General features: G+C 39.2%; 13 protein-coding genes across 20 annotated transcripts; 10 read left to right on the top strand and 3 right to left on the bottom strand.

Moving 5' to 3' along the window:
* Positions 1-699: 699 nt before the first annotated feature.
* On the top strand, positions 700-5,289 carry brap (BRCA1 associated protein). Its single transcript, XM_072454283.1, has 13 exons — positions 700-1,022; positions 1,090-1,254; positions 1,354-1,570; positions 1,637-1,826; positions 2,680-2,793; positions 2,867-3,015; positions 3,172-3,247; positions 3,320-3,458; positions 3,640-3,749; positions 3,816-3,905; positions 4,005-4,108; positions 4,364-4,503; positions 4,793-5,289. The coding sequence occupies exons 1-13, from the start codon at positions 944-946 to the stop codon at positions 5,017-5,019; spliced, it is 1,800 nt and encodes a 599-aa protein (XP_072310384.1). The 5' UTR covers positions 700-943; the 3' UTR covers positions 5,020-5,289.
* Positions 5,290-6,172: 883 nt separating this feature from the next.
* On the top strand, positions 6,173-8,977 carry tor4aa (torsin family 4, member Aa). 2 transcript variants are annotated; one of them, XM_072454483.1, is made up of 3 exons: positions 6,173-6,288; positions 7,472-7,936; positions 8,021-8,977. In XM_072454483.1, the coding sequence occupies exons 2-3, from the start codon at positions 7,472-7,474 to the stop codon at positions 8,867-8,869; spliced, it is 1,314 nt and encodes a 437-aa protein (XP_072310584.1). In that variant the 5' UTR covers positions 6,173-6,288; the 3' UTR covers positions 8,870-8,977. The 2 variants fall into 2 exon arrangements, with proteins under 2 accessions (XP_072310584.1, XP_072310583.1); XM_072454482.1 differs by lacking the exon at positions 6,173-6,288 and having other exon boundaries at positions 7,457-7,936.
* A 3,803-nt stretch (positions 8,978-12,780) lies between these two features.
* LOC140367695 (non-selective voltage-gated ion channel VDAC2) lies at positions 12,781-16,252 on the bottom strand. The gene is made up of 9 exons (XM_072454282.1): positions 16,126-16,252; positions 15,333-15,403; positions 15,115-15,164; positions 14,347-14,499; positions 14,220-14,272; positions 13,925-14,146; positions 13,662-13,812; positions 13,493-13,550; positions 12,781-13,402 (listed from the first exon to the last, which is right to left on the bottom strand). The coding sequence occupies exons 2-9, from the start codon at positions 15,397-15,399 to the stop codon at positions 13,311-13,313; spliced, it is 846 nt and encodes a 281-aa protein (XP_072310383.1). The 5' UTR covers positions 15,400-15,403; positions 16,126-16,252; the 3' UTR covers positions 12,781-13,310.
* Positions 16,253-16,630: 378 nt separating this feature from the next.
* Positions 16,631-21,439, top strand: slc25a1b (slc25a1 solute carrier family 25 member 1b). Its single transcript, XM_072454281.1, has 9 exons — positions 16,631-16,963; positions 18,569-18,676; positions 19,060-19,159; positions 19,247-19,385; positions 19,463-19,547; positions 19,882-19,986; positions 20,473-20,588; positions 20,660-20,733; positions 20,979-21,439. Exons 1-9 carry the CDS (start codon positions 16,846-16,848, stop codon positions 21,091-21,093), a joined length of 960 nt encoding a protein of 319 aa, XP_072310382.1. The 5' UTR covers positions 16,631-16,845; the 3' UTR covers positions 21,094-21,439.
* A 1,046-nt stretch (positions 21,440-22,485) lies between these two features.
* pi4kaa (phosphatidylinositol 4-kinase, catalytic, alpha a) lies at positions 22,486-46,110 on the top strand. Of its 2 annotated transcripts, none has more exons than XM_072454279.1 (54): positions 22,486-22,691; positions 23,514-23,630; positions 23,707-23,800; positions 23,928-24,016; positions 24,151-24,223; positions 24,297-24,559; positions 24,635-24,701; positions 24,778-24,926; positions 25,019-25,084; positions 25,159-25,255; positions 25,334-25,525; positions 25,596-25,696; positions 26,715-26,844; positions 26,915-27,044; positions 27,113-27,208; positions 27,293-27,476; positions 27,570-27,670; positions 34,348-34,516; positions 34,659-34,709; positions 34,854-34,962; positions 35,046-35,182; positions 35,253-35,386; positions 35,459-35,541; positions 35,612-35,682; positions 35,755-35,879; positions 35,946-36,027; positions 36,112-36,195; positions 36,307-36,396; positions 36,479-36,598; positions 36,733-36,825; positions 36,911-37,067; positions 37,159-37,286; positions 37,369-37,527; positions 37,616-37,767; positions 37,834-37,941; positions 38,015-38,142; positions 38,902-39,057; positions 39,164-39,243; positions 39,418-39,617; positions 39,701-39,788; positions 40,707-40,874; positions 40,951-41,004; positions 42,182-42,302; positions 42,370-42,499; positions 42,575-42,645; positions 42,738-42,810; positions 42,884-43,064; positions 43,154-43,258; positions 43,337-43,462; positions 43,547-43,667; positions 43,749-43,908; positions 43,999-44,088; positions 44,177-44,260; positions 44,345-46,110. In XM_072454279.1, the coding sequence occupies exons 1-54, from the start codon at positions 22,593-22,595 to the stop codon at positions 44,394-44,396; spliced, it is 6,288 nt and encodes a 2,095-aa protein (XP_072310380.1). In that variant the 5' UTR covers positions 22,486-22,592; the 3' UTR covers positions 44,397-46,110. The 2 variants fall into 2 exon arrangements, with proteins under 2 accessions (XP_072310380.1, XP_072310378.1); XM_072454277.1 differs by having other exon boundaries at positions 38,015-38,235.
* Positions 46,111-47,334: 1,224 nt separating this feature from the next.
* Positions 47,335-55,337, top strand: marveld2a (MARVEL domain containing 2a). The gene is made up of 16 exons (XM_072455199.1): positions 47,335-48,529; positions 48,620-48,840; positions 49,092-49,127; positions 49,236-49,399; positions 49,531-49,702; positions 50,044-50,094; positions 50,175-50,291; positions 51,377-51,453; positions 51,764-51,841; positions 51,929-52,598; positions 52,693-52,860; positions 53,463-53,593; positions 54,299-54,454; positions 54,536-54,707; positions 54,901-54,942; positions 55,025-55,337. The coding sequence occupies exons 1-16, from the start codon at positions 47,554-47,556 to the stop codon at positions 55,121-55,123; spliced, it is 3,330 nt and encodes a 1,109-aa protein (XP_072311300.1). The 5' UTR covers positions 47,335-47,553; the 3' UTR covers positions 55,124-55,337.
* A 680-nt stretch (positions 55,338-56,017) lies between these two features.
* Positions 56,018-61,043, bottom strand: ankrd34ba (ankyrin repeat domain 34Ba). The gene is made up of 2 exons (XM_072454276.1): positions 60,737-61,043; positions 56,018-57,685 (listed from the first exon to the last, which is right to left on the bottom strand). Exon 2 carries the CDS (start codon positions 57,681-57,683, stop codon positions 56,109-56,111), a length of 1,575 nt encoding a protein of 524 aa, XP_072310377.1. The 5' UTR covers positions 57,684-57,685; positions 60,737-61,043; the 3' UTR covers positions 56,018-56,108.
* A 2,583-nt stretch (positions 61,044-63,626) lies between these two features.
* rasgrf2a (Ras protein-specific guanine nucleotide-releasing factor 2a) lies at positions 63,627-82,371 on the top strand. Of its 3 annotated transcripts, none has more exons than XM_072454285.1 (29): positions 63,627-64,368; positions 74,534-74,640; positions 75,039-75,186; positions 75,439-75,528; positions 75,602-75,855; positions 75,922-76,001; positions 76,333-76,526; positions 76,601-76,710; positions 76,783-76,901; positions 76,975-77,138; positions 77,242-77,308; positions 77,383-77,519; positions 77,604-77,686; positions 77,791-78,039; positions 78,164-78,256; positions 78,342-78,850; positions 79,193-79,312; positions 79,389-79,478; positions 79,628-79,734; positions 80,169-80,281; positions 80,348-80,408; positions 80,484-80,513; positions 80,784-80,887; positions 80,981-81,065; positions 81,288-81,485; positions 81,560-81,639; positions 81,735-81,852; positions 81,929-81,997; positions 82,074-82,371. In XM_072454285.1, the coding sequence occupies exons 1-29, from the start codon at positions 64,090-64,092 to the stop codon at positions 82,167-82,169; spliced, it is 3,954 nt and encodes a 1,317-aa protein (XP_072310386.1). In that variant the 5' UTR covers positions 63,627-64,089; the 3' UTR covers positions 82,170-82,371. The 3 variants fall into 3 exon arrangements, with proteins under 3 accessions (XP_072310386.1, XP_072310385.1, XP_072310387.1); XM_072454284.1 differs by having other exon boundaries at positions 80,484-80,522; XM_072454286.1 differs by lacking the exon at positions 78,164-78,256 and having other exon boundaries at positions 80,484-80,522.
* An 890-nt stretch (positions 82,372-83,261) lies between these two features.
* On the top strand, positions 83,262-87,747 carry ckmt2a (creatine kinase, mitochondrial 2a (sarcomeric)). Of its 2 annotated transcripts, none has more exons than XM_072454289.1 (10): positions 83,262-83,343; positions 84,299-84,470; positions 84,911-85,109; positions 85,188-85,283; positions 85,349-85,570; positions 85,768-85,853; positions 86,289-86,412; positions 86,763-86,897; positions 86,967-87,092; positions 87,170-87,747. In XM_072454289.1, the coding sequence occupies exons 2-10, from the start codon at positions 84,322-84,324 to the stop codon at positions 87,284-87,286; spliced, it is 1,254 nt and encodes a 417-aa protein (XP_072310390.1). In that variant the 5' UTR covers positions 83,262-83,343; positions 84,299-84,321; the 3' UTR covers positions 87,287-87,747. The 2 variants fall into 2 exon arrangements, with proteins under 2 accessions (XP_072310390.1, XP_072310389.1); XM_072454288.1 differs by lacking the exon at positions 85,768-85,853 and adding an exon at positions 86,017-86,102 and having other exon boundaries at positions 83,266-83,343.
* Positions 87,748-87,871: 124 nt separating this feature from the next.
* ube2l3a (ubiquitin-conjugating enzyme E2L 3a) lies at positions 87,872-90,959 on the bottom strand. Its single transcript, XM_072454291.1, has 4 exons — positions 90,851-90,959; positions 90,167-90,262; positions 89,905-90,091; positions 87,872-88,231 (listed from the first exon to the last, which is right to left on the bottom strand). Exons 1-4 carry the CDS (start codon positions 90,875-90,877, stop codon positions 88,077-88,079), a joined length of 465 nt encoding a protein of 154 aa, XP_072310392.1. The 5' UTR covers positions 90,878-90,959; the 3' UTR covers positions 87,872-88,076.
* A 3,122-nt stretch (positions 90,960-94,081) lies between these two features.
* On the top strand, positions 94,082-105,144 carry zfyve16 (zinc finger, FYVE domain containing 16). 2 transcript variants are annotated; one of them, XM_072454269.1, is made up of 18 exons: positions 94,082-94,282; positions 94,760-94,865; positions 94,987-96,884; positions 97,227-97,323; positions 99,599-99,775; positions 99,859-99,983; positions 100,065-100,281; positions 100,349-100,471; positions 100,573-100,728; positions 100,880-101,104; positions 101,183-101,265; positions 101,471-101,575; positions 101,643-101,793; positions 101,878-101,958; positions 102,028-102,190; positions 102,830-102,935; positions 103,001-103,177; positions 103,245-105,144. In XM_072454269.1, the coding sequence occupies exons 2-18, from the start codon at positions 94,796-94,798 to the stop codon at positions 103,401-103,403; spliced, it is 4,113 nt and encodes a 1,370-aa protein (XP_072310370.1). In that variant the 5' UTR covers positions 94,082-94,282; positions 94,760-94,795; the 3' UTR covers positions 103,404-105,144. The 2 variants fall into 2 exon arrangements, with proteins under 2 accessions (XP_072310370.1, XP_072310369.1); XM_072454268.1 differs by having other exon boundaries at positions 94,984-96,884.
* A 125-nt stretch (positions 105,145-105,269) lies between these two features.
* sec14l7 (SEC14-like lipid binding 7) lies at positions 105,270-108,886 on the top strand. Its single transcript, XM_072454272.1, has 12 exons — positions 105,270-105,403; positions 105,586-105,661; positions 106,610-106,653; positions 106,717-106,779; positions 106,965-107,153; positions 107,227-107,322; positions 107,387-107,447; positions 107,630-107,713; positions 107,787-107,893; positions 107,962-108,101; positions 108,403-108,572; positions 108,651-108,886. The coding sequence occupies exons 1-12, from the start codon at positions 105,350-105,352 to the stop codon at positions 108,779-108,781; spliced, it is 1,215 nt and encodes a 404-aa protein (XP_072310373.1). The 5' UTR covers positions 105,270-105,349; the 3' UTR covers positions 108,782-108,886.
* A 1,420-nt stretch (positions 108,887-110,306) lies between these two features.
* On the top strand, positions 110,307-119,062 carry cnnm4a (cyclin and CBS domain divalent metal cation transport mediator 4a). Of its 2 annotated transcripts, XM_072454270.1 has the most exons (8): positions 110,307-111,792; positions 112,782-112,925; positions 113,009-113,143; positions 113,970-114,139; positions 115,282-115,378; positions 117,009-117,098; positions 117,879-118,054; positions 118,228-119,062. In XM_072454270.1, the coding sequence occupies exons 1-8, from the start codon at positions 110,307-110,309 to the stop codon at positions 118,717-118,719; spliced, it is 2,790 nt and encodes a 929-aa protein (XP_072310371.1). In that variant the 3' UTR covers positions 118,720-119,062. The 2 variants fall into 2 exon arrangements, with proteins under 2 accessions (XP_072310371.1, XP_072310372.1); XM_072454271.1 differs by lacking the exon at positions 117,009-117,098 and having other exon boundaries at positions 110,311-111,792.
* Positions 119,063-121,896: the final 2,834 nt, after the last annotated feature.

Here is a 121,896-nt window from a genome sequence, read left to right as displayed (position 1 = left end):
CATCATAAAGTGCGAATTTTATTCTACAAATGAGACGCTTTTGGCTACAGCACCAGCGTTATTATATATGCGTATTTATTTATTTACTTGACAATGATTTGATTATTTTTCACTCAGACTTAAGAATTGAACAGTCTGAAACAACCCTGTTTTTTGATTTTTGTTTTTCCTCCTTACTTTTTCTGTCGATCAAATATCTGACCGTCGATGCTCATGATTATCATGTTGCCAGCTGTTGCCAGACTATTTCGTGTGCGTACAAAACGCAATTCTAACTACTTTGAAGTTGTCCGTCTTTACAGCAGATTTTTAGCTCCGCCTCAGTTGTGGCTATAAACTTGTCGAGTAATGTAACATGGGAAGTGTGACGTAGGGGCAAAACTGAAAGACCAACCGACAGAGTCTGAGGAATAAAGTCTGGCGGTAATGCAACACTTGGATGCCAACCGCCATAAAACAACAACAACAACAACAACTTGTCGACCATCCAGGTGAGGTAACATCTAAAAAATAGCCTATAATAATTGCCAAGTAAATAATAAGGGAAATTGCATTTCTTTGTTTTATAACCGCATAGTATTCCCTACCATCTCGATGGTTTTACAATTTTTTATGTGCGGATTTTTTTTAAATAAAAGGTCTGTTTTAATAGTCTAATTCCCCCAGGGGGCAGTGTAACAAACGACATGTTCAGCGAAGGAGACGTCAGCCGGGTTAGCCTTATGTTAGCATTAGCACATACTTCTTCAGTCTTAACGTTAGCTTTATGTTCTATAGAATTGTCAACACTAAAAAGAACCATCACTGCCGTCAGGGCAAATACTTCTAATGTACTAACTAGTTTACATTTCTCATAGATAGTTTGTAAAAGTAGCCAAGAGCTAGCTGTTGTTAGCTTGATGTTTGTTGGTTTGTTTATTGCTGCTGTAGCCTTCTGTTACCCATGAGTGTGTCTCTGGTTGTTATCCGACTGGAAGTAGCAGAACAGTCTCCTTTTCCACGGGGTTTCCAGTACTCTGCCGGTAAGTGTTTACAGAGTAGATTTGTCTGTTTGGGAACAATGTGAAACTGTTTTTTGTGTTGTGACAGCGGCCGAGAGCATGTCAGAAGAGGAACAAGAGGAGAAGGCTTTGGGCATAGCCAAACTGGCGCTCAGTGGAAAGACCCATCTAGAAAGAACAGCTATACTACACCAGCATATAGGCAGTAGAGCCATGGGTGACATGCTTATAGAAACCTTTGAGCCCAGCCCGGGTAAGCACCCACCAGACTGAAACTACATTTTCTTAATCCTTTACGTTGTCATTCCTATGTTGCTGAACTAAATGTGTGTATTTCTCTGTGTTGCTTTAGATAAAGGTGGGGGTGAAGAGTGTGGTGGTTCAGCCGATGACAGCAGTGAGAGTGTAGCTGTGAAGTCAGAACTGGACATCTCTGAGAGAGCACACAAAAACACTCCAGTCATGGCACCAGACTCGCCCTCCAAACAGCTACCAGATCAGATTTCCTTCTTCAGTGGAAACCCCTCTGTCGAGATTGTACATGGCATCATGCACCTCTACAAGACAAAGTGAGACACACTAACAATACTGTCCTTTGACTTTTCAAAGTATTAAAACAACCTTATTTCTTGCAGCAAGATGACATCTCTGACTGAAAATGTCAGACGTAGTGCCATGGTGTGCATCTTGTCTGTGCCTGCAACTATGACCAGTCATGATCTTATGAAGCTCTTGGCCCCCTTTAATGATGCCATGGACCACATGAAGATAATTCGAGACTCTACACCAAACCAATACATGGTTTTGATTAAGTTCTGTTCACAGGTAGGTTTTGTAACATAATCATGGCCTGTCTAGTATAGTCCAATTAGTGAGATGACTGATGCTGAATAGTATTTAGCAGTGTGCTGAAGGGTTGGGTTGAACCTCACTCAGAGCATATACTGAGATTTTATGCTAGTTTTCAATACATCTGACAGCATTTAAAGAAGATGGGATGTTCATATCTAAATGAATATTGGAGATACAGCTCCCACTGACAAAAGCTCTAAATTCTGTCAATGAATGTGGAAAACAACAATGGTTGTTGTATAGATATTTTGAATAGAAAACATTTAGTTTCAATCACTGAAAACATTGTCTCTTTGTGATTTTCACTTTTTTTCACTTTTGTGTGCAAATGTTGATTTAAAATTTAATGACCACCCAAAGTATACTTGCCCCACCAACAGTCACCGCACACTCCCACTGCCTTTACATAGCAGTAGCCTACAGAAAAGTAGGATTATGTCTCTTCATACTGAAAAAATGCTTCATTTTAAATACCTATCCTTACCATCTATCTTCTCTTACGCTCAACTAGTCTTGACACATTGTTGGCAGGATGAATCCAGTTCTCCTAAACACTCAAAGGATAGTCTTGCTTTGTGCTCTGTATAATCTATTTTGTGGATTTCTGTCTGGTCACTCCTCCTTCACTGCTCATGAACCAGGGAAATGGAACCGTGCAATCACCTGTCACAGTGAAATAGACAAGTGGCCATAGTCCCTTAATGAAAACTGTCGTGATGGTGCCTGAGGCAAACCCCATACATTTGTTAACTTCTACTTTATTTTCAAAATGTCCAGATAAACTTAACATTTAAATAATTATTTTTAAACTTTTTATGTTATTCAGGCTGATGCTGACAGTTTTTACACTGCCTGTAATGGTCGACAGTTCAACTCTATAGAAGAGGCAGTGTGTCAGTTGGTCTATGTGGAGAGAGCAGAGGTTTTTAAATCTGAAAATGTAAGTATTGTGTTATATTTTCAAAACATTAGCAGCATACATGTTCATTGCTTTCATAATTTCTGTTATCCAGGGGGCCAGCCTACCAGTGATGGAGTTGACTGAGCTGCCCAAGTGCACAGTGTGCCTGGAGAGAATGGACGAGTCTGTGAATGGTGTCCTCACAACACTGTGTAACCACAGCTTTCATAGTCAGTGTCTTCAGCGCTGGGAGGATGTCTCGTAAGTGGCATGAATTAGGAATGACACATGGAATTGAAAATAGTGCTGAAAATGGTCTCTTCAGCTGGTTATTTCTACGAGCTACATGTAAAATGCTGCTTGTTTCTGGCCTGTTCTTGCACAAATGGACAATAGATGCCTATTGTTTTCTTTTAGGTGCCCAGTATGCAGGTATTGCCAAACACCAGAGCCGGTGGAAGAGAACAAGTGCTTTGAGTGTGGTGTGCAGGAGGTAATTATCAATCTTTGCATTATTCTTTGTAAATGTTCTATTATCTGTACTTTACTTTACCTTTTGTTGTAGAACCTATGGATTTGTTTGATCTGTGGCCACATTGGTTGTGGTCGATACGTTAGTCGTCACGCTTACAAACACTTTGAAGAAACACAGCATACATACGCTATGCAGCTCACCAACCACAGAGTATGGGACTATGCTGGAGGTACTGTCTGCATTTGGTGTGAAATTTCATCATTAAAGCAACATTTGTATATTGATTCATAGTATTTCTGTTTTTACTTAAATTACATGTATTGAACAACTTAAGTTGCAGTAAATCTAAGTGTCTATTCAATAGAAGAGTTCTCTGCTAATGGATAACTTCAGTGTTTGTTCTGATGCAGATAATTATGTGCACCGCCTAGTGGCCAGTAAGACTGATGGGAAGATGGTACAGTATGAATGTGAAGGAGACCTCTGTCATGATGAGAAAATTGATGCACTTCAACTTGAAGTAAGCCTATAAACCCACTTTAACCTGCAGCAGTGAACATGTCTAATCATTGTCTATTATCTACAGTACTCGTACCTTCTAACGAGTCAGCTAGACTCACAAAGAATTTACTGGGAGAATAAGATTACTCATCTGGAAAAAGAGACGGCAGAGGAGGTACTGGCAACAAAAACCCATAGTGTGCATTTTTTGTTAATGTTAAATGTATTTGTAGTGGTAAGAATTTTTATGATCTCACAAATTTACAATTTCTAGATAAACAACATGAAGTCCAAATTTAAGGAGACCTTGGAGCGCTGTGATAACTTGGAGCGGCGGCTAGGAGAGTTCTCTAAAGAGAAACAGGCCGTGGACAAAAAGTAGGTTTATATGTATGTATGTATGTATGTATGTATGAGTGGTCTGAACTTTGGCTGAAAATGATTAAAAAAAAAAACTAAAGGTCTATGTAAAATTCTGAACTCTGATAATGAACACAAATGGGGGAAAAAATAGAATTCAGAAATGTCTGGTAAAGGTAAACAAAAAGGGCAAATGGTAAAGGGGGGCAATTTGTGTTTTACAGTTATTATGTATGTATGTATAATTATTGTTTGAATTGTATGTCTGTCCAGGTGCACTCAGCTTAATAGCAGAGTGGTAAAGCTTAGCCAGGAGCTGAAGGAGGAACAGGAGATGAACCGCTGCTTGAGAGCCAACCAGACTCAACTACAGTCACAGCTAGTCGAAGAAGACCGAAAGGCCAAAGACAGTCGTGAGTAAACTGGCCTACACCAGGATGTTTCTAATAAGATCAATGCTATGGAGTTTTTACAATTGACAAGTTTTTTTTTTTAATTTAGGAAATAGCCTGACCCATACTATTTTATTTTTGACTTTTCAGAGCTTTTAACCTTCTTACAGTACTATTGGTACCTCCATATATGTGCCCAAAGTGATTGATTGATTCCTAAAGTCTTTAGCTATAGAAAAGTCTCTATCCTTCTCCTGTGAGCAATGCCATAATAATGCGTGTCATAAAATATATCTCTTGTGTTTTTCAGTGGAGCATAAAGAGACAACCATATCTGAGTTACAGGAACAGCTCAGAGATGTGATGTTTTATTTGGAGACACAACAGCAGATCGAGCACCTTTCCCCTGAGGCACGTAGTGAAATTCAAGATGGACAGATCAACATCGGGGCCAGTCCCTTAGACAGTGCTCTGAGCTCCGATGGAGCCGGCCCCTCTTCTAGAGGAAGGAGGGGTCGAGGCCGGAAGAGGAAGTAATGCTTCTACTGGAACATGCTAGAAAACAGCTGTGGGCTTAAAGACAAATGACTGTGCATTTTTTAACTTGTGTTTAAATGATTTTGTTGGTTGTTGGTAAACAGTGCTGTGATCTAGCACATTCAAAAATCAAATTTGTAGATGCAAAGTTTTTGCATCTGCCTCTAGTTCTTCTAGGTTTCAGAATTATCATTAGTGTAAGTTAAATATGCTCAGCTACATATAAATATGTATAAATATGTCATTTATATGATCAAAGTGTTTTTTTGCTTACGTGTTCCATTTGTAAATCTTATCATTGTGCACATTTATGAAAAGCTGGATTATGGCCTTCATATAATTATTCTGTCATAAATATTTTATCAACCTTTATCCCTCAAATATATGAGGAAACTTTGTTGTGTCTAAATATTGCACATGTGTGGAATTCAACAAACCTGCAACACAAAAGACCTTTCCTTGTGTTATTAAATCATGCAGTGACACAGGCCCTATTGTCAAAACATGAGTTACCTTTACCTGTTTGCTCACTATGCAGTGTACATGCATGACAACACAGAACCAACCACTTCTACGCACACATTTACATTGCTGACCAGCGCTATATATCAGCCGTAGTAAAGTAGTTTAGCCTGATGTCAAATGTGTTGGTGAAAGGACAAGGAATGTTCTCTAAAACAAGCATACTGATGGACGAGATATTTGTGTCGTATTATCAGGTTCTTTGTGCAAAACTAGTACAAACAAGCAGAATAACATTGATCCACTGTAAAAGTCATGGAGTATTTTGTGACTTCCTCCTACACACCAAATGAACAGTTTATACAGCAGCTTGTTTAAAGTAAACTGTGTACAACTACTACTTCATCAGCCTCAAGATCCAGCAGCATAGGCCTTTCCTTGCACTGTTTCCCCGTGTTCTCCATGCAAAGTTTTGCCACACCTATGTGCTATTTTTATCTTTGCATTGACTATTATGTATATGTTGGCCCTAAGTGCTCTTTTTCAAAACGTATATTGCTAGTTTTTTCAACAGTTTATCTAAAAATCATATCTCATAAATATTTTTTCTTGCGTACCAAAGTACATGTTTCATTTAATATTTCCGAGTCTACCTCTTCTGAAATAAAAGCGGACCAGAGAAAAGAGGAACAGAGAGGAGGGGCCAGTGGAGGAAAGTTACACTGCGGCTCTGCGCTGTGACTTGTTCCTGTTCAGTAAACCTTAAAATGGACTAAGGTTACGTTTGCCATTCAAGACGCATCCAAGGTAAACCTTTTGAGTCCCTTTATTTCTTTGACTGCTTCATTTTGGTACGTTATTTGCATGTACATTACATTTTCAAGTGGGTGTACCGTTGGGTGTGCGCCAGTGTCAGTCTCTTTGTGTTACAAAAGTTCACAAACCTGTTACAGAAATGTATTCAGAAAATGTTCTGTTTTGTATTTTAATATTATTACGATTATTATTATTCACACACACTTGTGTGCTAAAGTTTTTCAGTCATTTGCTACGCATACAGCTAAATGCTTGATAAATAACTGCAAACCTACCACTTTTTACATATTTTTGTTATATATATTAGGTTTTCATCTCTATATTCTTGTGGTGAATGTTTACCAGAGACAACAAGGCATTTACCAAAGTGAAACTCTATCCTTGATCACGCATGACAATCCCCCTTTCACTTTATTTCCTCATGGTTTTCCCAGTAATAACTCAAAGGAACCTGGCTTTGATAAAGCTTATTTTTGCCAAATTCATGTTTATACTTGATGAGCTGTAAACCAGATTTTTATTTTGTTACACTGTAACAATGGTATAAATGGACAATGATTCTGAATTCATTAAACCTGGTGAATGAGAATTCTTATAAAAGTGTTTTGCTATTAAGCAGCCAAACATGCAGTTACTATGGTATTTAAATCTTTATTTGTTCAACAAGTGACATTTGGCCTATTTTTGTCTTTCATGGGTTTAGTTGTCACCTAAGGCAAGAGGAAAGGGTCTAAAACTATTTCACAGACATGATGCAACAGTTCTCACATTCTCTTTACACAGATACTATACATTCTAGTGTTTTCTCATGCTTCTTACACAGCTGCCTCTAGCGTACCAGTGGTTCTCAAACTTTTCAAAATTACCCCCTAGGAAAAGATTTCTTTCCGAGTACCACCAGATCTAAACCAGGTCATCTAACAGGATTATTCCAGGTCAGAATCTACAACTTACGAAAAGGAAGCCTAAAATGTGTATTAAATTGACTCTAAAATAAGCAAATACCACTGCAGCAGAAGAATGCCGTACTACCTGAAGGAGCTCGCCACAGTTCGAGAAACACCGGTCTAGACTCTTCAAATGCAAAGCAATGCTGAGAGACTATCGGAGGATGTACTTACTTTTTGCGGTTAAAATATTTGTTGCTAGCTAATTTAGCATGTTCTATTTGCAGATGAGTGACCACGACAGCAGTGCCTCAACCTCCCAAATAGGAGACTTTGATGAAGACACAAATGGCGACACAAACAGTGAATTAGAAGTAGACAGAGATGACGGACATGAGAAAAAAGATGTGTCCAATTCGTCTGGCTTCTCGTCCTCTCTGCGTGCTGTTATACGCATCAGACAGAAGTACCAGGCCATGAAGAAACGCAGACAAGACCTGGCCCTGAGCCTTACAGCAGCTGGGACTCAGACAGGGGCCCCGATCAGGACTAGCCCCAAAATCTTCACTTTTGATCCCCTAAATGCCTCTGTTCACTCCTCACTGGAAAGCACTATTCATCAGAGGAAAAAGAGGAAAAGAAAGAAAAGAGTGTTGTTTCCTAACAGTGGAGGGTGCAGGGTCCCGCCAAAAGAACGCAGCAGCCGAGCCAAATACTCCCTTTATCTACTCCTTGCCATTGTCTTCCTTCAGGTGATGTATATTTGGTTTGTTTTAGACCATTTCTCTGGACATCAATATTTAAATTATCATTTTTTGTGTCTTTTTTTTTTTCAGGTTTACAATGCCATAGAAAATCTTGATGATCATGTTCTCAAATACGACCTGGAGGGCCTAGAGAAGACATTGCGTAGGGAGGTGTTTGGGCAGCAGGGGGCAGTGGAGGGCCTCATGTCTCATTTACAGGAATATCTGTCCACTTATGTCCACAACAAGCCTCTGGTTGTGTCTTTGCACGGCCCCAGTGGGGTTGGTAAAAGCCTCCTGGGTCGCCTCCTGGCTGGACACTTTCGATCAGTAGTTGGGGAGGCTTTGGTTCTTCAGTACTACGTCCTGCACCACTGTCCCCAGGAGGCAAATGCCCTCCATTGTGCTCAGAACCTGAGTGCTCTGATTTCTCACACTATGGAGCAAGCAGAGGAGGAGGAGAAGATCCCATTATTGATTTTTGATGAGGTTGAGTACATGCACCAAGACATATTGGATGCACTGTTGCAGCTTGTGGCCACCAAGAAGTCTAACGAGTACCTGAATGCAATCTACCTATTTCTGAGCAACCTAGGCCATGAGCAAATCACAAAGCATTTGCTTCACAACTCATCGAGCATCTCTGCAACAGCCTCTGGTCATGGCCACTTGATCAAAGAGCTCACCCCAATTCTACGCAACACTCTGGATGGACTGCACCCACTGTGGGCAGAGGCGGACATTTTACCTCTGGGCCTTCTGGAAAAGGTTCATGTGATGGAGTGCTTTCTGGAGGAAATTACTCGTGAAGGTTTCTATCCGGACAATGCCAACATAGAGCGGCTGTCAGGAGAGATAGAATATTATCCCATTGTAGGGGGACATGAATACTCCCAGACAGGCTGCAAGCAAGTGGTGGCCAAAGTCAACCTGCTATGAAATGTGAATGCTTTAAGGAAATACTTAGAATTCCTTCCTCTATGAAGACTTAAAACACGAGGCGGACTTGAGGCTACAAAACTTGGCACGATTAAAACAACATTTTAGATTATGACATACAACTAGAACTGGATGTTTTACATACTGTAAAATCACCTATTTTCCCCTCTGACTGACATCAAATCTATGTGTAGAAAGTAACTACTTATTACTAGTTTTATAGAAAAAGATTCAGTTGTAGTCATCTGGACACTGTTTTTAGAAAAACAAGACATTTCAAAGAGTCATTCTCAATCTGCAGATCTAGTCTAGTAGATCTATCCTACTCTGAGTATGCGCCTGATAATAGTCTGTTTACAGTTTCTTTGTATCTTAACAGCCCTGTCTATCAAAATTCTATTGTAAACTGGCTGCCACTCCCTCATCACAGAGTACCTGATTTGCATCTGAATGACCAGGGCATCTCCCGCTCCATGACGTCAACACACTATTGTGGGTTGAACCCTAAACCTCCATTTCTGTTTAAAGAGGAATTCTCTCTCTTTTTTTTTTTTTTTTTTTTTTAACAAAAATGGCCTCCTGAACTCCTTTTTCAAAACATATCTTCTCCTGCTTAGAAACTGTAAACAGACAGGATAATATCAGGAGGTTCCGCCTGGTGGGCAGGGCCTACTCAGAGTAGGATAACTATCTTAGTTCTTTACTCTTGGATGAAAGTCGAAACATCTTGTTTTTATAAAAACAGCCCAGACGACTACAACAGAATGTTTTCTACAATGGACAAATGCTGCTTATTACTGGTAGTTTTTTGGTAATTGTACTTTAAACATATATCCTACTAGTCATAGGCATTACTGAGTACAGAATAAGTCCCAGTCGTCCCAATCGTCTCACCTCTGTATCTGCTCCTTTCCACTTCTACAAACCGTAGTAGCACTGCATTGCCTTAACTGACTTAAAACAACTTAATTCCACTTCAAACAGTTTAATAAATCAAAATTTGTATAAAAGACCAACCTAAGGATTCCGGATTATGTTTATTCCTGAGCTCCTTGATGGAACGTGTCTTGAACGCTGCAAGGGTTAAAGGAGACCTCCAGTACAAAGGAAAGCGCATCTTCTTTGCTCCAGATACAAGGTTCGTCAACAATGGCAAAAGTTCTACCACATCTGTGAGGAGCTCAGGAGGAGAAAGAAAAAACACATGCTCAGAACACCAGGAGAAGCATTAGGATTGGACTTACCTCCCTTTTAATTTTTTTTTTTTTTTATCAGGTTCTGGGTTTGATGCCTGTTTCCCTTTTGTTTTAGTTTTTACCTTGTCAGCTGTTTTGTGTTCTTATGTTTCTTGTGTGTGTTTGTTGTTTACGACGAGAGATTAAAACATTTGAAGGTTATCAACGGTAAGATCAATACAATCAACCCAATGGCAACAGAAATATTTCAATATTACAAACACAAAAAATAATAAAGATGAAATGTCTAAACTTAGACATTTTATATTTAAAAGAGACACTGAACATCAAATGAATGGCAGTGTTCATCAAAAATAAATGAAATTTTGTTCCTATTCCTAAAATCCTATTATTCATCCTACAAAGGCAAACATAGAAGGATAGTTGCAATATTGATCTCAAACAAAAAAATGTAACATGGTTTTGAATATTACATACATGGAATATTAATGGAAAGGTTTTCACACAATGAGCCAAATATACAAACAACAAAACAAAGCCGTAATAATTAGTTTGGACGCTGAAAAGGCTTTTGAGGCTGTTTGCTGGTCATACTTATTTAAAGTCCTGAACAAATTTCAAATTAACGATTTAATTATACCAAATATTGGGGCTCTTTACGAAGGTCCAACATCAAGAATTAAAATCAATGGTCATCTGACGGATCCACTGACTCTGGAAAGGGGAGGTAGGCAGGGCTGTACCTCGTCTCCCTCCTGTTTGCTTTGTATTTGGAACCATTGGCCCAATTTATTAGACAAGCAAAATAATTCACAGTGTTACAATTGATAGTTTGGAACTTAAAGCTGCTTTTGACCAAAAAGACCATTAAACATATCTTGACTTATCCCATACTTAAATCTAAATCAAAGGATTGAAACTATAAAAATGAATATTTTGCCCAAATTTCTATCTGTCCCAGACTCTCCCGATTTCCATCCACAACCGGCTGAAGAGTGTAATAAAACAATCTCAAGATTTGTGTGGCAAGGCAGAAAACCCTGAATCTGAAAAGGGAGGATGGGGTTTACCTTGTCTGAAAAATTACTTTGTTTCAGTTCAAATCTGAGCGTTGCTGTACTTGCGTGATCCAGAATATGAAGCTCAATGGTAAAATATTGAGATGAATGTTTAACGAGGATTCCTGTGCAGGCCTTACTGGCAGATGAGAGACAGTTGAGTCATTTGGAGGAAGTTAAGAATTCCTGGGTAAAATCTGCTTACAACAAGGAAGGAGCTAATCAAGACATACAAACTGAACAAAGATGTTAAAATCTTAATTTGGTTGGCTTATGACCAAGGTTTTGTACCAAATAGATCTGAGCATAGATTTAGGGAACTTTCAAGGGGAATAATATCTAAATTATATCAATGTATTTTTTATTATGGACCAATACTCTACTAAATATATCAAAAACAAATGGGAAGGAGAGAATGGTCTTGTTTTAACAGACAACCCGTGGGAAGATGTTTGTACATCCCTGTGGAAGACTACAGAATTATATGTTTGGGGAGAGTTTTGTTGGAACAATGTATCACGTTTTTCATAACACCATGTCAAAGTGCCCATTATTCACAGGGAGGTACAGAATGTTGGATAAATTGTGGCAGCCAGGAGGCAAACCACTATCAGGTCTTCTGGGAATGTCCTGTTGTTCAGAAGTTCTGGACTAAAATTAAGGACAGTTTTGACGTTTGCCATTCCATTCAATTTTGGAACTATGTACTTGGGCCTAAAATCTCTTGCCATGGACACAGTGAATGGATACCTTTGGAATGTGCTTTTGGGAGTGGAAAAAAAAGCTATAACAAAGAAATAGATGACGCAAAACCCCCCAACGACCAAGAACTGGACTGACATAACAAGAATTAGACTAATGTAAAATAATAATAATAATATTTTAACTTTGGACTCGTTGGGACTTTTATTTTCTTGTGAATATGCTGATTTATTTATTTTTTCTATTGAAGTTTGTTTGATGTCGACTTGTCTTTATTTTGCTCTCTGGTCGTACTATGTACTGTGTACATCTGTACATCTTGTCTGAATTGTACCTTCCCCACCTGCAGCACAATGGTCCCACAAAATGATGCTACTGATTTGTTTTAGTTTCAAGCATGTCCATGTAAACTTCTAACTTTTGTAGAATTAAATACAAAAACAAAACAAAAACTGTAGGGTAAAGTAGAAATAGGTAATTGTTATTGACCAACTACATTTATGTCAGTCAGTGTGGAAAACACGTATGCAGTGCATGTCAATTTCTGGTTCCAGTTGTATGATTGGACTGTAAGCAATATTTATCAAGATGACATTTAAACTGTGAAGGGGGTCAGTGTTGTTATACAGCAATACTATATGTACAATAAAATACATTATCTTGGTATAAAACAAACTAGGCCACACACCATGTATTCTTGAGGTTTTATTAGTGTCTTAGTTGTCGTTGGAAAGAATGAGGTACTGTGTACAAATGACCATAAACAAAAGTGATTATGCATGTTTAGGGAGACTGCTGGTCAGTTTAGAATGTGCCAGAGACTCAAACTAATGCACAAATCTTCATACAACTCATGATTGAAGCCATAAGAATTCATCTGATAAAAACTAAAAAAATGACCCAACTATGTAAGCCAGTAGGTTCCGTAATATAAGCTTCACCAGTCATTTGGGGGCATAGCCTAACTGCTTTTATTATCCCTTTAATAATTAAGCATTTAAAATTTGACAACTCATATTCAATAGTTACATGTTGTTGAAATGTAACAGAACATTTAAATGGATTTAAAAGCTACAACAAAGTAGAAAAAAGACACGCAGCACCATTTTTACCACGCAAACATTTTTTACACTTGCCTTCATATTTTCATTCTCACATGCTTCAGGATAGGAAGGAATAATAGAACACACACTGTTTAATAAGCTACACAAACTACTACTAGTTCTAAGAAGAAATAAATATTTTCCCATTGTATCACAATACAGCACATACTGTATGTATTGTCAGCTTTTAGATGTGAACTTATGTAACTCCTGTATATATTTTCTACTACTGTCAAATGGGCTCTTAGCTGGTTAGGGGCAGCTTGTGGTAATTGCCAGAATGTGCTAAGGGGCTTCCAGAAAAAACAGGCTGCAGAAAACTAGGCAAGGGACACGCGAGTTGTGATTTTTGACATATCAAATGAAAAAATCAAAGTTTTCTTCATGCCTCAAGCTCAAAACCCATGCCAACTTTGTGCCCACCAGCATTGAAGTTCTTTCCATCAATCAGGGCAGAGAGAGTTACTTTAATACCTGTAATTTAGAAAAAAGGGTGGAAATCTGTTCATATTTTTGAGTTTGTTTAATTCATTGTAGCATATTGAAATATGATGTTAACCTTACCAGGCCTGAGACTCTGAGTGTAACCTACTCCAATCAAACTGGCATTGTTTACTTTGGCCTGTAGGTAGAGATAGGATGTGATATATGAGACAATATACTTATACCACAAAATATATTGCCAAGACAAAAAAAAAAAAAAAAAAAAAGGGGGGTAAGGTAAGGTACTTACAGACAGTGATGCATCTTTGTCCAGCTTGTATTTGGCAGCAATACCGAAGCGGGTGTTGTTGCTGCCAGCGGTCCAGGCCAGAGTAACCGCCGTTTCCAGCTCATCGTTTACCTTCTGGTAAATGGATCCACCAAACTCTGTCCCGTCATTACTGTGAGAAAAGTTTCATTTGATGCGTAGGCCTTTAGGTGTACAAACGATAATGGGCTGCTGGTACTATAATTGTTTGTTATTGTATTCCCCACATAACTTAACATACTTACACATTTGTGTGAAGCTGAAAGTCCCCAGTCTTATATCCCAAGGCAAAATTATTCTGGGTCAGTTTAGATTTGCCTGTATCAAAAGCCATTTGGTAGCCAGCCAGCCAGCCCTCGTAACCCAGCACAGCAGCAGCATGGATGATGGGACCTTCAAAGTCCACATCACAGCCCAAGTTCACATAGTCACGCTTGTAACCAGTCTTCAGCTTGCCACTCTTTTTGCTGCACAAAATTAAAATGACATTGATAGAATATCACAATTTGATTTTTGTTCTGTGTATTTATTTGCACTCACCCAGTGTTTGGTACAAAGGATGTATCCAAAGCCACCTTCAGTCCTTGAGCAAGCTACAGACAGACATACAAGTGTTTATTAAACAGACTATCAGGAAAATAACTGCATTTATTTAGCACTCATGTACCTGGTCCTCAACAGTGACTTCAGTGGCCAGAGTATTGTCAGTGTTCCACTTCTGGTTGACGCTGAGCCCCAGCTCTTTCATCTTATATTTGGTTTCCAGGCTTCCTGCAGCCTTCCCTGTGTCTGTGTTACTGGAGCCGGATGTGTTGAACTCCTAACGACGCATGTCAAAAATAACAATCAATATGGGAGATGAATGAACAGAGCAAGACCATAGTTTCCATGCAACACAGTCAGTCACATCAGTAAGTTTTGAGACATTTATAAATATATATTAAACGCCAATAATGGTGCAAATACAATGGATTAATAAAATGATAAATGACCAAACATAAACAGTGTGGAAAACCATACATGCAATAACTGAACGAGAGATAATCATGAAGAAATACATGATAACATAATGAGTCACGAACAGAGTGGCGAATGGGAGATGATTTAAAAAAAAAAAAAAACTCCTGTGTTGTTTTAATCTTCAGTCTTACCATCTACAATAGAGCACAAGAATCCAGAAAAGTGCAACAGGAAAGAACAGGAGTTAAGATGTGCTGGGAAAAGGCAGGTCAAAATAGAATCGACTTATTTCTATCCAGGAATCGATACCAAACTGGGCATACAATACAACATTCAGTGCATACCTTTGTAACATATTTGCAATGCTTTATTATATAAGTGTTGGGAAATTAGAGCGAGCGGGTTACAAATGAACATTAATTCCAACTACCGAAAAATGCTGTCAAGATTTAAAAACAGATATTTATGTCCTTACCACTCCACTTTGTGATTTGGTCTTCAGATCCAGCTTCACAAGCCCAAATCCTGTATAATGAGACTTATTAGATAGTTGAGCGAAACAATATCTGATCAATACAACAATGTTAAGCTGGGTGTGAGGTCCCAGGAAGATGTATTATAAAATTGAATGTTGAAAGGTTTTATGTCTTAATACACAGTTAATAATTTATCACTAGCTATAGAAGCACTCACCATAGCCCTTGCTGAATATGTCCTTGGCTGCCTTGCCCAGGTCTGTGTAAGAAGGAGGGACAGCCATTGTTCTGTAAGATAACAGGCAATACAGCCAGTGGTTATTATTCAGCTCTAAAGCTTTAGGGAACAAATTGTTCCTTTAAAAGTATTATCATAACTGGATAGGTAATGTGTTCTAGGTCTACTGCCTGTAAATTGAAATTAGAAATATTGAAAACGATAAAGAAAGGGTAGAACAAAGCTTGTGATAAACCGTTATTTTCCAAAGGGGCGCAGGGTTTGGATTGGCTCAAGGTTGTGAAAAGGGCCACACGAGTCAAAAAAGACGTGAACACACAGGGATAGTGTGGAAGGTACATTTAATCTTCCGATATTCCTTCATAATGACGAATAGATGCAGCTATATTGGCTTAATTTAGCGAAAAATCAGGATAGTAATATAATGCATGACAACGAGGTTTAGCTTTCGTTAGCACACAACATCGCTCACTCTCTTAGTAATATTGCCATGTCTCTTCAATTGTGAATTAATTATACACATTTTATTTCACGCAACAATATATTTCAACCGTAGACTTTGCTACACAGTAAAATTGTGCTTTTGAATAAAAATGTAGCTAGATCTGTCATTACATAATCCAATAATTTCCTTTCCCTAAATCGCATTGCCAGGCTAGCTAAAAGAGTTAACGTTAACATGAGACAAATTGTACATTCATCAGAAAATATCACTTTACTTGGATACATAAATGTATTAAAACTACATGTGTCATATTGTGAGGTGTCTTACCCGTTCAAATGTCTGAGAGGTTCTGCAACAATGTGAAGCTTGGATCGTCCCAAGTGGTGAAGCTACAAAGCTAGCTTTAACTTAGCAATAGGGCACAATGAAGGAGACACGGAGCGCATGCGCGTACTGGAACGACCAAAAAGGCTTTTTTTTTTTTTTTTTAAGTTTGAGCTTTTTTTGCTGTTTAGGTTTTTGAAATTTGTTTCGATCGATCATGACTATTACGTTATCTATATTTGTTTATTTTCCATCTGTGAAGATAGGCCATCTAGTAACATCAGGAACTTTACTGTAGTTTAATTACCCCATTCTGCAATCGCAATCAACAAAGATTATTCTATTATAATTTTCGTTACGCTATTAAGTAAACAGGTTGTTTTTATTGTTTGAAAAATAATTTACCCGTTCCACCTTAATGTTTTATGACAAACATGGCGTTTTTTCCGCGCAACGGGAAGCATTGCCCTGTACTGGCCCCTCCCTGGGCTCCCCCTGACTCGATACCATCCAGCAGCAGTGTGCAGTGAGGCAACTTGTCAAAAGTACACATTCATTATCAACTTTTGCTCTGTACTAAGTCCAATGGTCACAGCGGCCTGGCCTTTGTATTTGTGCTGCTCCTCTGGCACAGAACACGCAGGCGGACGCTGCACTCTGCAGGGTCTTGGGCGACGAGTGTCCGTGTTGTGATTGAAAGTTAGACCCAGGTCTTTCCCAGTCATGTCTGGACCCCCGAGATTTGTGAGTCCGTTTCACAGACCACGGTGCTTAGCTGCTGCTGCTGCTGCTCCTGCTGGAAAAGCCAAACTTACTCACCCTGGCAAAGCGATTCTGGCAGGTAAGTAAACACATCTTATTCAGAGAAAGTTAAACAAAAAGCTGTTCACACCTCCTCCACAGCTTGAGGTTACATATAGGATTGGCATTGTTGCAGTTGGGACATGCTTGTAAACATGTAATTAATAATAAGGGGCTGAACTAGTTCTGATCATGACAGCTACAGCTATCGGGGAAAACTACTGTTATTCTCATCAGGCTGCAAGTATGTGAGGCCGTTTGCCTCAGGGTAAACCATGCCTCTGTCAGGCTGGTCCAGATCCCAGTGTTTATGAAGACATGTGTTGAGTAATGAACCCCAAACCTGCTGGCTTAGTTAATGACTGACAGGCGTATGGCAAGGTTCATTGTCAATTGATTAACAACGTTTGGAAAATTTATATTTTTTCTTTCATTGTCATAACTCGTAATGAGTTCTCAGATAAATCAGTTTCCATGGGCACAATGACAAAGTATTAGTTTACTCTGGCCTGACCTCTGGTCCATTATGATCTCTAAAATTACTATAATTTCTGGATTTAATGATGAGCCTATATTCATCAAAGTGACGGGAACTTATTCTAGCATTTGACACATAAGTAATGACCACAATGTCAGTTTTCCAATTTTTACTACAAAAATGAAAACACGTTATTTAATTATAAATACTGATGCAGTAGAAGTGCTGGACACTCATTCAGTCAAGGAATCTTGAATTTCCCTATATCTACGTCGACTTACTTACTACTTCCATACAGCTTAATGAGAAATCCACTGTGACCAGCCAGACTTTTTCAAGATGTACCACTCTTTATAAATGGGTGTCTTATTTTTCCATTTCAGACTCAATTTCAGGACCTCAGGTAACACATTCAGCTGAGTTTAGAAAGACTATAACTTGTGTTTTCAAATCCAGATTTATTTGTGCTTGTTGTAGCTGCACAGCCAGTCTTAAAGGAATGCCTGTGGGTGTGTCCGACTCCTAACTATTACTGTCACTGTGTCTTAGCCAAAACCACCTTTGCCAGTTATCTTGTATAAGTCCTGTACTTGCACGTCTGCATGTCACAGAGCAGACAGTGAATGTGTGTTGGACTTTTTTGCATGGCATTTTAAAGACATTGCATGTCTTGAAGCTTATTTAACTATTAGAACTTTAGCCTATAGCAGCATTGAGGTCACCCTCAATCTGCATGGATGTGTTGCTTTAAATTGTTTTGTGGTGAACAGTTTGTGCTGCAAAGAAACACACCCCCTTGAGCTGGAAGAATGGGAACCAGGCCAAGGGGAGTATCAGAATCAGAATCATGCTGGGCTCAGCTGAGCCAATCAGCTGCAAGTTCTGCGTCTGCTGTGTAACTGCAGATGAGTGACAGTCTTTTAAGGTGGAACGGTCCTGTTATGTTCATGTTCCCTCAATGTGTACAGTTTAAAAGGACAAATTATATGCAGCATTGCACTAAAAAGAATGCTTATTGGTACAAATGTATACAATTTGGGTTAATATACTTCTTTTACATATATAAACATAAGGGTAAATGTAAGTTGTGACCATCCCTAAATGTGTTTTGATAGGATGAAGTGATAATATTTTGCCTCTCTCACTAGATTGTGTTTCTTTTTTCAGGTGGGATAGCAGGAGGAATTGAGATCTGTATCACCTTCCCTACTGAGTATGTTAAGACCCAGCTGCAACTAGATGAAAAGGCCAATCCCCCAAAATACAAAGGCATAAGTGAGTTAAAGGGCATTTTTATTAATATTGCAAAAGTATGGGCAATTATTTGATTAGAAATTACTTAAATTGAATCAGACTGCTTAAGACAAGGACCAATAGTTTGAAAAACAGCTTTAATCCACAAGCTGGTAAAGCTATCACTCCTGTCATGCAATTCTCGTTTGCTGCTCTACCAGGGAGAGGCTAAAATTAATTTATTTGTCTTTCATGATTATTTTCTACTTATTGCACACATACCTCAATTCTTTAACCAGCATACACTGAATATCACTGAAATAAAGTCTTTGTATTCTTGACTTAAACTTCTGTTTATTTGAGTTTAACCCCTTGTTATGAAGGTTTTATTGCTGTACTTTTACAAGTCCCTGTTTTTTTGACAGATGATTGTGTAAAGCAAACTGTGAACCATCATGGTGTTCGAGGTCTTTACAGAGGTCTAAGCTCTCTTCTTTATGGATCTATACCTAAAGCTGCTGTTAGGTACTGTTCACTAAACTCAAAACTCTTTTTAATGTGAATTTACCAAATGCTTTGAATTTAACAATCAATGTTTCATTTGATTGACAGATTTGGGGTTTTTGAGTTTCTCAGCAATAAGATGCGCGATGAGAGTGGGAAACTGGACAGCAAGCGAGGATTTATGTGTGGTCTTGGTGCTGGAGTAGCAGAGGCTGTGTTTGTTGTGTGTCCTATGGAGACAGTTAAGGTAATAAAGCACTATAATAAAATGACACTAACAGCATTTTCATCACTGACTGCATCATGCTGCTCTTGTTATGTTAGGTCAAATTTATACACGACCAGACTTCAGCAAACCCAAAGTACCGAGGATTTTTCCATGGAGTTAGGGAGATTATCAGAACTCAAGGTAAGAGTAGTATCTAATAAACTAAAATAATATTACAGAACATTAACTAATCAATTAGTCTGATTTCAGTGGAATATTTTTCCCCAATTGCAGTTGTAATTGTCACATTCATATTTGTATTTTTTACTTACGTAAATAAAAAGTAATAAGCAATGTAAAGAAAATAACCTAGCAACATGGATGAAAACATTGGAATGATGTAAAAAATAATAAAAGTAAAAATAAAGTAAAACACTGCTTCTATCCCAAGTAGACTGTAATAATAAAAAAAAGATTGGTGCACTTTATTCATGAAAAAATAAGAATACCAGTTTGTGATGTGGTTCTTTTTTAGGACTGAAGGGCACTTACCAAGGACTAACTGCCACTGTGCTGAAGCAGGGCTCAAACCAGGCTATCCGTTTTTATGTCATGACGTCACTGAGAAACTGGTATAAAGGTTTGCAAACATCCATCCTTTTAATTGATCTAGACGGCAAAAGGCGGTTAGCGCTCTTGCCTCCCAAGAAGGAGATCATGGGTTCGATTCAACATCACATGATCTCTCTGGGTGGAGTCTGCATGTTCTCCCCGTGTTACCGTGGGTTCTCTCCGGGTTTTCCGGCTTCCTCCCACCGTCCAAAGACTTGCATGTGTTAGGCAAAATTGGTGACTCTAAAATTGGCCCTAGTGAATGAATGTGAGAGTGAACTGTCTGTAATGTCTATGTCTCTGTGTTGGCCCTGCGACAAGTTGGCCACTGTCCAGGGTCTACCCCGCCTAAGGCCCGAAGTCACTGGGATAGGCTCCAGTCATCCGCGACCCCAAAAGGGAACAAGCGATAGAAAATGGATGGAAGGATGGATGGATGGATGGATGGATGGATAGATGGATAGAATACACAATATATATAATTTCTATTAAGATTACCCATTTCAATGCACAGGTGATGACTCCAACAAAGCCATTAACCCTCTGATAACTGGACTTTTTGGTGCTTTTGCTGGAGCTACTAGTGTTTTTGGAAACACTCCTCTAGATGTCATCAAAACTAGAATGCAGGTGTGTAGCGTTTTTAAAACATAATATTTTATTAAAGGTTTCACTAATGATTATAATATATATTTTTTTAGGGTCTTGAAGCTCACAAATACAAAAGCACATGGGACTGTGCTGTTAAGATAATGAAGCATGAAGGTCCAGCAGCGTAAGTTTGTTTAATAAGATAACAAAGTATACATGATAATATTATGTGTTCATCATACAATTTGTTCTGTAAAATATTCTGTTAAGGGCAAGAAACCCCTGAAAATTATATTATTAGATTTTATTCAGACAGGCAAGATAGGGCACCTCTTGTGGCCAGGAAGTAAAATGGCATCAATAATGCTTTTTATGGTATCAGTAATGGTTTTTATGAAATATGGTTAAAAGTTTCTGTTGTTTTGGCAGGTTCTACAAAGGTACAGTGCCACGTCTCGGCCGTGTGTGCATGGATGTTGCCATAGTCTTCATTATTTATGAAGAAGTTGTTAAAGTCCTGAACGTCGTTTGGAAGACAGACTGAAAAGTCTAAGGAGCAAACCCACTTTTCAGGTTTTATCTACCTCCACTCTGTAATTTACAAAAGGGAGTGTTGTGCGCTTTAGTGCAGATGAAAAGCTTGTTGATCAGCTGGTTTTGAAGCTAAGTTTGGCCTCAGAGTAGAACAGGATAGAGGACACACTTTTAAGAACAGGAATGGAATCTGTTGAACAGTGATTAATTTAATTGTGCAATTGGTGTCAGTATTTTGTGAATGAAAACCAACACAGACAAATGTGACTGTAACACTATAGGATTTACATTTGATTGTACTTGAAATTATAACATCCCAATGCAAAACCATTTTCACAAGAATAGGTATTATTGATTTCAAAAAAATAAAATCTAATGGATAACACATAGTCCTTTATATCCAAGGGCTTTAGGTGCATTATTCCTTAAAACAGTTAATGTATGAATAATATGTGTTTTATAATTTATGTTGGAAAGTGATCAAATCAATATTTAGAGTGACTTTATTCACTCGCAAACTTCAACCAAACAGTTGCTCTTGTCTTTTGAAGTTGGGTATGTTTTAAGTTCAGTTACTTAAATAGAAGTGCAGCAAAGTGCCTAAATATTGTTATTTTGAGATAGTAAAAAAGTGAATGTTGATCTATTTATATATGTGTGGAATATATATATATATATATATATATATATATATATATATATATATATACACATACATAAACACACACACAGACAGGTAAAATTTGTGGTGCTTTTAAATAATTGTACTTTTTAATATTTTGAAATGTCTTCTTTTCTTTTATGGAGAGACTCCATTGTCTCTCCACACTTTTAATTGTGCCTTTCTCCTCATTCCATGGAGACGAGTCAAGCATTTGCAGGCCTTTAATTTCATGCCTAATGCCATTTATATTTTATTAAATCGTAAGGCTCATTTTTCATAATGAGCTGAACATGTTTTAATGATGTTCCATGCAGTCGGTTTTTCTTCTTTCTGCTATCTCATTGTTTACAATAACCTGTATTTAAAGTGTATTTTCTTTGCTGCCTTGTATTTAGAGATTCTCTATCAAACAAGGCTAATTTCCATTATGTGCCTTCAAATAAATTATTCTGACAATGTTCCAAAATAAACAGAATAACAAATCTATCACGATTGTTGTCATAACTTATTCTCTGTCCACCATTAGATAAAGTTGAACTATCAAATTCCTGGTTTTAATAAAATCAACCATTCTGGAAAAAAATAAGGATTAGTTTGAGCACCCACAAATAGACAAATCCGACTAAAATTGACCACATTGTAATAGACCTTAAAAGTGCGTTCCTTATGGATTTTTCCACTTTGTGACAAAGTGATAAAAGTATGAAACATGAATTATATTTTTCCCGGTGACCTTGTTTCGCTCGGGTTGGACTGCGCGGCTCCCGTAGTTGTCAGCAGCGATCGAGATGAATGAAAAAGGAAGATGCTTCTAATTGTCTTGCAGTTTTAAGACATTTTTAATCATGTCTATGACTGGAGGAGGAAGCAGAGGATTTTATTTTAACACAGTTTTATCTTTAGCACGGTCGCTGGCAACGCACGGACAAGCTCCAATAGATAAGGTAACGCAGCTAGCTGTTAGCTAAAACCTGTTTAAAGACCTTAGGCCTGTATTCAAGTTCTCGTTTGACATTGTTAAAGTATCCTTTGTAATAATTCTTAGAATTGTACGCGTTTAATGCGTGCTTGAGTTTACTAAAGCTCCTTCTGTTGTAATCTGTTTATAACGTACACGTAAACTTAGCCTGTCTCAGGCTAACCTTGGAACAACCAGTGCAATCAGGAAATGCACGACTGTTCAAATTCACCTGATTTGTGGCTTAAATATATGTCCATAACAGATCTTTGCAAGTGTGACTGTGAATGTTGTGTAGATGTGATGTCAGAAGTCTATTATGTGGCACCACTTCACTATTATTATCTAAGTGCCACCTCTGGAGTGCTACCTTGAAAGTTTCATGCTTAAACTATGGCTTAAACTGAAGTAAGGGTCAGCTTCCGCATACATTTTCTCCATAACATTTTGCTCATCGTTTGTAAATACCTCCTTGCAGTATGTGTTATTAGTTTAGTTTTATTCTGTTTAAAATATATAGATTTTAGATATGCTCTGTTAAATAGAAAGGGCACAATTTAAAGGAACTCTTTATTCTATGAGATTCATCCCTGTCTTTGTAATATAATCCTCTCTAAAGTTAAGTCCAGGGCTGGAGCATAAAGCCAATTAAAGCAGGATAAAACTGGATTCCTGGCTCAATTCTTGAAACACTTTTGTGCTAGAGAAAATATTTAAAACAATAAACACTTTATGAGCACATGATGCAAATCCGGATTTTACTCAAGACTGCTTCAGTTAAACGGTTTACAAAGTTTTTTTTCTTTAGGTGCAAAAGTTACAATGCATGTGCCCGGTTGATTTTCGCGGGGTCTACCAGTTGGATGAGCGGAGGCGAGATGCTGTCATTGCACTGGGTGTCTTTCTGGTTGAATCCAACCTGCAGGTAAACACAGGTTTGCTTCACTATTTGCATTTGAAAACCATTGTTTTCTCACTCACTTCTTAATCTCTTGGAACAGCACAAAGATTCCATTGTTCCATACCTTCTGGGGCTTCTCAAAGGCCTTCCAAAAGTTCAGTGGATTGAGGAAAGCTCTCTACGTAAAGGACATGGTAAAGTCACACATTGGAGATTCCTGCATGTCTTTCCATCCAAGTTTTTATATTTTATATTTGAAAAGATTTTATGGTGTGTTTATTAGACACAGTTTTATAAATAAACTCTAATTTGTTTTTGCAGACACTCTTCCTGTTGCTGAAATTTTCAGCTTTAGTCTTGTAACACTACTCTCCGATGTTGCTCAGAATGATGAGGCTTTACGTGGACAGGTACACTTTAGTACACTTTTTTACTTAGTTTTAAATGAATGTTTTCCTGTGTGCTGTTGCTTGAAATTATGCTTCTTCCAAAGTCACCAACTGTTTTCTGTGTTTTACAATATTCTTTGTCACCTCCTTGCCAGATTCTGGAGTCTGTCATGGATCTAATGCAGGTGCTACAAGACATCTGCAAGAATCCAGATGCTCATGACAAAGGTAAAAGGCAGGTTCATTTGTTTTGAGAGCTGTCTGGCATATCTACTACATTCATCTCCTCTTATGACTTCAGAGTACCTCTGTAAGTACACAGTGCCAACCCTGCTTGGGGTGGCTCGAGCCTTTGGGCGATACAGCAACACGGATGAGCCATTACTATCTAAATTATTCCCTCGGCCAATAGCGCCAGTGTTGCCTGCAAATGAAGAGTGTGACTCTGTGCACAGGCGCTCATTTAATGATTTCCGTTCAATAATGCCCAGCTCTTTGTTGAGTGCTTGTCAGAGTGACAGTCTAAAGCGCAAAAGCTCCTCTGTATCCAATGTCTCACAACAAGTAAGTGTAATTAAATTAAATTGGAAAAGTGATGTGAATGTTAATGATAATTGAGCAACCACAATGCCATTGTAGGCCAGTCCTGAAAGAACAGGTCTGACACCCAGCTCACCCGCTGATCCATCTGTGCAGTACTTTGAGGGTGAGATAAACTAAATAGCTTTTTCCTTTATGTTCAAATCTAGCTGGCTAAATAGTCAATATAACTTTGTTTTCAGGCTCTTACCTTCCTGATGGCAGTGCTGTGGACCCTGAATACTACTTCTCTACCATCAGCTCCAGCTTCTCTCTGTCTCCTCTATTCACTGGAAATAGCACAGGAGAGTTTCATGTCCCTATTGATACACTGAGACAGCTGCTCCACATGGTCAGAAATCACTGTTTGAAAAAGAAAATGTACAATACAGAACTTGTATTGGAAGTTTAACAGAAATGTGATTATGCTGGTCTATTTTACAGGTTGAACAGTTTGTCTCTGAATCATTTTTAAAATCACTAGATGACTCTTTGGCTGAACATTTAGAGGTACGATCCTAAAAGTATTTTGACAGTGATCATTCCCATTGACAAAGTTTGATGGAGTTAATTTACGTTTCTAGGCAACTCCAAATAGTCAGCTATACTACAAAACCTTCAGTGATCCTCTGTATGTAGCTATTTTTAAAATGCTACGGGATACTCTGTACAATCTGAAGGGTAAGTTATTGCTGATTTTGTTTTTCTATTCTCTTATTTAGTGCGTACTTGACACATGTCTGTATCTGTGCTCTCCAGACCTCCAGACAGACTTTGTAAAAGAGGTTCATGACTTTGTTCTGGAGCAGTTTAGCAGCAGTCAGTCAGAGTTGCAGAGGATATTACATGATGTGGAGTATCTGCAAAGTGAGCTGAGCCCGCTTAAATTGCGCTGCCAGGCCAATGCGGCTTGTGTGGACCTTATGGTGTGGGCCGTGACGGAGGAACAAGGTAAATGTCAAATGTTAATCTTGATTTAAGATATTTTTTTTAAATCTTACCATATGCCTTCTTTTGCCAGGAGCTGAAAACCTCTGCACTAAACTGTCTGAGAAGCTTCAGTCAAAAACATCCAGTAAAGTTATTATCGCTCACATGCCCTTACTCATTTGCTGCCTTCAGGTAAATGTGGATTTTCTATTACTGAAAGAATCAAACTTTTTTTGTAAGTGAGATCAAAATCTTTTATACTATATTTTAATGTCCATATGGGTTTCCAGAGTGTGAATGTTTAGTTATAGTTTAGTTTAATTTAGTAATAATTGGTCAGTGAGATGTTTCAATCTGCTAAGTTGGTTTAAAAGCAGGGTATGTAGAATGTGTAGTTCTTTATACTTTATAAACGTGATCTATGTAAGATAAGATAAGCCTTTATTTGTCCCACAATGGGGAAATTTCAGTGTTGCAACACAAAGTAGGCACAGAAGTAAACAACAAAGAACAGATGAGATATAGAAACCTTTAAAAAAAAAAGCTCTTATATTCTTAATAAAGTAAAAGAAAAATAATAATAACAATAGTAACACTATTTACAGCGGTTATATGTCCCCAGATATGCGGTAAACACAAATCAAATATAGTTTTTTTTGTAATGTTGACTTATTGTTAACATTGAACATGATGGCCAAGTTGAGCTTCTCATTTGGGTTGCCAGATCCTTCAACTAAAACCAATTGGAAATAAACTTAAAATGACTCCTTTTAGGTGGTGAATCCTCACGATCTAAAGCCCAGCACCTGAAGCATCATGAATCAGAGCCAGTGAGGCATGGCCTCTCCGTATACAGACAAGGAAGAAACTTGTGTGTGTCCTCTAACTGCAGCTTAAGGCACTGACGGCCTGTTCAGTTGTGATTGTAGTTCTTTTTAAAACCAATAAGAATGCAGTTATATATCTATATACATATCCTCCCTTTAATTTATACTTAGAACTAATTCAGTTTTTTTTAAGGGCCAAACACAGTAATGTTTTGCATGTTAAAAGTTAATCTTCAAAGACATTAATGGTTAAGTTGCCTTTAAATATCGAGCTGCTTAGTTGTACAGAGTAGCACCTCCTCACGGGTCAAGTCCAACCTCTTAAACATTACATCTCAAACATGTTTAGTGTGACTTTATTGAATTTTTTTGTTATTCTTTAGGGTCTGGGCCGTTTGTGTGAGCGCTTTCCTGTTGTGGCTCACTCAGTGACCATGTCTTTAAGAGACTTCTTGGCGGTGCCTTCTCCTGTTTTGGTGAAGTTGTACAAATATCACAGCCAGTACACAACAGGTATCTAGATATACTGAAATTAAATTATAAACTATATTCATTAATAGTGATAAGATTGTGTCTTTTACAGGAGGCAGTGAAATAAAAATCCATGTAACTAATGAGCATTCCCAGTCAACACTGAGCGCTAGTACAAGCAAGAAGAGCCAGCCTTCGATGTATGAACAGTTGAGGGACATCTCGATAGATAACATTTGCAGGTAAGTTGTATCAATCAATTACATTCACTCATACAGTTGTAATAACTGAATGTTTTTGTGCTCTTAAGGTGTCTTAAAGCAGGACTCACTTGGGACAGTGTCATAGTGGAAGCCTTTCTTGCAAGTCTTTCTAACCGTCTTTACATCTATCAAGAGAATGATAAGTAAGGATTTATTTAAATAAACTATGGTAATAATTTGACAGAAGAAAATGGAAGTGTGAGTTATTTTCTTTTTTCCATCTCCAGAGATGCTCATTTGATCCCAGATCACACCATCAGGGCTTTAGGTCACATTGCTGTGGCCTTACGAGACACTCCCAGAGTAATGGAGCCCATACTTCAAATCCTACAACAAAAGTTCTGTCAGCCTCCATCTCAGCTCGATGTCCTCATCATTGACCAACTTGGCTGCATGGTCATCACAGGCAATGTAAATATCAACTATAAGACACAAACATTAAATCTTAATCTGTTTGTTTTATGTTCCTTTATTTATATATAATCAATTTGTTGTCTTATACAGCAATATATCTACCAGGAAGTATGGAATCTATTTCAGCAGATCAGTGTCAAAGCTAGTTCCATGGTTTACTCTACCAAGGACTATAAGGACCATGGATATAGGTGAGCTTGATCAAGTCTTACAAAACTTTACAGAATGTGGCTTCCAAAATGACCAATCTAAATGTAAGTGACAATTGTAATTTAATTCTCTCTTTATTACGAACACATAGCGGTTCATAGATTAATACCTAAAAAGTTCATTTTTATTTTTTACTTTATTTTATTAGACAATTCTTCATTTATGCATGCCATGTTTGACTCTATAGATGTTGCTATTATTATTATTATTATTATTATTATTATTATTATTAGGCCCGAGCGCCACAAGCTGGCGAGAGGCCTATTAATCTCGTAAGGCCGTGCGAAGCACGGCTGCGAAAGTGCGCACATAGTGCACACGAAATCGAGCGCGAAGCGCTCGCCCACTTCCAAACACTCACTAACGCACTCCTCTACGTTCCCCATCTCTTGCATGTTCCATGCATATAAGCATGTAATACAAAAATTGAACATTATTACTGTATAGAGGGCCAAAAACACAAAGTGGGCGGAGCCCACTCAAAATTAACGAAAGTACCCGTCAGTGACCAGGGACCCACACCATGAGGTAGGAAAGCGCGAGCGCTTTCCGAAAATGTATAGTTTATGATATTTGAAAAATGGGAAACATTGTTTTCGCATCGGAATATTTGGGTCCGAGCCCCAGCAGGGCGGAGGGCCTATTGCTCCTGCAACGCTGCCGAACTGTCTGACCAAATGTTACCAAATGTTTGGTACCCCGTCGCCCCTGGCAAGTACAGTGAACTAGCCCATGCCGAAGGCATGGATCATGCATACTTACTCCTGCTATGACAAAAATAGTCAACAATGAGTGAATGGGCGTAGCCCATTCACTCATTGTTGACAACAGCAGCACGAAGCGCTGCATTCCTCCAAAAACCCTCCTGGCATCGTCCCGTACACGAGAATCCATGCCGCAGGCATGGGCCATGCTTGTATCTGCTCAAATCAATGGAAGTCTATGGGGAGTGGGCGGGGCATCCCGACGGAATAGGGAGTGACGAGGGTGATTCCACCCCATGGCGGCATGGGGAAGGCTTAGAGCTTTCAAACGATGTATAATTTGTTGTTATAGTGGAAACGGCTATATTGTTTTTGCTAAAAATATTATTTATTTTTTATTTTTTTAGGCCCGAGCGCCACAAGCTGGCGAGAGGCCTATTAATCTCGTAAGGCCGTGCGAAGCACAGCTGCGAAAGTGCGCACGAAGCGCTCGCCCACTTCTAAACACTCACTAACGCACTCCTTCACCCATGCACGCCCCGTGCATACTAATTAGTAGTAATAAAATGGAACATTACCGTTGTAAACGGGCGAAGCCCGTGCAAAAGTGCGCACTAAACGAGCACTTTACATTGGGATGACGACCGCTTTGCGGTCACCGTTCATATAAGCATGTAATGCAAAAATTGAACATTATTACTGTATAGAGGGCCAAAAACACAAAGTGGGCGGAGCCCACTCAAAATTAACGAAAGTACCCGTCAGTGACCAGGGACCCACACCATGAGGTAGGAATGCGGGAGCGCTTTCCGAAAATGTATAGTTCATGATATTTGAAAAATGGGAAACATTGTTTTCGCATCGGAATATTATTCTTTCTTTCTTTCTTTCTTTCTTTCTTTCTTTCCTTCTTCTTCTTCTTCTTCTTCTTCTTCTTCTTCTTCTTCTTCTTCTTCTTCTTCTTCTTCTTCTTCTTCTTCTTCTTCTTCTTCTTCTTCTTCTTCTTCTTCTTCTTCTTCTTCTTCTTCTCCTTCTCCTTCTCCTTCTCCTTCTCCTTCTCCTTCTCCTTCTCCTTCTCCTTCTCCTTCTCCTTCTCCTTCTCCTTCTTCTTCTTCTTCTTCTTCTTCTTCTTCTTCTTCTTCTTCTTCTTCTTCTTCTTCTTCTTCTTCTTCTTCTTCTTCTTCTTCTCCTCCTTCTCCTCCTTCTCCTCCTCCTCCTCCTCCTCGGGACCAACCCCCCTATTTTTCACCCAGTGAACATTGACGAAAAGTCACAAAAATTAGCACACCTCTAAAAATCGTGCTTCTCTACATTCTGGCTATTTCCTTTTTCTAAAATTAAAAAAATTGGCGCGTCAGCGCCCCCAAATGTACCAAAAATGCATTGAGAGATGGGAAATGACCCAAAAAAAATCTGATCGTAGAATCATGAAATTTGGCGCAGAGGTAGATGGTGACAAGAGAAGTAAAAAATATTATAACGGCAACGCCGTCCGCCCGACCAAATGTCGGCCATATTGCTTCAAAAATTGCTAAACATGACTTCGGAGTTTTTCCAAACGTCGTACTTTTACGAACGGTGGCCCTAAAAAGCTGAAATTTGGTGAAAATGCTACTGAGGAGTGGGACATCAAAAGTTATCCAAATTACATTGATACCTCTCACGGTCTCTGTGCGGCGAAGCCGCAAACTGTAGCAAGAATTTCAGAAATTGTAGCAAGAATTTTCAGAAATCTGTTGTTAAACTCTTTGCCCTAAACCTACTTGAAGTGAAATAAATTAATTTGGAGCCACAGCGCCCCCTACAGATTTTATATGGAGGTTAAATATTTAGTTTTGCAAAATTATATGAAATTTGACACTCCACTCTCAATTTTGGCATCCCCATCAAAAAAGTCAATGAGACCCATGTCATAATTGTTATGGCTTTGCCGTAACGATGACCGAAACCTTCCATGTTATTCCAATGGGGAAATCGCCAGAACATGTTTACACTTTAGACTTTCACGAACTCCTCTTAGGGCGTTAGACATATTAACCTGAAATTTGGTGAGACTCATCTTCAGGGGTGGACCATCAAAAGTTATCCACATTTTTATTTTAAGAGTCACGGTTTCTGTGCGGCAAAGCCGCACATTTTGCCAAGAATTCAAAATAAAATTGCTTTTTGAATGGTAAAACAAAGGGGAGAAGATGTGACAGCGTCACAGATTCAGCAGTAGATGTAATAAAAGGACAATTGGGGCGCGTTAGCGCCCCCTCCTCTTGCGGCGTGGCGGCGGCGTGGCGAGGGCCGATCATTGCCGCTTGCGGCTATATTTAGGCCTGAGCCCCAGCAGGGCGGAGGGCCTATTGCTCCCGCAACGCTGCCGAAGGCAGAGTTGCAACTGTCTGACCGAACATGCGGGCACAGCCCGCATGTTTGGTACCCCGTCGCCCCTGGCAAGTACAGTGAACTAGCCCATGCCGAAGGCATGGATCATGCATACTTACTCCTGCTATGACAGAAATAGTCAACAATTAGTGAATGGGCGTAGCCCATTCACTCATTGTTGACAACAGCAGCGCGAAGCGCTGCATTCCTCCAAAAACCCTCCTGGCATCGTCCCGTACGCGAAAATCCATGCCGCAGGCATGGGCCATGCTTGTATCTGCTCAAATCAATGGAAGTCTATGGGGAGTGGGCGGGGCATCCCGACGGAATAGGGAGTGACGAGCGCGTAAGCGCTCGTAATGATGATTCCACCCCATGACGGCATCGGGAAGGCTTAGAGCTTTCAAACGATGTATCATTTGTTGTTATAGTGGAAACGGCTATATTGTTTTTGCTAAAAATATTATTATTATTTTTTTTATTATTATTTTTCTTGTTCTTCTGCTTTTTGAGCTCTAATTTGACCCCCTGAACATGCTCAAAAACTCACCAAACTTTGCCCAAAATTCAGAATCGGCGAAAAATTTGATTTTTTTCTGGGCCATTTTTTTTTTCGTTAAAAAATGGCGAGACAGCGCCACCGACAAAAGTCAAAATACATTGCGCCTATGGGAGACGCCTCAAGGTCAACTTTGTCGTAGAGCTACGAAATTCGGAACACACATTCCCCTTGTGAGGACAAAAAAAAAATATTATTGTGGCCACGCCCCCAGACTTACCCTATGCCCGCCATCTTCCTTTGAAAATGAAAACACGCTGAGTTAGCCATTTTGTTCACGTCAAACTTTGACAAACTCCTCCTAGGGTGTTTTGCCCACCGACTTCAAAATCGGCGTACGTCCTCTGGACAAGTGGGGCATCTAAAGTTATCCAAATTTTTGTGATACCTTTTGTGGTCTACGTGCGGCGCAATCGCAAAGTTGGATAACTTATTTTGGGATATTGCTAATCTAAAAATTGCTCCCATTTGATCAAAACGAGTCCGATTAGGACCAGATTTGAATCAGTTGTTAAACTTTCTAGTTTGGACCAGTTTATGGTGACAAAATTCAAATGGGCGCGATAGCGCCCCCTATAGAGTGACCTTTAAATTAACATTGAAGGTCAAAAATTAGTTTTACCAAAATTTTCAAAACTTTACCCAAAATTCTATTTTGGCGTCCCGATCAAAAAAGCCAATCAGACAAATGCCTTAATTTTTACGGCGTAGTCGTAGCGATGACAGAAACATCCCATGTTATCCCTATGGGAAAACCGCAAAATCTCTCAAATTACCACATTTTTATGTTTTACACTTTAACAATTCCTCCTAGTGCGTTTTGCCCACCGACTTCAAAATCGGTGTACGTCCTCTAGACAAGTGGAGCATCTAAAGTTATCCAAATTTTAAGGATAGCTTTTACGGTCTCTGTGCGACGGAGCCGCAAACGTTTCCCAGAATTCTGACTATTTTGCCTTCAGAGTGGCCTATAAACAATAGAGTTTTTCCAAATGACATGATATTTTGAACAAAATTCTAATTTGCCATCCTGATCATAAAAGTATGAGAGCCAAAGTCATATTTTGTACGGCGTAACCGTAGCGATGACAGAAACATCCCATGTTATCCTTATGGGAAAATCGCAGAATCGCTCAAATCACCACATTTTTACACTTCACACTTTAATGAACTCCTCCTAGGGCGATTGCCCGATCAAACTCATATTTGGGGAAAATCATCTACACAAACGGGGCATCAAAAGTTAGTCATATTTTGATTTTAAGTGGTACGGTCTCTGTGCCGTGGAGCTGCAAATATACTGTCACAAATGGGAAAACGCCAAATCTTTGAAATGTTCACATTTACACTTCACACTTTAACAAACTCCTCCGTGGGCAATAGCCCGATCAAGCTTTACTTTGGGAAATATCATCTACACAAGCGGGGCATCAAAAGTTATCCATATTTAAATTCTAAGTGCTACGGTCTCTGTGCGGCGGCGCAGCAAATTTGACTGACATTTGTGTTCATTTGCACTGGATTGGCCATGTCCAATGTGTCGCCGTCTGTCAAGTTCTTTTTTAATTCCACACACAATAAGGGCGCCATCTTTATCAAGTCGAAAGCGCAGAGTCGGAAGGCCGGCGACCCGCGAGGGCCGTTGGATGCCGCTTGCGGCTTTAATTCTTTCTTCTTCTTTCTTTCTTCTCGGGACCAACCCCCCTATTTTTCACCCAGTGAACATTGACGAAAAGTCACAAAAATTTGCACACCTCTAAAAATCGTGCCTCTCTACATTCTGGCTATTTCCCTTTTCTAAAATTAAAAAAAAATTGGCGCGTCAGCGCCCCCAAATGTACCAAAAATGCATTGAGCGATAGGAAATGACCCAAAAAAAACCTGATCGTAAAATCATGAAATTTGGCGCAGAGGTAGATGGTGACAAGAGAAGTAAAAAATATTACTACGGCAACGCCGTCCGCCCAACCAAATGTCGGCCATATTGCTTCAAAAATGGCTAAGCATGACTCGGGAGTTTTTCCAAACGTCGTACTTTTACGAACTCCTCCCAGGGCAATGGCCCTAAAAAGCTGAGATTTGGTGAAAATGGTACTGAGGAGTGGGACATCAAAAGTTCTTCAAATTACATTGATACCTGTCACGGTCTCTGAGCGGCGAAGCCGCAAACTGTAGCTAGAATTTCAGAAATCTCCCAAATTTAACATTTCTGCTGTTTGCGCTGATAAAGTCCGAATTGCGTCAAATTAGAAACAGTTGTTAAACTCTTTGCCCTAAACCTACTTGAAGTGAAATAAATTAATTTGGCGCCACAGCGCCCCCTACAGATTTTATATGGAGGTTAAATGTTTAGTTTTGCGAAATTATATGAAATTTGACACAAAACTCAATTTTGGCATCCCCATCAAAAAAGTCAATGAGACCCATGTCATAATTGTTATGTCGTTGCCGTAGCGATGACCAAAACCTCCCATGTTATTCCAATGGGGAAATCGCCAGAACATGTTTACACTTTAGACTTTCACGAACCCCTCCCAGGGCGTCAGCCCTATTAACCTGAAATTTGGTGAGACTCATCTTCAGGGGTGGACCATCAAAAGTTATCCACATTTTTTTTCAAAGAGTCACGGTCTCTGTGCGGCAAAGCCGCACATTTTGCCAAGAATTCAAAATAAAATTGCTTTTTGAATGGTAAAACAAAGGGGAGAAGATGTGACAGCGTCACAGATTCAGCAGTAGGCGTACTAAAAGGACAATTGGGGCGCATTAGCGCCCCCTCCTCTTGCGGCGTGTCGGCGGCGTGGCGAGGGCCGATCATTGCCGCTTGCGGCTATATTTATTATTATTAATTGTTTTATGTTGCACCTTAACGCCAATACAAGTTACTATGTTTGTGAACTGTGTTCAATGACAATGGCAATAAACCTTTTCTGATTCTGATTCTGAAAACCCACTTCAGGAATCACACTATCCTCTGATGGCTTTATTAATTGTCACTAATAACTACTGTTTGTGTTGTTAGACATTGTTCCCTTGCAGTAATAAATGCTCTGGGTAACATAGCAGCAAATCTCCAAAATGAACAAATGGTGGATGAGCTACTTGTGAACCTGTTGGAACTTTTTGTACAACTTGGCCTGGAGGGCAAACGAGCAAGTGAGAGAGCCTCAGACAAAGGCCCGGCTTTAAAGGTAGATACAAAATACTTATACTTTAAATTAACTTTCCCATTGTTGGAGTTTCCGTTCCAAAAAGCCTAGTTTGTTTTGGTATTATGTGTTTTGAGTTCAGCCGCATGTCATTCGTAAACTACAAATTCTTTTGTGTCTGCAGGCATCAAGCAGCGCTGGAAACCTTGGTGTTTTAATCCCTGTTATTGCTGTGGTATGTAAACATAATTGAGTATTTTGATCTAATTTAATTTCATACACAAAGTACATATTCATGACTATGTAGATAAGCATGGACTATGAAATGTGCAATATACAAAATTATGTATTTAGTTTTGGTGTCTGCCTCATGTTTTAGCTGACCAGGAGACTTCCACCAATCAAAGAAGCAAAACCACGTTTGCAAAAGCTCTTCAGGGACTTCTGGCTCTACTCTGTTGTCATGGGGTTTGCAGTAGAGGGTTCAGGTGTGACATAATTACTTCTAATCATGCGAAGTGAGATTTTAGCAAATTCAGCAAAATATGAATAGAACTATAATGTGCTTCAGGTTTATGGCCAGAAGAATGGTATGAAGGAGTTTGTGAGATTGCAACAAAATCACCCCTGCTCACATTTCCCAGTGGAGAACCTCTGCGCTCGGAGCTGCAGTACAATTCTGCCCTAAAGAATGACACCGTCACCCCAGTATGTGATGTAGTAAGATCTAGTACATTAAAAGATATATGTATATAACTTGTGTAATATTAACTTGCAGGCTGAACTGAATGATCTGCGAAGTACTATCATCAACCTGCTGGACCCTCCTCCCGATGTGGCCGTTCTGATCAACAAACTCGACTTTGCCATGTCCACTTACCTCTTGTCAGTTTACAGATTAGAATATATGAGGTACGGCAAGCAAACTGTAACTCAACGTAACCTCTTTAGTTTTTGAATTAAATAATACAATGCTGCTTTTAGGATGCTGCACGCTCTGGACTCCGATCGGTTTCAGGTCATGTTTCGTTATTTTGAAGACCGGGCAATTCAGAAGGATAAATCTGGTAAGGGTTTTAATAAACTATATTTGGATAACTTTAGACTACCATGTTATTTATACCACATAATTTTCAGGTATGATGCAGTGTGTGATTGCTGTCAGCGATAAAGTTTTTGAAGTCTTTCTGCAAATGATGGCAGAAAAAGTAAGATATTCAATCAGTCCTTTTTTGGAATTTCCATTAAACTCTTAATAACATGGAGTCTTGTCTTTTTAGGCAAAAACCAAATCTCACGAGGAAGAGCTAGAGCGCCATGCTCAGTTTCTCCTGGTCAACTTTAATCATATACATAAAAGAATACGGAGAGTGGCTGACAAATATTTGTCTGGACTTGCTGAAACGTGAGTATTCCTTTTATAAGCAAATGCTAATTAAACACGTTAAATGTCATTGATATTTTTTCTCAGTTTTCCTCATCTCTTGTGGAGTGGTCGTGTGCTCAAGACCATGTTGGATATCCTGCAGACACTCTCCCTTTCTCTAACTGCTGTAAGTTATAATCGTCTCACACACACACACACACACATGTAAAACAGAAACTTACAAATATTTTAATGCTTAATTTTTCTGCAGGACATCCACAAAGACCAACCCTACTATGACATCCCAGACACACCCTACAGAGTCACTGTCCCAGACACATATGAAGCAAGAGAGGTGTGCTCTTTATTTTTGCAACAATTACTGATTGTAATTAGTGACCAATGGCAAAATGTCAATCCTGTAATCTGCGCTAGTGCTGCAGTAATGTAAACTTGTTCATTCTAGAGTATAGTGAAGGACTTTGCAGCACGTTGTGGAGAGATCCTTAAAGAAGCAATGAAGTGGGCACCATCTGTGACCAAATCTCATCTACAGGTGACACATTTCGAGCATAATACTAATATATATTCTTACTGTACATACTGGGAATATAACCCTGTATTTTGTTGATTTGTAGGAATATCTAAACAAGCATCAGAACTGGGTGTCAGGACTGTCTCAGCACACAGGTTTAGCTATGGCCACAGAGAGTATCTTGCATTTTGCTGGCTACAACAGAGAGAGCATCTCACTGGGGGTGGGTAATGACAACTCCCACCAGCTTTGGTGGTGGTGTGGTTTTTATAATATCCACCATAATGTTTTCGATTATAATTGAAATGCCATCATGACAATCAATGTGCTTTTTGTGCATTTCTTATCGAACTGCAGTCCACTCAATTGACAGAAAGGCCGGCCTGTGTCAAGAAGGACTATTCCAACTTCATGGCATCTCTAAACCTGAGAAACCGATATGCTGGAGAGGTAATCGTCCTTTCAAGAAAAAGCTTACGTTTAATGCTAAAAACAAAACTAATAATTGAACAATTGGTCTTTACATATGCTGTAGGTGTCAGGCATGATCCACTTTGCCAAAGCAGTTAAAGGACATTCTGATTTGAGCCGACTGATGATCAAACAGATGGGGGACGCTTTGGACTCTGCACAGCCCGAGGCGTTCACTGAGGCCATGTTCAAACTGGCTGCATTGCTCATCAGCACACAGGGTTCAGTTTCCTTTCAAATGGTTTATTAACCTATATTTTGCTGGTGTTCTGTAGTGTTTTTGTATTGATTATGGCATTTATTCTTCTTTAGACTGTGACCTTCAGCTCCTGCACCATCTCTGCTGGTCTCCTCTCAAGATGTTTACCGAGCATGGCATGGAGACTGCTATTGCCTGCTGGGAATGGCTGCTGGCGGCTCGAGCTGGAATGGAAGTCCCGGTACAGACGATGACAGCATTGTGTCCCATTCTTCTTCACAAACATATTTGTTATTACCCATGATGCATTATTGGTTGTGTAGTTTATGCGAGAGATGGCCGGAGCTTGGCAGATGACGGTGGAGTTGAAGATGGGCCTATTTTCTGATGCTCAGGTCGAGGCTGATCCTCTAGCTGCATCTGAAGAAAGTCAGCCGGTCCCCTGTCCTCCAGATGTCACCCCTCACCACATTTGGATCGAGGTTTGATTCGACCATTTCGATCATAGAGGATGTTTGGCAAAACCTTGTATAAGTTTATGTAGTAACCTGTTACTTAACCTTTCCACAGTTTCTAGTCCAGCGATTTGAAATAGCAAAATATTCTAGTGCAGATCAAGTGGAGATTTTTGGCACCTTGCTACAACGATCTCTGTCTCTTAATGTTGGTGGCAATCAAAGTAGTCTCAACCGCCATGTCGCTGCTATTGGATCTCGCTTCAGGTAGTTTTTGCATGAATGCATCTCTGTTGAGTACATTGTTTAATTAATCTTTTTTGTGTGTTGCAGATTACTAACTCTGGGTCTGGCGTTGCTTCATTCTGATGTGGTCACAAATGCTACTGTTAGAAATGTCCTTCGTGAAAAAATCTACTCTACAGCATTTGATTACTTTAGGTAACGTTTAACCATCATCATCTCTTAATGCCGAAATGCAAAACTGTACATTTTAAAACTTTAAAACTTTTAGCGTTACACCGAAGTTCCCAACTCAGTGCGACAAGCGACTACGTGAAGACATCAGTGTAATGATCCGTTTCTACGCGAGCATCCTTTCTGACAAGAAATACTTGGCTGCGTGTCAGTTGGTCCCAACTGGTGAGCTTGGTACTAGCCCTGTCCCGAGCACCCTCTCTGCTGGAATATTTGGATCGCTAATTGTGTCCAGCACTTCTCCGATATCTCTCTTGAGTAAGCCTAACGGGGTGGAGCTTGGACTGCACTGCAGCAGGGGCATGCTGTTACGCTTGTCAAATTTGTCACTGGAAATCCTCACATTACTGCTGATTTATTGCAAAACAAAAACTTATTTTTCCTATTTTCCTCAGCATATTTGTTTTTCTCTTTGTCTCTAAAATGTTCTGTTTCTCATTCCACCCTTTTATTGCCCTTTTTCTTTTCTAAAATACCTGAAGCAACTGTGAGGATAAGTGCAAATTTGTCATCTGCGTTAAGATGCATGATTATTCATTTTATCAGCCCCTCCACCCGCCTCCCCCTCACAATTTACTGAATTGGTCTCAATTATAACCTTTTAAATAAAAAAAAATCTAATATCCTGTCCTTTTCATTCCAAACGACCCAGACAAAGACATGATCCCATAGCCACGCATCCATTCATGTTAACGTTTACCTTTAACCACAGATCTTGGGCCAAATTTACAAAAACCCTGCAATTATTTGACCCCAGATCTGTGGCTTGGACTGCTATCATCATTTCCTGCTGGCTTTCCCTGCATGACCATTAAGACAGTGGGGCACTACAGGACTCATTTTTGTTCAAAACATCTACATCTTGGGTCACATTTTAACTTAAGCAATGGAGCATGTTTTGCTAATAGTTTTCTCTGTGAACAGACAATCAGGACCCGTCATTGAACAGTCTGTCAGTGATGAATGCTGCTGACCTCCGGAGCAACATTGACTCCAGCTCTCGCTCTCAGCAGAGTGGTCAGGGGTGGATTAACACATATCCTCTCTCGAGTGGAATGTCCACTGCATCTAAAAAGTCAGGTATATTTTATAACAAGTGGTCTTAGCAACAAAGGAACGTAAGAAACCACATCAGCTACCACATAAGAATCTTGTACATCGGATTTACTTTGTCTTTTCTTTCAAGGCACATCAAAGAAGAGTAACAGAGGAACACAACTTCATAAGTATTATACGAAACGCAGAACTCTGCTTTTGGCACTGCTGGTGAGAGCTTTTAGAATGCCTTCTTTTGAGTCTCTTGTTTGAAATATTAACCACCGTATATTAAACTGAAGTAAATATAAGCATCTACTATTTAATTTGTGTTTTCTTTTGTTTGTTTTACTAACCATAGAAATAAAGACAGTTTGTTGATTTCATCCTGTCTTGTTTTTCCAGGCCAGTGAGATTGAGCGGCTGACTACATGGTACAATCCCCTTTCCACCCAGGAACTCGCCATCACCACTGAACAGTCTGTGGAAACGAGCATCTCCAATTGGAGATCTAAATACATCAGTCTGACTGAGAAACAGTGGAAGGACAATGTGAATTTGGCCTGGAGTATCGCACCATATTTAGCAATGCAACTTCCAGCACGGTGATTTTTTTTCTTTTTTTTCATTCACTTATTTTCATTGCCACTTTTAAGAACATACAAACATAACTTTTTTCAATCGGTAGGTTCAAAAATGAAGCCATAGTTGCTGAAGTAACTCGGCTGGTGAGACTTGACCCTGGAGCTGTCAGTGATGTGCCAGAAGCTGTCAAAGTAAGTTCTATTTCATCCCTCCTGACCCCAATGTCCTCTTTGCACAGGGAACAGTCAGCGTTTTCAGCATTGCCTTTCAGTATGGATTCATAAAACGATAGTTACATGCGTGACTTTTTTTATTTTAAAGTGATTGATAAATGATTATTTTTCAATTTTATTGTTTTGATTATTAGAAGACCTATTATGCGTTGTTTTGTTTTTTGTGTGTTTAGTATTAAAACTACACCATAGTCGTTTATTTATGGGCATTTGCATAACTTTTTTTAGAATTCAGTATTGAAAGTCAAATCTTAAATAGTAAAATGAAATTTGATTGCGAAATACAAAACATCAGAAATTTAATTCCAGACATTTAGTTTTAATGTTCAAGTAGATGATATAATTATATAAAAAAACAACTTTTGAAAGAAATATTTTTTATTTTTAGTTAACATATAAGACAAACAAAAACACACAAATAAAGAGTTGTTATTTGATTTTGTGAAAGTGCCCTCTCTAGCAAAAAGATGTTGAAAAAAACTAGAAACTATTGTAAAGCCCTAATGCTGCATTGTCTCTATACTTCTGTGTCTCTGTGTTTTTATTAATTTCATATAGGATAAGTAAAAAGTATATTGCATTTTTTTAAAATTAAACATTGATTTACTTGAACACAACAAAAAATGCCTTGTATTTCTCTCACGTTTTCTGTATTTTGCATTAAAAATCAAATAACAAGTACAAGTGGGCAGAGAAAGGGGGTAAGTGAAAACATTTAAGCCTCAAATGCAAGACGACAATGCTCAAACATGCATCAAAATACAACTTTGAGTAAGGTGATGATGAGGAAACGCTGTTATAATGGGATCAAAGTCTCATTGTTCAATTGTGTCTATTAAAATGCAATTTAAAGAAATAAATCTTGTTTTTACCTAGTTTTTAGTGACATGGCATACAATTGATGCGGACTCTCCTGAGCTGAGCCATATCTTGTGTTGGGCCCCAGCCGACCCTCCCACTGGCCTGTCCTATTTCAGCAGCATGTACCCACCACATCCGCTCACCGCACAGTACGGCGTCAAGGTCCTGCGGTCTTTCCCCCCGGTAAGCTGCGTTACATTTCACTGGTAAAGGACTTTCATGCCGTCATTTATCTGTGATGTCTTTGTTTTGTTTCTAGGATGCCATTCTGTTCTACATTCCCCAGATTGTACAAGCATTGCGTTATGATAAGGTAAAGGTCTTATTGTGAACTGTGTGATTGGGCTGCACAATTTGGGGGGGAAATTGCTATCAGATTTGTGGTTTATGTTTTCATAACAGTATTCTGTTCGAAGTCCACATTTAAAAGCGTCCAGGAGAATTGACAACAAGACTGAAATATGAACTGACAAACTAATATCATCACAACCACACATATTTAACGTGTTTGTACAGATCTAAACTACAGGATTTGCAGGGTTTTTTATGTTGAAAAAGACTGATGTTTTGTTGTTTTTTTGGAAGAAATGATGGTACTTAAGAAAATGCAGCCTTTGAGATTTGCTTATTGCGTCCATTATAATTGCAATTTTTTATTTGATCGCGATTAATCTTGTGTGGACATCTTTTAATATAACATTAATCACAGGTATTGAAGTGCATATGACAGGCTCTCATGTTTTTATCATTTCTTTGCACGGTAGATCCTGTGATAAATAGTTATCGCAGTCACATCAGTCAAGTGGCAGTTTGTGAAGAAAAAATAAGAAATAAAAAAAGACAATTACAGGAAGTGACGTCCCTCTGTCTGTCATCAGTAATATATATATTCCATCAAAAATGCAGGGACAATTTACATGCAACACATTTTGCTGAAAGTTTAAACAATAATTTAACAAATTAAAACTGTTATCGGGAATTATTAGTTGTCAAATCCCAACTGGTTTAAATTATATGGATTTTGCTCTTGTTTACAGTATTGTTGGTAGGTAACAGTTATAGACCGTATTTTCCGGACTATAAGTCGCACCAGCCAAAAAATGCATAATAGAGAAGGAAAAAACATGTATAAGTCACACTGGAGTATGAAATGCAGTTACAAGTGTGAAAATAACAAATAATATTACATATAAGTTGCTCCAGACTATGAGTATAAGTATAAATATAAGTATAAGTCGTACCCCGGCCAAAACTATGAAAAAAGGTGCGACTTATAGTCCGGAAAATACGGTACCTCTACCTATGTCGTATTTGCTGTTCATATCCAACCAGAAAGTAAACAAGATAAACGTTACCAAAGTCGTCAAACTGGGGGGGAAAGCCAATTTTTTTTTATAGTAAACACTTAACTATAATCATATTCAGTAGTTTTTAGTAACAGTGTTGGTCCTAAGATGTCCCGGGTTTGTAACTATATTGACACTTTTCAGATGGGTTATGTTCGGGAGTACATCCTTTGGGCAGCTCAAAAATCCCAGCTTCTCGCTCATCAGTTTATCTGGAACATGAAGACCAACATTTTTGTGGATGAGGAGGGACATCAGAAAGATCGTAAGTGAAAGTGTTTTTAAGCCTGAACAAGTGATTTGATCTTAAACTCCTGCATGAAATTGTTTAGCCGACATTGGCGAGCTACTGGAGCAAATGGTTGAGGAAATCATCAACTCATCAACCGGACCAGCAAAGGATTTCTACCAAAGAGAGTTTGACTTCTTCAACAAGATCACCAATGTGTCAGCAATTATCAAGTAAAGTCCTTTTGATTTAAGAATACAGCTTCACCACGTTAGTCTTGGTACAGTCTAATCTGTTTGTAATTGTAGGCCTGTTCCAAAGGGCGAGGAGAGAAAACGTGCCTGTCTCAAGGCTTTGTCTGACATCAAGGTTCAGCCAGGTACAGTGTAGCTCAATTCTTACCCACGTTACAGTTTGCACGTTTTGGTGCGCATCAATAAACTGCTGTACGTACTGATGTTGTGCCTACAGGCTGCTACTTGCCAAGTAATCCTGAAGCAATTGTTCTCGATATTGATTACAAATCTGGAACACCTATGCAGAGGTATGACTCATTACATGTGACATTTTATTTACTGACTGTTACGTTTTTTATAGTAATATGTTTGTTTTTAAAGTGCTGCTAAAGCACCTTACCTGGCTAAGTTCAAAGTAAAGCGCTGTGGTGTGAGCGAGCTGGAGAGGGAAGGCCTGCGCTGCACCTCAGACTCAGTTGAAGATGGAGAGGAAAATTCCGATGGGTCTCGCAAAATTTGCTGGCAAGCTGCCATTTTTAAAGTGGGCGATGACTGTCGACAGGTGATGAAGAAAGTTGTGACCTAAATGAGTGGTACATATTGTTGATGATTGACAACTCATATTGTCGCTGTGTCTTCTTTCACTTTTAGGACATGCTGGCTCTACAAATTATTGGACTTTTTAAGAATATTTTCCAGTTAGTTGGTTTGGATCTGTTCGTCTTTCCATATAGAGTTGTTGCCACGGCTCCAGGGGTAAAGCTTTAATATTACTCATAATATTTTACATAATACCTTTTGTACCATTGCGGTTAAAATGTTTCATATCCTCAGTGTGGCGTGATTGAATGTATCCCCGATTGCAAGTCCCGTGACCAGCTCGGCAGACAGACGGACTTCGGGATGTATGACTACTTCCGTAACCAATACGGAGATGAATCCACCTTAGCTTTCCAAAAGGTGGCATTAACTGTCATACTGTGTTTGTTAACGCGCGGCAAATTAAACTCTTCAACTCACAATGAATGCTTATTCTTTTCACAGGCCCGATACAACTTCATCCGGAGTATGGCCTCCTACAGTCTTCTATTGTTTCTGCTGCAGATCAAAGACAGGCACAACGGGAACATCATGTTAGACAGCAAGGGTCATCTCATTCACATCGGTACAACACATTAACCTATAAAAGTAGTAGTTTCTCGATCTTTATTATATCTAAAGCTATGAACCTGCTTTTCCCCCCAAGACTTTGGCTTCATGTTTGAGAGTTCTCCTGGTGGTAATCTGGGATGGGAGCCCGACATCAAGTTAACTGATGAGATGGTCATGATTATGGGAGGCAAAATGGAAGCCACACCTTTCAAGTGGTTCATGGAGATGTGCGTCAGAGGATACCTGGCTGTACGGTATGGCATCCACGCTACACTGAATTGAATTAGCTCACTAATTATAAATTGATAAAGGCGTCAAAAACTAAATCCACTCTTGTTCCACAGACCCTACATGGATGCAGTGGTTTCATTGGTGACACTGATGCTGGACACCGGACTGCCATGTTTCAGAGGGCAAACCATTAAGCTGTTAAAGTAAGCACGCCGCTGCATTTAATGATAATTCACACCATGTAAATTGCACCTAACAACCTCAATTTTTTTATTTTTTTTTGCTTATCAGAGGACGATTCAACCCCCAAATGAGTGAGAAAGAGGCAGCAGCATTCATGATCAAAGTAATTCAGAGCTGTTTCCTTAGTAGCAGGTGAGGCATAAGTCGCGCTGTTTGATTGGGCACAGGTTTATTCAACGTGTCTAACCCTTTTTCTGTTATTTTCTCTCTCTTAAGGAGCAAGACCTATGATATGCTGCAGTATTATCAGAATCAAATCCCATACTAGAGGGTTTACGGGGATGTCACTGCAATGCAAAACCTCTTTTCAAGTCGTTTGAATTTGCTTTTAGACTCACCTGATGAGTCTGTCTGTATACCAGTCTGCTGCTTTCAAAGACGGTGGTTAGTTGTTTAGGTTGTTTATTATTTCAATCAGGAAGGTGTGTATGAATTTCCCTTTAATTGTTGTCTTCGCAATGCTGGTATTTGTTACAATGAATAGCTTGTGCGTACACAAGTGGAAAATGACCAAAAGGGAGCCATACGTCTGTCGTGAAAGCAGATATTTTATCATTGTTATGCTGGTTCCACTTAATGCTGGTATGCACTTTATAGATCACAGTATTTAATTCGCTTCAGCTGCCTAACGGTTGACTTTTAGAACTATAAATTAGTCTTTTTAAATTATATCGATCGATCGTTGATCTGAATTATGTCTGAAATACTAAATCACCTTTTGGAGATAGATATTTACATTGTACAAATGTAACACGGCTGATTATTTACTCCAAATATTGTAGATGACATATATATCAATCAGAAATGTATAGACGTTGTGTTTTGGGCCACAACTCTTGAGACCTCTGCGTTACATAGACTTAAGGATTTAGAACTACAGTGTTTGTCAGTGCATCTTTAGACTTTTTTTTTCAATTATAAATGTATTGACATTCCCACGTGGCGCTCCAGTCAACGGGAGTTTTAACGTGTCCAAAAACGTTGAGCCTTCCTGGGTTTTTTTTAAAGAAAAGAGCGTATGCAATTCTGCTGTTGAACATGGCATTCCCAGTCACACATGCTGTTCGAGGGGCACAGACTTGACTATTCAAAAGCCATTTCCCAGTGTTCGTGCAAAGGCTGTAGTAATACTTGACGATTAACCTTATGCAATATAGCAATACTTACTGGCGTATTCGTGTGTGGCCGTGCTGTAAACTAACCCCCGCCTTTCATTGCGTGTAGTAGTGGCATGTTGAGGGTAAAATGTTAACCGTGCGTTGTCTTTAAACGGCCTGTAAACGCGTCGAAACAAGCCGTGACGTCATTGCGCGTTTTTGAGCTGTCCCGGTGCCGGTACATTACTGGTCCGGTGTGTGTGAGGTCGTAACACAGTCGTATCTTTCCCGTGCCGCTCAGGATCCGGGTGAACGTGACGCCGTTTTATGTTGTTGTGTCTAAATGTGACTCACCTCAAGCACAATCCCGTGTTCTGTCGAGAGCATTTCAGGAACAGTCCGTGGCGGGACGATAAGAGAACACCGGGGCTCCCGTTATCTTTCCCGCACTCCGCGTTTGGTCGTTACTGATTGTTTATTTTTCTTGATATTAACTTTGTAAAATGTTTTTAATTGGTTTACTTTCTCAACACCAACGGTCCTCAAAATGGTCTGTCTCGTAGTGATAAACTACAAAAGGGTGTGTAGTCATTTACTCTAATTTCGGACACTATATTTTAACTCCTATTGAGTCATTTATTTAGTATGAAGTAACAGTCTCTCGCTTGAGTAAACGTTTTGATTTCTTTTCTCACTTTAACAGTAAATCTTAGACTGAACAAAAGCTTTGGGTCGACAATATTACATTATGTCTTTTATTGCACCGCTCCTTCCGGGTATGGTTTTGTCTTGTTATACTTTTTGTATCTGTCCTTGGAAAATACCAGAATGTGTGCATAATTTAACCATTTGTCCTTCAAATGACATTAAATAACTTTAAACATGCGACATATGACTTAGCATGTCTACCCACCTCTGATGAAACGGTGCTAATCATATATGAAGGTTATCCATGTGTTTCAGAGTGATAAAGAGCCATTAACCAGTCATAACAACATATATTTCTGACAAAAGTCCTCAATCTATCTTGAGCTGTGACAGTATTCACTTGAAGTATGTATTAGACGTGAATAATCCCGTTTCACACGTTGCCAGGGCACATTAGTCCACATTGGCGCTGATTGGCACAGACTGGCGCAGGTGAGTTCTCGCTTCACAAACGCCGCACGAGCCCGCGTCACCGGGATGGGCGGGTCACGTGGGCGCCCCGGAGGAAACCTGGCTTTAACGTCACCGAGAATGGGAGAAAGACCAGGAAAGAGAGCGCCGGAGACGAGGTAAGGCGGTCCCGCTTCTTCCGCTCACCGTAAACGGCCCAGAAACATCAAGGCAACGTACGTAAACGTTCAGAGTTGTAACGGTCGCGGTGAAGCTCCCAAAGTCGGTAGCAGAGTTGAAGCTCTTTGGGTAAACTTTGCCTCCCCCCGGGGCGTCGCTGTTGATTGCGCTTTTTTTTTTTTTTTTTTTAAAGAAACAACAGATTGAGTTAACTTCACGCAATAGATCGACTCACTTTGCGCTCACCGTCATGTGTTGGGTGAAATGTTAGTGGCCTTTGATCCCCCGATGCGGTGTCGGAAGGCATCGGGCACAACAACAGGTTCAATAGGCCTCTGCCCGCCTCATGTAAAGCAGAAGTGGTGGTGTTGTTGTTCTGACTGCTCTGCCACGCACTATCACATCTGACAAGACGAGCCTTTTCTTAGTAACGCTCTTTGTTTTCACCCGCACTTCAGGCTGAGGGTCCAAACAGAACAAGCTGACGCCTTCATTTGTTATAACTGTATTGCCTGCTCACTTCTCGTGCTCACTGGCCTGTCTTCTTGTACACACATTTACTATTAAACCTTTTAATTGTCTCTATGTTCTTTTCAGATTATCCATCTCTGCGTGTTCATGAATGGTTTGCTTGAATGACCTGCAAGCCAATGTAAGTCGTGTTGAGTGACCGCGTGTGAAAGAGGTACTCAACCACTATTATTACATATTATTTACCTCTGAGGATCACTACTAAAAGATTAGTCAAAATCGTCAGCCAAGAGTGTATTTTTGTACTTTCTCCAACTGTTGGTAAGTAAAAACACATGGTTTGTAGCCTTAAGATTCCGTATTGGCTTGAAGCACAAAAATACATCCTCTGCTTGATGCATGACACTGCTCATGCTGTGGTGGAGGGCTTTTCTTTAGAGTGCAATTATAAACACTGGTGAAGGGTTGATTCATGTTTAATAAAGCATTGTCTCGTCACTTTACTTCCTTGATGGTTTAATTGTGTTCTAGTTATATTTCTAAGTGTTCCAGGATATTAATGTAACCAGTATTTTATCTATGACTTGCTTCTTAGGGCCCACCAGTTTCCCCATGTCCCATGGAGGAGGAAATACCGGCCGCAGTGAGCGAGCCCATCAAGTGCCCTACTATGATCAGGTTCCCCAAGACTCATTACCCCGAGATGCTCAGCCGATGAGAGAACACACCTCCAGGAGTCTGGCTCGAAGTGCAGATCCTCTCTCACCACCCCCTTTACCAGACCAGCCCCCCGTGGGCCCTGAGTTTGACCCCAGTGGCAGCGACGACAACGCTGACACAGACGTCGACCCTGCTATAGACATAAAACCAGTGCACCGCTTTATTCCTGACTCTTGGAAAAACTTCTTTAGAGCAAGTAATCGCAGCAGTGAAGAGCCTTGTTCCATGCCGGGCTCCTCATACAACAACAACAACAGTAGCACTGAGGGGAGGCCCTGCTCTCCCCCGCCCTCTCCTGTCCCAGGGTCCTATCGTGATCCATATGGAGGCTCAGGAGGCAGTTACAACTCCCGCAAGGAGCTTTTGGAAGGACAGGACACTCATGAGTCAGTCTCAGGACGCGCTTACCACACTGCCTTAACATACAGCGAGCGGGTAGAGCAGTACCATCAGCGCTACGACTACATGAAGTCTTGGGCCGGTCTGCTGAGGATTCTGGGCTGTGTGGAGCTCCTGCTTGGGGCGGCGGTGTTTGCATGTGTCTGTGCCTACATCCACAAAGACAATGAATGGTTTAATATGTTTGGATACTCGTCCCCAGGAGGGGCATATGGAGGGTATGGTGCATATGGAACAGGTTCAGGTGGTTCTTACTACAGTGGTCCTAAGACGCCCTTCATTTTGGTGGTGGCAGGACTGGCCTGGCTGGTCACTGTAATCATTCTAGTGCTGGGGATGAGTATGTACTACCGCACGATCCTCCTGGACTCAAACTGGTGGCCTCTGACAGAGTTCATTATAAACTTGGCTTTGGCTGTGCTCTACCTGTCTGCAGGTACACTTTCCAGATTTAACACTAGCATTGTTTTGATATATATTATATAAAGAACATTTTGCATTTGTATATTGTACTTTGTTCTGACAGGTATTGTTTACGTCTATGACACAACACGAGGTGGGCTCTGCTCCTATCCAGTCTTCAACAATGGCATTAATAGCGTTTTCTGTCGGACGGAGGCTGGACAGACGGCAGCCATCATTTTCCTTTTTGTCACTATGGTGGTGTATCTGATTGGAGCCTTAGTGTGTCTTAAGCTCTGGAGACATGAAGCGGCTCGCCGGTATCGAGAGCGCTATGGGCAGGAGGTGGGTTATTTTCACCTTTTTTTATTGTTGACAGAAACATGTTCTGTGACACGTCTGTAACATAATCTAATTGTGAGCTTAGTCCTTCTGCCACATGATTTGCATGATGTACAGCTGAGAACTCTTGTTCTGGTTTTAGTCTGTTTGCGTGCTTGTATTGGTTTGTTAGACATTATGCTTAAGTTAATTCAGTTTCTTCAATTTATGAAATATTTGAAACTAATATGACTGATCATCTGCTCATCACACAGATGCACACTGCACCTGTGCGGGGATCACAGACACTGGTAAGCTTAAGCGTTCCTCCATCCCTCCACATCTAAAACATTCACCAATGGAGAGAAATATGTTTGTCCTTAATAGGAGATGCACAATGCCATCTTGCTTTGTTTCAGCAGCTTGCTCCTGACACAACTACTATCCGCAAACTTCCTGAGCAGGTCCAAGGTTCCTCAGTTGTTCCCATACAAACCAGTCCTAAAGCAGCCCAAAAGTTTTTACAGGGAGCCATTCCATCTGGACACATCCCAAAGCCTGTTATTGTTCCCGATTACATTGCGTAAGTGCTTTTTTGATACATACATAATTTAACATAATTACCAGAGAAAATATGTGTTACAAGTTTGACCTTTGCTGACCTGTTCATAATAATATTAATAATGTAATAACTTTGTGTTTCACAAACTACAGTAAGTATCCAACAATTCGATCGGACGAAGAGCGGGACCAGTACCGAGCCGTCTTCAATGACCAGTATGCTGAGTACAAAGAACTGCACTTAGATGTTCAGACCACTGTCAAGAAGTTTGATGAGATGGATGCAATGATGCACACTCTGCCACAACACCCCACCAACCAGATGGTACATCCTCTCAACGTCTAACACCTTCTTCTGGGAATTGGTGTAAAAAAACTTTTTTTTGAATAGTTCTGTGTTTTTCTTGGTCATAGGTTTGAAACTGTTAATCAATAGCAGTGAGGAAGTGTTTGTAGTATGTGATCACTATGTTCTTTGGTGCTTCCTTTTTCCAGCTTCTCCCAGTGTAAATGGTCTTTTCTCTTGTCATATAAGGCTTTACATCCAGGTCATGTTCAGAACATACATATTGTTCAGATGGCAGGATGTATGCTTACTCTGAACCACGCTAACTGAGGAGTTAAGGCGTGGAAAGCCTAAAGTTTCAAGTTTTTCTTTCTTTCCAGGAAGTGGATCGAATAAACAGGATCCTTCAAGATTATCAGAGAAAGAAAAACGTGAGCCTATTTATTTTATTATTTCAGTGACCATTGTTGTAATTACAGTGTTACAGTGAACATTTCTATACATTTTACAGGACCCAACCTTCACAGAAAAGAAGGAGCGCTGTGAGTATCTGAAGAACAAACTGGCCCATATCAAACAGAAGATCCATGAGTACGACAAAGTCATGGAGTGGAACGACGGCTACAGTTAAAACTAGACGCTGTGGTTCCAACACAGTAAACCTGAAAATGACACTTTAATCCTGTTGTAAACTCTGTTATACACTACGGTTTGTTCCGTGCTTGTACATTTTGATACGGTTTGTACTGAATATGGTCTAAGTGCTCTTAATTATGTAAAAAAAAACAATGACTATGCTACGTTTGACACTGACTGTTTGCACAAGAGCATTATCGCTTACAACCCTAACCCTTACGTCATATACCAAATATTTTACATGTGTCCTTTCCTATTTATAACGTGCCTTGACTGATTTTTTGATAAGCTGAGTTTCAAACTGCTGTGAAGAGTGCTTTAATTTGTGTGAAACGTCACCAAAATCCTGCACTGTAGTATTATTTGCTGTTATGATTATGATTATGTTTCTTCTATTTCTCTACCATTTCATTTCAGTCCTGTGTGTTTAGATTAGACTTATTCCCCTTAGATTTGAGAACAATTTGGGAGCCGATGTTCTAAAATCTGGACCAAAGCTTTTCATAGTACTTTTGACGTGTCCATTATTTCACATTTTAAGGGTTTTTGGTGCTTTTTGTTTTCTAAATACATAGCTTAGCACTGAAATAATTACTGTTGTTTTTGGAGGTATTACGTTTACGTTCAAGTGTCTGCTCTTGATGTTGATGTTGTTTTTCTGTCCTTTTTTCTGCTGTAAACTGTTTTTAACCGAGTCAAGTCTGATTTGTCTTTGAATTATTTATTTGTCCTCTATAAAATGAAATGCGCGATCTGTTGGCCTAATATGAGGAAACTGCTATGTTAAATACAGCAAGCAGAAACTAATCACTTCATAAAATAATTTAAAGTATGGGAATCCCTTACGGTCTTGCAAACAAAATTACAACATTCCATAATGTTGAAAATATGAACAATAATACAATAGTAATGCTAAGTAACTGCAATATTACATTTTACAATTATACAATGAGGGAAGTTTTTCACTACATCATTTTATGAATATAGTTTCTTGTGCTAAAATTATAATTGAATGAATAATATAAAACTCGAGGAAAGCTTATAATTATCTAATATAAGTTCCGCTTATCGAAAAAGGACACTTCCGGTTTTACTTCGCAACCTGACACCTGTGCGAGGGGCGGAGCTTCCCTGGCTGACAGGAGCTCATCAAGGTGTGTCCGTATTGTTTATGAGCGGCACAGTTTCACCCAAGACATTTAAGGAAGGAGCTCCCCGGCGCTCGCGAAAAAACAGGTTGTCAATTTGGAGATTAAAACCAACTAAACCAACTGGTATGTCTCTAACTTTGTGTTTTAATTTTGTACTAAGTGGCTGATTTGTTTAGTTTGTGTCTTTTCAGCTCTTTGTTGCCTCTGAAGCTTATAATTATTCATTATAATATTGCTTTCTGTTTAAAATTTGCACTATGTCAACACATTTTTCACCTTGTGATATTTTTTGCTGTGCACATCTTCCACACAGATCGTCAAACTGTCATCTTGCCAACATGTCCTCCAGGCCAAATGGAAGTCCACCTCCCTATGAGTCAGATAATGGATAGTAAGTTGTTGTTCTTTTAAACCTACTGAATTCAGCCAGTATAGTTTAATAGCAATTCACCTACCTTGTGTTTCCCCCCTCTTTCAGCACTGTCCAGCCTCAGCAAGCCTACTCTTACTACCCAGATGATGAGTTTCAGCATTTTTACAACTGGACGTCTCCTCCAGGAATCATTAAAATCATGGCTATCATTTGTATTGTCTTGTGTGTGGGCACTTTTGCTTGTGTTGCCTCCACACTTGCGTACGACAGCCAGGGAGCCATGGGTGGTTTTGGCGGAGGTTATGGCGGAGGTTATGGGGCAGGATCGTATGGAAACTCGTATGGAGGCTCTTATGGAAACTCGTACGGCAGCTTTGGTGGAGGAGGAATGTATGGCGCTGGGGGCAGCTACGGCTATGGGAATATTGGAGGAAACTACAACGATCCAAGGAGTGGCAAAGGGTTTATCATCGCCATGGCAGCAATTGTCTTTATCTACTGCCTGGTCATCTTCATCATCATTGTGTCCCACCAGAGTCTGTCCGAGAGCAGGCGTTTCTACCTGGCTATAGTCATCATCAGTGCCTTCATTGCCCTACTAATGCTCGTGGCAACCATAGTTTATCTAGTAGCAGTGAACCCTATGTCCCAGTCCTATAACTCGGCATACGGAAGCCAAATTGCAGGACTATGTGCTCAGTATCAACAGCCGCAGACCCAAGGAGTGTTTGTGAACCAGTACCTCTACCACTACTGTGTTGTGGAACCACAGGAGGTAATGTAATCAATGGATTGTATGTTTAATGTTATTTATTTGTTAATGGAGCAGTGGTTCTAATGTGGGTCATTTCCCCCCCCAATCTTTTCAGGCCATTGCCATTGTTTTTGGCTTCCTTATAGCAATAGCTTTGATCATCATCCTTGTTTTTGCCCTGAAAACCCGCCAAAAGATTCAGCACTTTGGAAAGAGCAACGTTTTGTGGAAAAAAGTGAAGATTGTAGATCATTTAGCGCCCGCTCAGGACGTGGAAGCATGGGTGAGTTTGTGTTCTGAGAAGTCACACAACCGGTTTGGTGGCAGTCACCTGTTTATCAGCGAGCGGGGGGAAGTGCAGAGTAAAATGCATTCTAGGTGTGGCATCTACATAGTTTGTTGTTATATTTCCACTGAAACCAATTCATAATCCTCTATTTTAGATTAAATGTCGATTTGGTGATGTCCGCAATTGATGGTTCAAGAAATGTTCAAACCAGCTTCTTAACCACTCTAATGTTTCAAGAGCTTTTGCAATTTGTGTTCATATTATTTAGAAGCTGGCATAGTTTTAAAACTCTTCTGTTGGGATATAAAACTGGTTGGGCTGGTGGTCCACTTTATTGCCAGTTAATCCCACTCAACATCTGAATGCAACATGATACTGTGTGTTGTTTTGGTCAGCGTTGTGGGAACAAAGCTCAAATTGCTGAGGCATGGAACCTACTGTTGTTAGTGTGGACTGTTTTCAAGTCTGTGCTGAGGGTGCGTCAGCTGCTCTTAACAAGTCCATGCAGGCTCTCCATACCAGACAAGGGAAAGGACCTGAAGCTCTTAAAACAGTGATACTAATGTAAAATAAATCCAATTCATTTTATTTTGCAGGTCAACAATGTTTCAGCTGGCCCGACAGATCTTCCTATTTCTGACTATCCCGAGAAGCTGCGGAGCTCCAGGAGTCACCTCGATGATGAAAGCTCCAACTATGACAAGCCTCCTTACAACTACACTCCACAGTGAGTGTGCTCAGTCACTGCATATGTGCCATTACACACACATGGGAACAATGAGACTAGCCAAAGGCTTTTTAGCAGTACATTTAAACATTTACTTCAGAGCCTGCTCTGTTCCAAACCTAAACCAAGGCTATTTATTCTGTTTTGTCCTTTTTTGTGTTTATTCAGTTTGATTTCAAATAAAATTTCAACGATTCTTAATGACATCAAGGGGGAAAAGAACATCTTATTCAATTTAGATTCATAACATCTATAGTTCATAACACTTGCTATGTTACTAGTTTGATTACAAATGCCTTGTCTCTATCATGTAGTCCCTGTTCATTTACGATTGGAGGGGAAAAAAATAAATCATATTTTCCCCTTTCATTATGAGTGATTATGATCTTTGATTCAGGTCTATTTTTTCTTATTAAAAACTTAAAAATTATTTATTTTTTTATGACTTAATTATTTATTAAGTCATAAAAATGACTTAATAAAATAAGTCAAATGTAGTCATCTTAAAGTCTGAACTCTTTGCTGAAAGAGGATTAGCTAAATCACTTGCACAACTGTATTTCAAGTGTCTCACTGGAAGGTTGTGTTTATTGAAAAGATTATTATTGTAAAACTATTAAACTGCTTCAATAAGACAATTCATATCACTATTATATTGGTTTGCAATTACAAATTAGTCAGTCAAAGCTGTATTTTTCCTTACAGACCTGCAGTGGTAGAAGCCATTCCTCTTTACTCAGAGACTGAAAGCTCGGTTGGACGTCCTAAAAGGAAAAGAGCAGGGCGACCCCGTCGCATTGATGGATACGACACCGATTATGCCTCCTCAGGAGACGAGCTTGATGACGAAGACTTTAGCAGGTTTGTACCTTTTTTACAATTTAACAAATACTGCTACTAAACAGCTGCTGTTGTGTAACTGTTATTTCTCTTCTGATTTAGTGAATTTCCTCCAATTCAAAATGATCAAGAGCGAACTAACTACAAGCGAGAGTTTGACGGGGATCATGTGGAGTACAAGGATCTGCAGGCTGAGCTGGACACTATCAACAAGAACCTGTCTGAGGTGGACCGAGCGCTGGATGAGCTGGAGGAGGGCAGCCCACAGTACCTGGTAAGAACTCTATATTCAGTGGATTTAATTAGTGGATTTCAAAGGTCTATATTATATACTTCACCTTAACCTTGTTCTTGGACACATTATAAACACACTATTACTGATTTTAACATTTTTGTGTCTATTCCTGTTTTTTATGTCAAATTCCTTCATATTCAGTGGTTGATTTAAATGAATGTTTTCTCTAAAGGATGCTTTGGATGAGTACAAGAGGATAAGGAATTTGAAAAAGGTATTGAATGGTTCTATTAAATAATTGAATCATACATTTTAAAAAGAGCAGAAGGGTTTAAACTTTTATTATTTCTTTACAGTCAGCCGATTATCGGACTAAGAAGCAAAAGTGCAAATACCTGAAAGCTAAACTGAACCACATCAAGAAGATGGTGAGCGACTATGACCACAGTGGCTGAGGCATAAGCAACACGCCTGTCCCGGGTGAACAATGTCTAAATGGCAGTGACATCGGCAGGTAGAGCAGTTTGTTGACGATGGAGCTGCCTGCAGTCTGTATGAACTGTTTGAGTTTGTAAAATGCCATTTTACTTTTTAAGCAAAGAACCAATCACTGTTATGGATTTTCCACTGTATGTATTATAAGGCCTACTCTTAGAATAATGGTGTGTCTACTGTGTGGTATGTTTTTTTTTGTACAGGATTTTTAAAAGAACATTTTAGACTTGTATGAATTGATTCACAGTTTTTATTACATGTTAATATTTTGAAAAATTATGCATTTTTATAAACTGATCAAATAAGACTATGCATGTTAAATACATTTGCCTTGTACAGTTTTGCCTATTTCTTAAAATAAATGTATACAACATCTTACACTTTTGTTCTGCTTTAAAACTCCAGTTTGTAACTTGATTATCTGATCAGAATGTTTGTCTCACATTACATCTTTAGATCGAGAGATGTGGGGGTTTGATTGACAGATGAAGTGTGCAAAGCAGGTTTTACAAATTCCATCTACTGATGCTAAAATAAATGATGAAATCAGCAGTAGTAAAAGACAACAGTGTCACTGACAGACAGTATCACATTTTAACAAAGCGCTCACAGTGATTTTATTTGCTCATAAACTGATGCATTCATTGAAGTATTTTGTTCCTTAACGAAAAAAACAAATGTTTAAACAATTGTGGGGACAAAAGATAATTTCTTACTTAATGGTTTTATCATTATTATTATTAATACCATGGAAAGAAATGTTTATTGCCATAAATTACAATAGGATTTATACCAAAGCACTGTTTGACAATGGGTTTTAGTGAGTTTCAGAAAGCAATTTGGGGGGGAAATTGTGAACCCTTACACTAATATGCCTGATCCTGATCTAATCTACGTAAGTGAGTTAGACTCATGGATTCCCATTTATCATCTGATTTCCGTACGCTAAACAGTGGTTTTGTATTCAGTTTGCATTGAGTGTCGCCTTAGCAGCATGCGCCTCGTCAACTCCTTTGGGGCCCCAGGAGGAGCTGAGGGGATCAAAGTCCTCTGTTGACACTCTTTCTGTCCACTGCCAGAGCTGAGGCTATAGACTCCGAGCACAGATGTTTTTGAGCAGGTGCTGATCAGTGGTGGCAGAATATTGGGCCTGCTGCATTGTGAGGGTTGATCCTGGAGAAACGTCCCTGATCCTCTGCGCTCATACCGGGACAGCACTCTTCGGTTCAAATTTGAGCACAATGTGCTGGAGCAGCGTATTGGCACAAGCTTGTTCCCTTCTACTGTCTGATTAGCACTTTCCTCTGGCTCCTCAGGAATGTTCTTAGTATTCATGGCTATCTGTGGATCAGAGCTGTAGATGTCTGCTCCTAATCTACGCTTTTGAATAATGGTATATAGATTTGAAGAAGACGTATTGTTAAATGCACTGCCCTGTGTTCTTCTGTTGGGAAAGGAAGCAGACGTGGTCATTGAATCTCCTAAGTTTTCAGAATGCAAGTTAGGGTTCGAGGCTGAGTGAGGCGAGAGGAGACCAGGAAGGGATATCTTGTGACCTAAATGTTTAATACCTGCTTTTCTCTCCCCTGATAGGCTGTCTTCAAACATCTTCAAACTTTCAGTTGCTGCATTTTTGTCTTCACTGGCATATTGTTTTATTTGTATTTGATTGTGATTTATATGTGGAGCTCGTTCTGGGTTCGCATGGAGCTGTTGGTTTAGGATAGAGGCAGGGATTTTTAACCATGGCTCAGAGTTCAGCCGGAGCAGTGGCTGTTGTAGTTCATTGATGGCAGTTTGACTAACAGCTCGAAGTCGTGACGGAGAGCAAGGGTGGGAGTTGACGCCGCTTACCCCACTGTCTGTGGTCTCTTTGAAGGAGAAGATTGGCTGTGTTGATACAGAGGTGTTGGGGCTAATCTGGGGAGAGGTGAAGAGCTGCACTTCAGAGGGAGACACAGGAGCAGCTGATGATGGTTTGTCTGTGGGACTGATTGGTGGCATACTCAGGTACTGTTTGGCTTGTAGTTTACCACATGGCAATTTATCTGCTGTTATAATGATGACTTCTTTTCCACTGGCCTTGCAGGTGTCTAGCAACAGCCTGACCACCTTCCAGTCTCCAGCAGTGACAGCATATACCAGTGCAGAGGTTCCTGTTTGGTCCTCTAGACTGATGTCTGCTCCACTGGACAGGAGCAGGGACACCACTTCAGACCCGGCCTGTTCCCTGCAGGCGTGCATGAGGGCAGAGCGGCCTGTCTTGTCCTGGATGCTGGGGTCTGCTCCTCTCTCCAGCAAGAACTGCACCAGTTTGACTCTGCTGGCGCTTTGGCCATCGGAGTGTGGCGTTTTGCAGGCCATCATGAGGGGCGTATAGCCCCTGCTGTCGCTCTCGTTCACATAGGCCCCTCCATCTAAAAGCAGCCGAGTGAGACGCAGGCGGCGCAGAAACACCGCTCTGAGCAGAGGGTTTGCTGTGTCCAGAGGGGCGTCAGCAATAGCAGCTGCTCCGTCCATCACTCTGGAGATCTGGAGGGATAAAAGTTTGCAAAACAAACCCATCAGTTCATGTCTATGTTGGATTTTATGTAGAATACAATGGCTTGCAAAAGTATTTGTGCCCCTGCAATCATTCCACATGTTGACGTGTCATGACCACAAACTAAATAGATCAATAATAAATAGTATTGGCATTTTTTTTTATGAAAGAGCAAGGCACATATTTGTGAATTGGAAAGAACATTTTACATGATAACCAGATTAATTAAAAAAAATATTATTATATTAATGATAATAAATACAAATGTAATCTAATCTCAGTATAAATGCAACTGTTCTGTGAAGGCCAGCAAACAGCATCATAAAGTCCAAGGATCAGTCCAGACAGGTCGGGGATAAAGTTGTGGAGAAGTTTAAAGAAGAGTCACTTCATCATATGAAAAGAGAAAGAGTATGGCACAACTAACCTACAAACACATGACTGTCCACCAAATCTTAAACAACAACAAGGAGAGCTCTGACCACAGGTGCAGCCAAGAGGCCACGGTAACTCTGGAGGAGCAGCAGAGATCCGCAGCTCAGGTGGAGGGATCGGGGTTGCTGCTAACCATTTGGGGGCCCTAACCAGAAATGCTCTATATATATATCTGTAATTCAACCTTACGGTGACTGTTTCTGAAGTAATCATTTTTTAATTTTGTAAATACATAAATCACAATCCTACGTTTTGAACAGAAATAATACAATTTTCTGTATTCTGGTGCATTTTAGATATAATATTATTAGCAACTCATTACCCTTTATTTGTATGATTATATAAATGTACCGTATTTATTTTTAGGACCCCCAAAGCCAGATTGAGGCTCTAGCAAACAATACAGGCTGCAAACACTTTCTGTTGCATCGAAGAAAACAGGATTTAGACATTTGTGAGATGAAGAAGTTTGGCTTTGTGCTCCGCAGCAGAGAAAGGCGTTCCACAAAGTATTGACTCAGGAGCCTGAATACTTTTGCATGCTACACTTTTCAGTTTTTATTTATTAATTTTCATCTGGAAATCATATTCCTTGCTTTTCACAATTGTGGCGCTTTGTGTTGCTCTTTCAAAAAATAAAAAAGAGTTCACTTTTGCAAAATAACATATTAATAAACACATTGATTTATGGAAATTGCAAGAAAAGACTAAGCCCCCTGTTTTTAGGAATGAGTCAATTATTTGCAATATTTAAGTGATGTGACACCTTACCTTATGGATTCCGGTCTGACCATTCCAAACGTTTGTTCTTCACCAAAGTAAGTTCTAGTTTGAATTTATATTCACTGACAATGGCAATAAATCTTTTTCTGATTTTTGATTCTGAAGCCATAATATTTTTGCTTTGATTTGCTTTGGGTCGTTGTGGTGTTAAAATATTACCTTTGTCTTTATCTTCAGCGCTCCAACAACTTTCTTCGTACTCCCTAAAGCCCAAAGTGTGATGGTCTTCTCCAAATAAGTTGTGAAAATTCACATTAAATAAGTAGAAAACGTCACGTACATGTGAACTTGCATGCTCGATCCAAACGTGTGTGGATTGTCCAAAAAGAAGGGTCCAACTTGTAGGGTTATTATGCTCAGCTGCACTAGTCCTTTTCTCATTTGATAAAATGTTTTTATCTACTATAAAATACAACTCCCCAAGAAGAAAATATGCCTCAGTTTATGATTACATTAATTCTAACTCTGGCTTCGATCTAAACGGAAGTAATTTGGAGAAAGCTGTGTGACATTTGGGGGTCTCAAATAGTCTTTTACTTTTTATTAGTGTTTTGCGTCCTGCTTCATTTGTTCTTTTCATTTGCCGTATCTTTGTAGTTTCATCAGCGACTGCAGCTTTCTGTTGCCTTTTATATTGTTTGTCCTTGGTTCACTCAAATGGACCAGCTAATGTGGCAGTCATCAATGTCTCAGACACTTTTTTTGGCATGAGTCATATACAAGACAAAAACGGCACAAATTAGAAACTACAAGGCAGTAACTAAACTAAATCCTGATCAAAGGCTTGTTCTAAATGATTTTTATCCTTTTATTTTGCATTCTAACACATTCTTGGAATGAAGCAAAGCCATGCTGGTATTTCTTAGATGGGCAATTGATACAGTGTTAATTTTGACTGCAAAATTTCGCCATGTTTTTGATAAATGTACTCTTATGTTCAATCCTTTCCGATGCAAACACGTCAACAAAAACTCAAGCAAATTTATCAAACATAACATTTTGTCAAAAATAATTTGTAATTATTAGATGATTGACGTTGGACTGCTGTTGTTTGAGTGACATAGAGGTCAAATGTGATGTTCAAATCAATAGATGACTAACAATAGAAGACAATGGTGTTTGTTTTTACTCCTAGTTTCAAATAAAGAGAAACCGTTTCATAAACAGGAAAGACGTGCTGAGAGAAAACAAAAAATGTTTTTGGCCAATCTACTTCTTAAATCCCTTGAAGCTGAAAAAGAAAGTGTTTTTCTTTTCATTCATTCTGCTGCTTTCGTCACAATTGACATCATTGTTGGGTATGATTGTGCAGCTGAAACACCACCTGCAGTTCATCTGCATCGGCCTAAAGCTTGATTTAAGTTCAGATTTTAGCATTTTGTGGCTCATCAAATTCACAGACCCTCAATAATAAAGAAGATAAGCTGCTGTTATGTCACATAGTTTGTATGATGTGAGTAAAGCTATTAATTCCACTGCCTTAAACTCATTGTTCATTACTTATTAAACTGAGTCAAACAAAAGTGTCCATTATGGTGTAGAGAATGGCACGTCTGTAGCTTTATTCCCTGTCGCAGCCTATTTCCAATCCCTGCAGTTTGCAAACCATTATGCAGCTTGAATAAGTCCACTTCACCTTGCTCCTCATCATCTATGAGCTCACGACTGTTACATCTATGTTTTGTAATTTGTTCCATCCTATATCACAAAAGAGCCTCGTCCTTCACAGAAAACACATCCAAAAAAGATTACATAATACTTATTACTAACACATAGTGCTCTTGTAAACAACAGAAATGTGAATTGTAGAAACAGTACTTACATTAGGCAGTCAGTCCTCTCTTGTAGACATCTGCTCTTGGTGGCAGGGCATTGACTCAGTGTACGTGGGGTTGATAGAAACTCCTCTCCAGCCTGTTTTCTTCTCGAACTAAGTGTGAAATCAAAGGCTGAGTGACATGCGAGCGCTGGTGATGATGGTGGGCAGCTCCAAGAAATGGTTAATCCATCTCTCCGCAGTAGCAACCAAAGCTTGAGTGCTCTAGAGAGTTAGCGAGAGGAAGGACAGGAGAGGTTGAAAGCACTGAACATGCAAGGAAAAGCTGAACACATTTGTTGTTTCTTTATGACTGGTATATAATACTGTTTTTCAAAAGAATATGTGTTTGAAAAATAAAGAAAATACCTACAATAAAAAGGGAGAAGTACATTATCTTGCTTGTCAATGACATCTCCATGACAACCGTGAAGGAGACAGAGCTGCTACACATGTTGTAATTGTACAAAGGAAATTGTTTGTTGTAGAGGTGTGGGAGTATTATCTGGGTGAACCTAGCTCTTTACAGAATTTCAATTATGTTGTATTTACGTTTGAATAAGTATATTAACAAAGATTGACTAAACGACTTATTATCAAACAACAAATGTGATTAGAATATGGTTAAAATGTGTGAGACTGTCATAGTGACTGGAGAGACTGCAGTTAGATCTCTTGAGATCTCTTTGTGTATGATTATAGCATATTAAAGAAGTGTATGGCTACAAGAGGTTTAAACTAGGCTAGATGTAGCCATAGTAACGAAGTACAATCAGCTGTTCGTCTCATCACCACTAGAGGTCAGTATACTATCACATTTTTCACGACATCTCGTGCCAAAAAAAAGTCAATCACTCCATGTTGAAGTAACACTTGACCACACTTTACTCATTGCAAATATAATGATTGAGTGCTGATTATCAAAATTGGGCAATTGCCCAAAAATGGCTATTTTTAAAGCTCATTTCAAGCTGTGTTTTTGTGAAAATAAGTTTTTATTAGTTGTAAAACTAAAAACTCAATAGTTTGAGGTTTATTGTTGGCAACATTACAGATGTTTCCCCCACAAACTGACACTGGGCTTGTGTTAAACGATGACAAATAGTTACCACAGATAGACTACTATTCCACCAAACTAAATAAAACGTAGAAGATAATGTAAACCTGTCATGCACTTGCACTGAATGTTAAAAGCAGGATTTTAAAATCAATATATTGCTTGACCGGCAGCCAATGGAGGGCAGCTTGAACTGGGGTAATCTGCTAACATCTTACCTGTCAATAGTGGTGCAGCAGTATATGGGACACGCTGTAAACAATAAAGTCAGAGTTTTGGTAAAGTAAAGCCTTGCAGTAATCCAATCTTGAATGAATAAAATCATAAATAACTTTCTCTAACGCAGTGATAAAAAGTGTTTGTTTTGCATTAATTTGAGATGATAAAAACAAGACTGTGCCCTCAGTTAGATCAACTGGACGTGTCACTATTGCCTCAGCATGTTTCCTCTTCTGTCTCAGTCATGGAGCCTGATGTGTCCATGTTCTCTCCTAATTTCACTAGTCTCTCTTGACAGTGGAATAAAAACATGTTATTATTGTCAGAAAGGTTGATTGCACAATAAACTAAATGAATCCAACCTTTTTATGTATAGCCAATGTAAAATATTGCTGACTTTGCTGTGGGCTTCTATTCAAGATGTTTATATATAGATATTTGGTCCATTTCTGTATGAACTTTGTTGTTCCCTTACATAGATGTATAGAACAATTACGCTGTCAGACATGAATAAGAAGCTAAGACAATTGTCCTCTGGAGCCTCAACAACTTTGTCACAACAAGTCACAATTCATTTTCACAACACACAGGCTGCTGAGTAGGCTATTCCACAATACATGCATGTTTAAATTGTGAGTTAAATTAAAGTTGAATAACCTCAAAAGTTTTACTATAACATGTGGAAAACGTTGCAGACTTAGCATAGTTTAACTGAACGGTTCCTCATCTGCCTGATGAACTCTCACAACTAGATGTTCCCCAATTTATCTTCAAATGGCACGTTAGTCCTGGAGCATCTGTAGCCTGTAGTCCGTGGGAGTAAGACTGTGGTTCTCCCAGAGGTCTTTTCCCACATGGGCTTTGTAGTTTTTCTTGCAGAAAGAGGGTCTAAGGACAGTGGATGCTGGGACAGTTGTTTAATCAGCTTTTGATTGTTTCATTGTTGGATTCTCTCACATTCTGTTGGTTAAACAAACATTTTCAAAACGACCAACTGCTGTTGTGATTTTAGGCTTTATAAAAATGTAATCTGTTCACACCAACATATATTTGATTGACGTTACATTGTGAACTGTTTAAATTGTAGTTTATAATAATATCTATGGCAATTTTGGTTCAATTCAGCAGGACATAAGGAATCTTTTTAATCTTCACAATTTCCCTAGTGTGCAGACTATAAAAGGCCCCTTGCTTTTTTGGGGGCTTCAATTGGACACTTACCTGTGTTGAAGAGATCAAATTCAGTCAATCTGCTGCACTAATTCTTCACCCTTACAAATGGATGTTTTAAAGATATACATTTTACAGGCATTTTACCACCATTATCAAGTTATAAATCGTACACTGTAAGCGAACCAACTGCTAGGGCCCCAAAGCCACCAGGGCCCCCCAAGAATGTTGCACAGCACATTACAACTAATCAGAAAACAAGAACAAAATCAGTCCAAAATTGACAAGCAATAACCTATAATATAATCACGCAACTTTCCTTTCTCTACATCTGACAGAAACAAAAACGTTTGACCCGTGTTGCACGTGATGCTGGAGGTGATGCTGGAGGTGATGCTGGAGGTGGAGGTATGCGCGCGGGGCCAGCAGCACTGCGGGGAGCGGGATCTGTCCCTTTAAATTGATGTCAAAGCCGATTACCGCTGATCTCGTCATGATTCTGTTTTCACCGTCTGTTCTATGTGTCTATTTTTGTTGCGCGGCGCTGGTGGGACTCTACAACTGCATCCCAGACAGGGAAGGTGACTCCTCCAGAGGGTCTTGTCTGGCGCACGTGAACTCAGCTGGAGTTGGGAGCATGGGGCCCCTCTGAGCGCACGCACGGATCAGCGGAGGACTGATTTGCGCAGCTCCATGGACATCACAACTTCTTCATGCCATGGCAAGCCTGGATTACCTGCACAACAAACGGACATAGACCTATTGGCCCATTCGTTGCTCTGCATTTCACTTTTATTAACAGTGTCGCTTTTATCAAACGATAAGCACATCACTTGAAGTTGCAGGTCAGTAGTCTACTATTTGAAGTTGGCTCCACGTTGAAACTGAGAGAAACTGCGGTGAAATGCAGAAGAGCGTGCGCTACAATGAAGGACACGCTCTACATCTTTCAGTAATTGCTCGCAAAGACGGCGCCAAGCGGGGATTCTTGGGCAAGAAGACAACAGAGAACGGTCGCTGGGCCGAGAAGTTCTTCGCCCTGTATCAAAATGTGCTCTTCTACTTTGAGAACGACCAGAGCACCAGACCGTCGGGCATCTACCTGCTGGAGGGCTGCACGTGCGAGCGCGCACCAGCCCCAAAAGCGTCCGTCACGAGCAGAGACCCGCCCGAGAGACTGCAGGTACAAGAGAGAACTCAACTTTTGTAAATACACATATGTTTTAGGCCCCTGTGTTCTGATGGTCGCGGTCTTAGTTTGCAACATGTGAACTGCATCCGTTTTGAGAAGAAGCAAATATTTTATATTTTCTGAGTTGTTTTGATGACTCTCGTCTGCACTAATAATATGACCCAGATTGATGTGTTGCTGCTGCAGATTAAGCTGCTGGGCTGGACAAAGTCTGGAAGGAACGCTCATTTACCGACACAATTCATAAATATATAAATATATCATGTATCAACTATATCAACTATATCTAGGAACAGTATCCTCCACGTAAGTGTATACGTGTCGTGTGTGTATGTGTGTGTGTGTGTGTGTGTGTGTGGGTATATATATATATATATATATATATATATATTGCTCAGTATGCATTGTTTCAAATGTGTGTTTGAGGTCTGTAAAAACAGCTACATCAAGATATTAACCTTTATGTAACAAATAGCCTACAAGGTCTATGTTTTTTCTTTCATTTTCAGGTTTGGTTTGGAGTGCCATCTTTGACCCTGTTGTGTAGCCACTGTTGAAGTGGTTCATGGCCTTTTTACTGGAGCGTGGTTAAGATGAAAGTGCAGACAGGTGCAGTGTATTTGGTGTGACAGGGTGGCATTAGAGCTACAGGGGTCTGTTTTGCTCCTGTTTCTGAAAAATGTACTGTGCTTATGTCTTCACCAGGGTTTTATTGGGAGTTTAGAGGGGAACTGATGGAAAGCGAAGTAGTTTATTTGCACATCAAAGGTTTGAATAACACATAATTATTACAAATCTGACAAGCATTGCGACTATATTTGCAATTTATGTTTTATTATTAGTATTTTATTAACAAAGCTAACATTTTGAACAAGCCAAGGGTCATAAACATTTGAGAGAAGAATTAAATATGGACTGTATTAGAACAGGTTTGTGGAGGTCTAAACTACAGGTTTTTCTCAAAATAGGACAGGATATTTAGTTGTTTTGAGGAAATTATGTTACTTAAAACTGCTATCATTGCAATTTGCTCATTGTGTTTTGATTTGATTGCGTTATACTGCCCTAGATTCAGTCTAGTTCAATGTTACACAAATTCCAGCCACACAGAGTTAATGCAGGTAAATCTTTTCATTGATGGCTGATCCGCTGTATCACGACAGGGTTTAAAGGCACTTTTAGGTCAGAAACATTGGTAAGTTTTGGCTGATATACAATAGTGTCGGTGTAATCCCTCATTCGTCCAGGCGTGTTCCATAGTAGAAAAAGCTTCAGTTGTAGTCATCTGGACTCAGTTAGAAAAAATAGACGTTTCGACTCTCATCCAAGAGTCATTGTCAATAAAAGAATTTAGGTCGGGAACTCCGATATTAATACTGTTCTGTGGTAAGACCCACCCATTGGAGGAGCCTTCCTGAAGTAGAAAGAGTTGTTTGTTTCAACAGAAACTCCCCCCTTGTATCTACCGAGCCTATTCAGAATTTTAATGGCCTATTAGAATCCTCTTTGTCTTTGTGACACCCTGGCTCAACCACCCTGAGTACCTGATTAGCTAAATGTCCTTGTCCTGGTCCTCTACCTTTCCAGGGGTTCAGTATTCCATTATAGATACCAGAGGAAGATTGAATCTGAGCCCTCCATTTCTGTTTAAAGAAGGTCTTTCTTTTTTAACAAAAATAGCTTCCTTGACTCCTCTTTCAAACCATCTTTTCTCCCTGCTTAAAACCTTCACCTCACCGTCTTCAAACAAGTGATTAGAGGCTTCAAGATGGAGATGCACGGCACTCTGAGTTCTCGATCTAAATTCTTTTATTGACAATGACTCTTGGATGAGAGTCGAAACGTCTATTTTTTCTAACTGAGTCCAGATGACTACAACTGAAGCTTTTTCTACTAAAGATATACAATAGTGTTCAGCATAGTGTTGTCGCAATGCATTTCAAATAAGGAAAACGCTTGATACCAATTTTGGTACCACATAGTGTTTATAAGCAACCCAATGTCATTTTGCAACGTAAAGATATTATATTGTTACCATGTGGTCTCATACAAGTTCTGATACGGATCTGGACCAGCCTAAAACTATTCAGGAAATGTTAAGCATCACAATGAATTTACCTCATATTTGCAGACTACATCTTCTAATTTTGGTAAATATAAAATGTGTGACTTTAAAGGTGAATTATGTAACTGTTGGAGGGTCCGCCACCTGCTTGTATCTTTAGATATGTTGTTACGCTTTGCCTGGATTGTTCCTCTGTGTGTAATTAAATTCATAATTATCTTATATTTCTCTTTTTTTCCAATTACCGTACCAAGTTTTATTGCTCAAAAATACCTTTCTTATAGCAGAATCGATTTGACCAGTAACTCGGCAAGTGGCACCACCTACTACCGGTAGTCTCCGTGAAGACAGGTAAATGTCATGTCATACTGTGGAAACTTTCAAGTAAAACAGTAACATCTTCATGCAGACAAGCAGGTGGTACACATTTAAACTTTGACATGTTAGACTTTGTTTAACAGGTGCATAGTGCCATGTGATTAGTGCTGCTTCAGCTGGAGCTTGTTTCCATGGATACAAAAAGAGTTGATGGTTGAAGTGGTTCACGTCGAGCAAAAGATGGAGTAGACTTAATGTGATAAAAGGCAGAAGTCCCCACAACATGAGTGCGTCCAGAAAATTGAAATGTGTTCATTCTCGTCACACTGTTGCAGATTCAAATGCTATTTGAGTCTTTAACCCTTTCACACACTGACCAACTGAGCTGCTATGAGACTGACAAACACTTCTGTAAATCATAATAACAACACTAGTGCAAGACCTAGTACCAAAAATACCTTTGGTATCAATATGAGAATAGCTTGAAATGTTTCTTAGCATCTTTCTGTTTGTCTTTAGAAAAGCTACAAAAATTAACTTGAAAAACTTAAAAATAAGAACTTTTATCTTTCTGTTTTTGTACATGATAATTAACACACCAGACAGGAAAAGTCTAATTTAGGTTATTTTAAAGTAAATCAGGTATTGTTTAACTACTGGCACAGAAATAATTCTGAACGGCACATAGAAATATAAATCGCTTCGAGGTCAGTAAGAACAACCAGAAATTAACTATATATATGGTGCACTGGATTATAAGGCACATTGTAATTTTATGAGAAAATTAAAGGCTTTTAAGTGCGCCTTACTGTGTGGAAAATACGGTACATTTTTGTGTCCTTTTGCAAAATACTTTTGGGCATTTATGCTCTTCAAAACACAGGATTTTCATAAATATTTCAATAACATTTTGCAGATTTAGCTTTTTACAATATAACAGTATTAAATGCTTGTATTTCAAATATTTTAGTTTCATTTTTGGAGTAAAAAATGCACTAGGGTCCAAAACGCTTCTAACTATAACATCACAACATGGCTCTCCTCTCAGACTGGGGTTACATCGGGCATCACAGCCTTTGGACATGATTGGTGGTGCTGTTTTAACCCTCATTTAAAGTTTAATCAAATATATCTACCAAAAGTACTACAGTGAAAAATTCACTGGGGCATCGCTCAGGAGCAGTGGTCGCTGCAGCACAGCGCCAGGGCCCCCATCTCCAGATCTTTGTGTTAAGCTTGGTCAGGACTATTGTAACTGGCAGATTTGCCCTAGTGTGCATGTTTGGGAGCTCTAAGAAAACCCACACAGACATTGAGAGAAACATGTAAACGCCACACAGAATGGCCCGGTCTGGCCCAAGAGTGCTAGCCATATATATATACAGGACAAAAGATACAGCTAATAGAGTGTTACATTGTCCTGTGTAGAGATTGGAGATCAGGATGAAGATCCCCATGATCCCCTGCGGCAGGCATTAGTTAGTCAGTGAAAGTTGAGGTTGCTACAATGGTTCAGTTCCTGCAGTAATTTGGTGGCAGGGCCCATTGGGCCCCATGGGCCTCTAGTAAATGGGTAGCTGAAGGAATCTTAGAATACCCCATGGCCCCTGTGCAGTCATATTGGGTTAAAGAATGAAAATCCTTATAAACACACTAATCTTGAGGAGTGTGTCATAGTCCCCTCCAAAAATATGATATGGGACTTTTAAATGTGCAAATGTATAATACACTTTTCCACTAATGGTGTATTAGGTGTATGAGAATGCTTATAATATAAAAAAATATATATAATTTCTAATAATTTAATTTAAAAATGTCTTTTTATATCTTATATTTATCATATTTATCAACTCTTAACAATTTCACACCTACTGTATGTTATTGAGGAAAAAACAGGTCCCCATACCCATCTGGAGCAGATGCAGATATGATTTATTATTAAGTGTATTTATATAGAACTTTTCCACTTATTGATAAGACATTTTGTTCTGTGACATATTCCAATACACAGATAGGATTTTCTTTTTCAATTGACTTTTTTTTGGATAATTTGGCCAAAACATTTAGAGATAAGAGGTTCCGATTTTCGACCTTCTCTATATTCAAAGCACCACAAAATATGAGGCAGGACAGTGTTTGTTTGAGCGCGCTGGTGCTCTGCTGCTACACTTGACTAAGAATAGCATCCTTGGTCTTTGTTGGCGTTTCGCCTGCAGACACAGTCTGAAACCACACACAAACTCACATGGACTAAAGAGGTTTATGGTGTAATCTAATGGATTTATTCATAAAACATCATCAAGTTGATATGGAATTTAGAAAATGTATCACATATGATGTGTGTGTTTGTGTGTGTGGTTTTTTCACCACTTGCCTCTCAGGTTATCAGTAAGTTTATTCCAGTAATGAGTAAAACCATTAGAGAAGGTTGTGCTCCATCCAAGATTACTATGATGCTACAAATGCAACAATACACATTTTCACAGTACTTTACTGTAAAGTTCAGTATTATGCTGTAAGTTGCTTTCACATTTTGTCACATGTAAATGGTAATGGATTACTTTTTAAAAAAAACTAAAAAACAAAACAAACTAAAACTGAAAATTGAAAATAAGAATTTAGGAAGGTGAGACAACCATGTAGTCCAGTTTCTGTCAAATGTGTCAAATTTTAAATTGAGTCCAAATGGGATTTTTCCTTTTTTCTAAATGTCAATTATGATGTTGGTCCTATCCTTAATCATCAGTGCAGTTTGTGTCACCCATTTTTTAAGGGACTTTTTCCCAGCTGTCAGAAGTATGTTATAAAGATATAATCTGTGTAGTCCATGGCGTGGTGTCAAAAACAGCCTGCAGTGCTTTGCTCATTTCTGTCCAATATCTTTGTGCAACAGGACACTCCCAGAACACACGATAATGATACGCCTCCTGGCAACCACAGTTTCTCCAACATTCAGCCTTTCCCTGTTTATAATGGGGACATGGTGTTAAAGAAACTCTGTTGGAAGTATGTGACCCGTAAAAATGACGGCAAAAGGTAATCTGCTGTTAGGGTAAGATAATGGCTACGGTAGCAGATGATTACTGGATTTAGGCAAGAAAAACGGGCCAATCCCAGAGAGATTCATTGAACAGTTGATGAAGAGAGAAGAAGACGCATCACTTTTCTTCAAGGGAGAAAATGTGTAAGTATATTGTATTACTTTTTACAATATATGACTAGAGGAGGGACAGGTTTTTTTTTGTTCCACAAAGTAAAATAGTGAGCGGTTTGGTTCAAGTATGTCAGCAAATTTGAATTGAGTTATTTATGGAGGAGAGAATTAGCCATAATTCATTAGTAAATGAAGCAAAAACATGTATAAAAATTGTTATATTATTTTATATATTTTGTCTTGATAGCTCTGCTGAGGAAGCAATACTGGGCCAGTGAGCAAATTGGTAAGTCATTTCTTTACCTGATATATAAGTGCTTTCTGTTTGGAAATAATACATTTTGTGAAAGTAAATAATGAACTACCTATAAATGTACTGTCTATGTGGCTATACCTTTTCTTCAAGCCTATATTCTGGACATTTATTTAACACTAAAACAATCATAACTGTAAAAAATAATATTTAATGTTCTAATTAATATTATGTAATTTATAGAACGGCGCGACATTTAAAGGTTAATTTTAAAATTTGTAATTTACCGGTAAGTGTAATGTTTTGTCCACAAATAACAAAGTTTATTGTAACAAGTGAATACGTAAATTATGAATATATTCATGACCTGTATTTTGTGTTATTCCTGTTTAATAGATATTAGACACAGATCAGTGTTATTCATTCTTGTCGTTAATTGTACTGTATGAGCTGAATTTGTTTTCCTGTGCACAATAAAGTTACAGAACATGACAAGCTTCTGGTGTTTTTATGCAAAAAAAAATTGTGTTCCCTATAAAAAAAAAAATACAGCAAATTACTGTAAAATACACAGTACCTGTAACATTACTGTAATATGGATTATAGTAGCGCAATACTGTAAAATATGACAAATGGATTACAGTAGTGCTACAGTATGATTTACAGTATTACTGTAAAGTCAGTCTATGGCATCACTATACCACTGTAACTTACTGGCTGTAATATCTACAGCATTATTTTATGAAACATCAACACATGGACTTAAAGACCCACCGTGTAAGTGCCAACGTATACATAGACTGAAATAACACTAATAATCTTCTAAAACATGCACCCTTGTTGTGAAGGGGCTTGTTTCTGCACAGATCTGACTTGTAACTTTAATGGTGAAGGCCACATGTCTCCATAGAGATGCTTGAAAGATTCCACAGGACGACATAATATTTTTCCAAAGATCCATGCAGGCGACATACACCAGGAATCTTACATGGTGCTGCTGTAGTGAATACTCTTATCTATGAAACTCAAAGTAGTATTAATGCATGGCTTTCTGGAGCCATAAAACGTGCAAACATTTTCACCTTTGCTGACAACTGATGAATCAACATTGGGTTTGTAGTGTTGTGGATTGTGTCATCTAACCTGCAGGGATATAAAATGATTCTGCTCCAGATTACAGTATCTTTTGTCCACTGCAGATCAGACTGATAGTATCCTGCCTTCCTCTTTGTTATCCAGTCATTTAAAGTGGGCTTGTGTTCGGGGAAAGCTGCATTAGCAGTGCAAGGAGATCTACAGGCCGTAGTGGTTACATAACGCGTCCTTCCCCCATACATACACACATACACACACACGCACGCACGCACACACACACACACACACACACACACACACACACACGCATGCACGTACACACACCCACACACACACACACACACACACACATACACACATGCATGCACAAGCACACCCACACGCACGCACACACACACGTACAGCACACACACGCACACGCACACACACACACACACACACGCACGCACGCACGCACACACACACACACACACACACACACACACACATACACACATGCATGCACAAGCACACACACACACACACACACACGTACAGCACGCACACACACACGCACACACACACGCACGCACACACACACACACACACACATACACACATGCATGCACAAGCACACACACACACACACACGTACAGCACGCACACACACACACACGCACACACACACACACACACACACACACGTACACACACACACACAGCCCTTAAGCCTCTCTGGTCCGGCACACGCAAGTATCTCTCAGCCGCTTATCGTTACATCATTACTACACAGGCCTACTTTCTCCCAGTGTTAGCCTTACCATCACATAAAGTCTCCCAAAGTCAACTTAAAATGTTATGAATGTTAATCCAATTCATGACAAAACCAAAAACTGATTATTACTAGGAATGATCTCTATCAAACAATGTAATTGATACATAACATGTAGGCTAAATAGATGTCCAATATGGTACTGATCTCTGGCTGTTCCAAGCCGTAGCGAGGATCGGCTAAACAACAGACTGGGGATTTCTTGTGATTTTGAACGGTCACTCAGGCATTTTGCAAAATGAAAAACAAAAACAAAAAGACTATTGGATTACATTCCTCAAGAAATATATAGTCAATTTACAAAATGTATTGGTTGTTTCTAGAGTTATTAGTGTTTGAAGTTGCTGTTAACGCCTATATGTCTTTAGTACATAACATTATGCTGTATTATCCTTTCCATCATTTTGTGGCACGGGAGCGCAAAAGTTAGTACTTCAGGAAATTGTCTCCAGGAAGGTTTTGGCCTTTCTCTGTGGAGTTGCATGTTCTTTCTGTGTCTGGTTTCATCTGGGTTGTCCAGTTTCCCCTGCCACAAAAATGTAAACAATTCTCTGAAAAAGAGATTCTAAATCTCAGAGGGTCTATCTTGGTTAAATAAAGGTCAATAGATGAATTAGCCTAAAGTCAACTATAAATATTTCCTATTAAAAAATATGACTATCCAATTATCTTTGAATATGTAATTCTCCTGTGTCAAAGTATTATGTAACACTATAAAATGACCTGCTGTTAACGTAATCTATGAATATGTTCAACATGTCAAAATTAGAATCAGAATTAGAAAGAATTTTATTGCCATTATCAATGAACAGGTTCAAAAACTAGGAATTTGCTTTGGCATTAAGCTGCAATATACAACAATGAATAATAATATTAGCAAAATATATACATAAAAGTGCAAGCCTAAAGTTTAGAATTTACATATAAAATAAAATAGAATATACACACAATTTACAGTTGGTCAGAATTGTGCAAAAAATGAGCAGTGCAATGAGTTTTTGTTGCTTTGAATAATAGTTAAAATGGCAGATGTTGAGTGTTCATGAGTCCAACGGCAGAGAGAAACTGTTCTTGTGGCGGGAGGTTATGGTCGAGATCAGGCATGTCCAAACTAAGGCCCGGGGGCCAAAAGCGGCCCTCAGACCAATTTTTGTTGGCCCTCCGGCTTCCTGCTAAGTTTGTCCAAACAGCAAAAAGTTGTACTTTTTACTGTAAAATTTGTAAAATTTCAATCATTTTGATGTTATGCCAACTATGGAAACTATGTCAAATGTATTCAACAAATTGAACGTTGTTTTGTCTGGCCCTCAGAGCCATATAAGTTTCAAAATGTGGCTCTCTGTGAAAAAAGTTTAGTCACCCTTGGTCTAGATGGACCGCAGCCTCCTGCCTGAGGGCAGTGGCCTCCTGCCTGAGGGGAGTGGCTCAAATAGTCCATGCTCAAGGTGAGAAGGGTCAGCTGTGATCCGACCTGCACGTCCCAGAGCCCTGGAGACGTACAGGTCCTGCAGCCGATCACCTTGTCAGCAGAGCACACAATGCGCTGTAGTCTCTGTTTGTCCCTGGCTGTGGCTCCAACGTACCACACGGTGATGGAGGAGGTGAGGATGGACTCAATGATGGCCGTGTAGAACTACACCATCATCTCCGCTGTCAGATTGGCTTTCCTAAGGAAGTACATCCTCTGCTGGGCCTTCTTGATGAGGGAGCTGATGGTGAGGTTCCACTTGAGGTCCTGGGTGATGGTGATGTCGAGGAAGCGGAAGAAGGCCATAGTGGTAAACTCAAAATGAACATGAACACAAATTGATACTAAAACTAATATCTAGACCAGGAGTGTGAACAGGAGTGTGGACAGCATATCAAAGTGCAGGTCCATTGGTGAGCAATTCAGTGAGACATAAATATAAGGCTTGTCTCCCACCAAACATCTGATTCTAATATAGTTACGATACTGGAGGTTTCCTAAATTTGCAGTAAAAAGTAATGCTTCTGGTGTACAATTTTTGAATAGTATATAGTTGTGTGTGTTTTCACATTTTAAACATGTCCAGGAGAAAAGACTGAAATAGGCCTGTGAACTCACGAACTAAAAACGTTTTGAATGCACTTTTACCAACAGCAGGCTAGTAAGCACCTCAGTTAGGTCACAAAAAAAGAGTTTGCAGCTGGGTTTATTCTAGACTGTATGGCATGTGATATGTTCACAATTTAGGCCAGTGTTTCCCCTGATCATGCACTGACACCTCTTGTTCATCATTTAGACAGACAATGTGAGCCACTGATTTAGGCCAACTTATCGGCCAAGTAGGTTATGACCAAACTAAAGAAATGAAAGCAAAAATTATCAACTAAAAAAGGTGGGACAACACAAATTATTATGATAAGATTAAATGTATCTGGCCGGTCCAGTAGTAATCTGTAGGAGGGTTGCTTGAATGTTTTATGTTCTTTTTTCAGCACTACTTCCTGATTATTTTTGGTCATGATGGACAAAAGCCTTTGGAGCTTCGATCTGAGGAAGAATCCGACAGTAATGAGTGGGTGGAGTGCATCCAGCAGGCGAGGTTAGTGATGCCCCAGCCATTGATATTTCACTCTGAAAAGGTTGTGTAATGCTGTAAAGACTTTCCTTATAGAGATTTGTTCGATTCTCATACTCGTCACAATACCACCATAACTTTCATCAGTGTGTGTGTTCTATTGTATGTGCTGACAGCAATTCATATCTCGGCCACACTGGTGTTGGTGTTATGGCTAGGAATGTTTCATCACTGACTTGTTTGTGCACTCAACCTCTCGTTTCACCTGCTACTATTTTTATCTGGCAAATGCAGGATTTTTTACTTCTCTTTAGACATTACATTTAAGATAGAAATGGTTAACTTTTGATCAATTCAATAACTGTTTGTTGTTGATTACACACGAACGGTTGCTTGTTTCAAACACTGTGCTCTTGCCTTAGTTACTCGGACATCATCATTGAGCGCGAGATCCTGATGCAAAAGTACATCCACCTGGTGCAGATCATGGAGACTGAGAAAACTGCAGCCAATCAGCTGCGCACTCAGCTGGAGGACCAGGACACAGAGATAGAGAGACTCAAAGCTGAGGTACACATGGCTAAAGCACATCTGTGCACATGCATGCATACACATATTCATTCTAGCACATGGTCAGACCTTCAAACACACAACACTATGTAAAAGCGCTTAATGTGTTACTAGAATGCTTACGATATGATTGTGCTCCATAAAAATAAATAGCTCAGCAGGACCACATCATACAAAACAGGCTCTGCTTTGAAGCTTCTGAATATTTTACTCTCCATGCCAATGTATTCTTATAAACATTGTTGTTTCAAGATTGTAGTGCTGAACAAAACCAAGGAAAAGATGTTGCCTTGCCAGAATAATCAAGAGGAGGAAGACTCAGATATTAAAAAGATCAAAAAGGTAGGTTAACTCACCATCCGTATTATAGTATATAGAGAACTTGCCTCGGTATAAATTAAATTTTTCTGGGCAGGTCCAAAGTTTTCTGCGTGGCTGGCTTTGTAGACGAAAGTGGAAGATCATTGTCCAGGATTACATCTGCTCCCCTCATGCAGAAAGCATGAGGAAGAGGAACCACATTGTCTTCAACATGGTGGAGGCAGAGACTGAGTATGTCCACCAGCTGTCCATCCTGGTCAACTGTTTCCTTAGGCCGCTGAGGATGGCCGCCAGCTCCAAGAAGCCTCCGATCAGTCACGACGACGTCAGCAGCATCTTCCTCAACAGGTGTGTTCAAAAGTCTCTCTGGCACTTGAAAGTCAAGTTCTATCAATAACTTTCTCCTTTCCTTAGTGAGACCATTATGTTCCTGCATGAGATCTTTCACCAAGGACTAAAGGCTCGAATCGCCAACTGGCCAACTCTGGTTTTGGGTGAGCTCTCTGTCATTTGTATTTTCAGAAACCATAATTCATATTGTTTGAGTTTGTTTTGTTTCTACTTTTTGTCCAGTACATTGGCTCTATTTTGAACACATTTATCAACATACCACCAACAACAAAACAAAACTTATCTTGCCCAGCAAACACAGAGTTGAGGAACTTAAACACATTTTAAACATACTGTGTGTCACTGGCTCAGAAAGCAGAAAGAGCCGCCGTGCAGAAAACAAAAAGTAACAAGGCAGTGTACAGTTAAGTGGTAGTGCCAGACACAATTTTATTAAGTGTGTTTAGTTCATCTTTTACCTATGTTTGTTTTCAGCTGACCTGTTTGATATTCTGCTACCTATGCTGAACATATACCAGGAGTTTGTGCGTAATCACCAGTACAGCCTTCAAGTTCTAGCCAACTGCAAACAGAACAGAGATTTTGACAAACTTCTCAAACAGTACGAGTCCAATGCCGCCTGTGAGGGCCGTATGCTGGAAACCTTCCTTACATACCCCATGTTTCAGGTAGAACCTACATACAGTATCCTCACGCTCTAACTTTTGTTCTCGGAGTACTATTTCAAATTTAAATGTCACAGATTCCTCGATACATTATCACTCTCCACGAGCTGCTGGCACATACACCTCATGAACATGTGGAGCGCAAGAGCCTGGAGTTTGCCAAATCTAAACTGGAGGAGCTGTCCAAGTATGTAAATATGTTGTTTTAGTTTACAGTAAGTCTTAGTGTCAGCTTAAAGACAAATTGTTGTGTTTATAGGATGATGCATGATGAAGTCAGCGACACGGAGAACATCAGGAAGAACCTGGCCATAGAACGGATGATTGTAGAGGGCTGTGACATCCTTTTGGACACAAGTCAGACCTTTGTGAGACAAGGTGGGCAAAACGTTTCTCGGTTCATAGGAGATTCTAAAACTCTGTAAACACTGATTTTGAAACACTTTTGCAGGCTCATTAATCCAGTTGCCATCCAGCAGTGAACGAGGCATGCTCAGTAAAGTCCGTCTGGGTTCTCTGTCCGTTCGTAAAGAAGGAGAGAGACAGTGTTTTTTGTTTACCAAGCACCTGCTCATCTGCACTCGCACCTCGGGGGGAAAACTTCACCTGCTTAAGGTCAGCCTCATATACAATTCTGTGTATTAAAGTCCACAATGAATAGTACATTGAATGCCAATTTTATTAAGGAAATATGCAAATAACTTTTTTCATCCAACAGCAAGTGGGCACACTGTCTCTGATTGAGTGCACTCTAATTGAAGAACTCGATGTCAATGATGAGGACTGTGAGTATAAGACACGCTGTAATTTTGAGACTTAGTGGTAATTTAACCTTTTTCTTTATATATTTTTTTTACAGACAATGCAGCAGGTCAGGGGTTCAACCATTTGCAGTTCAAGATTGTGGTGGAGCCTCCTGAAGGACAGCCTTTCTCTGTGGTCCTGTTGTCTCCTTCACGTCAGGAAAAGGCTGCCTGGACAAGCGATATCAGCCAGGTTTACATTCTAATTCATTTAAATACAATTAGTGCATTTAGATTGTACATGAAACTTACGCAATCAATTTACTATGTCCTTTAGTGCATTGATAATATCCGATGCAATGGTTTGATGACAAGTGTGTTTGAAGACAACTCTATAGTTTCTGTGCCACACATGATCAAGTGAGTCAAAACTCTAGACATAAATAATAACAATTTGCTTCAACAAACTGACCTTGTAACAAACAATATAATATTCTAAACTAAACTAATATTTTTATATTCAGATCGGATGCCCGGCTGCATAAAGACGATGTAGACATATGCTTCAGTAAGACCCTTAACTCATGCAAGGTCCCTCAGATCCGTTACGCCAGTGTGGAGCGACTACTTGAGCGCCTCACCGATCTGCGCTTCCTGTCCATCGACTTTCTCAACACGTTCCTGCACACGTACAGGATCTTTACTACTGCGGCTGTGGTCATCGACAAACTGGCTGAAATTTATAAGAAACCGTTCACCTCAATACCAGTGAGGTACTTGTTACCAAACATCTCTGTTGTTTTCCCAACCTCTTGTTCGTTCTTCATCACATTTATTGTCACCTCATTGTCTTTGTCCATTCTCCACTGCATCTACCTGTATCTGTCATGGCCCCAGGATTGAACAACATTCATGTGATCGTCTTTCCATTATGTCACTTTGTCCTGACTACAGTCTGAAGATCACTCAGCTTGCCCTGGATCAGTCCAAGTACATACTCTCACCAGGTTGTGTCATCTACTTGTCATTGTGAACAGTAGTTACAGGGCATTGCTTTTTTTTTTTCTTCATACAGGTCATTGGAGTTGTTCTTTGCCACCAACCAGGGAGCATGGGGAACTGACCCCTTGAACAATAAATCTCCAAGACTGTGCCGCAAATTCTCCTCTCCTCCTCCTTTGTCCATTCCCTCCCGGACTTCCTCTCCTGTGCACAGCAGGAAGCTCTCCCTCAGCTCCCCAATTGGTCCAAAGGTATCAGCCCTGGATCTGACCTTCACCCCTTCCTCATCAGCAGCAAACTCGCCCACATCCATTAACTGTCCAGGCATCTCCTCTCCCCCTCCCATGATGACCAGAACCCCCTTTGGCTTTTCTTCTCCTCCGCCCACTGCCAAGCGCTCTCCCAGCCTTCCTCAAGCCTCAGGGATGTCCTCTCCACCACCTTTCTGCACAAAGGCGCCTCTGGACCTCAGCCGTGGTCCCAGCTCCCCAGAGCTCAGCCCATCAGCTGGGGACGATGTTAGTGGAGAGTTGCCTCGCATTGAAGCCTTCTGTGGGAAGCTGAGGCGCAGCATCCGCAGGGGTAAGAGCCCATAACATGATCACACTGTCATCCAGATTAAGGAGTCTCCATGTTCACATATTTATTCATTTATTTAAAAAGCATTGTTTTGGAGCCTTGTGTTTTATTTTTTTTAAAAAGAGCAAAAAAAACACATATAAACACACATATATATATATATATATATATATATATATATATATATATATATATATATATATATATATATATATATATATATATATATACTGTGTATATGTTTTCGGAATTGTGAATTTTGACACATTTTACTATATTTACTATACACAATTACGTGTGTCCGTGCAGTTTAACATATTATTAACATAATGTGGCTGCCAACAGCTGTGCTGGAAACAGTATCTCTTGACAAGTTCATTCCAGAGACTTCGGGGAGCAGTGAGTCAGGTGACATATCGCCCTGTCGATCTCCTTCAACACCAAGACACCTGCGCTACAAAGGAGGTAACACCATTATGTCAATGGATATAATAATGCAAGATTAAACATTAAAATACAAACTTCATAATGTTTATTGCAGTGACCTCGGGAGACAATCCTCGCTGTACAATGTCACCAGCTTCAGCATTTGCCATTGCCACAGCAGCTGCCAGTCACAGCAGTTCCCAGGGTAAACACATCAACACACTTCTGCTAATGACACAATTATACTACACAAAAGTGACTGCAATTTATTATATTCCAAATACCAACAATATAAAGATTGGGAAATTAGACCTTTCTACCATTGTTAATTAGTTCAAAACTGCCCTTTCCTAGGTTTTAGCGGCTCAGAAAAAAACTGTGATAAAGAATTCATTATTCGAAGAGCTGCAACCAACAGAGTCCTGAATGTTTTGCGGCATTGGGTGTCAAAGCACTCTCAGGTAAGTTTGCATCTACATGAACATTTGTCCCTGCTCATCAGCTATAAAAGGTCTTATATAGGTCAACATCCTCCCAAGGATGAGATAGATTTTTGGCCGTAGGCTTTATTAGACAGGAAAGACAGCGTGAAATGGGGGATGAGAGAGAGGTGAGGACATACAGTAAATTGTCAGAGTCGGGATTCGAACTACCAAATACTGCGGCCGGCTGCACGTGGAGCCTGGCATATGTGTGCTGTGACTTAAACACTCGACCACCGGGCAGCACAGACCGTTTTCTGGTGTCATGATTCTTTTATCAATATTCTGTAAAGTTAGCTTTAACTTTGTGTCTAGACACTGTAAGATGTTATTCTGCAGGATGGTTTTAACAGGAAATGAGTGTCTATATATAAAAATGACAAATAGGATCAACATTTTCTTCTCTTTTTTAGGATTTTGAAATGAACTGTGAACTGAAGTATGGCGTTATTTGTCTTCTGGAGGAAGTGCTTAAAGATCCAGACCTTCTGCCTCAGGAGCGAAAAGCCACAGCAAATATATTGAGGTATTACAAAAACCTTTTAATAAAAGGGGGGAAAAGTACCGGTAATTTACTTGGTTTTGGTTGCAGTGCACTTTCTCAAGAAGATCAAGATGATGGTCAGCTTAAGATTGAAGATATATTGCAGTTGGTTAGTATGCATTGAAATACAAAATATCTAGTTTATTCATCAAGTAATTAACAAGATGTTGTGTTTTTGACACAGAAAAGTGGTCCCCTTCTTCACTTCATTGCGGTAAGAGAGGTTCTTATTTTGGTACACGAAATCTTAGAATATCTCACCACTATAAAATTGTCTGATTAAGATCAAAGATATACATGTTTATTAAATATTGGTCATGGTTTTGTATACAACTGGTTCATAAACATTTTATCCCGTGTTGATGGGTTACTCTAAAATGTTTTGAAGTCTAGTGATGAGACCGTTGACCCTTGTGTGACAAAATTAACTCCTCTAACTGCATTGACTGTGACGTGTATGTAAGTGTACTTTTTGTGATTTTAGGCAGAGAGTCCCAGGACTGAATGTTTTGAGTCGCTCTCTGCTATGGAGCTGGCAGAACAAATTACCCTGCTGGATCACATAGTGTTTAGAAGTATTCCTTATGAGTGAGTAAAGTCTATATTGTAACAGTTGCTTTACCCGAACCATATACAGTTGTGTGGACTGTTTTCATGATGATAATTCATACATATTTAAAGGGAGTTCCTGGGCCAGGGCTGGATGAAGGCAGACAAGACAGAGCGCACGCCTTACATCATGAAGACTAGTCAGCACTTCAATGAGGTAAATGTTTTATGTACAAAGCAGTGCAGTCATTTCCTCATTATTCCCCAACAATATAGTAGTAATTATCAAATAAATGAAATAAATTCTAAATGCATTTTTAAAAGTATTGTCTGACTTGGTTTACCGGTTCATCGTTGGTTATGGTGGGAGCTTCTTAACTGACATGTTCATAAAAGACCGTAAAGTGTCCTTAAATCTGAAGACGTTTGTTGCCTGCAGATGAGTAACCTGGTGGCCTCTCAGATCATGGCCAACGCAGACGTGGGCTCCAGGGCAAGCTCCATAGAGAAGTGGTTAGCTGTGGCAGATATCTGTCGCTGCCTCAACAACTACAATGGTGTGCTTGAGATCACTTCTGCCCTTAACCGCAGCGCCATCTACAGACTGAAAAAGACATGGGCCAAAGTCTGCAAACAGGTTGGATAATGTTCTCTGCAAAGGTCACCAATTTGTTGTGTTCATCTGTGTCAAGTTGTCGTTGTGTTTTCTAGACAAAAGCTCTCATGGACAGGCTGCAAAAGACAGTATTGTCAGAAGGCAGGTTTAAAAATCTCAGAGACACACTGAAAAAGTAAATAAACAACAATATATATGATAAAAATATATAGTTAAACAGTTTAACCCTAATTTAAAAACAAAACAATGCTGTTTTTGATATGTTTGCAGCTGTAACCCTCCATGTGTCCCATATTTGGGCATGTACCTCACAGACCTGGCATTTATTGAGGAAGGAACACCCAATTTCACTGAGGAGGGTTTGGTGAACTTTTCCAAAATGAGGATGGTAAACAAATCAATTGATTTTGAAACGCTAAATGTTTCAAATAGATACCGAATCAATTCTTTGCTCTTTGCACTAGATATCTCATATTATTCGGGAGATTCGTCAGTTTCAGCAATCCCCCTACAGGATAGAGCACCAGCCAAAGGTACAATGAGGTTATTGTCGCTAGAGTGTAATTATTTTGTTTAACACATGCAATATGATGTTTCCTCATTTTCTAGGTGACACAGTTCCTTTTGGATAAGTCACTGGTGATGGATGAAGACACTCTCTATGAGCTCTCACTGAATATTGAACCTCGAGTCCCTCCAAGCTGAGAATCATCAGAAAGCACACATTATTGTAGTGTCAATAGAGGAAATGCAAGTGTTGCCCATCTGCACTGCCTCTAATGATCTCAGGGAAAAAAGTGCCTTTTTGAATGAATCGTGCGCCAATGTTTGTCATACAATGATACATTTTAATACATTATGTGGTCATGGAAGTTAAAACTTTCTGCAACACTTCTAAATATAGAACTACTATCTGTATCTACCTGCGTTGCAACAATGAAATTTCCCCATGTGGGACAATAAAGGATTATCTTATCTTAACACATACTATAGGCATTATTTGAACTCCTTCCTCCAATACAGTATATAAAATATGTTTGCATGATCTGTAGAAGATCTAACAGTGGCCATGTTTACAGGCACACCAAAATCTGATGTGACTAATCTGATTTCTCTCTTATTGTTCACAGAAGGGCAAACTAATGTGGCAATGACAAAGATGAATGAGAAAATGTTTTTAAAGTTCATTGTACATAGTTACTGTTGATAACTGACACATGTCATCAGGTGTTTTGGAAGATCAGATTGTTTTGTGCATTTAAACACAAACCAAAATTCAGATTCTAATATTGGGTTTTCTGATTATTCTAGTCATTCATTCTTTTCTTGCCATGTAAATGTACCCAGTCTCTTTCAGATGCCATCCAAAACAATGTTTCTTGAAATTGAAGTTTTTTAACAATCCTTGTACAGGTTTTCTTTTATTGTACCTCTGAAGATTTCTAACAGTCTAAGATACCTATGTTATGTTATAATTATATATATATTATAACATAACATCGCTTCAATCATCCGTAGCCAGACTTCCCTCATATTTTAGTTTATTAGATATGTAACTCTTGATTTCATTATAAATGTTGCTTTCTGACTGTTTCACTGTTATTTATTAATTATAATTAATATTGCCATTTCCTTGTACAGTTGATAATAAAACCTAAAATAAAAAAGACTTATTTCTTAAAAGGTAAAGGATCAAATGGGGCAGTTCTGGGGGGTTGAGGACGTAATGGCTACAAAAGGTCAAGGTCAGACCTTCCTGTACGGTTATCAGGGATTGGCTTCAAGTAACTAATCCCCTGTAAGGGGTGGAGCCCTTATGGGTAGCTGAAAAGCTCTTTAACTGGAGACCTCCTGCTGCAGGCCGAGCAGCACTCTACAGGTACTGTACCTTAATTTTCTTCATTTCTAATTCTTCTACATACAACTCAAATTGCACAGTATCATCTGGTCAGTCTATTATTGAGTTTTGGAGTGTGTTGTTGTTGAAAATAGACTTGTCTGTCCTGTGAGTTGTGGAGGGTGAAAGGTCTCATCCTTGTCACATCCCAGTTTGATGAGAAGAATCATGAAAATGTACCCATTTTATGCACTGGAGTTTGTGTTTATCCTAAAATGTGAAAAATATAATCAGGACTGACAATGAATCCCTGCTGCTCTGAACCTTTCCTTTCTGTCACAAGAGTCTGGTCCTGTAACAGGTCCAGTGTGTGACTGAGCTGTGAGCCAGAGACGGCTTGGCACTACTCCATAGAAACATGGAGCCCCACAGTGATCTATAAATATAACTCACCAACAGCTGAAGTTCTTTGGTGTATATTAGCATAACCACCTAAAAAAAGTGTAATTGGTAAAAAATGTATGACAACAAAATGTCTTCATGAGGAAACCCTTGAAAGGGCTCAGCAAGGACTTGTTCAAACTGGGATTAACTGTAATAATCATGTCCTTGGTGCCTTCTCAAAAGGCAAAGATATAACGTGCCTTTTGTAAGGACAACCCAGAGATTATGTCTCTTTAACGTAAAAAATGAAATTAAAACTGTAATGTAATATTTATTCCATCCACTAAATTGCACTTTTTGGGAAAACATTTTCATGCATACAACAGCGCTATTGGTGAAGACAACATGTTTTCAAAATGAAAATTGTGACTGAGAATGTTTTACTGTAGAAATGCACTGGGCCATTTTGCATGTTGGGTGATAATGAGGCTAAAGAGGATCTACCCCCACCATTCCCCTTCTAAGCTTGTTACTGCTCCAGACCAGTACAAATCTGCCCACCGGTTGTACGTGTTACATCGATGTCATTCATTCTTCAACCCTTGTTCTCCAGCTCTTTGACCAAAAAGACAAAGGATGGCGAGCTCTTTCACACGCCTGATTTCAGGCCGTAACAAGGCCGTCCTGTTGGCTGGCCTTGGTGCTGGAACTATGGCCACCGGCTTACTGTTAAGTGAAGGTGGCTCTCTGACCGCTGAGACAAAGACAAAGCTGTATCCTCCCAGGTATGATTCAAACTACAAATGCACATCAGATGCTTAATAAAAGAAGTCTTATTCAAAACTTGTGGCTGACAAAAGACCAATCACACCATCAACACTAGGAAAGTAATAACATTTTTAAAGATGTTTAAATCCATCTCCAAATAAAATGAACAAGTGTCAGAGCAGCAGCAGTCTCCCTGACATTCTCAAGTTTCATAGTGTTGCCTTTGACTCACTCTCAATGTCAGATTTCCGTCTCCTCTGCATAGTGCTGTTAGCTTAAGAGATATGACTAACACCAGGTGTCCAGCCAATTAATTGTTTTCCAGTCACAAATAACATTGGCGCAATAGTTATTTTGTGTAATTCAAATGTATAAAGGATGTTACAACTGCAAATAAAGATATTCTGACTTGTATTCATAAACTGAGAATGACTTCTACATGTGGCCCTTGGTGTAGCTCTGACTTCCCAGACCTGAGGAAACACAACAACTGCATGGCTGCCGCCCTGACTCCAGCTATTTATGCCAAACTGAGGGACAAGGTCACTCCAAACAACTGGACCCTGGACCAGAGCATTCAGACTGGAGTGGACAACCCCGGCCACCCATTTATTAAGACCGTGGGCTGTGTTGCTGGTGATGAGGAAAGCTATGAGGTCTGACATCTTCTTACTACATTTTCTGTAGTGCATGTTACAAGCCTCTCAACATTATTGTTTGACCCTTCTCTCTAGGTGTTCTCTGACCTCTTCACTCCTGTCATCATCGACAGACATAACGGCTATGATCCAAGAACCATGATACACCCAACTGACCTGGATGCATCCAAGGTGCTTTGTCAACATTTTAAATCACCCTCTCAAATGTAGTGCTCAATGTAGTGTCCTCTGCCCAGATAACCAATGGCATGTTTGATGAGAACTACGTGCTGTCATCTCGTGTGCGTACGGGCCGCAGTATCCGTGGTCTGAGCCTCCCTCCAGCTTGCTCCAGGGCTGAGCGCCGTGAAGTGGAGCGGGTGACGGTGACAGCCCTGGCTGGTTTGAAGGATGACCTAGCAGGACGTTACTACAGCCTGGGTGACATGACAGAACAGGAGCAGCAACAACTGATAGATGTATGTTTGAACAAATCATACTCACAAATACAGATGTAATCAAAGAAATAGTCCATAAATATGTTGCCTCACAACTATTATCACTGTTTTAATGAAGTTCTATATGAATAATACATTAGATGTAAAATGCCTGACTCAAGGAACTGCTACTACATTTAAATTTCATATTTTCTCCTCCAATACATTCATGCTGCCAGGATCACTTTCTTTTTGACAAACCTGTGTCTCCATTGCTAACCTCGGCCTTCATGGCTCGTGACTGGCCTGATGCCAGGGGGATCTGGTAAGGCCAAAACATGTCAACTCTACTCCCCCTTGAATGTACCAATACAGAAACAGAGAACATGTATAATTTTGGTGGTGATACAATCCTACAATCAATCCTTCTGTCACTTGTCCTTTCTCGTCCTTTCTCACCCTGTCTCTACCCTGTCTATTGATCCCAGGACCATTTCCTGTTTGACAAGCCTGTGTCTCCATTATTGACATGTGCCTTTATGGCCAGAGACTGGCCAGACGGCAGGGGCATCTGGTAGGGTGGGCATGCTCTGCCGCATGTAGTTTTCAGTGTGACTATCTTTCAAAGTAGTTTTGACTCATTAAAGATGTGCCGCATGATATTACACATGTTACAGTAGATTTGGATAGCCATGCTCAATAATGACTCGTGTTTCACCTCAAGAGCTACAGATTTAGCAGCTCTCACTGTTCTCCTCAGGCACAACAATGAGAAGACCTTCCTAATCTGGATCAATGAGGAAGACCACACCAGAGTCATCTCCATGGAGAAGGGTGGCAACATGAAGCGGGTGTTTGAGAGGTTCTGTAGAGGACTGAAACAGGTAATAGGACAGAAACATTAAATATTATACAGTGGCTTAAGAAAGTACACCTTTATCTTACTCAAGGTGTTTTGCATTAATAGATGACACTATTGTGCACCCTCATTCCACTAGTCTAATTTTTCTACCCAATTAACCAAACACAACCTGATTAAAGTGATATGTAAAATGTTACTTTTGGGGCACTGTATTTCATAACCATACAAAAGTTATATAGAATTAGGAAAATAGAAAAGGAAAATCTAAGTTTTACGTCTAAAGATCAAACACAGAAAATAAATAACTAAGTGCTAAGTCAATGCCTCGTGGGCATAAGTGACCACCTTAACACCGTGTGTTAATCCCCAAAGGTGGAGCATCTGATCCAAGAGAGGGGCTGGGAATTCATGTGGAATGAGCATCTCGGATACATCCTAACATGCCCCTCCAATTTGGGCACTGGTCTTAGAGCGGGAGTTCATGTTCGGCTGCCAAAACTAAGCCAGGTAACACATATTTTGATAATGTACTGAAATGTAATGATCAGTGTTATTTCATCTGAAAATCCAATGCAGGACCCAAGATTCTCCAAACTGCTCAACAACTTGAGGCTGCAGAAAAGAGGCACTGGAGGTGTAGACACAGCTGCCACAGGAGACACGTTTGACATTTCCAACAATGATCGCCTGGGAAAATCCGAGGTGAACTATTGATTAGTGTCAGGTTGATGTTAAGTTTGTAATTTAAATTGACTCTGAAATTGGTTCTTTGTGACCAGGTGGAGCTGGTCCAGTTGTTGGTTGATGGAGTCAACTACCTGATTGACTGTGAAAAGAAACTGGAGAAGGGACAGGACATAAAAGTCCCTGCTCCAGTTGCTCAGTTTAAAAAGTAACCTTACAATCCCTCAAGACATGTGCACTCTGGGCCATAAAGGTTCTCCAAAGGTGCCCTTCTTTTTTGTTACAGAGACCATTTCCCCAACAAGAAAACTATTTAGCACCATCACTTCAAGGTCTTCACTGTAACCCTAATTAAAATAAACATAAATGAAAGATTGTCTGTGATGCTTATTAGAATAGTTATGTACAATGTCATACAGATAGACAGTAGTACAAAACTACCAACTCCTATTTCAAATTCAAACATGACAAAATAAATATTTTTTTACAGTATTTTATAAATTTGACTTTTCCTTACAATAAAACGTAGGCAGAAATATATCGCAGAACATTGCATTAAAGGAACATGTTGTGCGCAGAGGCAAAAAGACAGAAATACTATGAAATTCTATAGTAAATATTGAACCCACAATTATAACCCATTTGCTTTCATTTGAAGATCAAAATAGTAGGTCGTGTAATCCCTCGTTCGTCCAGGAGTGTTCCATTGTAGAAAAAGATTCAGTTGTAGTCATCTGGACTCTAAAAACAGAGTCCAGATGACTACAACTAAATCTTTTTCTACAATCAAAATAGTATGTAAGAAGAAAAAACAAAAACAATTCTTATCATTTGCTTTTCTTCTATTACAAATTATTTTTTGGAAAGTTTAAGAACAACCAACCCCTGGTGGCAATAACTTGCCTATACAGTCAATGTATTCAGTTTGGCATGTGCCAAATGGACAGTAGAAACTCCCTGTATGTGGGTACACGAAGAAACTGCTGTGTCACTGCCGTCTTCTCAGTCCACGGGTCGCTTTTCACTGTATTTTTTTGTGAATTCTTCAGCATTCTTCATAAACTTTGCCCGATCTTTTGTGTATTCTTCTGCCAGGTCAGACCTCAGAGGGTGCTCGGGCTCTGGGGAGTTCACCAGAGCAACGAGCGAGTGAATCACTACAGGAGACAAGACACAAAATTATTTATTCCTTCAACCATGCAAAGTTTGAATACATTAAACAATGCAAGGAGCCGGTATCATAAAGGTATTTGCAACTGAAATATTTTGAAGGAAAAAAAAAGCAAGCTCCAACTGAAACTTTGATAAAGCAACTTTGGATTTGATTTATTTGTCCTGAAATTTGAACTGGGCAAAAGAGAAAATGGGTGAAGAATGGGTACTCAAATCTGTAAATTAACAGAGGCTTGGAGCCCAGCACAGAACTTCTTCATAGCAGAAGCATTCAGACTGTGGACACTTCCTGTGCACAGAATCTTCAGATCACTTAATATTTGATTTTAATACATTTCAGAGGTTTGATTGTGGTGGTGAAGGATAAAACCTGTTTTCACGCACAGCTTTCTAACAAGCTATAGAGCAGGGAAGTCCAAACCTTTTCATCAAGGACTTCATATCAAAACATTTGACGCCACAGACTGGTGGTCAACACAGTGTCATTCTCATACATGCATTTTTAAAGATTTAATGTTCCTCTATTTAGTCTTGGAACAATAGCTTTAGGTCTGTACCACGATGCAACGTGAGGTTATTGATGTTATAGGGGTAGAAATACATGCATTTGCTGTAAAAAGGATTATTGAATTATGTCAACTGGACAAAGTTCTTTAAGAGTGAATGTTTTGCTACTCATCGAAGTAGATTCTTCCGTTCCTTTGACCAGGATCTGGTAAGCCTTATATCTGTCTTAAGGGTGGAGCCAATTACACTGAAACTAACACGCCCTAGTTGTTTACAGTAAAGAATATGTTGTTAGTCAAGTTTATTGAACTACTCTAAAGTACTCTTTTATCCAGTTGACAATTTAATTTTCTTTTATGATGGCACCAACCTGAAGGATTACACAAACTCCAGTAAAAAGAACTGCCTTTACGTTTGGACACCACGGCTTGAGGTCTTTTTTTCCCCTCCGAAATTTAGATTTGCTTGGATGTTTTTTGTCATACAGACAGGACTACCTCAAAGTCAAAATGGTTCTATACTATTTATGTCACACTGTGACCAATTACAATTTATTTTTTAAATTCCAGCAACTTGCTGTTGGCCATTTGGCACCCTCCATCCACATTGGAGGAATGTCCAGATCCTGGTAACAGCAGTCATAGAGCTATATTTTTACACTACTTGGTGATGACCGAATTTACTGTGGATGTTTAAAGCCTTGGGAATTCTAGCCATTCCAAGACTGACACCTTTGAACAATGAGGACCTTCTGGTGATCAGAAAACTATTTGTGAACCATACCTTCTGCAGAAAGCAACTGGAGTAGATCCTTTTTTTAATTAGTGACAGTGAATGTTTTAGTGCAGGTCTGTATTTTTCATTCTAAAATATTTCAGGTTTGATTCATAATTTATTACAGAATAGTTTCATTAAAGCTGGGAAAGGTTCTCCGATAATGATGTATCCTTGTATTCCATGTTTTTATAATATATATATATATATATATATATATATATATATATATATATATATATATATATATATATATATATATATATATATATATATATATATATATATATATATATATATATATATATATATATATATATATATATATATATATATATATATATATATATATAGACAAACTAGACTGCTTTCATACCTTGAAAGGTTCTAGTAGCAGGCTTCCAGTTCTCAGGACTTATGATGGGAAGGCAGACTTGGCCCTTGTCATCAATGTTTGGGTGGTAAATTTTTGTCTTGAATGTGATTTTTGGCGGTTTGAAAGGATACTCTGCAGGAAAGATGATCTCAATTCGAAAAGCTCCTTTGTCATAGGGAGGACAATCCTGATTTAGGAGAAAATGTGTCAAAAAATGCATATATTTAAAGAACAAAACACACAACTCTAGTTCTATACTTACAGAAACGATAAGGCCTTGCCAGTTCAAAATATTAGATTCGTCCACAATTAGGTTACGGAAATTTTGTATTCCTGAATTGCGAATGTCTTCAAGTTCCTATAGAGAAACAAAAACAGATTTGTTAAGTAGATAAAGTAGTCCTCAAACAATACAACTCAGATCTCACAACGCTACACATCACACATACCGGTACCTTTACTCTCTTTAGACAGCAGTTCAAAATTAAAACTGATGGGTGCTGTCCATCATTGTTTGATTTGAAAAACTAAACCTTTTCCCCCCCGTTTCGGATGAGGAAAACACACAGTTACTGACATGCGCGCACATAAAAACACCCAATAATGAAGGATCATCCGAGCCTCTGACGTCAACGGCTCCATGTTTGGTACAGCTGCTGCAGTGACTGTGCGTAAAACCGTGTGTCGTTTACGGTCAAACACAACTACCGTTTCATTCAACGCCGCGCGAAATGTGTCGTTTTACATGCGGTTTACAGTAAGGGCATAACTGTGGTTTATTTTTTGAAGGGAAAAAAAAGCGCTTGGTTAGTTCTGTCGCTGTGTCATCATCATGCTTTTGGTTTCGAGCGCGTGAACAATGGAGCACTTTAAACTCCCAAGACTGATTGCGGATTGAACAAAAAAACACGGCTCGAGCTTTTGGTGATGGTTTGAGACGATTTACCTTGCCAAGTCGCCTTGTAGTTGCCATTATAGATACTAGTTTTCCTTCTTCTTGGTCTTCCTGTTCCTTCTTCACTTCTCTGAGTTTGTTCTTCTTGGCGTTACCGGTGGCGAGCAGACAGAGGTGTGCGCGCTTTACTACCACCGTGCGGAGAGGAGTGCGTCTGCCGCAACATCACAGTCATTTGCGTCACTGAAGCCTATCTTTGTTTGTGTTGCTTTGAAGTGGTACCACGTCATCTTGGTCTCCCTTTTTTCCCCTCTTTCTCTCATTCTCTCTCTTTTTCACTCTCTCTCTCTTTATTATTATGCTTTTTTTTATATGGTATAGCGTAAAACACATACTTTGAAGACATACAACTACAGCAGGTGGCGGTAAATGCACCTTTCTCTGCCAACGGTCAATAAATGTAACACAACAACAACAACAACAACAACAACACGTCATCTTTTTCTACTTCTGAATGTTGACACTGTGTTGCAGTTGGTTGAATGCACCCGTCAGTCAACGGCTGACCCATAGGGTGAGTGGGCAGGTGGAGTCCGCTTAAAAGCCCTTTTTACGTGGTATATTGTCACAGGACTGAGATCACAAATCCCATTTTATGATCATATAAAGCCCAGCCTGAGCCATTTGTAAAGTTACCTACAAGGTTACCTATGAAAGGACAACAAAACATGGACAACAGAATAAGACACAGATACCTTTTTCCAACTGAATTCTTTCCAAACATGAGGTTATATGCAGAGGAGGTCAAAGTACAGCTGTGACTCTGTTATTGTCAGGATAAAAACTGAGACTAAAAAGGTATAGAATAAAGCTTACATTGGTTAGAGATAATAAGATAAGATAAGATAAGATATTCCTTTATTGTCCCACATGGGGAAATTCCATTGATGCAACGCAGGTAGATACAGAGATAGATACAGAAGAAAAGAACAAATAACTTATAGGAATAGCCTATAATTATAATACATACATCCTAGAACTTATGATACATACAAGGGCACAGACACATCAATCATCCAGTGACAGACTAACGGACACACAAGAGAGCAAATATACACACACATCTAGAAGCAAATATACGCACACATCTAGAGGCAAATATGCGCACACATTTAGAATCACACACAGACACACAAATACAGGGCAGGGGGCCACCAGTGAGCGCAGGTGTAATTAGTGTTCACAGATCTGGTTTGGAATGTTTTAACTGTATTTTGAAGGTGTGATGTGTGTTTGCATTTCTGATAGTTGTAGGTGTGTGAGGTTCAAATCAGAGCAGCCTCAACATATGGAGAGGAAAACCTTCGGTGTTGTTAGACTGTAACATCTGTAAAAATGTGAGCTTCAGATGGCGCTTTAATGTGACATAAGACGAGTGAAACACCTGCACAAAAGTACTAGGAGTGTTTTTTTTTTTTTTGAGAAATGTGGTGGAGTAGAAAGTATTAGCCTATATTTATATTTCAAATGTAGTAGAATCAATGTAATAAGTGCTCAGCTAAAATTCAAGTTAAGTACAGACCCTCAAAAACCGTACTTAAGTACGATATAGGTATATTTACTTATTAACTAACCACCCTTGCTTATGTTCCCATTCTTCATTAGTAATGACACAATTTCCTTCCTTTTCCCATTTACTTTTGATGTACCAAGTGGAATTTTTGTTAAGATTAGTAGTACATTTTATGTTTTTATTAGCTCCTTCCGGCTCATAAGCACTATTTCATCCAATTACTCAACCGTTTGTAATCTGCCAGTAAGGCCTGTACAGTGACCTCCTACATGACATCAAGCTCAATATTTTTATATTGAGCTTCATACTCTGGGTCACACCATTACAGCAACACTTTGATTTGAGCCACTCACCCACCCTTTTCTTCTAATAGTTGTAGAGTTTTCAATCAGATACAGGTTTTTTGCCTTGCCATACAAATCTTGAGATTGTTTTGTTCCACTCTTCAAATAGTGACATCCTATTTGAAAAGATAAGACAAAATAAGCCTTTATTTGTCCCAAAATGGGAAAATTCTGGGGTTGCAACACAGAGTAGGTATAGAAGTATAATAATAAAAAACAGATACAACAGAACTTATAAAAAACACTCTTGTGGAAAAACTCTTATAAAAAAAAAAACTCTCATACTCTTATTAAAATAACAACAACAACAACTCTTATTTACAGCTGTTATATGGACAGAAAATATTGCACCAGGATGATTGACAAAAGCAGATTTACATTAAACTTGATGAAGAAGGATTAATACTGGAAATATCCCTATGTGTTTATTTAGATAGCCTTTATATTATATTTTTAAGTATCCATTTCGTATATCTTTTTCAGGAAAGAAAATAAATCCTATTTTATGTTTCCAAAACAAAACAAACATTTAGATCTTGTGCTTTTCTGGGCCATTACTGGAGGACTTTCTGGACTTAATACAAACACATAAGACCTAATGATGCCAGCAGAAAGCCACTGCACAGGGCTGAGTTTTCATCCCCTGTGAGACAATCCATTTCTTCAGTGTTTACATTTTATAAGGACTGTATATATGAGTTTTCATGCGCTCAGAACTGCTTCCTATCTCTTTTACACAGGCAGTGTTTCCTATTTTTGTCTAACATTATGTTAAAGCCTAAACATGGAAAGAAACCTACATTTGAGCGTAGCTGTCAATGTTACCTCCATTTTAACTTTTTGTCACCCTTTTACATGTTCTGTTGGCTGGATTATTTATCAAATATTTATATCACGTTACTGTAATCTGAGGTAATAATCGTACCCTAGATTTGTTGAGTATTTGTACTTTTTGGAGTAAAATTCTAAACGTGTACTTATGATCGAGTGTAATTTTAGCCATGTAATAGTAACTAGTTACATTGAAAATCACTGTGCTGAGTAGCTCCTATTTCGCTGCTCCTTTCTAAACCTACAAACACAAAACACATGCCTGCTCTAATCAGCCCAAACCCCAGGAGTATGCGGTGCAATATGCAATAATCTCAAATTATACTGAGACCGTAAAAAGTGCCGTAAGTTATTTATTGTGTGTAAGTAATTAACTGTTTAACAGTACTTTTACCTGAGTACAAATCAGTAGAGCAGCTCTTTCCAGCAGTGCACTTGTGTCTATCGTAATGAAGTGAACAGGTTTAGTGTGTTTAGTGCGTTAGGTGTGTTTGGTTTGCGCATTAGCGCAACAGCTCATGATATCCACAGATCCCGTGACCTCACGGTTCAAAATGGCCGTCTGAGTAGAGATTGTACTCTTTCCAAAATTAAACCACTCATTCGGATAACACTGCTTTCTTTTGCAACTTTGACTCTCTTCTGGTAATGACACGTTGACATGATTGTAACGTTTGAAATAACGCGTAGGAACAGAAGCACTCGAGACGTGTCTGTCTGATTTATGGAGCACCGGTAAGAAAATCCAAGAAAAATACTCATCTGGCTAGCAACACTAGCATTAGCTGCTAACTAGCTCGTCTGTAAACCACAATGTGTACGGTTCAAAATCTATGGTAAAAATACATCTGTTGTGAAGAGGGGTCCTGCCTTTACTTTTCGTTTACGTATCATTTAGTACTTAAACAAAATGTTAAATGTGTAGGGTTTGTTACATTGCTAGTGTGCTAGCTCGTACTAATCAAGAGTCGACTATCCTTAACTATTCACCTCGAGCTTAAACAGGTCTTTGTATGCAGGCTTTGCCCAAAATGCCAGCTTTTCAGTTTACCAAATTGTGTTGATAGGTTCATATACACTCAAACTAGTGTTGCTGAACACACGTTATTTATATATTTTGGTTTCTACTTGGAGTTTCAATGAATAATTTCTGTATGAATTCATTTAAACCAAAACTGTGTTCATTATGTAGTTTGCACTCTGCTTTTGTAGGAGTCCTGCTGAAGGTTTAAGGTGTTCAAGCTCGGCATGGACAGCTTTTTTAAGTCTGCTGTATGTGATCTGGACAAACTCCTTGATGACTTTGAGCTAAGTTCTGGTAAGATTACGGGATAATAACTTGTCTAGTAATTTATTTTTTAGCCTAATGAATGTTCAATACGGCTCCACAAGAACCACTTTAGTAATGTTATACTTTCTTCTGTTTGTCTCTGAAGAAGAACTCGAATGCAATCCAGTGTTCCTGAAGCCTACAATTTGCGGTCCCTTCTCCCCTGCAACCTCATCATGTTCTTCATCAGAAACATCAGCTGTTTCTACAACCCTCCCTGACCTAAACTCGCTTCATTATGACTCTCCTTCCCCCTTCCCAGACCGCCTCATTAACCATAACCACACTACAGAAGAAGGAGAGGGCAATGTTCAACCACTCACATGTGTGGACCTCCTCTCGTCTGTCAACCGTAGGCAAGCCAAAAGCTCTGCTCCTCCTTGTCCAGATCGAGCTCTGAAGCCAGTCTGTGACCTTGTAAATGACACAAGCTCTGCTATCTTAATGAACAGCAATGATGCTTTCAGTGAGCTGCACACGGTGGACAGACAAATTGAGCCGGAAGAGGCATTGCTTGTGCACTTTGACCAACCTTTTGCATCTGGAAAGAGTCTTGGAGGAAATTGTGATGCTATAGTATCTGAATGCCATATGAATGACCGACCCTCTACTCAGAAGGAAGAGCTTTCAGAGAGTTTGTATTTGACATCTTTGGATATCATTCTGCCATTGGCAACAGAGCAATCTTGTGAGTCTGTTTTGGATTCATTCAAAGAACAGAAAGGAAAATCGGTTGACTGTGAAGAATTGGAATCTTCCTGCCAAACAGAGGAGAGCTCTTTGAACCCATGTGAAGAGGTTAGTCCACAACCAGTTGAGTGCATGAAGGCAACTGAACCGAGCCCGGACAAGAAAGTGGAAACCGATGAATATTCACAGGAAGATAGTGAGGCACAGGCTCAAATGGAGTCCCATCAAGAGTCATCAAAATGCCAGCCAATTAGTTTATCATGTTTGCCTATTGTGTCTATGTGTGGGGCTCTGGTTAATCATAATACTGTAGAGAATGATTATGAACGGTCTGTGGAGCCTTGTGATGGATGTTTATCTGAGTGCACAGAAGCAAAGGGTCTGTCTACCGTGGATCATTTGAAACAAAGTTTCCACTCAAAGGAACCATCCGAGTCTTTCATAACTGGCTATGAGGCAGATGCCAGACTGTCTGAATATGGTGCTTCCACGGATAAAGTCTTGCCCGACTGCCCAGAAACCAGCCCAGTCGACCCTCCTGAGTTTGGCTTTGAGTATTTACCTGAGAGTGACCAGGCTGAGATGCTGGTTACCGATGAGGAGTTGGATGCATTTCTCCAGGCGCACTGCGGGGAAGAAGAAGTCACTAGTGTTTCTTGTTTGAACAGGCCTTTTCCAGATGATGAGAGCATGGTTATGGGTGAGGAGGGGATTATTTGTAGTCAGGAAAATGGTGATTACTGTCTCGCATCCCCTGAAAGTGACAGAACAACAGTGATTTATGTGGAGGGAAATTCAATAGATGGTTCTCCATCAGACCACTCTTCTAGTCCTGGAGTGAACAATCAGTCAACCACCAACACATTCCAATCCCATTTTAACAGTAGCACTGAGCATGGAGGTGCTCGGCCTAAAATACTTAACTGCCAGACTTCCAGACCAGACCTTCCAGCAGAAGGGGAGCAACTTCAAAACACCACTGGTTCTACATCACAACCAGGAGTAGTTGAGATTAAGTACACTTCACCCACCATGTCCAGTTCAACTGAGGAAACTGCTGACCTCAATGACTCAAGCACTCAGGACCATGACAGTTACTGTGCGGGATTTGATGAGCTGTCAGAGCCTCCACCTTATCCTGGAGAGGCCATCACTGGCAGTGTGCAGTGTGCAGATTGGAAAAGGGAAGATGAAGAGGAGGAATTGGGGAACAAGCAGCCAGCATGGATGCCTGACTCAGAAGCTCCAAACTGTATAAACTGTGATCAGAAGTTCACGTTCACAAGGAGGAGACATCACTGTCGAGCATGTGGGAAGGTAATAGCTTCTTCCTTGAACATTTGTTTCAAACCATTGCTAAAGTATTAAATTAAATGAGCTGAATGGTGATAACATCCTGGAAAGCCACATTTAGAAATGGCTTAGAAAGCAGATTAATTCGCTGACTCCAAGATGGCACTAAGCTGTGACTTAACCAGGTTTTTATTTTTTCAGTTTTCTCAGATCATTTGTGAGGGAGAAAAACATAATAATATAATTTCGCTTATTTTTAAATATGTTATCTAAACTAATCTGTTAGTTTGCATGAATATTGTTTTCCCGAGAACAATTTATATTGTGCAAGCACAATTTTTATAGCTTCTCTCTTCATTGTGGCAGGTATACTGTGGTGTATGCTGTAACAGAAAGTGCAAGCTGAAGTACCTGCAGAAAGAGGCTCGTGTGTGCGTTATCTGTTTTGACTCAATACATAGAGGTAAGGCTCTTGAATACAGGTGCAGCTATTTTAGATCTAGACCGTTTTTCTACTAATAGCACTTTTATATTTTTCCAAGGGAACTTGGTAGCGTTGAATGTATCTAAACTTGATACTTAAAATAATGCATTATCAGCAAGAAAGTCATATACTTAATAAAATGCATTTCTTAACAAAAAATAATGTACAAATATTTTTCAGAAATTGGTCATTTGTGTCCGTTGGGATCATATTGTAGAAAAATAGCCAACACATATACAGCAGATTGACAGACCTCATAGTGAAGGTCATTAAGTTACATTAGGATTTAAATTTGTTATGTTTGTATGCCAATTCCTATCATGGGTTATGCGATAGGGTGGGATTAGGATCTTCTTTGAAGGAAAAGTCCTCAAAATGTCTCTTGTATCATTAGTTTTTAGATTTTTTGAATGAAAAAACCTCAGCAACCCAGATTAAAATCTGAATTTTCTTTTATGTGAGGAAATTAATCTTGTTACCAGTGTTGGGATGCGTTAAAAGTAACTCCTCACGTAAATTGTTACCTCCCTGGAAACGCGTTACATTACTGGGCTACTGTGTTATAAAAGTTATGCGTTGGAGTACTCTTGCATTACCAATAATTAACATTATTGTATACCTATTGTTTGCCGACAATTCCTTTGCGTTGCTGAACACGGTAACATAATCACAATTTTGAAAGATCGTATATACAAAAGAATTTGTTAATCTATTTTTAAGATGGTTTATACATTTTTTTTTTTTAATGTTTTCATGTTTTATGGGTTTTTTTTTCTACACTACATTTCAGTAAGATCACAGTTACTCAAATACTAATTAAGGGACCTAAAAATGAATGTTACAGAATTTTCAGATTTACATGTTGCATTTCTATGCATTTTTTTCCTATTTAAAAAAGCCTAATATATACAAAGATGATGAAAGACATTCATACATCTCTTGAAAAATAAAATTACATATATTTATCTCACTTTTTCTATTTCCTTCAAACATGTATTGATAATGAATAGTCACTTCTAAAAAACTACATACATAAATGATGGAGGGAGAGATGGGAGGGGTAGATTAAGAGGCAGAGTTATAGCAGGACACTAGCATTTGTCCTTGGATGTGTGGTGGAGCAGTCACGGTGGCCATGTGATGCTCACAGAGCGTGTCTATATTAAGAAGGAGGAGGTGCTCCGTTGCTTGTCGCTGCGACATCCGCTTGTTTTTCTCATCTTGCACACCCGCTGCCTTTGAGCATCATGGCACAAACCCCTTTAGGCTAAGCTAGCATCAGACTCACAACAGGAGTAAATGAAGAACATCTGTGATGGGAGTAAGGCAAACATGTGAACTGTTTTGTGACGTTTCTGGATTTTAACTTGAGTTCCACAAAAGCGTGAGGATGAGGTAAGATATGACTCAGCTGAGTTTGTTCTTTTGATACTCTAAATCAATTCAAGCAAAAAAATGTCCCCAATTTTGTCTTTTGCGATTTGTTTGTGTGTCTACCTTTTCAAAAGCAAATAAGTATGCTGTGTACGTGCTGTGATACTTAATTAATGCAATGTAAGTGACTGCTGACTTGACCGTTTCAAAAGCACCGGCCACCGATCATAGAGCTTTTGTCATTGATGCGTTTCCTGGAAGTGAGCCTTTATCAGCAAGTATTTTTTAGAATAGTTAGTCCTATTACTTATTTAAATTTTATTTACAGGTTTGTCATTGGTTGATAAGCACTGCTAATATTTTTGGCATGTATCCAGTTCAGCTCTGTCCTACGGTTTTAAAAAAATGATGTTTCAGACATTGTTAATTTGCCTGCTCTGGGTCTTCCCATAGAGCCTTATGTTCAGGCCAGTGGGATGCTTGGGACAGCAAGATGCTGTATTATGTTGTGATAAATCACAGTCACGGCACTCGGCTCTCACTGAATTGAGTTTGGCTTCAGAATTACTTCTCAAACTGTTTACACTGTTACAAATACACCAGCCAAACAATATACTAGCCTACCTCATCTCTCCAAACTGTTCCAATTTAATTATTTTCCTGTTTGTACAGTTATTTGAAAAAATAAAACAAAAAAGAAAATCCAGAGAGGTAATAACAAAGCAAATCAAATGTAGATGGCATAACCAGATAATATCTAGTATTTGACATTCCACTATTGATTTTTACACACAACTTTATCAATTCTGTTCCATAAAATTACCTTGTGATGTGTTCTACTGTGTCTGAAAAACATGAATACCTTTTATATTATCAACAGCCCAAGCGCTGGAGCGGATGATGAGCCCTACCGGGCCCAGTCCAAATCCAAACGTCCCGTCTGAATACTGCAGCACAATCCCACCTCTGCAGCAGGCCCGCGCCGCAGGTACTTTGAACTCTCCTCCTCCCACCGTCATGGTGCCTGTGTCTGTTCTCAAGCAGCCAACCAATGAAAGTAAGGCCATTTGAAATGACCCTTTCTGAAAGATATCATGTTCCTTTATCCCTCAAAAACAAACCTTTCCCTTATGGTGGCAGGTTGTCCACGGGAGCAGAAGCGTGTGTGGTTTGCAGATGGCATTTTGCCTAACGGAGAATTTGCAGACACTGCAAAGCTATCGGTGACGAGCCGTAAAAGTGGAGAATTTACACCTGACCAGACGGTAGGCTTATTAACATACACATACTTTGTGACCAACTCAAAAATAATGTTCAAACTAATTGTTGTAACTAACTAATTTTAGCCCAGCCCAGCCGAGTCTGACACTGGAAGTAGTGGCCAATCTGCTTCTGAACTAACTGTTGCTGCAGAAATAGAGCAACCACTCCTTTCTGGTCCCTGGGATTTTACTTTGCTGTCTGCTATTAGTTCTTCAGTGAAAATGATTCCCAGTCTCTTGCCAGACAATGTAGATGAGCTGCCCCCATTACTGATTACCACTGGAGAGACTGAAGTTGGAGGTATTGTTCATGCATTGTACTGCACTTCTCTCCTATGTTTTTGATACACATCGTTTTGGGTTTTCAGATATTCTTATGGAGGAGCGTCCAGCCCCCTGTCAGATTCTGCATTTATTGGAGGAAGGAGGACCTCGTCCTTTAATGTTTGTTCTGAATGCCAACTTGCTGGTCAATGTCAAAATAGTAACTTGTAAGTTTTATTTAAATGTACCTGTTTGATGAAGGTTTTTTTTAATTTTAATTCTTATTTATTTTCTGTTTTTCACTTTGGTGTATGTCTGTTTTTTTTAGATGGCAGTCGTCAATGCTGGTGCTTTGGCTCAACAGGGCTGCAGGCTCTGGGACAGAAAGAGTTAGTATTTTTAATGGAGTGTTTGCCAGATGAAAAGACGCTGCCACAGGATCTTTTCACCCTCTATTTCAACATTTACCAAGATGCCCAAAAAGGTCAGTAGATCATTTAACTAAATTAATTTAATAGATAAATATGGATTAACACAATATTTTCCCACACATAATTCTCGTGTGTGTGTGTGTGTGTGTGTGTGTGTTATGATTTTATACACATGCATAGTGTAACTTCAATGCTTTATTTTAGGGAAGTTTATAGATGACCTGGATAACATTACATTCACTAGCAGTTTTCTGGGCAGCAAGGACCATGCCGGGATGCTCTTCTTCTCTCCCAGCTGTCAGCTTCTAGATGGCCTCAGTCTGCCTCCTCAGCCTTTCCTCTTTGGCCTGCTCATACAGAAACTAGAAGTTCCCTGGGCTAAGGTCTTTCCTCTGCGACTACTTCTGCGGCTGGGCTCTGAATTTGGTGGTAGGTGCATGTAGTTGTAAAGACTTGTGTTCTTTGTTCCACTTATTTTTATATATTACTATATTTGTCTTTTTTCAGTCTACCCCACGCCCCTGCCAAGTGTCCGTTTTAGGGATACTGTGTACCGGGAAACGGGCCACACAATAATGAATTTACTGTCTGTGAGTAACAAGTTATTCATGCATTAAAGAAATGCATTACTAGGTACACACAACAATGTAGAAAATATAGATGTAAGTCTTATTAGGATTTCTTAGTCTCTCAAAGATAATAAATGTGTGTATACACATATACACTCTATTCCAACTTCTTCCCTTTTTGTTTTTTGGGATACAACCAAGTCACTGCTGAATCTTTTGATTCCAGGATCTTAGAAACTACCAGTACAGTCTGCCTGTGGTGGAGGGCCTCAGAATTCACATGGAGATGGGCTGTAGTCACATTGACATCCCCAAAAGCAGCTTCAATGAGGTACGACAGACACAGAATCAAGTCTTCTATCTTACTCTTTGTTGCTTACACAAGTCTATTTTCCCAGATGCTTAAAGTTGTAAATTCCTCAAATGAACATGTGATCAGTGTTGGAGCAAATTTTAGCCCTGAAGCAGACTCCCACCTCGTGTGTTTTCAAAATGAGGACGGAAACTATCAGACTCAAGCAAACAGTATGCCTGGAAAGACTCGAACAGGTGACTGACCACATTGTTCAATGCTGTTTTCTGCACCTACCTTTTGTGTGCTTTTAAATTAATAAAATGTATTGCACTTTGTAGTGACAGGGGCCAGTTTTGTAGTATTTAATGGAGCACTTAAGCCCTCTTCAGGTTTTAAAGCGAAGTCCAGCATTGTAGAAGGTAATTGACATTCATCAGCAGGCATTGCATCGTTTGACATTGTTACTCATGTTTGCTGATGTCTATTAGATGGACTGATGGTGCAAATTCCACCCGAGACCATGGAGTCCTTCCGCTTAGCCCTCAGAGAGCAAAGAGACTTTGACATACCTTGTGGCAAAACCGACGGCACAGAAATCAGAGAAACTGTCACTGTGCGGTGGATCAACTGGAGTGCACCTGTCAATAAGGGGTAAAATCTACAGTGCTGAATAGTGCATGTACTGCAACTAAGGAATAAACACAACTATTTGCCATATTTCTAATATTATGATATAAATTCCTATGTATTGCACTCTTCAAGTGAACCTACAGATTTTCAGTTAAACTTAGGCCATTTTTAAACCTGACATTTTTAAGTTTAACAAGGTTTAAAGTTGATATAACAGGTTCTCATATTTTTTGTACCACCTGTGGTAAATATTTATCATAGTTTTACTTCCATTAAGTTGCAGTTTGAAGAAATATAGAAAAATAGAATTAAAATGACAGGAATTAGAGCTGAGTTCTAAAACAGAACCTTTCTGTTATGTCAATATCACAATCAATTTACACTTAACTGACAGTTTAAACGAGCATTCAACAAAATGGTGTTATATGGTATTATTGTTTGTCAAATTATAACTAAATGTATTTTGGCTCTTATTTACAGTATAGTTGCTAAGAAACAGTTGTGGAATTACCTCTGCCTATGTCATATTTGCTGCCCAACCAGGAAGTACAATTATAAGCCAAATGGTCAAACTAGGGACAAATAGGCAAAATGTTTAGTAAAATCTTAAATATAATCATGAAATAACTCAACTGAGTTTTACTTTTATTTGTATTCTAGGAAAACAAGTGGAGTGGATGGGAAGTCCTTGGATGGAGTTCACAGTATGAGAGTTCAGCAGGACACGGTGTTTGAATCTGATGGACGCTCTATTCGATGTACTGAGGTACAAGAAATGCATTTCCTAAATAGTTTGTGTACAAATGTGTCTAATTTTGAATATGTTCACAGGTTTTCTGCCAGTTGAAGTCTCCTGACACCACCCTTGTGTCTGTGCTGGCCTCATGCAGTGGTTTTCAGAAAGACATTGCTTTAGCCACATGTGGCGCTCTCACCCCACACCTCTCTGTGCTCATGAGCAGTGCCATTAACTCTCTATCACTGCGAGTCTCCACTCAAGCTGACATGGTAACATCAAGACTTCCCCATGCCAGCATAAAGCTAATGACTCACTGATGTTTGATTTCTCCCTCAGGTTGAGTACCAGGCTGGTTCTAGAGGAAGGCTTCTTCCACAGCGTTACATGAATGAGCTGGACAGTGCATTAATCCCAGTCATTCACGGAGGAAGCTCAAGTGTTCCACAGACTGCTATGGACATGGAGTTTGTTTTCTTCATTACATACAACATCTAATGTGCCCACAATGCATGACAAGCCGGTTATGGAACTAAAAAACGAGGATGTAAACTGTAGGGTGTATTCATATGACAAGGAACTGCTTTAATTCAAGCCGACACTAAAGCTGCTTATATTCAGGAAGCCAAACGCTAAGCAAGGACACCCTTACCAAAAACCATTGAACTCTTGGAGGTGTTTGTTTTCTGCCTTCCAGCCTTCAGCCCGGAGCCACTCATTTGGATGTATTTATTGTTTAGTTTTGCTGATGATTTAAATTAAATCAGAGAATGGTCATAATTGTACCAGGTCTGTATGATAAGGAGCTGTTTCATTTTGTATTTTTGATCTTCAAGTCAATTTGTCATTGAGTTCGTAAACTCAGTCTTTGCAGCTGTAAATATGCAATCTGCATAAGGTTATCAAATGACACAGCTTTTTAGAATTATATGTTAATACATATATCTTTGACATCTTATCAGATGCTATGTCATCTTCACAGCGATAGGTTATGTTCACGTTCTCAATTTGATTTTCATAATTTCAAATGGATGGAAGGAGCCCATAATGCTCAATTCTGCTTATAATCCTTTCTATTGACAAGCACGTGAGGTTAAATAATGTCTCCACTTTCTGGAGCAAATAACAAATATTTTCATCAATTAAAAGAAAAGGTCTGTCACACTTTCATGTGATTAGCCCAGTAATTGGAGAAATACGAACCAAACCATAAACCAGTATCAACAAATCTGCAATCTGTTTTTAATCAAATGCTATAATATAATCCTGAGCTGTCTCGAGCTCAGTTTAAAGTATAGGGATTGTAGAATATTGTGAACACAACCTATTGATGGGTTTCAATATGGTTAAAAACAGTAAATGACTTCTCAAAATATGTCTATTGAATGGTCAAAATTGATGAATTGCATTGCTGGATGTTCTTGTCAAGTGAAGGCATTCAACAATTTAACACTTCTTGGAAAACGTCTGGCTGGACTGGTTTTGTGCTTCTTAATATGTATTCACTGTAACAGTGCCACACAGACCACAGCTAAACTTTAGACCTCTGTGGTCCTGTTTCTGAATGAATGTCTCAGTCAGCGTTTTTGTCTCCATCATACAAACCTGGTTGATGTGATTAACTACATTTTGTAAATGTATTTGTGACAACTGCTTCTCAAGCTTTTATATTTGTCTTTCTGCAGACATAGGGCAAGAACCGATGAAAATACATCTTGCCTTCTGTCTCTTCTCTGTACGCTCTCCCAATGTACAGAAAATATATTTTATGCAAACGAGGCTGCACTTCATGGGAACATTTTATTTGAATTGAACTATTACATATTTTTGATAGGAAGAAGACTGTTCTCTTTAGACGTCGGCCTATACTACCAATTAATCACCTATGCTGCTTAATGTAATTCATTTATTTGAACAAATGTGCACATACACATGTTATGACAAAATAAAAGCAGCCAGCATCTTTAACTTTCTCTGTTATACTTTGAATAAGTCATATTAATTTTGTTCTCTTGTTTGAACTTGCCGGTAGTGGTCAGGTGAGTGGCGACAGATGCTGGCTGTTGTAAAAGCCTATTTTCTGTGGTCATTTTATCAGCAGTAAATGTTTTTTTCAAATACTCAATTATACAAATCCTCTATTCATTGACACCAGCTTTTATTTTAAGAACCTGATGTATGTATCGGATCAGTTTCTGTCTAAATTCAGAGATTAAAATATATTTATGAATTATTTGTATATCTTGTGACAGTTTTTCCTATAATATGTGTCAGGTCCTGCTGCCTACCTGTTTGATATCAGTGTGTTGCAACCAAAATCTTTGAGCTGCAAGAGAAGACGACCTCTAGCGTAAAGAGGTGTGTGTTTAAAACAACTCACTCTGGTTGAGTTCATTCACTTAGATTCAGCGACCCTGAGACAGCACGCAACAGACAGCTCAAGGATGAGTGGACGAGTAGGAGACCTGACCCCGAGGCAGAAGGAATTCCTGTCTGAGGTTAGGATGTGTTAAAGACTGGTATACTATTAAATATTATTTTTGTATGAGTGAATGTAATGAATGTATACAATGTGCATCTCAAGTAAGTTTTTCGGTTCTGATTTTCATTTTAAATTGCAATTTTTAAACGATATAAACCAATAATAATGAATTGTGTCTATATTATTGCCTGTTTTCAGTTTCGGGAGAGAATCCAGGACATCCTCCCCCACTTGCCAGAACAAGATGACCACTACCTCCTGCGCTGGCTCAGAGGTAATCTCAAAGCCTACAAACAAACATTTCACCAACTGTATAGTTTGAATCATAAGAGATAGTTATCAACCAATTAATCTGGTAGTTTGTTGGGGCTATTTCTTAGGGTGACTATAAAGTAACCCCCATTATTTTACAAAGGCAACGATACCAGACACTTGAAACTAGTTGAATGGCTTAATGTCATGTGTAAAACTCAAGAAACAGGTTTGCTGGGGACAAATGGTGCTTACTACCCTCTTGCCAATACCTGGATTTGTTTGCACATCATTCATGGAGATCAAGGACTTCTAACTCACATCTGTCTGACTTGAGACAATAACAAACTGTGAAGCTGACAATACCAAAGAGGAGAAAGTGTCAATTGAGCCGTTTGATTTATCAAACATGTGATACATGTATGCTACAGTGGTATTGCGGTTCTATACATGTATTGCGCTATATATATATATATATATATATATTTTTTTTTTTTTTTTTATTTATTTTTTTTTTAAATCCCCATACACCAAACCGATCCACACCAAGATGTGACCAATGTGGCCTCACAAATCTTATCACACGGTAAACATTTGCTTTACCCTGTGCACTTGAACTGTGGTTAAGATAATCTAGTTTCCCCGCTCACTTCATTGTAACATTGTATGCATAATAATTTTGTGCATGTGGTTCTAATTTAATTTAATGCCTGTTTTTTTTTTTTTTTGTCTTACTTTGTGGTATTCAAGCACTAGGGAAAACATTTGCTGGCATTTTCAGAGATCTAGGGCACAGTTTCTGTCTTTGAGAAAATCAATACTGCACCAGAGCTCAGTATTTGTTAACCTTCAACAGTCTTACACAAGACCAATAGTCCAAATTTCTTGTGCAATTTCAATAAAAAAACAATTGTACCATCATATCAATTTACTTTTCTTTTCTGTGGATGAATTATGCTTTCTTTTCCAGCTCGTAATTTTAGTATTCAAAAATCTGAAGCAATGATCAGAAAGGTAAGGTGATATAAAAATGTTTTTTAAAGTATATCTAATAATTGTGTCTATATTTCACTGCAGCATGTAGAGTTCAGAAGACAAATGAAAGTGGATACCATTGTTGAAGACTTTAAACCTCCAGAGGTACATTTTACAGTTTGTGGTGATGGGTATCCATGGCTCCTGACACAAATTACCCAGTAAAGTGTACTCTAACATTAAAACTAGCAAACACAAAAGGGCCCAATATTTTTCCAGAATACTAATTTACATTAAAAAAAAAAAACAGTATAAATTGATTAATTATGTTTCTTTTCTCTTTTTTTCAGGTTATTGAAAAATACGTGTCTGGAGGGATGTGTGGTTATGACCGAGAAGGTAGCCCCATTTGGTACGATGTGATTGGCCCTCTAGATCCCAAAGGCCTTCTACTGTCTGCCACAAAACAAGACTTTCTTAAAACTAAAATCCGACATACAGAGATGCTTCGGCGGGAGTGTAAACAACAGTCTCAAAAAGTATGACAAATCACACAAAAATAGTTATTTAAAAATATATATTTTAACATATTGCATTGTATATTTCAATTAGCTGGGGAAAAATATTGAATCCATCTCACTTATATATGACTGTGAAGGCCTCGGTCTGAAGCACATGTGGAAGCCTGCCATTGAGACGTATGGAGAGGTTTGTCCCAGAGAATACACAATTCACTTTGTCCAACTTTTTCTCAACCATTTCCCCCTTTAAGGTTCTCACAATGTTTGAGGACAACTATCCAGAAGGGCTAAAAAGGGTGTATCTCATCAAAGGTAAATAAAACCTGATTTTATATTTGTTGCGTTATCGTTGTTCATTGTTTTATGTTGCACTGAATCACCAACACAAATTCCTTTGTTTGTGAATTTTGTTAACTGGCAATGGCAATAAACCCTTTCAGATTCTGGTTGTCCGTTTAAAGAATTTCGTTTTTAATGATTTAATTTTAATGTAGCTCCAGTCATCTTCCCGATGGCCTACAACTTGATAAAACATTTTCTTTGTGAGGAAACGCGCCGTAAAATTGTCATCTTGGGAAGTAAGACCAATTTCATTCCTCATGTGAAATTCAAAGTTTACGTAAATGATCGTTGAAAAGTCGGCTTAAATAGGTAACTGGAAAGAAGTGTTGAGAAAAAACATTGACCCTGAGCAGCTTCCTGTGGTGTACGGAGGAACCTTGACTGATCCTGATGGTGATCCCAGCTGCAGAACGATGGTGAGAGAAATGCTCAAGATAAATGAGATGCATCAACATAATATACATACATTTTATTTGTTTTTCAGATCAATTATGGAGGCGCAGTTCCCAAGTCGTATTACATCCAGGACTCAGCGAAGGTTCAGTACGAGAGCAGTGTCACCATCAGTCGTGGATCGGTGTTTCAGCTCGAATATGAGGTTACTACACCCAACACACTTTTAAGGTGAAATTATCTGCTTATTCTGTTTATTGTTATTTATTTATTATTATTTGACAGACACATGCTCAGTTAATATAATGTACACATAGTTACATGCTAATTTCATCTGTGATCACTGGCCAGAGGCAAAATGACAGCAGGTTAAGTGTGCACAAATATGAACATTTAAATGTCACAATGTAAATAGAATTCAAGGCAGTACATTTATTAGATTCGTAACAGTACGACCAACACAATGATAGTTTGTGTTCAGTATAACAAAATAATTCAACAAAGTACCTTCAATTCTGATATTTCTCTGCAGATGGCAGTTTGCCAGTGATGGAGCAGATATCGGTTTTGGTGTCTATATGCGAACCAAAAAGGGTGGAAGTCAAAAGATGACAGAGATGCTCCAGGTCTTGCCCACTGAAAGATATAATGCACACCTGGTCCCAGAAGACAGCGGCCTGACCTGCTCCCAACCTGGAATCTGTAAGTGACAAATTGATGAAGCTTTGAGCTAGTTGTAAACAGACTGCTGTACTCTAATACATTGTTTTCTGTGTGCAGATGTGTTGTGTTTTGACAACAGCTATAGCATTCTTCAGTCCAAGAAAGTGAGCTACAATGTGGAAGTTGTTTCTTGTGCTGATTTACAAGTGCTCAGTCCACACAGCAGAGGAGACAAGAGACTACAATAAGCATAATGCAGAGGACTCTTACTTTTCTTAATCTGCATTAACTCTTCTTTTCACTAGCGTTTTAACTTGACTAAACTGCAATAAAAAACATGAAAAAACAAATAAGTTAAAGGGTAATTTCTTTGTGAGGCTACACTGTTCGCATTGTCACTTTTGCCTTCTGTGCAAAATTGTTTAAAATTAGCCTGTAATATATTTTATATGCTGTAATATATTTTCTATACTAGTTGTGCAAAACTCAAATAGCCTGTATTTTTTCCAATTTAGCCCATCTAGAGTAGGTTGGCCAATTTTATAATCCTAGACTAGTCCATTTGTAACATCATTGCATGTATTATCTTCTCCACAAGGTGGCAGCTAAACAAAGGTAAAATGAACTGCTTTGATGCTGTGGGTTATATAATTGATGGTCATTGAATGTTGTGTCTCGATGTTTTGTCACTCCACTACAAGGTTCTCTACCACAAGGTCAAAGCTTCAAGGGAACCCTTCATTTCCTACAAACACAATACTTACGTTGCATGAATGCATGGTGAACATAACAAGCAAACAATATAGAATCTAAACGCAAAGCATTGAAAATAACAACATTATCACGTCTATATATATTTGATTTATATTAAATTGTAGGCTGACCTGCTTATGGTGCACGGCCCTTGTTTTTTCACCGCCCATAATCTGAAAACTGCTGACTGCAGAGGAGACTTGGCTCCACGCCAAAGGGATGCAGGCATGCTGCAAGATAGAGGCGGGGCAAGGAGAGGGATGCTCGGATGTCATGTGGCTTACATAACAGCAGCTGCTGCTGATGCTGCCCTCCAAGCCCCATTCTCATAAATAAGTTATTCATAGAGAAATTGTCCATTTCTTGTGTGTGTTTTTTTATTTTTTTATTTGTTTATTGCATTTTGGTCAGACAACTGCTTGTCGATGATTATGCTACTACTTTGTATGTCCCATATGGTTACACGTTATTATTATTATTATTATTATTATTATTATTATTATTATTATTAAATATATATATATATATATATATATATATATATATATATATATATATATATATATATATATATATATATATATTATAATACAGTAATTGGTAATCGCTATAGCCACGGTGCTAATTACTCATAATTCTGACCAATTCATGACCAACTAATACATTCTCCCAGGCTTACCACACATTCAAAAACTATTCAACTTCACTATTCAATTTAAATGTTTCAATCGGAAATAATTCACATCATCAATAATGTGAATTTTGGGCTAATCCCAGGAGTCCTCAGGGAAAGCCAAACTAAATAAACTTGTCCATAATGGATCACAACTATCCGAATCCCACAAACTTAAAATACTTCAGTCGCACAATGAAGTTGCATAGATGTGCTGAGGAGACGTGCACAGGAGGTCGCCTGCTGTCGCCTGTCCGGCTGTCGGTAATCACCATGGTGATGGTTGTCGCGGTGAGGGGGTGTGTGCGTGATGCGGCAGGGGCGGGGCCGCTGCTGGACAAGAGTAAATGACGTCAGCTCGCAGGTCGCCAGGCAGTGAAACAAACATGGCGACAGAATGGAGCGGGCAGCAGGGTTATGTTCTCACCGTGATCATTTTTCTGTGGAGCGTGGTCGGCGGCCGCACAGAGACGAGCGTCAGCGGCACCGCGGGACAGGTGATCGGCATGCGCCTGGAGAGAAGCGACAAGCCCTCCACCATCAATGACGACGGTGTCATCCAGGTGACGGAGGAGAGCTCGGTCCTGCTCCGGTTTTACGGGGTGCAGCTTCATTCCGGCATCTGGGCTCACATACGCTTCACGGAGCTGTCGGAGAGCAGAGAGGGAGATGCTGAAGAGGAGGAAGAGGAGGAGGAGGCAGTGGCGGCGAGGGGCGGCAGCGGCATGGTGATGGACATGCCGGACAGGACTTGCGCTGATTTCACTAAAGATATCAGCATAGCGACCTTCATGAACGTGAGCCGCAGAGGGACGTCAGGGCTGCTGAACATCAACGTCAAGCCCCTCCGGAAGAGTGAGCCGCACAAGTCCTACGCACTGTGCACCCTCAGCAGTGATGGGAGCACGTGGCTGATGCTGGGGGGCAGTGATTCAAAGGTTGTTGTTGTGGAGGAGAAGGGCTCCCTGCTGCCCCTGTGGTTTCAGGTCATCCTCATCTGCTGCCTGCTGGTCCTCTCAGGGATGTTCAGTGGCTTGAACCTGGGGTTGATGGCGCTGGACCCCATGGAGCTTCGCATTGTCCAAAGCTGTGGCACAGATAAAGAGAAAAAGTACGCCAGAAAGATTGAGCCCATTCGTAGCAAAGGCAACTATCTCCTCTGCTCTTTACTGTTAGGAAATGTCTTGGTCAACACCACGCTCACCATTCTCCTGGATGATCTCATAGGGTCAGGTTTGGGCGCTGTGGTGGCTTCCACTATTGGCATTGTCATTTTTGGAGAAATTGTTCCTCAGGCCTTATGTTCGCGCCACGGTCTGGCTGTGGGAGCAAACACCATTATGGTTACCAAATTCTTCATGCTACTGACCTTTCCGGTGTCCTTTCCTGTGAGCAAGCTGCTGGACGTCCTGCTGGGCCAGGAGATTGGCACTGTGTACAACAGGGAGAAGCTTGTGGGGATGCTGAAGGTGACGGAGCCCTACAATGACCTGGTCAAAGAGGAACTCAACATGATCCAGGGAGCTCTGGAGCTGAGGACTAAGACTGTGGAGGGTGTGATGACCCCTCTTGGAAACTGCTTCATGATTCAGTCAGATGCTGTGCTGGATTTCAACACCATGTCAGAGATCATGGAGAGTGGATATACTCGTATACCTGTCTATGATGACGAGAGGACTAACATTGTGGACATTCTGTATGTGAAGGACCTGGCTTTTGTTGATCCAGACGACTGCACAACTCTGAAGACCATCACAAAGTTCTACAACCACCCAGTGCACTTTGTGTTTCATGACACCAAGCTGGATGCCATGTTGGAGGAGTTCAAGAAAGGTGTGTCCAGCACTATATTTATTTTGCTTGTTTGCAGTCACACTGAAGGAGAGCGCTGCAGAGGGATCTGCTGCTGCTATTTTTCTGTCTCTGTGACATTTCCTGTCTAATCTTTCTTTCTCTAATGATCTGCTGTATTGACGAGTGGAATGTCCTGACCACTGTTGGCTCACATAACAGTCCTGCCCTAATGCAGTTGAAGTAAAAACACCCACTTTATTTTGGGCCAGTATATTTTGTTTCATAATCATAATGCACATTTGACTAATCGTTACTATCGGATAGAAGTGAGCTCTGTCTGTCTTTTCAATTCAACTGATATTGATTTTGCTGCAGATGATGACAAACAAATAACTGATTATGTTTATACTGAATCTGTGATTTTAAGTTTGAAAGCAATATTTTTAAGAGTGATTGATGATCAATCACGACAGAGCAGCAGTAATTAGTGGCTATGTTCCAAACAGCTTTGCCTTTCATATTCAGACATCGGTCGCTGTACAAGCTGCTACAGAAAACGGTGCCATCAGTGGCGTTCCCGAGTGGACACTGTATTATATTATGAGTTAGTTTGTCTGCAGTATTTCCACAAAGCCTGCAGCACACATGCTTGAAAAGTCAAACTAATGTGAATTAAGTGACTCCTCCTTAAATACTGTGCAATATCACTTAATCTCTCATTTTCTGCTTTTCCTTCCATCTCCCTGTCCTCTGACTTGCTCTTTCTTTTGGCCCGCTTGCTTTTCTTTCCAAAGCTCTTAGTCCAGTCTGAGCTATTTTAAGGCATCCGTGTGTCCTTCTAAATCCACCGACGGCCCTGACAAATCATGTTACTGCCCAAGTCGAAAACAATGTTGTGCACACTAAAGAATTTGACCGTTTGAACAGGATTTTTGTTTCTTTGCTTCGCTTCACTGATGTTTGATTCATGCATTGCAGCGTGGGTCACACTGTGGTTGTAAGCTGAATGAGATCTTTGTGCTCCCTAGGTAAATCCCACCTGGCCATTGTCCAGAAGGTCAATAATGAAGGGGAGGGCGATCCTTTCTATGAGGTGTTGGGATTGGTCACTTTAGAGGACGTCATTGAAGAGATCATCAAATCCGAGATCCTGGACGAGTCTGATCTTTACAGTGAGTCAGCCTTTCTCAGTTCAGATCTGTTTACGTGCCTAATATACACATCTGAACTTACCATGTCTCAATGTTGCCTCTAGCTGACAACAGAAACAGGAAAAAAGTTGACCCCAATAAAAACAAGCGGGACTTCTCTGCTTTCAAACAAGAAGGTGATTGCAAAGTCAAAATCACACCTCAGCTGATGTTGGCTGCTCATCGTTTCTTGGCCACGGGTGAGTTTATCGTGGCTCCTGCCGTGACTCACTCCAACCACTTTAGCCACTGTGTTATTTTGTGGACGTATTCTGTGTTCCCTATCATTTGTTGATTCAACGTAAATGTCATCCACTTTTTTTTTTTTTATCTTAAAAGTCTGTTGTTCATTAGAAACGTTTCCTGAATTCATTTTCTATTTAATACATGTACAATTTAAAGCCTTCAAATACAGTTGAGTGTAAACAAAATAAAAAATGATTGAAAATCAGGGCTGAGGAGGCAGAACGTTTCCTATTTGCCTCACTCTTTTTTTTTCTTTTTTTTTTCTTGCGCATTCACAAACTCAAGAGAATTCCCCATGACCGTCTCCCGCTGTCACATTAGAGCTCAAATTCACTGGTGTATCAGATTCAAACCAATGACACGGAGGCGTTGTGTTTGTGGCAGAAACAAACATGGACGTAACCTGCTGTTGACTCGTATATAGCAGAAGAACATAGTGCTGCCAGCAGCAGCAGCACTAATGCCAGGCTCTATGCCAGGAATTGTAGTGAGATCGATTCCAGCCAGTTCTGCCAATTTGTTGAATGTCCTGCATGCTCTCATCCCCATTTCACGCTACATGAACTACATACGTATGCGTTCGTTGCTTTGCCCAATTAGCTTAAAGTATTCGACCGGTATGTCAGAGTTCAAAGTGCACTTTTAGTAATCTGCTCCAATCAAAGTGGATTTATTTAGTATTAATATTGTTTTTACTGTCATTTAAGTTGTGGTCATTGAAAAAAACATGATATGTCATGTAACGTTTTTTTGTGTGCGTGTTCTTTTCTTTTTTTGTAGAGGTGAGTTTGTTTGGCCCTTTTCAGGTCACAGAGAAGGTTCTCCTGAGGATCTTGAGGCACCCAGATGTCATTGAGGAACTGAAGTATAATGAGAGTGACAAAAGGTCATCTAAGCACTACCTCTACCAAAAGGGAAAACCTGTGGACTACTTCATTCTCATTCTACAGGTGTGTAATCAGTAGGAGTGACTGGTCCTGTCCAATATCAGAATCAGAAAAAGGTTTATTGTTATTGTCAGTGAACAAAATCCTCAGGCGAGGAACTTGTTTTGTTGATTCGGTGCAACATCCAACAATATAGTCTATGGGACACGAAATACATTTTTTAGTAAAAGAATAAAGCTATTGAAGAATCAAATTGTAGCTTTAACAGTCAATATAATTCTGTACTATTGATAGAAAAAGAGAGAGATGGCAGATGGGGCAATCTGGTTTAAACGCGGGTTTACCAAGGGTCACTGCATCCGTCTGCATAGAGTATTAGCACAAGTTAATCATGTTGACCTTTTAATTATATGGTAATTAACTGCTCTCCTCAGTCATATTTTATTAAAAGTAAGAACTGAGTTGACATTAAAGTGATATACAATTGGCTGTTTATTTCTCAAAAATAAAATTAAATGCAATTTTATATACCTTAAATTATTTAAAACAATCCAAAATGCATGTAAAAGAAAAATAGAAAGCAGGGCATACACACGACCATTCCCTGGGTGTATGGGGGGTGTCCTCTCTGTATGTCTGCATGATCTTTCCCTAATAAATCCTCTTATATAAGGGAGAAGCAAAGGGGCGAGTGGGATTTAAGGGTTAAGGAGGATGGAAAGAGGTAAAGCTTTGAGAACATAAGATCTGTTTAGAATCAACTGTCCACAGCTTGACCTAAAGATTGTAAATTAAACAAGCATTCCTTCAAATGTGCATTCATCTAAATAATATGTATCCTTAACTCTATCTTAAACTGATGTGTATGTTTTATCTTATCTAAAAGTGTGTGTTTATCTTGTTCACACCTGCAGTGTCGATATAGTGACTGCCGTCACTCAGTTTGCAACTTGAGCAGTGCTGCTCCTGTTGCACTAAAACATATATGTCTGTGTGAGTTTGTATTAGGGGACACTTGGCTAAGACTTTCATGACCTGCTGTTTGTGCTTGAGTGAAGTGGTACGTGAGAATAAGATCAGTGCGCGGTGGCAGTAAAGGGACACTGGCACAATGTAATATTTATAGGACGTTTCTGTTACTTGCGATAGGAGTCGACTCATGGATTTTACAAAAGTATACGTGTGTGTTCCCTTTTATATTTCAGGGCCGTGCTGAAGTAGAAGCTGGAAATGAGAACATGAAGTTTGAAACCGGGCCTTTCTCTTACTATGGGGTAATGGCTCTGAGCTCATCAGCCATAGGTGAGACCGCTCTTACACATAACTTATTTAAGTTGGAATGCAAATTTAACCAGACCAATATGATGAAGGCCACAGAACATCTGAAACATGTAGTTAGTTTGCTTTAGTCCACGTAAGTTCAATAATAACTACAGATCCATGCACTCCTGATGGAGTTCTTTCAAATGCATGATGTTTTGAATTAGTTCTGTTGTTATTATTTGGACCTCAACTGAATTTTTAGATATTAAAGAACTTTACAAAGACTGAAAATAAATGGCGATAAAACGGATTAACCCAGACTAATTATTTTAAGATATTTGGACTGTGTTGTTCTGATGTTACAATACTTGTTTTTGGTCTCATCAGGGCCACATAACCTTTCATTCCTGCTGGCTAGTGCCCAGAATAGCAGCACATAAAGACTAAGCCCAAGACACTAGTGACTCCTAGTGGTTCAGCATCAATATCCCTATATTTCACATTTAGATGAAACTACAGTGTTTTCCACATATTTCGGGAGACTCAAAAGAAAACCCGTATAGTAAATATGCTAATATTTTTATTTGAATAACTTAATCTCATGTAATTTGAGATTACATGTATTTCCTATATGTAATTGTTTAGCAGTTGTATTTTTTGTATCGTCATAAACACAGTGACTATATTAAGGCCTCAAATGTTTTTTTTTTTTTATCTGCAGAGGCAATAATTGGCGCTTTTACTCAAAAATTAAAACAATGTTTTGAATTACTCCCAGTGTCTCCACAGTCTCTGTAGAAAGCTGCGGGGAATTGTGTCTATGTTCTTGTGTACAGTATACCAAAGTCTGATTATTATCTGAGTTTTGGACTTTTTAAGATTTAAATGATGAAATAAAGGGTTGTGAGTAGTCAACAGGATTATGATCAGAAAGAAATCCGATTATATTTCTGTTTGCATATCATTTAGATACTTTATCTTATATTTAATCTCCAAAAATCTGATGATAATCAGATTTGAGTGCAACCACAACCACTGTTATTTACTATTGTTTCTTTTGTTGTTATTCAATTTTTCTGTTTTCTCTATAACGTCTGAACACATTTTGCTGCTTATTGTGTGCATGTGCTAACATTGTTTATTGTAACTGTTATTTTAAATGTACATTCTTCAAACCTGTGTGTGTGTATGTATATATGTATATATATATATATATATATATATATATATATATATATATATATATATATATATATATATATATATATATATATATATATATATATATATATATATATATATATATATATATATATATATATATATATTAATATATATATATATATATATATATATATATATATATATTAATATATATATATATATATATATATATATATATATTAATTAGACAATTATTCTAATTTGTTATTGTAGCAGATGGTACCGTCTGGAAAATCTTTTCCCTCAGCGTTACAGCACTTACTGGAAAAGTGTCCATTGTCAGTTTCACAAATAGATTTTGTATTTAATTCTCATCTGGTGACTAGAAACAATAGACATGCCATGAACCAGCACCAGTGTATAATTCCCATAGTCAAGAAGAAATAAATCCTAAATAAAATAAACAGTTGTCTCTCTCTGCTCCCCCTCTCACCCTCTTTCTCAGCTGTTACCCCTCCTCCTTCACCATCAGTGGCATCCCCCCCTCCACGACGCCTCTCTCTTAAGAGGTTTTCTGTATTTTCTCGTTTCCCAGGTAAACAGCCGCATGGGCCCCAACACGAAGGGGAAGGGCTCTGATTTTTATTAATTATTCTCACCATTTTCTCCTTCATTGCCTTCAGAGCCCCTCTCCAGCAAGTAAAGACCCTCAAGTAACAAAAATACATTAAATTAAAAAGTGCTAACAAAGTTATTCAAAGTGCAGTCTGCAGGTGGCGTAGTTGCATAGTTGAGACAGTGACAAATAGTGTGAAACTTAATTCAACAGTTTGTTCTTATTAGTAAAACTTGCTGGACGGGTAATGGAGCAGTGTCATTTGTGCCCTCTAACCTTATCACCTTTACCTACTGATCCATGGTCAGAATGTCCTTAGCTCCATCTGAACTTTGACTGTAGAACTTTTATAGTTCTTTTGCCACTAAATGCCCCTAAAATGACATTGAACTTCAGTTCTATGATCATTTCAGCGCATTTATTGTAACACAATAAAAGGCAGAAAAGGTTCAGTTTCTGCTCCCTGGACACACTCCTTGATTTCATTTAGAGTTAGTAAAATCAAGTGTATGAATGCATGTCTTTTTCACATTGTTGACACTCATTGTTTGACACATTAATTGACCACGATTGTCATCCATACAACATGATCTGCTTTGTAACTGCTGTGTAACTGTTGTGTGATCAGTGCATCTGCCATAATTTTGCTTTTGCCACGTAGTATCTTTTGTGATTCTCTATAGTCTCTGCGTAAGTGGAGTTGGTGTGCTTTTGTTTTATTAGTTGCACCTTATTTATACCGTTATCTCTACATCTTAGAGTTCCGCTCCCCATCTCATGGAGGCAACCTGAACCGCTCGGCTTCTCTGAGCTGTACAGAGCGTGCTCCTGAAGGAGGTTCTGTGAGCGGCAGCAACAGCCAGCTCCCGGGCACACCCTTTCAGTACATCCCAGACTTCTCTGTTCGGGCTCTCACCGATCTACAATACGTCAAGGTAATGATCCCTTTAAATCCCAGATTCAAGCGTTTAAGTATTGTTGTACACACTGTTATGATACAAATCACAGATACAAGAGACCGTGTAAAAAGGTCCTCTGAGATAATACATTCTAATGTATTCAACAGCTTCAGCCACAATAAAATGTGCTGTTTTTTTGTAAACATCAGATCACTCGTGCTCAGTATCAGAATGGCCTCCTGGCATCTAGACTGGACAGCACACCTCACTCTCCTGATGGCAGCCAAACACTCCTGGACGTCACTGCCTCCATGCCCCCTGTGACGCCTTCTGGGAGCCGCTCTCCACTACCCCTGGCCACACCTCCTGTGAGAAGACCGCCTTCAAACACACAACCCACGTCCACGGGGGGCCGCATGATCCTAAACCCTACGGGCTGTAACCGCAGGCCGAGCCAGTGTCTGCCGCAGCCTGTGCCCCCTGCCAGTAACCACGCTCCCCTTTCCCAAACATGTTCCCCTAACCCACATGTGGCTGTGACATCGCCACATTCTTCTATGCCCCAGCCAACTCCGGCTGCTCTATCCTCTGGAAATGGACCAGAAGAGACCACCAGTCTGTTGAGTGAGCAGCAGAACTGTGTGGGGCCACACAGGCCCAGCCACACCATCAGCCATGCACACACGGAGAGCACCATCTAAACCAGGCTCTATGGAGAGCCTCATCAACTACCTGTGCACATTCCACATCCTGCTTTCTGAATTCCTGTCATCAACAGAGGCTTATGAGTAGGCCAAGATTCACCTTAATCCTTCCTGCATGAGACCCTCTTTTAATACTAATAATAATAATGATAATGAAAATAATATAGTATAGAAGCATTGACGGCATTTATAATCACCACATAACATTTGCGTACTTAAAGCCCCGTCATTTACATATTTTATTTATGACTGTATTGGACTTTATATATTTTAATGAAGATTTTATCATTTGTGTTTTGTTACTTTTTACCAAAGAAACCAATTGAGCATATTTCTCTATATATTTAAGGTAATATTTATGTGTTGTTTTTTTCAATTAGCTTTTATTTTGGAAGAGCATTTCACAATTTAAAGCTTGAGGTCAAAACAACTATTGTGATTTATTGAACTGAAGATTTAAGTGGGCACATACACTTAAGTATGTTCAGACTTAAAGTATATGTGCACTAAAAAAAGTGCACTAAATCTGTCTGGCTTATGCCATTGACTGTTTGGGACCAAGATGGTCTGTTCTTGTTGTTGTTGTTCTTTTTCTTTTCCCCTTGGTCATTTTAAGCTTGTGAGGTAAAATAAGGGAAATTTTGAAGGTCTTGAATCTTTTCGATAACCAGCAAACTGACTGAACCACTGTAATGAAAGGGGCTGTGTTCTCAGCAGTTGTTTTTATTTTATTACTTGTTTAGTTTATGTATTTTCCTGCAGTATTTTTTTACCATTCACTGCAACATTTTATGGATGCTTTAGAAGTTGTCGTAGCTTACAATAAGTTGTGTGCTCACTGTGTGGATGCACAACTAGGCCTGTCACAATAACATGCAACTCTTTGCTTCTGAAATATACATGATAAATGATAATATTAAAGACTACTTTATGCCATTGATTAAAAAAGCTCTAGAATGGGATAATCATAGTGAATTCCTCTCTAAATGTACAATTTTGTAAAAAAAAGAAAAAAAGAAATGGCAATATGAAAAACTTTAGTAATGAGTTATTTTCTAATATTGAGGCATCAAAGTGTATTAAAACTCCAACTGCTTAAATGTTCCACACCATTAAGAAAAAAGTCTATGCGACAAATATTGATCAACGTCCCCGTAAGTATTGTGATAGGCCACAACAAAGTATTTAGTATGTAATGCATAGACGTTTCCTGTGGTGAATGGGAACAAATTACTGTATCAAATCTGGAACGTGTGCTTTATTTAAGGTTCTGGTTTAAATTTTTCTTTTTAAGGTTTTGTGTATAAAATATTTAATTTCTATTGTTTATTTATTTAAATTATTTATTGTTTATTTTCCTTTTTTTTAACATATTGATGCTTTAATTTAAAAGGTTAAATGCTTCCATTAAGTTTGTGTAATTTTCTCACTGTGAACGAGTGAGCTTTTCACACTGTTTAATTATAGCTTTAATTGGAACTTTATCACTGTGACTCCAAATGGTGAGTAAATGATTTAAAGCAATTGTATTGGACAAGGCAGCGTGTGTGTTTATATTTATATATATATATATATATATATATATATATATATATATATATATATATATATATATATATATATATATATATATATATATATATATATATATATATATATATATATATCTCTTTTGCATTTTCAATTTCTTTGGATTTTGGATGGACAAAAAGAGTATCTATTTCAATGTTTTTTTTTTAATACTTCAAATCTACAAAAACATGGCCACACTTTTGAACATTTAGTTGAGACACAGAACAGGAATAGCTTAACAGAGATTATTTATTAAGCCTCAAGCCTGCAGTTTGGTTAAGCATTAGCTCTTAAACATCAGATGGACATTACGATACTCACAGCACGAAAGGAAAGCCAATATTCCAGAGTTCATGTGTCTCCAACTACAACAACTTCTTAAACACGTAATAGCATGAAAGTGTTATTTTTTTGTGCGTATCCATGTCTCATTCATTCTAGGTATTTCTGGTACAGCGTAATCTCTTTGTGTATCACAGGTGGTGCATTTACTGTTTAGTTTGGCCAATAAGATTAAAAGACAAGGATTGTCGCAGCTCTCTTTACTGTCAAGTAAAACGTTTAGGTTTTTGCTCATTTGTGGCTGTGATCCACCAATGTTTCCCTTTTATTTTTTTGATAATTGGAAAAACACTGTAATTTATTTTGATGGCAACAGTCCATAGTTTGAGCCTGAGTAAAATATGATTAGAATAATTATTAAGTTCAGACCAAAGCTGGACACCAAGGCAAGTTTATTTGTAGAGCACAATCTGTTCAGAAAGTAATTCAAAGTGACTTACAGGACAAAAAAGATGCATTCAAATCACAATACAAACACATAAAAACAATGATATTTAAATTTACTTGAGTTAATGAGTTAAATGATTACATTTAAATGATAAAATGATTTCAGTAATATGCATGTTTTGAGCATAGGTTTGAACATTGTCAGAGTAGAACTGTTAGGAAGACTGTTCCAGATTTTAGCTCTGAAAAATTGAAAGCTGATTCCCCATGTTTAGTCCTGACTCTGGCACCAGCAGGAGGCCGGTCCCTGAGGTCCACAGAGTCCGAGATGGTTCATATGGCACTAAAATGTCCGAGATGTACTTTGGTGCTAGGTCATGGAGAGACACACTGGTCCATATTCACCGGCTGTCAGTTAAACATAGATCTAAGTCTTGTATGCATAATTGTGATAGGACACATTATTCTAGTGTATTAACTGATCTAACTGTAGCATGTAGAGGTTGAACAAAAGGGGTCCCAGGGTTAACGACAAAGTTACCAATTACAACAAACTGTCTTCTACATTAGACTTGAACCAATCCAAGGTAATACCAGGGAGCCCACACAGACCTCTAGTCTCTAATGGGATCCCATGATTGACTGTCAAAATCAGCATTCAAGTCTAAGAGAATTAAGACTGAGACTGCCTGCCTCAGTGTTCAAACAGGGGTCATTTGTCACCTCGATAAGGCACCAATACCTCCTTTAGTTCAAGCTGTATTGATATGTATTGCTATGGTATTAAAAAACTGCTATGGGAGTATTTTAAGTCATAAAAATAAAACTATTATTTTTCATCAAAAAGATTATTCAAACCAATCAAGATGAAGC

Source organism: Eucyclogobius newberryi, unplaced genomic scaffold, assembly GCF_026437365.1.
Source record: "Eucyclogobius newberryi isolate DKJ021-1_F unplaced genomic scaffold, fEucNew1.0.hap1 SCAF_2, whole genome shotgun sequence".
Classification (NCBI taxonomy): Eukaryota; Metazoa; Chordata; class Actinopteri; order Gobiiformes; family Gobiidae; genus Eucyclogobius; species Eucyclogobius newberryi.
This window is presented reverse-complemented; position numbering and strand designations above follow the sequence as displayed.

Bases quoted from the DNA above. Each gene is read 5' to 3' on its own strand.
- brap (XM_072454283.1), top strand. From the start codon at position 944: ATGAGTGTGTCTCTGGTTGTTATCCGACTGGAAGTAGCAGAACAGTCT. The intron at 3,248-3,319 runs GTAATTATCAAT...CTTTTGTTGTAG, and splicing joins TTGAGTGTGGTGTGCAGGAG to AACCTATGGATTTGTTTGAT. The intron at 4,504-4,792 runs GTGAGTAAACTG...TGTGTTTTTCAG, and splicing joins CCGAAAGGCCAAAGACAGTC to TGGAGCATAAAGAGACAACC.
- tor4aa (XM_072454482.1), top strand. From the start codon at position 7,457: ATGTTCTATTTGCAGATGAGTGACCACGACAGCAGTGCCTCAACCTCC. The intron at 7,937-8,020 runs GTGATGTATATT...TTTTTTTTTCAG, and splicing joins TTGCCATTGTCTTCCTTCAG to GTTTACAATGCCATAGAAAA.
- LOC140367695 (XM_072454282.1), bottom strand. From the start codon at position 15,399: ATGGCTGTCCCTCCTTCTTACACAGACCTGGGCAAGGCAGCCAAGGAC. The intron at 13,813-13,924 runs GTAAGTATGTTA...CTTTTCTCACAG, and splicing joins TTTCAGCTTCACACAAATGT to TAATGACGGGACAGAGTTTG. The intron at 13,551-13,661 runs GTAAGTACCTTA...CTCTACCTACAG, and splicing joins ACAAAGATGCATCACTGTCT to GCCAAAGTAAACAATGCCAG.
- slc25a1b (XM_072454281.1), top strand. From the start codon at position 16,846: ATGTCTGGACCCCCGAGATTTGTGAGTCCGTTTCACAGACCACGGTGC. The intron at 19,386-19,462 runs GTAATAAAGCAC...TTGTTATGTTAG, and splicing joins GTCCTATGGAGACAGTTAAG to GTCAAATTTATACACGACCA. The intron at 19,987-20,472 runs GTTTGCAAACAT...TTCAATGCACAG, and splicing joins ACTGAGAAACTGGTATAAAG to GTGATGACTCCAACAAAGCC.
- pi4kaa (XM_072454277.1), top strand. From the start codon at position 22,593: ATGTCTATGACTGGAGGAGGAAGCAGAGGATTTTATTTTAACACAGTT. The intron at 25,085-25,158 runs GTACGATCCTAA...TTACGTTTCTAG, and splicing joins CTTTGGCTGAACATTTAGAG to GCAACTCCAAATAGTCAGCT. The intron at 27,045-27,112 runs GTAAGTTGTATC...TGTGCTCTTAAG, and splicing joins TCGATAGATAACATTTGCAG to GTGTCTTAAAGCAGGACTCA.
- marveld2a (XM_072455199.1), top strand. From the start codon at position 47,554: ATGACTTGCTTCTTAGGGCCCACCAGTTTCCCCATGTCCCATGGAGGA. The intron at 52,599-52,692 runs GTAATGTAATCA...CAATCTTTTCAG, and splicing joins GTGTTGTGGAACCACAGGAG to GCCATTGCCATTGTTTTTGG. The intron at 54,943-55,024 runs GTATTGAATGGT...ATTTCTTTACAG, and splicing joins GGATAAGGAATTTGAAAAAG to TCAGCCGATTATCGGACTAA.
- ankrd34ba (XM_072454276.1), bottom strand. From the start codon at position 57,683: ATGGACGGAGCAGCTGCTATTGCTGACGCCCCTCTGGACACAGCAAAC.
- rasgrf2a (XM_072454284.1), top strand. From the start codon at position 64,090: ATGCAGAAGAGCGTGCGCTACAATGAAGGACACGCTCTACATCTTTCA. The intron at 76,902-76,974 runs GTGGGCAAAACG...ACACTTTTGCAG, and splicing joins TCAGACCTTTGTGAGACAAG to GCTCATTAATCCAGTTGCCA. The intron at 80,523-80,783 runs GTTCTTATTTTG...TTGTGATTTTAG, and splicing joins ACTTCATTGCGGTAAGAGAG to GCAGAGAGTCCCAGGACTGA.
- ckmt2a (XM_072454289.1), top strand. From the start codon at position 84,322: ATGGCGAGCTCTTTCACACGCCTGATTTCAGGCCGTAACAAGGCCGTC. The intron at 85,284-85,348 runs GTGCTTTGTCAA...TCCTCTGCCCAG, and splicing joins CTGACCTGGATGCATCCAAG to ATAACCAATGGCATGTTTGA. The intron at 85,571-85,767 runs GTATGTTTGAAC...TCATGCTGCCAG, and splicing joins AGCAGCAACAACTGATAGAT to GATCACTTTCTTTTTGACAA.
- ube2l3a (XM_072454291.1), bottom strand. From the start codon at position 90,877: ATGGCAACTACAAGGCGACTTGGCAAG. The intron at 90,263-90,850 runs GTAAATCGTCTC...GTTTCTCTATAG, and splicing joins CTACAAGGCGACTTGGCAAG to GAACTTGAAGACATTCGCAA. The intron at 90,092-90,166 runs GTAAGTATAGAA...CTCCTAAATCAG, and splicing joins GGCAAGGCCTTATCGTTTCT to GATTGTCCTCCCTATGACAA.
- zfyve16 (XM_072454268.1), top strand. From the start codon at position 94,796: ATGGACAGCTTTTTTAAGTCTGCTGTATGTGATCTGGACAAACTCCTT. The intron at 102,191-102,829 runs GTAAAATCTACA...TTTGTATTCTAG, and splicing joins AGTGCACCTGTCAATAAGGG to GAAAACAAGTGGAGTGGATG. The intron at 102,936-103,000 runs GTACAAGAAATG...ATATGTTCACAG, and splicing joins GCTCTATTCGATGTACTGAG to GTTTTCTGCCAGTTGAAGTC.
- sec14l7 (XM_072454272.1), top strand. From the start codon at position 105,350: ATGAGTGGACGAGTAGGAGACCTGACCCCGAGGCAGAAGGAATTCCTG. The intron at 106,780-106,964 runs GTACATTTTACA...TCTTTTTTTCAG, and splicing joins AAGACTTTAAACCTCCAGAG to GTTATTGAAAAATACGTGTC. The intron at 107,154-107,226 runs GTATGACAAATC...TATTTCAATTAG, and splicing joins GTAAACAACAGTCTCAAAAA to CTGGGGAAAAATATTGAATC.
- cnnm4a (XM_072454270.1), top strand. From the start codon at position 110,307: ATGACGTCAGCTCGCAGGTCGCCAGGCAGTGAAACAAACATGGCGACA. The intron at 113,144-113,969 runs GTGAGTTTATCG...CTTTTTTTGTAG, and splicing joins TCATCGTTTCTTGGCCACGG to AGGTGAGTTTGTTTGGCCCT. The intron at 115,379-117,008 runs GTGAGACCGCTC...CCTCTTTCTCAG, and splicing joins TCTGAGCTCATCAGCCATAG to CTGTTACCCCTCCTCCTTCA.